General features: G+C 41.8%; 1 protein-coding gene, 4 long non-coding RNA genes and 1 pseudogene across 11 annotated transcripts; 2 read left to right on the forward strand and 4 right to left on the reverse strand.

The window, feature by feature from the left end:
• Positions 1-307: 307 nt before the first annotated feature.
• LOC123600622 lies at positions 308-58,511 on the reverse strand. Of its 7 annotated transcripts, none has more exons than XR_006713704.1 (4): positions 58,402-58,511; positions 52,493-52,561; positions 52,209-52,388; positions 308-501 (listed from the first exon to the last, which is right to left on the reverse strand). It is a non-coding gene; the product is annotated as an uncharacterized LOC123600622 (long non-coding RNA). The 7 variants fall into 7 exon arrangements; XR_006713701.1 differs by lacking the exon at positions 308-501 and adding an exon at positions 23,320-23,609; XR_006713703.1 differs by lacking the exon at positions 308-501 and adding an exon at positions 26,993-27,141.
• Positions 10,048-10,823, reverse strand: LOC123600621 (annotated as a pseudogene).
• A 55-nt stretch (positions 58,512-58,566) lies between the features above and the next one.
• FDX1 (ferredoxin 1) lies at positions 58,567-96,905 on the forward strand. The gene is made up of 4 exons (XM_045482730.1): positions 58,567-58,997; positions 63,429-63,553; positions 90,387-90,516; positions 95,570-96,905. Exons 1-4 carry the CDS (start codon positions 58,807-58,809, stop codon positions 95,682-95,684), a joined length of 561 nt encoding a protein of 186 aa, XP_045338686.1. The 5' UTR covers positions 58,567-58,806; the 3' UTR covers positions 95,685-96,905.
• On the forward strand, positions 65,892-66,718 carry LOC123600626. Its single transcript, XR_006713710.1, has 2 exons — positions 65,892-65,934; positions 66,517-66,718. It is a non-coding gene; the product is annotated as an uncharacterized LOC123600626 (long non-coding RNA).
• LOC123600625 lies at positions 67,745-86,722 on the reverse strand. The gene is made up of 3 exons (XR_006713709.1): positions 86,266-86,722; positions 85,373-85,483; positions 67,745-67,838 (listed from the first exon to the last, which is right to left on the reverse strand). It is a non-coding gene; the product is annotated as an uncharacterized LOC123600625 (long non-coding RNA).
• Positions 96,906-105,874: 8,969 nt separating the features above from the next.
• Positions 105,875-117,917, reverse strand: LOC123600624. The gene is made up of 3 exons (XR_006713707.1): positions 117,769-117,917; positions 110,614-110,742; positions 105,875-106,540 (listed from the first exon to the last, which is right to left on the reverse strand). It is a non-coding gene; the product is annotated as an uncharacterized LOC123600624 (long non-coding RNA).
• Between the last annotated feature and the right edge of the window lie 16,075 nt (positions 117,918-133,992).

Consider the following 133,992-nt stretch of genomic DNA (forward strand, 5'->3'; position numbering starts at 1 on the left):
AACATCATAGAGAAATTTCAAACTTAGAAGCAGCCTTAAAAGCTTGATAGTTATGCCACTTACTCGTTTTTCCTTGGGATGCAAATGTAACTAGGTCAGACTCTCTAAGGTTCCTTCTTTCTCTGGCCCATCATTTTGGTAAAATCTGGATCCGGACAATCCAGTTCCTCCATCTCTCATTTACTCCCAGGGCTGGAGCCTCCGGGATCGGCTTCCTTTGATGAGGAAGGCATCATCCTTCTTCGCCCTCCAGCCAGTCTCCTCTGTAAGTCTGTATGGGAAAAAATACAGATACTTACAAAGCAGGTTGTCAAAGCCTCAGGTACGATTTATTTAAATGTCAAGGAAAACTCAGACTGCCAGTCTTTACATCCGTCAAGTCATTCTTCACATGAACATGCAAACCAAGGTGTCTTTCCTTTGCTGTTGCTTTACTCTCCGTCTGTTTTCTGGACTCCAAGGTAGCAGCACCTCCTCATTCAGCAACCTTTTGCGAAGCACCTGCCAAGAACCAGGCACTGTGGAGGGCACGGGGCATCACATACGTCACATACTCGTCCCTACCCTTTTGAGGCCACTCCTCATCTTCCCAACACGTCTTTATGGCAGACTGCATTAGCTAGGGAATATGCACAGTATTTGCTTTCAAATCACAGTTGGGATTGTTTCCCTGAGTAGGCTCCTGTAGACCTTATTCATGGCGTATTTATTCACTTGTTAGCCTCAACTAGTGCTACTTTTTTTTGCCTGCAGTTTAACCATTTTTCTTTCTGAATACCCCCACTGAAAGCTGATCTAACATTATCTTATGGACGTTGACCCTTGTCTGAATTATCTTGGGGGCCAAGGGTCCTAATGCATCACAGACTGTCAGACCACACATTGGTGCTGGACCATCAGGTACACATCAGTCGTGTGGGTAAAGGTCAGAATCATCAGATAAAGACCCAGAAGACTCACGCACAAAAATGAAAAGGCTCTAGCACTCAACCTGTGTCTGAGTTTTGTCCCTGATATAACACAATTAAAAAACAGGGAATCTAGGGGCACCAGGGTGGCTCAGTCGGTTGGGTGTCCGACTTCGGCTCACGGTCCATGAGTTCGAGCCCCGTATCAAGCTCTGTGCTGCCAGCTCAGAACCTGGAGCCTGTTTTGGGTTCTGTGTCTCCCTCTCTCTCTGTCCCCTCCCCCTCTCATGCTGTGTCTCTCTCTGTGTCTCAAAAAAACAGCAAACAAATTTTTTTTAAGTTAAAAAAAAAGCAGGGAATCTATTTTTTAGACTTACCTAAAAATACCTAAAACTAGATTCATCTAAAAATCTATTTGAAACAGAGATCTAAACAGGCTGTAGATCCTAGAATGCCTCTTCACATTTTTAACTATTATAGTCTATAAAATTATACTTGGTATTTGTAGCTAAATAATTGTCACTTCTTACCAGGTGATAATTTCTACTGGAGACCTATAATTAAGTGAAAAAGAAATAAGCCAAACACATTACGTGAAAAAGAAAGAAGAATTTGTCACTTCACAAGCTGTGCCTTAAACATCTTACCAAATTTTTACATGTTCGTGCATCAGAATCAGAGACTATAGTAGGTAATTTGTCTATTAGCAAAAGAAAAATTGTGAGATTGACAAAGAATTGTAATGCACTGTTAATGAATGTTAATGATACTACTCTCATAAAAGGGATGCGTTGGTTTTTACTTTTTTGAAAAGCTGATTCATATCTTTTAAGTAGGATGTCATATCAAAATGATGGTTTCCTTCAAGGAATTTCCTTGTTTCCTTAAATAGTGAGGGGGGGAAATGGTGTTAAAGTTTAAAAGCTCTCTAGGCTTCGATACTTTGAAGAATATGGTAAGATAAGCTAGCGACCATATACTTTTATGTATTTTTTTTTAACTTTTTTTTTTTCAACGTTTATTTATTTTTGGGACAGAGAGAGACAGAGCATGAACGGGGGAGGGGCAGAGAGAGAGGGAGACACAGAATCGGAAACAGGCTCCAGGCTCTGAGCCATCAGCCCAGAGCCTGACGCGGGGCTCGAACTCCCGGACCGCGAGATCGTGACCTGGCTGAAGTCGGACGCTTAACCGACTGCGCCACCCAGGCGCCCCTACTTTTATGTATTTCCAATGAGATGTAAGTTGGTTCGGTATTGCTGAAAAAAAGTCTGACACCATATCAGGAGTCCTCAGTGTATTCATATTCTTTGATCATTAATCTATGTCTAAGAGTTTACACTAAAAAATAAGGAAATGGTTTAATACACACACATACAAATACGTTTAACACAGCATTATACATATTAGTGCAAGCTTGAGGACAAGCTAAATGTCCCAAACAAAAGTTAGGGGTGTGGCTCAGTCAGTTGAGTATCTGACTCTTGATTTTGGCTCAGGTCATGGTCTCAGGATTGTGAAATCACTACCCACATGGGGCTCCAAGCTAAATATGGAGCCTGTTTAAGATTCTCTCTCTCTCTCTCTCTCTGCCTCTCCCCTGCTAATTTTCTCTGTCTCTCTCTCTCCAAAAAAAAAAAAAAAAAAAAAAAAAAAGTTAAAAAAAAAGAGAAATGTAATGTTTAGTATACAACAGAAAAATTGCATTTTTGAAATGACATGTAAAATATAATTACATGTAAAAGTGCTAAAATTTAACATGTTACATGTTAAAATCAAGATATAAAACATTACATGCAATGTAATCCCAGTTAAAAATTATTATGTTTCTATATGCATGAGAAGGTCTGGAAACAAAAATAGTGGCTGTTATTCCTAAGCAGTAAAAAATACACTTAAAATTTTGAAAATATTGTCCACATTCTCTCAAGTAACTTTTAATGACAAGATATTATTAAATCACATTTAGACACCTTAAACATAATCTTTACTTAACAATATAACTTTTATACTTTTTTTTAAAGTAGACTCCACATCCAGCATGGAGCCCAACGCAGGGTTTGAACTCACAACCCTGAGATCAAGACCTGAGCTAAGATCAAGAGTCAGATACTTATCTGATTTTGGCTCAGGTCACGAGCTCACGATTACGGGATCAAGCCACGCATCAGGCTCTGTGCTGAATGTGGAGCCTGCTTAGGATTCTCTCTTTCCCTCTTTCTCTCTGCCCTGCCCCTGCTCGTGCTCACACGTGTTCACTCTCTCGCTCAAAAACAACAAAAAAGAGTCGGGCCCTTAACCAACTGAGCCACCCAGGTGCCCCTCTATCATTTAAATACTGTAAGCATAAAATTTCGAAAGGTTGGGTGAAACAGAAGCAAACTTGGATTGCTAACATTACATAACTCATGAACAAAGTGGGAGGAATGAAAAGAACAGTGCTCAACAAAGCATTATTATTTTTTGCTTTATTGAGCTGTAATATCCATATAATAAATTGCAATATATTTAAGGTATAAAATGTTTTGACATATTTATACTCTCATGAAACCATCACCACGATGTGGATACTGAATGTTAATACCATTCTAAAATGTTTCCTTGTACATTTTCATAATCTATTCCTCACTTCCCCCAACCGAAGTTCAGGCAACCACTGCATTAGATTCTTGTTGCTACAGATTAGTTTGCATTTCCCAGAATTTTATATAAATGAACTCATTCACCTTGTACTTTTTGGCCATGCTTTTTTCACCTTAGAATAATTACTCTGAGATTCATTCATGCTGTTACATGTATGAATAGTTTCGCTTTCACCGTGGAATAGTGTTTCCTATATCACAATATGCTTATCCATTTGAGCATTCATAGACATTTGAGTTGTTTCCAGTTTTTGGCTCTTATAGACAAAGCGTCCATGAGCATTTATGTATAAATCTTTGTGTAGAATGTACTTCTGTTTCTCTTGAGTAAATGTCCAGGCGTGGAATGGCTGGGTCGAATTATACGTATGTGTACAACTTACCAAGAAATTGCCAAACAGGTTTTCACGGTGGCTGCACCTGTTCACATTTCCACCGGCAGTGTATGAGAATTCCAGTTTTTTCCTACTCTCACCAACACTTGATATTGTCAGCCTTTTTAATTGTTGCCAATCTAGTAGTTGGGTAGTGATATCTCATTATGATTTTAATTTGTAATTTGTATTTCTTTAGTGGCTCATGATGACCTTTTCATGTGTTGTCATCCATTATCCTCTTTGCTAAAGTGTTCAATTATTTTGTCCATTTTAAATAAAGGTCACCTTCTGGTTGGTTTATAAGAGATATTTGTATATTCCAGATAAAGTCTTTTGTATGATAAAGGTTTTGCAAAGATTTTCTCCAAGTGTGTGGCTTGCTTTTTCATTTTCATGGCAGTCTTTTTTTTTTTTTTTTAACGTTTATTTATTTTTGAGACAGAGAGAGACACAGCATGAACGGGGGAGGGGCAGAGAGAGAGGGAGACACAGAATCGGAAGCAGGCTCCAGGCTCTGAGCCATCAGCCCAGAGCCCGATGCGGGGCTCGAACTCGCGGACCGCGAGATCGTGACCTGAGCTGAAGTCGGACGCTCAACCAACTGAGCCACCCAGGCGCCCCTCATGGCAGTCTTTAAAAAAAATTTTTTTTAATGTTTATTTATTTTTGAGAGAGAGAGACAGAGAGACAGAATGTGAGCAGGGGAGGGGCAGAGAGAGGAAGACACAGAATCCGAAGCAGCCTCCAGGCTCCGAGCTGTCAGCACAAAGCCCAATGCGGGGCTCGAACTCACGAACCACAAGATCATGACCTGAGCTGGAGTCGGATGCTTAACCGACTGAGCCACCCAGCTGCCCCCATGGCAGTCTTTTAAAGAGCAAAAATTTTTTATCTTGATGAAGTACAATTTACTATTTTTTTTCCTTTTCACTTAGTGCTTTTTGTGTCATATTTAAGATCAATTTAACAAACCAAATGTCACTAAGGTTTTCCCCTATGATTTCTTCTAGCTTTAATTTTATATTTAGGCCTATACCATAATAGATTTTAAGTTAATTTTTGCATATGATGTGAAGTAGATTTTGAGGTTCATTTTTGAGGGGTATAGTTATCCAAATTTTCTAGTAGTATTTATTAAAAAGATTTTCCTTTCCTCATTGAATTGCCTTAGTACCTTTGTAGAAAACCAACTGAATTTATTTCTAGACACTCTTCCTAAATGTCTATTTTATGCCAATTCCGCACAACTTTGATTACTGCAGATTTATCATTTTTTTAATGTTTGAGAGAGAGACTGTGGGTGGAGGAGGGGCAGAGAAAGAAGGGGAGAGAGAGAATCCCAAGCAGGCTCTGTGCTATCAGCACGGAGACCAACTCGGAGCTTGATCTCACAAGCCGTGAGATCACCACCTAAGTCAAAATCAAGAGTCGGATGCCTAACTGAATGAGACACCCAGGTGCCCCTAGTAATTATGAAATCAAATGGTGTGTATCTATTAACTTTATTTCTTGTTTTGAGTATTTGAGGTACTTTGCATTTTCATATAAATTTTAGAATCAGTTTATGAAAAGCTACAGAAGACAAAAATTAGTGGTTTTGATTGGGATTTCACTGAATTTAAAGATTAACTTGGGAAGAATTGATATTTTAACAATACTGATTCTTCTAATTTATGAAAACATTTTATGTCTCCATTAATTTAAGTCTTCTCTAATTTCTCTAAGCAATGTTTTAGAGTTTTTGATGTATAGGTCTTAAACATGTTTGGACAGCTTTATCCCTAAATATTTAATATTTCTGCTGCTATTATAAATGGCATTGATTTTTAAATTTCAAGTTGAGATTGTTCTTCACTAGTATATAGAAATATGCTTGATTTTTATATATTAATCTTGTATCCTGTAACATTGGTACATTCAATTATTAATTTTAGTACATTTTTTTTGTAATTCCATCAGATTTTATATAGGTGATCATGTTGCCTGTAAATAAAAATAGCTTTATTCCTTTCTGATATGTGTCTTTTATTTCTTTTTCCTACTTTATTGCATAGCCTAAGATCTCCAGTACAGTCTTTTTATGTTTTTTCCCTTTTTATTTAATTATTTATATTTTTAGAGCGAGTGAGCCTGTGAGCATGTGCAAGTGGAGGAGGGGCAAAAAAAGAGAGGGAGAGAGAGTCTCCAGCAGGCTCCACACCCCATTTGGAGCCCAATGTAGGGGCTCCACACGGGGGTCAATCTCATGACTCTGAGGTCATGACCTGAGCCGATCTCAAGAGTCAGACGCTTAACTTACTGGGCCACCCAGGTGCCCCTCTGGTATAATCTTAAGTAGAAGTAGTGAGAACAGATATCCTTGCCTCATTCCCAATGGTAGGGAAAAGGCATTCAGCCTTCGCTATTAAGTATGATATTAGCTATTGGTTGTCCTTTATGAGATTAAGGGAAATCCTTTCTATTTGTATTTTGCTGAGAGTTTTGTAATGGATGTTGAATTTTTAAATATTTTGAGTATTGAAGGTTTGAGCAATTACTTTAATTTAACCTTAATTTCTGCACCAAATACATATGAGTAAGTCATCTTTTAGTTTTTGTCTGTAAAATTTTCAATGGCTTTATAGTATCTCCAACGAATAAAAATGATGAATTTTCTCACTCATATTAAACGATAAATTCTCAGCTTCTTTATGGCAGCTTCAATAATAAATAGAACCTTGAGTGATTTGAGATTGAGGACTATTTTCTCCCCACAAGAAATAATTAAAATTTTAGTTTTGGCATATTGTGACAACGAGGGAAGTTAATTAGGCAGCAATGACTGCAATGTGCTGATAAATACAGATCTTTGGTTTCATAGACCTCTGTGTGTGACCGCAAGTATGTATTGCAGGTGAGGTTTGGGTGGCAGTGCTGTGTCTGTTCTGCACTCCTCTTTGAATAAGTGGAAGCCAACCTGCCATATAGACATTGTGGCTCTCTTTATTTATTGTAATGGGGCATCACAAAGCACAGATTTTAAGGGATGCGGACTAAGGTAAAGTTGGCCTTGATGTAGACTAATGAAATCAAAAGAACCATTGAAAATAAAATTCCCCAAACACCCAGAATCAAAAAGCTGATACCAAAGACCCATTGTTTCTTATCATAGGTGCATAATGTACCATTTTCTGAAAATACACAAAGATAGTATCATAACTTCCAGGCAGATTGTCAGGAAATCCTCTTTAAAAAAAAGAAAGAAAGAAAACAGCCACACCTAATTTACTATTATTTGAAAAAAAACCCATTGGTTTGTGTGATAAAGACTAAAATAGACTGATTATACACCTGGCCAGCAGCCAAGCCCTTCTTCTGTGAACTCTGAGATAATGGACCTTCATTGTTCAGTTTGTTATCATTGCCAATTCCTGCCAGACTGGTCCTCAGCAGTTACGTGGGCTTCTGCCATTTATCAAGCCTGACCCTTAAAAATCTCTCTCTACTTGTCCAAAACAACAATTCATTTGTTTAGTAAACATACATTTGACAAAATTTGAAGGTTCACAAGTAATTGGTTAAGTTTCCACTCTTTGTAAATAGAGGGAAATGTCACAATTTTCCCTAAGGCAGCAATATAGCTGTGTAAAACCATATTGCCTCAGGGAAAGCAGTAAAATCAGCTACATTTATCTTTGGTGGAGACATCTCCCTTCTTTAATTTGACAATGAATCATTTTAGATCTCGCTAAAATACACATTTTCTATTATTTAAAGGAAGTCATATTTGGTGAAACATCAGATAACAAACTCCAGCATGCAGAATTAGTGACAGTGTTACAAAACTATATAGCTTTAAAGCAAAAAGGGATCTGAATCACTCAGGGATCTGAGAAGTTCTTGTAGAAATCTTATGCCAGCTTTGGTCTTCTAGAGATGAAGATTTCATTGTGTCCTTTGGTCTTTGTACCATTTAACTTCTATACTACCGGGGTCAGAAAGTTCTTTTGTCGAGATTTCTTTTTGCATTTTAATCACAAAATCCTCCAGTCTGCTCTTTTTAGGAATAGGATCTTTTTTCTCAGTTAGACTCTAAACCTGCTCCTCGGAGATGGTCCTATATATACTTATAAGTGTGCTTCCTTCTGATGTGGGTGTGTAAGTCTATGTTACAAAACAGACTGTAAGGGAGAAAGATAGGAAGACAAATAAAAACAGAAGGAAAAAGTCTACATTCAGTTCCTAAATTCACCTTGGAAAATTCTGAAAAGTGAGCCCAGAAATAAAAATTAAAGAAGAGAAAGACAGGAAGTAGGAATGTAAATACCGACGTATTAGTCACAGAAAATTATGATGGATTTTTGTTAGTGTCCTACTTGACTTGCTTACATTCTGCAGAAGAGATTAAGGCAAGGCAACATATAGCATCTTAATACAAAGGAAGAAAAAGTATCTTTTTTAAAGGTAGGAATCTACTTCCAAAATGTCCCTCAACCTCTGGCAATTTGAGAGTTGAGCGAACAGCCAGCCGTGTGTCCCGTCAGTGAGACTGGCTGAGCTGGTAGGCAAGCTGAGTTAGGGGAACTTTCTCTGGCTTCCTCAAAGCTCTTACACATCCCAGAAGTTCACAACAATATTTGTCCACGAGTTCCATGGGTCATCTGTGGGGTTGAGTCGCAGTGTTTTCCTCAAGGCTGGAATCTCCAAGACCCCACTCCCTGGGAAGGAGGAGGAAGAAACGACAGGGCAGGATCCAGGACTGGGACTGGGTTTGCTTCCGTGGCCATGTTAACAGCCTGAGCAATTGTGGGCACTGCTTATGAACTCCGCCACTGCCCCACCCCCAGTGGGTCACCTACCTTCTTGTGCTTCCAGATATCCTGTGGCTTAATATGAGGCACTAATCTAATTGTAGCGATCATTTCACAATATATACAGATCTCAAAGGATCCTGTTGTACACCTTGAACATAACACCAATGTTATATGTCAACTGTATGTCAATAAAACTGGAAAAAACTAAATAAAGGCACTGAAGACTATTTATTTCAGGGGCCGTTCTAAGATATGACGGCAGGATTTCCTGCCAGAGAAGACAGATGCTTTTCTTTAGAATAATAAACATTCCACAATTCCATAGAGGCAATCCTTTGTTTGTTTCTCCAGCCGGACGATGGGAAGTCACAGGCCTCACGCCCAAGGCCGCTGCGTGAGCACAAACTTCCAGAGAAAGCACAAAGGAAAGGTAGAAATCCCTAGGAAGAAAGGTAGGAGTGTGCCCTGCGGTCCAGAACCCCTCCCCACCGTTTCTCTCGGCCACCAACGATTCCCTGGCTCTAAGGCCATCGCCACCCTGTGTGCTTCTGCAGCATTTCCATTATTTACCCTGATTTAAGTGTGGGAAATCACTTTCCCCCTTGGTTCAGCTGGGACCTGATTGGAATTAAAAATCAAAACAAAACAAAACACTGAAGGAAAAGCAAGCAAATATAAGAGCAGAGAAATGGATAGGTTTACATAGATTTTTTTTTTTTTATCCTAATCTCACCGAGGTCCAGGCTGCTTAGCTTGGCTCTGTTTGTAGAGTTTGCCAAGCTCCGGTGCTGTTTCTTGGCCTCCACGCCGTCTGGCCTGATGGCGTTCGAGGCTGGATGGAGCTCCTCAGATTTCTGGTGCAGTGTTACTTTGGAACAAACGATCTCTGGTGGAATCTCAGGAAGGATTTTTGGTTCCTTTCTGGCACTTGCTTCCGTGCCTATTCTCTGGGATCAGCCCTGGGATTGTCAGCTGCAGCTTGGGGCTCAACTGCTTTTCTTCTCATGCCACCCCCTCGCCTCACTTCCCCCCAGCCCCAACTCTGTCTGCCCAGCTTTGCCTCTCTTTCTAAGTAGGAAAAGCATTTGCCTCGCTGACCTGACAGGATCCTGCTCCATTTATGTTCAGCATTGCCATTCTGGTTAGTCTTCATGACTCTGGCCCTTGGAAATCCTGCTTTGCTCTAATCCCTTCTTTTCTGCCTCATTGGTCTGTCTCAAGTGGGTTGTTAGGGCTGGGTTTACCCTTTGGGGGAAATACAGCAGTTTCTAAATTATAGTCTCCATCAACATCTGTAGGGTGATCCCTACATATCAACACGACCAGGTTGGGTGGCTGTTCTGTTCACACCTTCTATGTCTTCACCAATTTTCTGTCTAGTTGTTCCACTGGTCACTACAAGAGGAGCTCTGAAGTCTCCAACTGCAACTGGCAGAACTCCCTCTCCTTTCTGTTCTGTCAGTTTTGACTTCATGTTTTTGGGAGCCGATTTTAGATATTCTTTTACAATTTTTTTTAAACCAGAACATTTATTGTGTGACTAATCACTGAAATCCTTCAGATGAACTGGATGCTGCAACAGCTGCCCTCTTGTTCCTTCATGGAATCCAGGTCGGAATCTGTGGTGTGTAATTTTTAGGTGCCTCATTTGACCGGTCCCAGTGGTATTTCTTCCTTTAGCCTTGGCACTCCAGTTATACTTTCTCTTCCGCTTGGCAAGATAGCCACATTTGCCACAGGTTGACTTCTGAAGGCGGTAGGCCTTCAAGCCACAGCGGCGGCTAAACGCATGCGTCTTATTGCGGTGCTTTCCAAATGTTGATGTCCCCTTCGTCATCTTTTTTCCGTGGCTCAGACCAAAGAGCTCTGTTTACAATTATTAAATCTTGACTGACTTATCAATCAAAGGTCATGAGAAATAGTTTTCTTAGAGTATTTTTGAACAATATATCTGGCCTAGCTACTATACACTTTGTTTGCGTCTTCCCATCCTTTTGCTTTCAACCTGTTTTGAGTCTTTGAATCTAGGGGCGCCTGGGTGGTTGAGCGTCCAATTTCAGCTCAGGTCATGATCTCACAGTCCGTGAGTTTGAGCCCCGCGTCGGGCTCTGTGCTGGCAGGTCAGAGCCTGGAGCCTGCTTCAGATTCTGTCTCCCTCTCTCTCTGCCCCTCCCCCATTCATGCTCTCTCTCTCTCTCTCTCTCTCTCTCAAAAATAAATAAGCATTGGGGCGCCTGGATGGCTCCGTCGGTTAAGCGTCCGACTTCGGCTCAGGTCACAATCTCACGGTCCGTGAGTTCGAGCCCCGCATCGGGCTCTGGGCTGATGGCTCAGAGCCTGGAGCCTGCTTCTGATTCTGTGTCTCCCTCTCTCTCTGACCCTCCCCCGTTCATGCTCTGTCTCTCTCTGTCTCAAAAATAAATAAACATTAAAAAAAAAATTAAAAAAAAAATAAATAAGCATTAAAACATAAAATGAAACCAAGCTGTCCACACCCAGACAAGGGGAGAATCTTAGATATATGTTTTTTTTTTTCCTCAAGGGTTTCTCTTTGTCCAGGTAATAGACATTTTTCTATTTTATCCTACTTATGATTATTTGAGCTTCTCGGATCTGCAGAGTTAAGTTTTCCATCAAATTTGAGAAGTTTTTGGCCATTATTTCTTCGAATATGTTTTCCTGCCCCATTTTGTCTCTCGTTTCTTTCTGGGATTCCTATTTCGTGTTTGATGTTTGTCTCACAAGCCTTCGGGGCTCTCTTCACTTTCCCTGAATCTTTTTTTCATTCTGCTCTTCAGACTGAATAATTTCCAGTGCTCTATTTGGAGCTCACTGATACCTCCTTCTGCCATCTCCAATCTGTTGTTGAACCCATTTAGTGATTTTTTGGAAAATGTCAGTGTGGTTTTTTTCAACTCTAGAATCTGTGTGTGTGTGTGTGTGTGTGTGTGTGTGTGTGTGTGTGGTTTCTATTTCTCTTCTGACATCCTTGAGCTGTTGAATTGTCATATTTCCTTTAATTATTTGAACGTATTTGTCATAGTTGCTTTGAGATCTTTTCCTGATAAAGTCGACATCTGGGCTGACTAGAAGTCAGTTTCTATCAAATACTTTTGTCTCTCAAGTATGAGTCACGCTTCCCTGTTTCTTCCCACATCTCATAATTTTTTTGTAGAAAACTGGACCTTTTAACTAAATGTTGTAGCAACTATGAATTTTGACGTATTTTTTTGTAGTACTGCGGAATTACCTTCCCCCACAGTACGCAGCTGCTGACGTGTCTGCTGAGATTTTTTTAATTGTAATTTTTATTTCCCGCGGCCTGATTTCCTAGGGTTTCCTTTTATGTCTGCATCGCTTAATAGTCAGCCAGTGACCCGGGCAGAGGTTGTTTTCAAACACCCCGAGCCTGCGAGGCCTCCACACTCCACTGATCCATCCATGTGGCGGGTCAGCAGTACATTCGAAGCTTAGCCGGTTGTCACGTGTCCTTCGGTGTTGCTTTCTACGGAGCTCTGCTGGGTCTCCTCTGGGCATGTGTGCAGCTTCCCAGTCATCCAGGGATGTGTGGAGAGTGTACTTAGCATGGCGGAGATGAGTTAATCCTTCAGTGTCACCCTCAGATGCAGACAAGTAAAAACCACAGAAGCGCGAGACACTGATACAGTCATGAAGAGGTGTCTTGGAAGAGGAAGAGCTGAAGAAATTACTTGTCAAATATCACGGGAGAGGAAACCATCATGGGGCCGTTCACTCAGTCGCTGAGGAGGTAGTTCATGTGTGTCTCTTAAAATGTTAGGCTACCTCATTGTATTGTGACCCGGTGGTCCTATATATATTTTAAGTCCAACTTGTCAATATGGCATAAAATACCCTTTAATATCTAGTGTGGTGTCTTCTCACCAGCCTCCTTCTCCTCTTGGCATCCACTGCCGCACCCCCATGAGGTCCCCACATCTCCTGTAACTTCCTTCCACAGGCGTCGACTTGCCTGACCACCTTGGGCCCATAGAGAATGTTATACATTTTGCGACACCATTTCCAATTTCCGAAGCAAAGTATACTCAACTCTCTTGTGTGTTACAAACACAGGCTAAAGATGAAATTTTGTAAAGCAAAGTGCAGGGTGGGGGAAGAAAGAGGGGTTTTGGTTAAACATGATAGACTGAACAAAAGAAACGACTTAGGTCTTTTCTCCTGAAAACTCATTAAAGTCATTTAAGTGCCTATTGGGAGAAGATAAAAAGAAGTGAAATAGTTTCTGCCCTCGAGCTCCAGAAAGATTCAGGCATGCAGTCTTCAGCAACGTTTGAAGGCAGGGATGTAGGGTTGGGCCAGACACAGGAAACTGGTAGAAAGGAGCAGCTGGTACACTCAACATCTGCTCCCCCAGCCTAGGACCCCTCCCTCACCTCTGCAGAAGGCTGGGGCGGAACTCACTCTCCAGAGAAACCGAACCTCACAGGGGGAGGCCTAGCCGAATACTGAAAAAGGCATGTTTGGCGGGTATCAAATTCAAGTCTTAATAATAATTAGTGGGCTCTCCCAGAATCCTTAGAGGCAAGCTTATATTATACCCTCTAGACCACAGACTGGAGGATTTCTTTTATGTGAAACTGACAGCCCTAAGCTAAGGACTTTTACAGGCTGATATGTGGAGGAGGCTGCCCAAAGAAAGGGCTGCATCCCTACTCAAGTAATCGATATCTACGCCCATCCATTGATGATCCTGCCCCTGCTTGAAGGGCTGCCGATCAGCTATTTCTTTTCTTTCCTTCCCTACACCCCCCAACCTGAGCTGTAGAAATTATTCTTCACTGGGTAAGTCTTTAAAGTGAAAGAATATTAATTTTAGCGCTGATCAAAGCCTGGGCCCTGGGGCATCGCTCAGCCTCTCTCACCTCCTGAAGGGGTTTGGTGAAGAAACATCACGTACCAACCCTCTGCCTCTGGACAGGCTGCTTCAAACCTTGTTAGCTGAAAAGAGCTCATGCTTCAGGAGACTCTAACAGATGATTTGCCTTTGAGGTATAGATCATTCTCATCAAAACTGGTATCCCAAGTTGCCTTGTTTGTGCTCTAAGAGTTTCCAGTAGGTAATTTACTTACAGTAAACGATCTGCTCCCTCTGCAGACCTGGAATCAGCCGGTGCAAGAAAATTCCTAACGTGAACAGCCTCATGTTCCTCTTAGAAAAGGGACAAAGAGAACATTCTCCTTTTCTATTACTCAGGGAGAAAACAAGCAACAGACAGCAGAGGCTGTAGCGATGACAGTGGAGCCTGGTGACAGGCCAACCTATGGCAGGGCCCCCGGCTGCTGATGAGGGGACAGTGGCAGATGCGGTCTCTATGGAACCGGTGGCAGCTTAGGTGATAGGCAGTGACACGGCAGCTTCTCATGGTGAATCCAGCAGCGACAGGGGCTGAGGTGGCCGCGGCCCAAGGACGACGGACCTTGATGGTGTGGGACACGCAGCAGCTATTGGCAAAAGGCTGTGACACAGCTGCTGTGACACAGCTGCTGTGACTGTAAGAACTGGAAAGAGGAGAGGAATTCTTCCCAACGAGCAATGAGATCTATTCTCCTAATTCACAAGGGGGACGCTGCTGCCCGTAGAGCTCAAGGCCACCGTCAGTTTGTGGGGAGAGCTGCTTCTTACGGCTGTGAGCTGTGGACTCAGCTCTTCACAAACTTCCAGGTAAACCGTCTGCTCGGCTCAACGGTGTTTCTGGTAAACGCCGTCTTATGTGGCCCAGGAACCCAGAAAAGGAGGAGGGTCGGGTGACTGGTTCCAACAGACAGGAGCTGCAGGTCTCTGTGTGACCTGAGTGGCAGTGTGACCCCAGGGGTAAGCCCCAGCCTTTGAGTTCCCTTTCTTGGTGACTGTGGAGGACAGTTCCCCGTCCCGCCCTCTCACGGGTGCACTGTCGTTGCTGTCCGCTCGGGGCCAGGCACGGAGAACCAGGGGGGCTGCTGATGGGGGCGAAGATTCCATGTGAGCAGGGGCTACAGACTCAGGAGCGGCTGGCCTCTTCCACGTTCTCTAACACCGTGACTCTCTTGTGTGTTGCTGACCAATTCCCCAGTGAATGGCCGTGAACCGGGTCTAGCCAGACAAGAAAGTTCTTGTTCTTTCAATCACCCAAGGCTCCAAATCTTCAGAACGTATTCCCTGGCTCTTCCCACACACGGTGCCCATCTGTCACACACGAGCGTGCAACCACCATATTCTGGCTCTAGAAAAACTGCTTAACTCCAATCTTAATCCTAATCCTTTTTACATTTTTGTCAGTGTCAGCTGGGCCTTCAGCAAGGCTTACCTAGTCCTGTTCTTGAGAATGAAATTTTTAAAGTTGAAAATACAAATCAAGTTTGTATATTAAGAAGATATACACACACGTTTTTATTTACAATGAAAGTGGAGGCAGGATAGAGCGATGGAACCTTGCATCCAGGGAGGTAAGGGCCAATGTGGTCTGTGCCGTACGTTTTTGACCTAAGATACAATCCGGAGAGGGAGAAAAGCCTGTCAGGAAAGAGTGGAGTCACAGTGAGCCAGGCTGGGGGGCCCTGGGCTGGTCATATTCAGGACCTTCAGAAAAGAAAAGAGCCAGGGTCCAGGCAGCTGATAACCCTGGGTCATTAGGTTAGAGCCACCCCCTCTCCAGACAGCCCCACAGACAAGCCCTGATCTCTTCTCTCAGGAGCAGGTATCACTCTCTTCTCTTGCCTACTCTCCTGCAAACATTGCCACTCCTCTCCCACTGCACGTCAGCCAACACAGTCCCAGAATGAACGTTCAGGACCCAAGGCTGAGATGTGATAAGCCTCCTTAGATGCCATATGCCGGCTTGGAGAGGGGGACAGAATAGGCAGAACTGAGCATTGACCTCATCCTCATTGCCACAATTTTTAGCTTATCCCACATTTGAGAACATTCCCCAACAGGAAATAAAAATGGATATGCAACCAAAATGTCTTTTCAATCAGAAAAAAAGCATTTTGCCACTGTAAAGGTGGCATATCCCCTCCCAAGGTGAGATGGAAAAGAACCAACTGGAAGTTTCCCTATGCACTGGGCTGGAGTGGATGGATAGCCCTGTTACTTGTGGAGGTCACAGCTGTGGTTTGGACAGTGTTATGGCACTGCTAATCTTTTGTTCTGAGCTCTGACCTGTTAGGTTTTAGGTCGCTTTTTGTTGTTGTTGTTGTTGTTGTTGTTGTTGTTGTTGTTGTTGTTATGGAGCATGGTTTGTGCCCTCCTTCCCCCATCCATCTACGTCCCGATATGAGGGTTTGGGGAGGTAGGGCCTTCGGGAGGTGATTGGAATTAGATGTGGTCATTGGTGTGGAGCCCTCGTGAGCGGGACTGGCGCCGTTATACAGCCAGGAGAGATCTTGCCTCCTCTGCCGGGTCGGCCATGAGATGACACGGTGAGAAGGCAGCCGTGGGCAACCCAGAAAGGGGCTCCCTCCAGAGCCATGCCGACGCCCTGATGCTGTCTCCAGAGCTGTGAGAAATGAATGCATACTGTTCCTGTGCCACCCGTGTGTGCTATTCCGTTAGAGCAGCCTGGGCTAGACGTCGTTAGAAGCGGTGATTCGATAAGACCGGTGACTGGGCTCAGGAGGTAAGACTTGGAACACAGGCCTTACGAGACCCACATGCAGGATGTTGGCTTCGTTGACACAGAACTCCCAAAAGGGAAACAACAAAGAGATAGAAATGCATTTAAATCTGGACAGCTTATAGGACCATGAATTCAGGTCATGGGTATTTTATTTATTTATTTATGTATTTATTTATTTATTTATTTATATTTTAAAATGTTTATTTGTTCATTAACTTTTTAAAGTTTAGTTATTTATTTTGAGAGAGAGACAGAGCGAGCAGGGGAGGGGCAGAGAGAGAGGGCGACAGAATTCCAAGCAGGCTCTGCACTGTCAGCACAGAGACCGCTGCAGGGCTCCAAGTCAGAAACCAAGAGTTCATGACCTGAGTGGAAACCAAGAGTCCAACCCTTAACCTCTGAGCCACCGGTGCCCCATCCCCCCTTGTTTTTTTTTTTACTGTAGGAACAGCCTTTATTGTTTGCGACGGGAAGTGAAAGAGGAGGGGACACGACAGCTCTGGCTCCAGAGGCGGCTCCTTGGACCCTTTCTCTGTCTTGGGAGAGCTATTTATTTTTAAGAGAGAAAGAGAGAGAGAGAGAGAGCGCGCGCGCCAGGAGAGGGGCAGAGAGAGAGAGGGAGACACAGAATCGCAAGCAGGCTCTAGGCTCCGAGCTGTCAGCACAGAGCTGGACGCAGGGCTCAAACTCACGAACCATGAGATCATGACCTGAGCCGAAGTGGGATGCTTAACCGACTGAGCTGCCTAGGCACCCCAGGACATGGCTACTTTAAAATGCGTATATACCTTTTCTGCTATGTATTACTTTTGAAGTAAGACTGATGACATACGAGACATACGAAAGCAACAGGAAAACAAACAAAAAGGACAAATAAATGCAAGAAAATGTGAATTACATATTTGCAAACGTTGCACCGTAACAAATAAGGCCTGTAAAGAGCTCTTCATTTTCTATCCCAAATATATTCCAAAGAAGTGAATCTGCCATCTACCAGAGAATTGAGGAACACAGAGGCTGGAGATGATACTCCTTCGGGCCTCCTTTGGAAGCTCCACTGCATTTTCCCCATATTGCACTTCTTAGTGGCAGTTCAAAAAACAAGTGCTATAAATTTGGAAACAGTGTTGAAATCTCTCAGTGGCTAAATGTCTAACAGTAGATCTCAGGGCTTTTAGGACTTTAAAATATCTCTGTCCTGTTTAACTGACTTTTAGTTTAGTTTAATACACAGGCCGTTAAAAAAATATTACTTAGCTGTATTCTTTGCTGATTGGTTGGTTTTGAGAAAGCATAGGCATGTGTGTGTGCAAGTGGAGGAGGGACAGAGGAAGATAGAGAATCCCAAGCAGGTTCCATGCTCAGTGCAGAGCCCCATGTGGGGCCTGATCCCAAGACCCTGGGATCACGACCTAAGCTGAAAGCAGGAGTCAGATACTCAATCGACTGAGCCACCCAGGCACCCCTGATACATAGATCATTTTAATGGAAATTGGTACCAACATGTAAATAGGTCACAAATGCAGAGTTACACAATATAGTCAAAATACATGTTTTGAAACATTTCTATACTCGGTGGCAGTAATGATGACATGTGGTCCAAAAGAGTCTTAAAGCTTGAACTTTATATAGAGATTTGACTATACATGCTTAGACTGTATACACAACTACAAAAAATACAGAAAAGTTCTCCCAAAGAGGAAAAATGGTCAATTGCACAGCAAACCATCTGATGCATGTACACATTGAAAAGGAGAAACTTTGCTATCACTTCCTGTCTCCTATGGCCCTTGACAAACAGTCTCTTGGATGATGTAATGGTTTTCCCTATACAATTTTAAGAAAATATTTCTATTAACTTTGGAAAGAAATATACTATTTTGTACATAGAGCTGCACAAAGAAATGAAGATCTCTGGTATAAATGAAGGTAAATATAAATTTCTATTTTTCCTTAGCTTAGCTGCTCTAAAAGATAACTGATTATCTAAAACAAAGATCAGTTGTATCAATATGTTTTGTTTTTATAGCATATAGTAGAAAGGACGGATGGGTAGAAGTGGAAATATATTGTTGTAAGGCTCTTAAACAATATACAAAGTACTATAATATTATTTGAAGGTGGACTGTGATGAGTTAAGGATGTATATTTAAATCCTAGGGTAAGCAATAAAATTTTTTGAAAATGAGGTAAAAAATAGTAAGTCTACAGTATATATAAAATGGAACCAAAAAAACCCAAAAAACAAAAAAACTCAAGCAAGACACTCCAATAATCCAAAAGGAGGCAGAAAGAGATGGAATGAACAAAACAACTATAAAATGGTAAATTTTAATCCCATCTCATAACTACATTAAATGCAAACGTCTAAACACACTAGTTAAATCACAAAAAATTGTTTGGATAAATGAAAAGATTCGATAGAAAAACAGTACCCAAGAATATACTGTTACAAAAAACTCACCCTAAATATAAAGAGAAAGGTTAAAAAATTAAATCTAGCGCAATCCACTATGTATTAGGGCAGACAAAAATCCAGCGCTGGTCAGGTATTACTGCCATCCCTTCTCCACCCACAGTGAGATTGCACAAAAATGTACGAACCTGTAGGTAAACAGGAGGCCTGGCCCTGAGTCTACACAGTTGCCACAGCTACGTGTGTTCCTTCTACCACTTACCACATGACGCCATTTTCAGTCCCTCCTCAGGTGTCTCCAGGCATCGGCCAGGTAGACAGACATCCTTTATGATGAACTTCTCTACTAACCAGACTTAGCTACAGAGTAGCCTACCTTTACTCTTGGGACGGCAGCACTTGGTGACGTTGGTAACACCCATCTGAGGTCCTAGCCCTCTAAGGCACTGTGTGGGAGCCACTCAAGGCCCCACTATTTGTGGGGTCTGATAGTTTCCCACCCTTCCCAATCTTGGGACTCTCCTTCTCTCCTCAGATTAGATCCCTCCCTTCTCTTGAATGATTCAGCCCTATCCTCCAATTAGGCTACATTAAAAAATAAAAACATCTTAGCTCTTCCATGGTGACCAAGAAGCCCTAGACTTTTGCTTACAAAGCTCTGGATTTTCTCTGTAAAGGAGGCTGTGATGTGGTGAGGAAGTACCTGTTTATAGGCTAGACTTACATTCACCCATAAATAACAGGAAGACCACCGACAGCCACTTGAAAGATAAAAGCTTATTTTTCTCTCTTAACAAGAAGCACCAGCTTAGGTTCTCTAGGTCACTGCTGTCACGGTTGATGTATCTGATTCTCCTGCCCTTTCTCTCACAGTTACAGGATGACACTGTGGCTCCAGCCATCAATTCTGCATTCGAGGAAGAAAGAAAGGGAGAGAGGCGAACAGGCAACATTGATCTCAACTGCTTTCCTTTTTTTAGGAAAGCAGAATCTTTCTCAGCACCCCTCTCTCTCCACCAGCACGCTCCCCTTGTGTCCCAGGGCCATCTCTAGAGGCAAGGAAAGATGGAGAAGTATCTTGCTTTTCAGGCTGTAGAGTTAAGGGTACAAATGGACAAGAGGGTTGGGAATAGCTTTTTAGTAGCCATTTAGCATTATCGTCCATCACCCCCCATCTTTCCTCCTGAGTAGGAAACAAGGCCGAGTTATTTCTCACACACAAGGTTCCAGTATTTGTGCCACAGCTGGTTATTACAGAACTGTGAGGTCCAGCGCTGCCCATAGGCCCCACGGTACTCCAGTAGGTCTCATAAAGGAAAGAACAGAACATATTGTGCATCAGACACCGGGAGCAAATGGCCAGAAGAGAACAAGGGTTGGAAGAGTTGGGAGTGAAACGGGGCAGAAACACGGAGACACTGAGACAGAGAAGCACACAGAAAGCAACAGCCTGAGGGCCAATGTCTGAGGGAAAGAAATGTCAGATGCCATGTTGTGGCTGGGGCATCAGACCGGTGACTGTCTATACCTACACTGATGGAATGAAGGAATTCTGCAGGCCACATCAAACTCATCTGTTTGTCACTGTCATTTTGATCTTATCATACACCTGTACTGCAGTGGGAGAACATGAATGAATTTACACATTACACAATGAAATCTGACATCAATAAAGTTATACCTGACAAATACAGTTTGTTTATAAACTTTAAAAGATACTTTGACATAAATATGAGCAATCCGATAGTTGAGAGGTCACTAAGAGTAAAAACGCAAAAGCCAAAGAAATTTAGGTAAATTCTCCATTCAATCCTGCATCCCAATTCCATAGATTTCAATTCTGTTTATGCTACAAATCCCTTTTCTTTTTTTTAATGTTTATTAATTTTGAGGGGAGAGAGAGAGTGCACATGTGAGTGTGGGGGAGGGGCGGAGAGACAGAATCCCAAGCAGGCTCCACGCTGTGAGTGCAGAGCCTGACACGGGGACAGATCTCATGAACTGTGAGATCATGACCTGGGCCAAAACCAAGAGTCGGATGCTGAACTGATTGAGGCACCCAGGCGCTCCTAAATTCCTTTCCTTCACATAGCCCAAATCACTGGGAATTGCACCTGTGCACACGTGAACACACACCACAGAACCTGCTTTCTTACTCCCTTTGCTCTTACCAACTAATTTGTCAATTCAACAAATATGTATAGAGCACCTACTCTCTCCTCATACCTGGCTACTTCCCACACTTTAGAACTTAAGGGAGTCATGATGAGAATTACAGGTGGTGGTTTGGGCTGAGGAGATATAAGAGAAAACATATCCACTCTGGACAGATCTGCAGAAACGTCTCTCCCCCACCCCCCTGAGGTTCTGGAAGCAGAGATCAGTAATAAATCAGGAGGATCAATTACACGTCTAGTTCTGCTGCTATCATGCTGGGTATGTCACAAGACTTCTCTCCATTTCACTGCCTTTTCACGAAGACAAAACTGGTATTATTCCTTTCCTTTCATCTCTCGTGTCCAACTACCTACCAGATCTGTCACACAGATAAATGGGATATTGCTGGTCACATTTCTCTGGGAAAAAGCAAAACCAAACTATACATGAGAAACATTTTTCTTCAATAGAGCTTTTATGTTTACCCCACATGGGTCAGCTCAGAAGGAGGGGTGTGCAACTGTCTTGAGAGCATTAGAGAACTCTGTCACCCACATTTGCACAGCTGCCTTTTCTATTTATAGATGTTTACCAGAACACAGATTTGCTTCCTTGTCTGATACCTCATTCTATGTCACATCCATGTATGATCTTATCATCCCTTGTAAATTTCCTTTTTTTTACCATCATCACATTCATTCATATATATCGGATTTGAAGAGTACTTACAATTTGCCAGGCACTCATTGTTCTAGGCACTGAGGACACAAAAGTGAATGAGACAAAATTCCACGTGCTTTTCAATCTTACATCCTAATAGGAGAGATACACAATGAACACACACACACACACACACACACACACACACAGGCAGTGTCAGGGGGTAATAAGAAGTGGAAAGAAACAAAGCAAGCCAAGAAGGTTGAGAGAAAGAGATGGGGAGGGAACACTGCTTTAGTAGTTTAATTTAGCAGTAAGGAAAGTCCTCTCTGAAAAGTCGACGTTTGAATAGAGATACGTGTGAACTGAACTGAAGAAGAGAACTATCATAATATCTAGATGAATAAGATCCGAAGCGGGGGGACACCAATGCCAAGGCCCTAAAGTGGGAATGTACTGAGCAAACTCAAGAAATATCAAGAAGAGTAGGAAGGAAGGTGAGCAGAGAGGCCGATGAAGACCAGATCACGTGAAGCCTTATACGCCACGGTGAGGGTTTTACCCTGAGGATTTTACCCTAAGTGTGAAAGGATACAAACAAGGCAATAACATAATCATTTTGAAAGGTTCTCTCTGACTGCCGTACAAAGAATAGAACAAGAGAGGAATGAAAGAGATCAGTTGGGAATCTATTAGCATGATCCAGAGGATAGAAAATGGTGGCTGGTACTAAGACAGTAGCGATGAAGGTGGTGGGAGGTGGTGAAATTGTGATATGGGTTAAAAGTAAATCCAACAGGATTTTATGTTAACTTGAATGAGGAGTATGAAGGGAAGAAAAGCTATGGACAATTCCAAGATTTGTGGCCTGATCAACTGAATGAATGGGTTCCATGTGGTAAAAGCGTGAACACTAAGGAAGAGGTGGGTTATGTGAAGTGGTGAAGGGGATTCGTGGTTCAGTCTGGGGCGTGTTTGATTGGGGCATTTTAGAAAAATGAGTGAGGCTGAAAATATGAATTTGGGAGCCATAAATGAATTTAGGGGTTATAAATTTTAGAGTTCTACCACAGAACTGGAAATCAATTGAAGAAATGTTTTTTTTTTTAAGTTTATTTATTTTGAAAGGGATGGGGAGAGAAAGAGAGGGGCAGAAAGAGAGAGGGGAGAGAGAGAATCTCAAGCAGGCTCCACATTCTTAGTGCAGAGCCTGATGAGGGGTTTGATCTCACAAACCTGTGAGGTCATGACCTGAGCCAAAACCAAGAGTTGGATGCTCAACCAACTGAGCCATCCGGGTGCCCCAATCGAAGAAATGTTTATAAAAGGAAGATGTGATTGATGGTATCAAATACTTTGGAGGAGCTGAGTAAGACTGACTGAAAGCCGACCATTGGGTTTAGCCATTTGAAGGTCAGTGGGGACCTTGACCTGAATGGATTCAGTATGTTACTGGGATCAAAATCCTCAGAGTTTTTTTTTTTTTTTTAATGTTTTTATTTTATATTTGAGAGAGAGAGAGAGAGAGAGAGAGAGAGAGAGAGAGAGAGCTTGAGTGGGGTAGGGACAGAGAGACAGAGAGAGAATCTGAAGCAGGCTCCAGGCTCCAAGCTGTGAGCTGTCAGCACAGAGCCCAACGTGATGTTCGAACCCGCAAGCTGTGAGATCATGACCTGAGCTGAAGTCGGACACTCAACCTACTGAGCCAATCAGGCACCCTCAAATCCTCAGAGTTTTGGTTAGACATTTATTATATGAAGACCTGTTAAATCAGTCTTTCTAGTTGGATTGTAAATTTCATGAATGTAAGGATGATGTCTGTTACAGTCACCATTTTTTTCCTCCATTGATTGGCCCACTGCCTGGCACACAGTTAATGCTCCACAAATATTTGCTCAGATTATTTTAAAGGAACTGAGAGGCACCTGGTAGGCTTGCATGCTGGTAGAGTATGCGACCCTTGATCTCAGGATTGGAAATTCAAGCCCCACGTTGGGTGTGGAGATTACTTAAAAATAAAATCTTAAAAACAATAAAGGAATTGATTGGTAGAAATTCCACTGAGGTTGTACAGTGTTTGGAGACTTATTGGTGATTATAATGAAATGGGGAAGGGTAATATATAAAGTCATTAAAGGACCACTCTTTTATTTTGATGAACATTGACTTTACAGCTTAAAATGGTGAATGTGTTTCAAGATTATACTATGAACAAGAGATGCCTGATATGTGGTACCCTGAGATTAAAAATGCATGTTTTAACTATTACTTGATGTATTATGTAAAAAAAAAAATTAACCCTGAGAGAAGTCATGAGGGGCAAGCAGAATTTCTCTTTAGGTTATTTTCCTTGGAGAGAAAAATAGAACATTTCTGTGTTCAGAGAGCCAGGTCTGTGTCTGTGAGTACATTTGTTGTACATGCTTACTTAATTAGGCAACAGTACTGATTTTAGAACAGGTAAGATCTAAGATTGCCCATTTGTTCATATTAGCTCAGATCCTCCCTTTGAATAACTTCCTGGAAACAAATTAAATACCAGGAAAAACTCTGCAATTTTTTTCTCAGATAACTAAGTAACATTTGGTAAATTACTGCTTTAGTGCACAAAATCACTTGTACTATTCCCAAAGCTTTAATGTAGCTTCCCAAAGGTGCCTAATTTGCTCTGAGTAGCCTCATCCCAATGAAATCATGATTAAAATTAGACAGGCCCACCAGATACAATACCTGAAATATACTTGGGACAAAATAGGGACCATTTGGAGAAATCACAAGACTCCTGCCATGTTAAACATCCTTTTGACAATGATGGCTGATAACAAATGGGCCTCTTGGAAAAAAGTATCTTTGAGGAAAAAAGAAGGAAAATGAAAATTTCCCAGAATTTCACATACTATTAATATACAGTGGGTTGAGGTGCCTGGGTGACTCAGTCAGTTAAGCGTCCGACTTCGGCTCAGGTCATGATCTCACAGTTCATGGGTTCGAGCCCCACACCGGGCTCTGTGCTGACAGCTCAGAGCCTGAGCCTGCTTCAGATTCTGTGTCTCCCTCTCTCTCTGCCTCCTCCCCCACTCATGCTTCGTCTCTATCTCTCAAAAATGAATACATGTTAAAAAAAATTTAATATACAGTGGGTTTACCAAGCAAAGTAGACCCAGGAAAATTTGGGGGAAAGAAGAACTCAATCAGCGAGTGACTGAAGTTGGTAATGATAATGGCAACTGTGACCCACACCAATAGGACTGAACTCCTCCAAGCTTTAACTGTCACCGAAGCTGCCGATCCTGAAAAATGCACTGCTATTGTCTCCTTGCACAACTTCCTCCTGCCCTTTACACAAAAGAGAGAAAGGACAGTCACATGGTCAGGGTCAAAGGCAGAAAAGGGATGATTTGTTGTTACTATGATCTTTTTGGACCCACAGGCCTGTAAGCTGACCTAACCTTTCCGCCTTAAATACTGGATCTAAAAAATAGTTATATTTTACATGTTCTAAAGAACAGAATTAATTTCGGCTCTTTTTAAGTGCTCGACATAAGCTTTAGTTATTTAGAGTAAACTTAGAGGAGTATTTGCTCCATTTAAAGTCTCCGGCTGAAAGTCTGTTCATTCTCCGCTGCCTCTAACACTGGCGATTCATCAGTATGGTTCACCAGCGTTGTTGGGCACCTACTTTGTCCACTCTCTGTGCCAACTCTGGGATTTGATTTATTTTTTGCTGGATGTAGGTTTATTATTATTTATTATTTTTGATTTTATTTTTTTAAATTTACATCCAAATTAGCATACAGTGCAACAATGATTTCAGGAGTATATTCCTTAGTGCCCCTTACCCATTTAGCCCATCCCCCCTCCCACACCCCCTCCAGTAACCCTCTGTTTGTTCTCCATATTTAAGAGCCTCTTATGTTTTGTTCCCTCCCTGTTTTTATATTATTTTTGTTTCCCTTCCCTTATGTTCATCTGCTCTGTCTCTTAAAGTCCTCACATGAGTGAAGTCATATGATATTTGTCTTTCTCTGACTAATTTCACTCAGCATGATACCCTTCAGTTCCATCCACATAGTTGCAAATGGCAAGATTTCATTCTTTTTGATTGCCGAGTAATACTCCATTGTATCTATATACCACATCTTCTTTATCCATTCATTCATCGATGGACATTTGGGCTCTTACCATACTTTGGCTATTGTGGATTGTGCTGCTATAAACACGGGGGTGCATGTGTCCCTTCGAAACAGCACACCCGTATCCCTTGGATAAACACCTAGTAGTGCAATTGCTGGGTGGTAGGGTAGTTCTATTTTTAGCTTTTTGAGGAATCTCCATACTGTTTTCCAGAGTGGCTGCACCAGCTTGCATTCCCACAAACTCGGGGATTTTAAAGGTAAATCTGGTAAGTAGAGATAAACACATAAACCCACAGTACCAATGGAGTATTACAGGTACTCCGACGAAAACGGGAACCCAGTCACCAGTTCTGTTGGGCATATATACTCAAGAGGCTTCTGAGAGAACGATGTGGCTGAACCCCAAATGGGAATAGGTGAGGGGCCATGGAGGGAGGAGGAAGAGCACAAGGTGCAAGTTTTAAGAGGTGGAAACCACCTGGTGACCTAAGGGACTATGAATTGCCAAGTATTGTAGGGCAGGGAGAGGACTGCCAGGGACAGGAAGCAGGGGTGAGGGAGGCTGGAGACAGAGCAAGATAAAAAGTAGCAGATGGTAAAAACTCGCCTGCAGAACTACTGGTAAGCAAGAAAATGTGTCTTCCTCTCTGAACCTTGAACAGACTTTGTGGCTAAAATGGAGACATACTGACAGGTTCAAGTTGGTCGGCCTGCTCCCTGGAGTTCATAGGACAAAATACATTTTTGCTATCTTGAAATAACAAAACTGATTTTTTTGTCCTCCACTTGTTCTTACCTGGTTGGGGTTCTTTACTCATTGGAGTGACCCAAATTTTTATCTCCAAAGGATCAGAGGCCTGCCTGTGTGCTCTTACAAGCATCGCCTACTGACTTTTAGCACTGGCATGGTGTTACAAGGAGGTATATCTGGGGAACACCTTTCTGCCCCTCTACGATCCCTCTGTCTCCCTTTACAATCCCTCTCTCTCCCTTTATAGTCAGAATTAATCACCCAGCCTACACTTGAACTTTCTTTTCTGTGTGCCAAAAAATGGCAAGGTGAGAACTTCATTTTCCAATTCAGTGGAATCTTTAATGTGTCCCTTGACTGAAGCCTGTTTCCCTTGGATTCTAAACCCTCAGGCCATCGCTCCTCTCAGGAAGGTGGGTGAGGAGATACATTACTTAGAGTTCTTTTTTTTTTTTTTTTTTAAGAATAACATTCTTATTTTATTTTGCTTTATTTATTTATTTAAAATTTATTTATTTACCTTTTAAGTAATCTCTACACCCAGCATGGGGCTCAAACTCTCGACCCTGAGATCAAGAGCCACGTGCTCCTCCGACCGGGCCAGAGTTCCAACCCTGGGAAGATGTTCCCTCCAACTGTCCTTCTAGGCCATCCCTAAGTGGGTGAACTGCAACAGTAACTGTGTTAGTGTCGGCGATCAGGTAGGAACCATCTGCAAAACCAGTCCTGAACACTTCCTTCTTCAGCAGGTCACAGGGGGCTCCCCCACGAGGCCACTACGTGTTGGCTGCAGGGGGCCCTGTCTCCTCCAGCTCCTAAAGTAGGAGGCAGTGTACTCTGTCACGCCAAGGTCATGCACAGCAGGGAAATCCCTCCCTTGGAGCGGGGAGCCTGATGCCTGGACAGCCAAGGGGCAGGCTTCAAGCCCCCGTTCACTGAAAACTAGTAAAAACATTCATCTGAAAGTTTCCAGTACTGGGTGGCTCAGTCGGTTAAGCATCCACTTTGGCTCAGGTCATGGTCTTGCGGTTCGTGAGTTCGAGCCCCATGTCAGGCTCTGTGCTGACAGCTCAGAGCCTGGATCCTGCTTCGGATTCTGTGTCTCCCACTCTCTCTGCCCCTCCTCCCGCCTCTCAAATAAATAAACATCGAAAAAAAAAGTTTTTGATACTTTATGATTTAAAAAAATTTTTGAATATTTATCTCATCTGGAAGTTTGAGGTAGGGAACCAACTCTGTCATTTTTCCAAAAGACTAGCCAGGTGTCGGAATAACACATTTCATTACTTTATTATATAACCAAATGCCATTCATATTTGGATCTACTTCTGTGCTCAATATTTTATTGATCATCTGTCTCTTCCTTCAGCAGTATATTGGTAGTAGATACTGCAGTTTAATTTATTTATTTATCATGAGACAGAGACAGTGCGAGTGGGGGACGGGCAGAGAGAGAGGGAGAGAGAGAATCCCAAGCAGGCTCCACGCTGCCAGTGCAGAGCCCACTGTGGGGCTGGAACGCATGAAACCTCAAGGTCATGACCTGAGCCAGAACCAAGAGTGAAATGCCTAACCAACTGAGCCACCCAGACGCCCAACGCCGCAGTTTAAATAACTGTCCAGGTCCTCCATGATATCCTTTCGTATTCAGATGTTCCTTGCATATTTTTTATTCTTCTAAGCTTTAAAATGGTTTTGCCAAGTTCCAAAAGAATTCCAGTAGAATTTTTATTGGGCTATAATAAATTTATAGATTGGTATTAGGGAAAAGTGACATCTTTACAATGTGTGTCTTCCAAGCCAAGAATATGACACGTCTCTTTATTTAGGTAGGTGTTCTTTCTCACTGGGCACGGATTCTTAGTGATATGAACTAGTTTCTTCTAAAGAGACTAGGTTTTTGCTGTTGTTTGATTTTGCTTCTGTTACCAATCTTGCTGTTACCAACCAAGAAAGCTCAACAAAAATGTAATCCTTTCATGGTGGGACACCAAGTATTCTTGACAGCATAAACACATGGGGGTATTGTTGAAAACTGTGTTGTGATGATTAGCTATCGAAGTTTCCAGACGGGATTTTTTTTTTTTTTTTAATTTGAAATTTATTGTCAAATTGGTTTCCATACAACACAGCTCATCCCAACAGGTGCCCTCCTGGGATTTTGTTTTTAACTGAATGTAGAGGAATGGCCAGTTGAAAAAACTGATTGGAAAAATCAAAACATCCAGAAACCACAATGTGTATTTCTGTTATTTGCCTACGAAGGATTTGTTTTTATTGACAAGTTGTGTCATTATCCCACAGCAGGAATGAAGACGATAATGTTATCTTGGGCACATATTTGTGGCACATCTGAGAATTGTTTGCATAAACGCATTGGCTAGAAGCCACATCTCCTGGTCCAAAACCCGTTCTAATATTGACAAGACAATAAAGAAGAACGGTCCATGCCAAGTCATTTAACAAAGCTTGCCAAGGAAGTCACCACGCTGGCTCTCCTTTTCCAATGCCTAACACAATGCCTGGTATGTAGTTGGTGTCTAACTATTTACTGAAGGAATGAATGGAGTCTCTAGCAAGGATTTATGTATATGCTTTTTAAGGTAAAAACTTGAAGAGTACCACTTGCTGCCGGGCTGGCTGACTACCATGGCAGAACCAAGAACTTCTGGATTAGTGGCTGAGACTATTGAGCCCTCCTGCCTGTGCCCCATCTGATTTTCTCCAGGGCCGGCCTATGATCCTTGGTCAATTCCTCCCTGTCAACCTTCCATTCCACTGGTGGGTGTTCCCGAACAGCTGGCTTCTGTCTTCCTTCCAACCCAGCCTTCTGTTGCCAAAGGTCCTTTGTGCCTCATACCAGCCACATCACAAAACCTTGAACAACCACACTGACATTCTGCTGTTGGCACTGGAATCAGAGAATACCAAGTTACAATTTGAGTCTCGGAACAACACATTAATGACAGACATCGCCTGTTCTCCTTTACATGATGAGTAGGCTGATGGGCCAAAATCAGTCAGTCACGGCCAGAATGGGGCAGTGAACATAATTTTACCCACAGCTGCAGATATGAGTTATGAACAAGAATGACATTAGATCAAAGAGAATGTGGAGTGAGAGAGAGGCACATCCTCCCAGGTGATCAAAGCCAGGAGACTCTGCAACTGGTATTAGGAGCTGGAATAGAATGCCCACAGACTGGAGAGCAGAAAACACTGAAGGAAATTTCCAAGACAGCTGCAGCTGAAAGCTGAGCTTCTGTGTACTCTCGGGATACAAGGCAGTCTGAATGTATATAAATGTCCTGGGATGGAGCAGACATAACGAAGAATGATCATTAAAAATGCAGGTGTAAGTGTCAGGAGGGCACTGTGTCTAAGTGCGAAGTAGTAAAAGAAGAGGAGAGTCAGAGTGTGAACAGAGGGGCCAGGAACAGATTCTCAGGTCACTTCAGAAGCAAAATTAGCGGGGACAGGTGGCCTGAATTCTAGAGGTATTCACTGAGCCAGGGAGAATGGACAAGCAGAAAAAACTTAAATGGTAGAACACGGTCCATAAACACCAACAAGCGTTGTGAAAATGTGAATAGTGCAATAATTATTTTTCATGGGTTTATTAATAATTGACCATTTAGAATGCATCATCATTATTCCTCATGACAATCCTGTAATGGTGGCATCTGTTAAAATTGCTTCCATTTTAATGGTTAAAAAAAATTTTTTTTAATGTTTATTTGCTCGAGAGAGAGAGAAAAGGCAGAGAAAGAGGGAGGGGGAGAGGAAGAGAGAATCCCAAGCAGGCTCTATGCTGTCAGTGCAAAGTCCAATGCGGGACTCAAACTCACAAACTATGAGATCGTGACCTGAGCTGAAATCAAGAGCCAGACGCTTAACCAAATGGGTCACCCAGGTGCCTGTTAATAGTTTTGAAAGTGTGGCTCAGCCAGGTTTACACAGCAGCTTGGAGGCACAAGAAGATAGGGCTATTGGACTCCACTCGTATTTGCAATTCAACTCACACAGTCTAAAGTCCAACTCTGATTTACACACACAGACACATACACACACACACACACACTCTCTCTCTCTCCGAAATTTTAAGTGTGAGGTCTGAGACTAAAATTAAAGTGATATCTCTATTATCAGTATTTCCAGATATAGATAAGTAAATAGATCTTAAAAATGTATAAATATTGTTATGCTTTTGGACCTAGGAAGGTGACCTCACTGTGACACCTTGTCCAGAATCTCTAGTGACAACACCACTGACTCCTCCCTCTCCTCCTTCTTACTTCCCACTTTTCCTAGCAAACATTTATGGAGTGCTAATGACATGCCAGCTCCCACTGGGCTCTGAAAGCCACAAAAATAAAAAACACAAAAGACAGGGACAACCAGAATGTGTAGGATGGGGGAAGTCAAATGTGCATGGGGCCCCTCAGAGACATGTCTAGGGTACTGAGGGAGGATCTGAGTGCTGAAGAGCCAGCACCCAGACACCAGGCTGAAGAAGGAGAGGGCCTTCCCAATCCTGGCTGGAGATGCCTGAGACTGGGGGGGGGGGGCAGGGGGGGGTGAGGGAGGGAGACTGAAGGCACGTGCCTCCTCACGGGACACAAGGTCAGGGGCAGTGAGGAGGGATAAGAGTACAATAGAGGGTTGTGTGACACAGATGGGCAGCCACCCCCCCCACCCGACCTCGTCTCCAGCACACGAGGGCTGCGAACTTGAAAGAATCAAGTGACTCCCTTTGGCAGGCCAAAAGAGATGCGTCCGCTTGAAGGCCATGTCATCTGAAATTGGCCGAAAGAGCTGTCCTACTTAGGACGGAAACCTCCCATTTGGGTGTGGAAAAGCGGAGCACTGGGGGGGTGGGGTCACAGGGGGATATTTCACGTGAGGTTAACAAAGTGTTGGCTAGAGAGACTGCGCAGGGAGGTGGGAAGAACAGACTTGGAGGACTGGGATTTCGGTTTTGTCTCCACCACTTATTAGCTGAGCAAACGACAGCTGTGAGCTCTAGTTTCTTCACCTGCAAAAATCCCTGGTGACAGGGGTGCCTGGGTGGGTCGTTAAGCGTCTGACTTCGGCTCTGGTCATGATCTCACGGTTGGGGAGTTTGAGCCCTGCATCGGGCTCTGCGCGGACAGTGTGGAGCCTGCTTGGGATTCTCTCTCCTTCTGTCAAATAAGTAAAAATAAAACTTTAAAGAAATTAAAAAAAAATCTCAAGTGATAATAAGTGGTCCCACTTATTGAATTATGTGAATTTTTAATCTTTACAACAACCCTAAGAAGCAATTATTTCTACTCCCATAATATAAATGAGGAAACTGAGGCTTAGGGAGGTTGAGAACATTTTCAAAATTTACATAAAATTTACAAATCTCGTGAATGGCAGCACTGGAATTCAAACTCATGTCTTGAGTTAAAATCTGGTGATGTTAACCATTTACATCTTCTGCCTCTCTTCCATGGGTTTGTGTGAAGGACTAAATGATGTCCAGTTTTCCTGGAATGTTGGTAATTAATTTGACTACTAACTGCCTAATTGTTCTGATAGTTTTAGAGAATAGATTTGCATCTGTGTATTTATATTATTTTTTAAGCATAATTACTTTTTAAATTTTTTCTCTTCTTCATGTTTTCTTTTGTTCAGTGTATTTTGCCACATAATTGCTTTTTAAGGAAGGGTACATCTTTTGAACATCACAAAAACAGAAAACAATTAGCGTACTCTTGTCAGGGCAGTATAGAACTTTATTGACTGTAATTATCCATAAGTGGCCATGGGAAGGGGCTGTGGACTGGAAGTCTGGGGAACAGGCTTTAACCCAAGGCTTGGGGGTCACCGTCCTGTGTTTATCTTAGGCCAGCAGTCCCTTGCAGCATGAATAGCCTACGATTCCTTGTAACTTTAGAAGAGGATGCAATCCAGAAGGATACAATTCTAAGTGAAATTCTGTTTTTGAGTATTAATAATATGTGGAGGGGCTCTAAGCAAGTAATAGATGAGAGACCGAAACTGTGAATTAAAGAAGATAACTTCTAACTTCTTTTCACTTGTGATGTTCTATAATCCAAATGATACTACGTAGTATTCTCAGTACACTATTTCAGTATTTCAAAGGATTTACCTTTGATCCTTTCTGATGCTCACAGGGACAATATGAAGGGGCGAGGAGAGTGGTTTTATCTGCTGTCTACGGATGAAGGAGCTACAGATGAAGTGGTGGCCAGGTCACTACATAGTTGGGGACACAGCTGAGAAAGACAGACTTTCTGCCCCCTGCTCTGTCCCCTATGCCACTGCATTCCCTGGCTCAGTAAATAAATATTAACTGTTAGAGAATGTTGTTTAATACAAACTGCATCTTATTCTAGTTGGACAGAGGAGTAATCCTCAGTGATGAATTCCTTTTTGGAAAGTTCAAAGTATTTAGTTCATCAGTTTTTGAGCCATCTGTAGGATCGACAAGGATAGGACACATGATACTTGCAACTTTCTCCCAATTCAAAATGACAAAAGCTGGAGAGTGGATTTAACTTTCTCTTTTCAACTTAAAAAAGACAAGCAGATAATATGTGAGGCTCTTTTTTTTTAACTTTTTATTTTTTACTTATTTTTAGAGAGTGAGAGAGACCATGCAAGCTGGGAAGAGGGACAGAGGAAGAGTGAGAGAATCTTAACGTGGTGCTTGACGTGGGAATCAACACAGGGCTCGATCCCATGACCCTGGGACCATGACCTGAGCTCAAATCAAAAGTCGGATGCTTAACCGACTGAGCCACCCAGGTAACCCTGTTAAGCTGTCTTTGACCTAAGACACTTTTCCTAAAACAATCATAAGCCTTTGAAGACATTTAGCAACAATGACTAAGCAAGTTCTCTTTCAAGTACATATACTTAAATACCATTGCCTCGTTTGTGGAAAAGATTCACTAATTTTTTTAAATGTTTATTTATTTATTTTGAGGGCGAGCATGTGCGAGCAGGGGAGGGGCAGAGAGGGAGGGAGAGAGAGAATCCCAAGCAGGCTCCATGCTGTGAGCACAGAGCTTGACATGGGGCTCGATCTCACAAACCATGAGATCAGGACTTGAGCTGAAATCAAGAGTCGGATGCTAAACTGACTGAGCTACCCAGGGGCCCCTACAAAAGGCTCATTTAGTTTCTCACTCTTTAAAAAAAATTAGTGTACTGACTAGTGTTGAAGTAGGTCACTGTTATTTTATAGCAGTTTTACATGCATGTAATAAGAAAAAATGTGTATCAGTACAGAAGAGTATAAAATGAACGTGATCTCTATACCATTCCTGCCCAGGCTGACACTCCCAACACAAGCACTGTTAACAGCTACTCCTGTCACGTAGTACTTACTATTGTAATTGAAAATAATATGCTTACAGCTGTTTCTCAATTCATTGGCTTTGGAAAGTGTCCACTGACTTCCATCTATGAAAGATAAGGAAGAATATTTATACTTTCTCCCAACTTTTCTATCTCCTAATGTGTGTTAGCTCCATTATTTGTAATTCACTTCAGTAGTTAGTATTTCTCATTTTTCTGAAAACTGTATTTAAAAATATTCTTTGTAGCTTTAAATAATACTCAAACTTCTACATCTGGAATCATTTTAGATAAGGCACTCTTGATTCCCAGTCATGTGATAGGCTCTACTTCTAAGTTTTTCTTTTATGGATAGATTTACACGTATACACAAGTATATATGGATACAGATATATACACATGGAATATATACATGGTTATGGTTTACTGTATTTATATTTGGCTCTGTGATTATACACAAGTCTTCTGAAGATTAAAAGAGTTAATCCATAGAAAGCACTCAGCACAGTGCCAGGCACATAGGTCCTCTGTAACGGCCAGCTAGGATTAACAACTGAGTAGTAGAGATGAACCTCCCTTGAGAAGGAAATGTAATGTTATTTCACTCAACTTCTGTGGCTTAAATGAGATTCTTCTAAACTTGAATAACTAATGGAGTCTTACTCCTCCCTCCATTCCTTTCCTCCTTTCCTTGCTTCCGTCACTTCCTTTGGGTCATACTCACCACAGCTTCTTGTTGTCTTTCTTGGATTACAACTTGTTGGGTTACTCCTTGGAACTTTGGTTTTGTTTTGTATGGGAAGTAAGCTTTCTGAGACTTGAGTGTCTAAAATTGTTTTTAAGTCCTCAAATTTGATTAACAGTTTGGCGAAGTTTAAAATTCTAAGATCCATTTTCCCCCCTCAGTAACTTGGAATACATTCTGCTAACAATGCGCCAGGGCAGGGTTTGGTCTGTTTGGTTCATCGATCTATCACAAGGACCTAGAAAAGTTTCGAGCACAGAGTATACACTCTGTGTATATATATTATACTAGGATTTTTGTTTTGTTCTTAGAATTCTACAATTTCACCAGGGTGTCTAGATGTACTTTTGTTTGCTTTCCCTGCCCTGTAATTGGTGGGTTTTGTCAACCTAAAAACTCTTTAGTGTAAGGAAATTTATTTCACCACTTTCTTGACTATTTTTCTCCATGGTCATCCCCTATGCCTTCTAGAATCGCCTTTAGAGAAATATTAGATTTCTTTGAGCTACCTTCCACATCTTAATTTTTTCTCATATTCTACGTCATTTCACTTCCTTTATCTTCCAGGTAACCAACTCGATCTTCCATCGTATTTATATTATTATTTAGCAATTCCATTGGACATTTTTATTTTTACTTTCTAACAACTCTTTCATGTTGTCTGACGGTTTTCTTTTCTTTTCTTTTTTTTTTTTTTTAACATCTATTTATTTTTGTGAGACAGAGAGAGACAGAGAATGAGCAGGGGAGGAACAGAGAGAGAGACACACACAGAATCTGAAGCAGGCTCCAGGCTCTGAGCTGTCAGCACAGAGCCCGACACAAGGCTCGAACCCACGAACCGTGAGATCATGACCTGAGCTGAAGTCAGTTGCTTAACCAACTGAGCCACCCAGGCGCCCCTGATGGTTACTTTTCATCACAAACTATAATTGTCTTAAAAGAATGCAGGTTACAAATTCTCCTGATATGAATTAGCATTTTTATTGCTCTTATATTTGGCTCTGTGATTATAAGTAAGCCTTCTGAAGATTAAAAGAGTTAATCCATATAAAGCACTCAGCACAATTTAAAAATTGTTTTAAATATTAATTGTATTAATTGGCTAATATAGGTGTTAATGATGTGAGTGCTCTGTGTGTGCATCACTAGGTGTTTCTTTTTTTTTTTGTTTGTTTAATATGCTAACTGCTTAGGTTGTCTTTTTTCTTCAGCTTCAGTTATTTATTTTTCTGAGGCTCTCCCTTTTTGTATTGTTTGTTCTCACAAGTCTGAGGCTCCCTGCTGTCCTATACCAACACCTTAATTTAGTATCTGGTAGCTTGTGTGGGTTTCCTCTTCGGGGGGTTTTGCGTTAGTCTCTCTACGCTTTTTCACTGGAATAGAATGATGACAGCGGTGGGTGTAGAAGCAGGTGGAGTCTGGAGGCGGGAAGGCCTCCCTGCAGGGTTTCCTGTGGGCAAAGCGCAAACAAGGGGATCTGGGAACCCAGAGGTTTCCAGGTGGGGGTGCATCTGAAGTCTGATGATTTCCAGTCTGAGTTTATCATAGACATTCAGAATTTCTTCAGTATCTCCTCTTAGCCACAACATCCTCAGCAAGAACGCTCTCTGAGCCGATAGCTGGCTTTCTAGAGGGCAGCGCGTTGGCTTTTAGCCTGAGGGCAAAAGTCCCAGCTGCCAAGCTGTGTTTACACATGTGGAGGAAAGGGGCCCAGCTGTCTCTAGACACTGCATCTGGCTCTTTAATGAGGCCACTGGAGGTGGGCCCACAGCCCATCATCTTATTGATGACTGAGTGTGAGCTCCCTTGGGGGTGGGGAGGGCACCTTGGGAAGACACATGCTCATTTCTTGTGCCCTGGCTTACAGTTTTCTCTGCATTTTCTTTCAGGTCATCTGTCTGCTTTTCTCTTTCAGAAATGTCTCAGCACTTTTGGCCAGCTGATGACGCTTTTTCTCGCATTCTCTCTACAAGATCTTTTCTGTTACTTTGATGGGAATATGGGAGACAGGAGAGGCAAATGCATGTGCTTAATCTACCACTGTGTGTACACACACACACACACGCACACACACACAAAACACATGTGCATTTGAAAAGATACAATAACACATCCAGTTAATCCTTCGCGGGGAAGATGAAGTCCTATAAATTGACAGAATCAATCTCTCAATTCTTTACTTGGTTCTAGTGTTTTGCCCAGTTTATGCTTACTTAGAATATTTCATACTGAACAATGTGTCAGGAATTATAAAGTCTGAAAATAAAAAAAAAAAAAAGTTTTAAAGTGACATTTTAGAATATTTTCTAAAATTATTTGTACCTCAAATGAAGTATCTGGTCATTGTTGCTTTTCCAGTTCCCTTACTCATGGATCAAGGCTGGAGTCCCCCCACTCCACAGCAAGTACATGGGCTGCTGGCCGAGGCACTGTTTTAGGCATAATTCTGAAAGGAGCACTGTTCAGCTCTTAGATCCTCGGGGCATATCAGTGTCATTTGCATTCTCCTGATTCCAATTTCTTTCCTGAGAAATTCCTTAAACAAGTGTTTAACTTACGAACAACAAAAAGTTTTTATTAAGGGGCATCTAGGTGGCTCAGTTGGTTTAGAATCCAACTCTTGATTTGGGGCTCGGTGCTAAGTGTGGAGCCTGTTTAAGATTCATTCTCTCTCTCTCTCTCTCTCTCTCTCTCTCTCTCTCCCCCCCCCCTTCTAAAATAAAAGAAAAAGAAAAAAATGCACTAAAAACCCCCAAAACTGAACCCAAACTCTGAAATGAGCCACATGGCCAAATCTAGGCTCCACAGTGCCCTAACTCTGCCCTATGGGCAAATGACTTAAAACTTTCTAAGCCTTACTTTCTGAATTTGAAAATGACCATAATAATAGTACCTACACCTACACAGGCTGATTTTGAGAGTTAAGACAATGTGTTAATTCCCTTAGCATGGTTCCGAACACATAGTAAGGGTGTCATTAGAGGTTAGTAGTTAACATTCACAAATAATTCACATCTACATTACAGAACAGTTCTGTAATAGACCATCAATCCCTTCTTGTGAAGATACTGATAAAATATAGGAAAATATTTATTTCCTTGTTCCATCTGCTTGGTCTTTTGGCACTTTTTTTATTGCAGTAAAATATAAATAATATAATATAAATAATATAAATAAATAATAAATATAAATAAATAAAATAAAATAAATATAAAATTTACCATTTTTAAGTGCACAGTTCGGTGGCATAAGTAGTCACATCTTGCAGAACTGAATCTCTGTACCCATCAGACAACAACTCCCCATCTCCCCTAATCCTTGGAAACTAGCATCTGCTTTCTGTCTCTGTGACTCTGATTGCTGTGGATATTCCACATAAAGGGAATCCCACAATATTTGTCCTTTTGTGACAGGCTTATTTCACTTAGTAAAATGTCCTCAACATTCAATGTAGCATGTGTGAATTTCATTCCTTTTCCATCATATGTAGAGACCACGTTTTGCTTATCTGTTTATCTGTCGATGAACACTGGTTACTCCCACTTTTAGGCTATTATGAAAAATGCTGCTATGAACATGGTGTACGTTCTGCCCAAGTCCCTGCTTTCATTCCCTTTGGGTGTGTACCCAGAGGGGAGGTGCTGGGTCAAATGGCAGCAGCTTTTTTTGTTCATTCTTCTCATTTGGTATCCCATGTCAGTTTGCACTCTTGTGTTTGAGAGATTTATGTCACACACCAGATTTGTTTTTTTCCTTGTATCCCAAGTATGCTGATGCAGCTTTTCTAAAATTTTTTTAATGTTTATTTATTTCTGAGACAGAGAGAGACAGAGCATGAGTGGGGGAGGGGCAGAGAGAGAGGGAGACACAGAATCAGAAGCTGGCTCCAGGCTCCGAGCTGTCAGCACAGAGCCCGATGTGGGGCTCGAACTCACAAACCTTGAGATCATGACCTGAGCTGGAGTCGATCGCCCAGCCGACTGAGCCACCCAAATGCCCCCAGATGCAGCTTTTCAAAGAGGGGAGCCAGAGTCTCTTGCTAAGCTGTACCAGGTGATGACTCACCTGGAGGGATCTGCTCACCAGTCCCAAGGGCTCCTCTGGGGATGAGGTGTTCTCTCTGTGGCGCTGTTTATTTAAGACAGGAGGAGCACCCTCTCTGCGAGCCACGAGCAACAGCTCTACAAATACTAGTCGTCAACTACTCCATGAATTAGGAACTCTTACTTCTCCATGAAAATTCACTGCCATTTAACAGGGCTACAAATGGTTTCTGATTACCTGAAATGTGCCAGACATGGGCTAGGTAGGCAACAAGCGTACAGAGTGTATGAGGCTTGGCCTCCCGGTTCGATGGGGAGTTTCCAGGCATTCCCCCCAACCCCCACCTGCTCAAAACATAGTTAGAACTAACCTGCCTCATACAAGGACAGGGACAAGCTTGTCAGAGACCATTTCGGTGTGCTTTGGCAATGGTGGATCTGGGTTTGGTAGGTTCTGCCACAGGATAATTTATGGGCCTTGTCATCCAAATTCATGAATTCAAATGGGATACAATATTTTGAAAGGGATCAGTGTAAGGGAGGGGGAGGCCCTCAAGCATAAGCTTTACTAGCTTCACAGTAAGTCGACTTCTGGGCATGGGGAGTATTAAAAAGATCCTTTACCCCTCAATCTCTCCTTCAATTAGTCCTATTATACGTTTCAAGTTTCTGTCATTATTTTCATTCCACAGTTAAAAAATTAGAGCTTTCTGACACTGGAAATATTTGGGGACCAGATAACTCTCTTCAGTTCTCCAAGGGCCCAAGGAGGCTGATGGCAAGGAATGGACAGAAGGATAAACAATGTTTTTAAAAATACTGGGCTCATTGTAGGAAATTTGGAAAGGCACCAAAAGAAAAAAAAATTCACCTATTTCCTGCTCTATTACTCAGAGCTAAATCACTGTCAACATTTTGGTGAATTATCTTTACAGTCTGTTGTACATCCCCTCAAACTGGTAACCTGCTTTTCATTTCTATTTTCTTTTCGGATACAATACTCAGGAACGTTTCCAGGTCATACATTTTATAAGTGTAATAAACATTTTATGAAGGTTTTTCTTACGAAAAGGAAAAATAGGACCTCCAAACACTACTGCTAAACGATCCTTCAGGCTCGGTAGATGGACTGTACTCCCCAGTGTGGATGCTGCCACCTAGAGGAAAAACGCTAAAAGTGATGACGTGACATTTGAAGATGATGTCTGAGGAGTTAAGCTGAGATACAAAGGGGACTAATTTTGTTGCGTTTTGTTTTTTTAAAGTTTCTTTCCTCTTGCCAGGTATTTTCCCCCCTCCCTTTAGGAAAGCGTTTGGCAATTCTTATCAAAATAATACCAGCATTCTTCACAAAGCTAGAAAAAACAATCCTAGAATGTGATTGGAACCACAAAAGGCCACACATAGCCAAAGCAATCTTGAAAAAGAAAACCAAAGCAGGAAGCATCACAGTCCCAGACTTCAAGCTAAACTACAAAGCTGTAATCATCAAGACAGTATGGTACTGGCACAAAAACAGACACAAAGATCTGTGGAACAGAATAGAGAACCTGGAAATGGACCCACAAACGTATGGTCAACTAAGCTTTGACAAAGCTGGAAAGAATATCCAATGGAAAAAAGACAGGCTCTTCAGCAAATGGTGCTGGGAACACTGGACAGCAACGTGCGGAAAAATGAACCTGGACCACTTTCTTACACCATTCACAAAAATAAACTCAAAATGGATGAAAGACCTAAACGTAAGACAGGAAGCCATCAAAATCCTAAAGGAGAAAACAGGCCACAATCTCTCTGACCTCGGCTGCAGCAACTTCTTGACACATCTCTGGAGGCAAGGGAAACAAAAGCAAAAATGAACTATTGGAACCTCATCAAGATAAAAAGCTTCTGCACAGTGAAGGAAATAATCAACAAAACTAAAAAGCCAATGATGGAATGGGAGAAGATATTTGCAAATGACATATCACATGTCATTTGGTTAGTATCCAAAATCTATAAAAAAAACTTATCAAACTAAACACCCAAAAAACAAACAATCCGGTGAAGAAATGGGCAAAAGACATGCAAAGATACTTTTCCAAAGAAGACATCCAGATGGCTAACAGATACATGAAAAGATGCTCAACATCACTCATCACCAGAGAAATACAAATAAAAACCACAATATCATTTCACACCTGTCAGAACGGCTAAAATTAAAAACTCAGGCAACAACCGATGTTGGCAAGGATGCGGAGAAAAGAGGAACATTTTTGCACTGCTGGTGGGAATACAAACTGGCACAGCCACTCTGGAGAACGGTATGGAGGTTCCTCAAAAAATCAAAAATAGGATAACCCTATGACCCAGCAATTGCACTACTAGGTATTTATCCAAGGGATACAGGTGTGCTGTTTTGAAGGGGCACATGCACCCCAGTGTTTATAGCAGCATTATTGACAACAGCCAAAGTATGGAAAGAGCACAAATGTCCATTGACTGATGAATGGATAAAGGATGTGGTATGTATATACAATGGAATATTATTTGGTGATCAAAAATAATGAAATCTTGCCATTTGCAACAATGTGGACGGAACTAGAGTGTATTATGCCAGGCGAAATAAGTCAGCCAGAGAAAGACAAATATCATATGACTTCACTCATTTGTGGAATTTAAGATGCAAAACAGATGAACATAGGGAAGGGAAGGAAAATGAAGATAAAAACAGAGAGGGAGACAAACCATAAGAGACTTTTAAATACAAAGAACAAACTGAGGGTTGCTGGAGGGATATTGGATGGGGGGGGGGCTGGGCTAAATGGGCAATGGGCATTAAGGAGGGAACTTGTTGGGATGAGCACTGGGTGTTGTATGTAAGTGATGAATCACTAAAATCTATTCCTGAAAAAAAAATTATGTAAAAAAATCTCCAACATTTGACTAGGTAATATATTTGCTAGCATAAAATTTTAAGTAACAAAATGGTATGTAGTGAAAAGTAGGGCTCTTATCTATCCCTGCCCACCTGACTAGTTTCTGTCCATAGAATTGTTTCTTGTGTATCCTTCCAGAGAGTGTACACACACAGACTCAAAGTTTGTGCATGTTTGCATACGTATATTTATTTTCCTCCTAAATAGTGATACTGTATATTGGACCCACTATTCTCCATCTTGATTTTGTTTGTGTGGGTTTTTGTATTCATTATCTGGAGGTAGTTCGTGTTGGCATATAGTGGGATGACTGCTTTTTTTTTAATGCTTGCATGATACCCCATTTAACCGTGATCTATTCAACCAGTTCCAAAGACAGGTATGCAAGTTGTCTCTGTTTTTGCTATCTTTTGTTCAATGATATGGTGACCTTCTTTGTACATGTATCAAAATACCTAGATTGAGGGGTGCCTGGATGGCTCAGTTGGTAGAACATGTGATTCCTGATCTTGGGGTTGTGAGTTCCAGCCCCATGTTAGGTGAAGAGATTATTTAAAAACATATATTAACAATCCCAGAAAGGAAATTGTTGAGGCTTTTGATTTCTTATCCAACTCTAACTTTCCCCACTTCACTCCCTGCCTTTTCCCAACACAGTGATATCAAAATCTCTAGTTTAGTCAAAAGTCAGTGTTTATATAAAACTCAAATATTATTCATGCTGAACCAAGCAGTATATATACTTGTATCTTCTTGCAAACTTCCTGCTTCCTGTCATTAGTAATTGCGAACCCCCATAGCCCTGGCCAAACTGCTTCCTTTTCTACAGATTATCACCCTTCTTCCCCACAAACGATCCAACAGACTTAGAAAACTCTTAGTAATAATAACCCCCTACATTCTCAACACCTGAAATAACCTGTCAGTTCTAAATTCCTCTCCTTAGATGTCTCCCTTTGGCACTTAACACAGGCCCCTGTTCTCCGGAGGTGTGATAAATACCCATCATCCTAGGATTTCCCCTCTGCCACTCTCCTGGGTACATCCTCTAGTTTTTTTTCTGGATCCCATGTTGCCTCTGTTGTTCACTCCACATTACGATGGAACTGTACCCTTTGGGAGCTTCCACCTAGATGATACATGGTTGGCAAATAATTTGAGACTTTGCATGTCTGAAAATACCCTTATTTTCCCCTTACGCTTGTTAGACGTTTGGTTGGATACAAACTTTTTCAGTGATACTTTATCTCAGAGTTTTGAGGTGTTGCTCTATAATCTTCCAGTATTTTGAACTATTGTTGAAAAGTCTGATGCCAGTCAGATTGCTGATCCTTAGCATCTTATGTGGCCTGGTTTTTCATTCTGGAAGCCCTGGTCTTCTCTTTATTCCCAGTTTACTGAAATTTTACGATGATGTGCCTTGGAGAGTGTGGTAGCCACCAGAGAGCTTGTCTTCTTTCCACGGGGCAGAGCGGACAAGGAGAAGACCGTGCCCAGCCCTGCACAGCATCTCCTACCCCCTCGCATCCAGGAAGCAACAGTTCTCTCCAACACAAGGAACGGGAATAGAACATCCGTGTCAGCTTATGTGATGGTGGATCAAGGGACTGGACTGGGGTGAGGGAGGTGAGAAACAGGGATATACCTGGCTCCTGGCAACCAGTATCAGAGAAGGGAGTGGGCAAGGGAACCAAGGCTCGTGCTCCTACTTCCACTGTCTCTAATGTCCTGCTCCTCACCGTTGTGCCTGCTTGGTGCTTGCAAACCCTGAGTCTGACCTCTCTGGGAGAAGTGTCTGCTGCCTTGGTCACATCTTCCTTTCCAGGGGGTTCAGCCTGCATTGTTCCCAACTCTGATAGTCTCCTCTCATTCATTCATTGATTCACTCCTTCACTCGTTCATTCTTTTCCATCTTCCAAACACTTACTGAAGTCCTTTTCTGCCATTCTCCTTATCTTTATGAGCTGTATCATTTTCTCACCTGTAGCTTATTCTAGTGGAGTTTGGATGGATCTAGAAGTATGCTAATTTCCTGGGGCTGCTATGACAAATTACCACAAACTTGGTGGCTTAAAACCAAAGAAATTTAGTCTCTCACATTTCCGGAGGCCAGAAATCTGCAATCACTTTCCCTGGGCTGAAATGAAGACATTGGCAGGGCCATACTCCCGTAGAGACATAGGCTCTACGACAAAATCTTTTCCTGGCTTCCTCCAGCTTCCTTGTCTTGTGGCCACGTCCCTCCAATCTCTGCCTCTGTGATCACATCTCTTCCCTCTGTTTCTCCAAAAAGATACTAGTTGTTACTTTTAGGGCCCCCCTCAGATAATCCAGGATAATGTCCATATTTCAAGGGGCTTAACTTAATCACATCTGCAAAGTCTCTGTCCAATCAGGTACCATTCATAGGTTCTGGGGATTACGATGTGGACAGACCCTGGGAGCCATTATGTTGCCCACCACAAGGAGAGAAGATAAAGGCATATGGTCAATGTACCATGTTTCATGGGAGTCCTTTCTATGTTTTCTTCTAGTACCTTTAGATTTCCTTTTACACATTTAAATCTTTGATCCAGTTGGAATTTTTAGTAATGGAGCTTCCCCATTCTCTGAAACACTAGTTGTTAAATATCTGTATTTCCCCCATACAGAAGGAACAAAGGTGACTTCCTCTTAAGAGAAAAAAAATTAGAACACGTTTTATTGTCCTGTGGTAAATACAAAACTATTTTTAAAAAGAAGTAAATAGGGGCGCCTGGGTGGCTCAGTCTGTTGGGCGGCCGACTTCAGCTCAGGTCATGATCTCACGGTCCGTGAGTTCGAGCCCTGCGTTGGGCTCTGTGCTGACAGCTCAGAGCCTGGAGCCTGTCTCAGATTCTGTGTCTCCCTCTCTCTGACCCTCCCCCATTCATGCTTTGTCTCTCTCTGTCTCAAAAATAAATAAACGTTAAAAAACATTTTTTTTTTTAAAGAAGTAAATAGAGTTAATCTCAAAGAAACCGCCTTTGCTCACTTTGGATTCTGGAGAGTATGCATGGAGAATAGAAAGGCCCTTCCCTAGAATCACTTCTCGTCTGATGAGGACACCCCAGCCTCGGGCAGCGGGATGGAATTGTCTAGGCACTGGCATTATGTGACAGACACGTAGCAGTGGGACAAGTGCGTGTAAGGAAGGACACCCTCACCTTCCCTCTCACCTCCTAGCCTGCAGGGAACAACACACTTTGGGGCCTGCGAACCTGTCCCTGCAGTGCGTGCGGTGAGGAGTAGAAGGCCAAGCAGGCTACTTGGTCTTCTAGTCATACTTCCCAGGGGCCGCAGGTCTGGCTGGTCCTCAACCTGAACAGGAACAAGTACAAGATGTCCACATTTATACCCCATTTCTGATACGCCCTGAGGCAGTTTGCCAATGGCCTTCCAGGGGCTTCGGTGCAGGCTGTGCATAGAATTTTCCGTCGCAACCTTCTTTTCACTTAACGAAAATTTAGAGTACGCCAGGGAGATTGTTTCAGGTGAAAGCATTGCAATTTAGCTCCTTTCTGGACCTTGTGGGTTTGAGTCATGTTTTGCAGGAGCGCTAGGGGATGCAGACAGGATATTCTTTCTGAAAACTTGGGATTTCAAGCTGGGTCTTTTATTTGTATTCCCTCGTTTCTTTTAGTCTTAATTGTGACATTTCTATTATGAAAAGAGAATGACAGAATTTGAGTCACATTTCCCTCCAAGCACTAATCTAATGTAATGTGCTGCTTCTTGATTTCACACTTATGTCTTTTACACGTGGGTCCTGATTGCTTGGTCTTGCTCCCTTCCACTCCTGAATGCCCTGTCTCCCATTCACATACACGTTCATGTCTGGATCCTAGATCTCTCTTTACGGGCCCTCTCGATGCTTGTGTGCTCTCTTTTGTTACTTCTCATACCTTCTTAAGCGTCCCTCTTCGTCTCAGTAGGATTGTCTTACACTTGCCCAGCACCAGATCTGCCTTCTTGCAGTGACACAGTAACACGGTCTAATGTTTTGCCTTTGAGTGTGCCCAGAGAGTGACAGTCGGAAGGACGCATGAGTGGTGGACAAAGAAAGAGGAGGAGGTGTGAAGAGATCTTGGGTCTTCTTTGAAATCTGAATCCAGGACCAGAAAGCATATTTAATTTTGAACTATACAGAATGGCTGGCACACGAGCAAATGTTGGGAGCAGTGACAAAACTGAGTGCCACAGCCAATTTTCTGGCATCTCCTACTTGTTCCCCTTGGCTTTCTTCTGAAAACTTTACCATAATACACTACCACTTGCTTGTTTATGAAAGTTCTGTGAGCTGACAGCAGAGATTTTAGAATCAGAAAGACTTGGTTTTAATTCTCAGCTTTGCTATGTGACCTTGGACAAATTATACAACCTCTTTAAGCTTCAGCTTTTCCACAGTCCATGTTTATCTCATGAGAGACAGAGAAAAATGCATGTAAAAGCCTTGGTATAGTGCCCAGCAATCCAAACAATCCAGAATGCCAATTCATACATTCAACAAATATTTACTGAACATTCGCTGCGCTCCGAACTGAACTGTCTGTTGGGTGCTGAGCATGCTGTGGGCAACGTGCCTTTATGGAGCTTACATTCTGGGGCGGGGGAGGGGGGAGCAGATAATTAACATATACACAAAATGTAATTACAAATGCTGATTAGCCCCTGAGTAACTAAATAGGATGTGGGGCCGGGAATAGCAGGGAGGATCTCTCTGCTAGCAAAGCGGAGGAAGGCTTCACTGCAGCCTGAGGAAGAGAATGAGCCAAGCGGAGCCAAGAGCAGTTTAAGGCAGAGGCAATTAGATCACCGGCTTAGCGAGAGCCCCCCTCACCCCAACCCCCCACCCGCCACCGACTGGCAACTGGCGAAAGCCCTGGGTGGGTTGGGTAGACGCCTAATGGACTCTTAGGGGCTGGAATCCACAGTGGATTCCCAGTTTTGAATCCCTCTTTGTGCAGTTTCACAATCTGCCAGACTGTTTCTTTTCTACTCTGGCTCCATCTATTGAATGAAAATGACCAGTGCTACCTAAATTTCTCCATTATGGCTTTGTTTGCAATCTTCAAATTAAGTGGAGACTGAATACACTTTCCCTTAACTTTAGAGTTAATTTTCACTCTGCCAAGCTCTCTGTCTGGATAGAAGGAGTTTAAAGGGATTTTGATCATTCCTTCTGAGCACATTTTCTTTCTTGCAGGAAAGTTTCAGGGTTTCATAAGAGTAATTAATGACTTTGGCTACTGTGGGCTTACAGAAGCCAGAGCCTTCCATTTGTTTTGTTTAAATGAAAAACCACCTTCTAAAGTGGAGTCACTCTGGGGTGCCTGGATGGCTCAATTGGTAGAGCATGTGACTCTTGATCTCACGGTCATGAGTTCAAGCCCCACACTGGGTGTAGAGATTACTTAAAAATAAAATCTTGGGGCGCCTGGGTGGCGCAGTCGGTTAAGCGTCCGACTTCAGCCAGGTCACGATCTCGCGGTCCGTGAGTTCGAGCCCCGCGTCAGGCTCTGGGCTGATGGCTCGGAGCCTGGAGCCTGTTTCCGATTCTGTGTCTCCCTCTCTCTCTGCCCCTCCCCCGTTCATGCTATGTCTCTCTCTGTCCCAAAAATAAATAAACGTTGAAAAAATAAAATAAAATAAAATCTTAAAAAAAACAGAGTCGCTTATGCCAAGAGTTCCATGCGAGTAAGCCAAGACTTACTTTGCCTAACCTGCCTGCACTTTCAACCCCCAGGCGTGTAGCTTGGGACTGGTCAACGTGAATTTCCTGGTTAGTACTAGGAAATTTACTGATAGACCCTCCTGCTCTCCTTAGGAGGGCGACCTTGCCTGAAACAATGCCTTCTTTGGTAATAATTTCCTCTTTTTTGCTCCCTTTCTGCTTTAAAAACCTTTCCTTTTCTGCAGCTCAAAGGAGCGCCTTTCAATTTGCTACATGGGCTGCTGCCCCTTTTATGAATAGTTTGATAAAGCCAATTTTATCTTTCAACCTACTAAGCTGAATTTTTGTTGTTTAAGGATTTTCACTGGTCCTCAATGAACTATTTTCAGTTTGCAAAAGTCGCCTTTCTGGAAGACCTTCCACTGATAACTGTTACCACTATGAGAGTCCCAGGGGCTGAGCTGGTCTAACACAAGGCTTATGCAGCTTTCCAGTCCTTTTGGCCTCTTTATCCTAGAGAAACCTGGCCCACCAGGTTGTCCACATATTTCGAACACTTGGAATTGCTTTTCTGACTGTTTCACTTCATTTCTACTCTCAAGCTCAGGGGTAGTTTCAGTTCATTAACTCTTTAAACTAATGTTTATTAAATGCTTACTATGGGGCAAAACATTTATTTATTTTTATTTTATTTTTTTAAAAGACACAGCTACTCTTAATTTTTTTTTAATTTTTATTTTTTTTTTTTTTGAGAGAGAGAGAGAGAGAGAGAGAGAGAGAGAGAGACTGAGTCAGAGAGAGAGGGAGACACAGAATTCGAAGCAGGCTCCAGCACAGAGCATGACGCGGGGCTCGAACTCATGAACCTCAAGATCATGACTTGAGTTAAGTCGGACGCTTAACCGACTGAGCCACCCAGGTGCCCCAACACTGATTTATCTAAATAAGAGGATTTACTATACTCTTATCGGGAGTATATTAAAGTTGTTACCCTCCTGAAGAGTGTATGCCAGGAGGTGGGGGAAGGGTGGATATGGAGAGAGACCATAAATAAATAAGTATAAAGTGTGTGAGACGGCTGATAAATGCTGCACAGCATAGGAAGCATGGAAGAGGAGACAGAGAATAGGGGGTAGGCAGTTGCTATTTTATGATTTGCAAAGGCCTCACTAAAAAAAGTGACATTTGAAAAGACATGTAAAGAAAGTGAGGGAGTGAGGCACGTAGCTTTCTGGGGGGAAAAGCATTTCAGGCAGAGGGAACGGCAGATGAAAGATGCTGAGGCACAGGGCCCATGCAGCCAGCGTAGTAACGGGGTATGACTAATGAACAGAGACATATAGACACAATATAGTCACAAATACAGACACAAACATGGAGATTGTTTATTAGGGGTCCTGGGAATCTCGTCCTGATTTCTCCACAAATAAGCTGAGTGATGGTGGCAAGTCACTTAACATGTGGGGCCTAAGTTTTCTCAATGTATACAAAGGTTTCAGTATCATTTAGGTCTTTTTGTGTAGACAGTTACGCTGTTTTGCCATTTTATGTTCTCTTGGATCCAGCTTTCTCTCATATGCTGGCTCTAAGTTTTTTTCTCACAGGAGACTGTGCTGCATTTTCCTCTCTTGTTCTGGCTTCTAAATGCCTTGAGTTCCCGTACAAGATTATCAAAAAGTGTAACATGCTCAAAAAAAAAAAAAAAAAAAAAACCAAAACCCAAAAACCTATAAACTGTGGAAAGAGGAATATTGTTTCTTTCCAAAGCTTTGCTTACTTTGTTTTGTTTTGAATAGGTAACACATCTGCACTGTCCAAAAGTTAAGGCCCTATCACGACATACATACTGGGGAGCCTCGCTCCCTGCCCTGCACCTGTCTACCCTACCCTACTGTTCTATTTCTTTTTCATTTATCCTTTCAGGGCTTACTACACAAGTTCAAGCCATATGATTATAAATACTTATTTTCTCCTCTTTCTTACACCAAAGATGATACATTATATTCACTTCAATTTTTCACTTAATAATATATCTTATGGGGCGCCTGGGTGGCGCAGTCGGTTAGGCGTCCGACTTCAGCCAGGTCACGATCTCGCGGTCCGGGAGTTCGAGCCCCGCGTCAGGCTCTGGGCTGATGGCTCAGAGCCTGGAGCCTGTTTCCGATTCTGTGTCTCCCTCTCTCTCTGCCCCTCCCCCGTTCATGCTCTGTCTCTCTCTGTCCCAAAAATAAATAAAGGTTGAAAAAAAAAATTAAAAAAAAAAATATATATCTTATAAGTCACCATGTGTCAGTACACAAAGAACCTCATTTACTTTATTTTTCAGCTGCGCATTATTCCATTGCAGGGTAGTACCAGAGTTCATTTAACCTCCAGATGAAGGACACTTTGAGGGCATTTAAAAGTTTTTTGTTTTTTTTTTTAATGTTTATTTATTTTTGAGAGGAGACAGAGCTCGAGTAAGGAGCAGCAGAGAGAGAGGGAGACACAGAACCCAAATCAGACTCCAGAATCTGAGCTGTCAGCATGAGCCTGACAGGGGGCTCAAACCCACAAACTATGAGATCATGACCTGAGTTGAATCGGGTGCTCGGCGGGCTGAGCCACCCAGGCGGCCCTGAAGCACATTATCAATATTTTGCTAATACAGACAGTGATGCAAATAAATAACACTATACACATATCAGTTCATATTATACAGCTGTACACACAGGGCTGGCAGCGTGGAGCCTGCTTGGGAGTCTCTGTCTCCCTCTCCTTCTGCTCCTCCCCTGCTTATGCCTGCTCTCTCTCTCTCTCTCTCTCAAAATAAATAAACATTAAAAAAAAAGAATCAAAAAGAGTTGGGAAGTTGAAACGCTGGTCAAAATTAAGTTAAGTTTTGATAAAACTGGATTCTTCAAAGCAGACCTCAAATCTGAGGCTATGCAACAGAATAGTATTCAGAAACTCCTGTAAGTAACAACTAACATTAGAACAGAAAAACATTTTTTGTAACCCAAAGCTTGGTGTCAACTAAGTCCAAGGAAATTTGGCAACTGCGCTCTAGTCACTCATTCTTAATCCAAAGAAACCAACTGCCACCCTCCTGGAGACTGGTCTTAAGCTGTCGCACAACACCATTAACTCGAGCTTTTTTTTTACTGTTGCTTTTCATGCTGGTCTGGCCTGGGTAGGAACCAAGGGCAGCTCACGCCAAAATGTGCCATTCTGACATCCAGATTATCTCAAGCCTTCTTCCCGAAAAGACTCAGGAAGAAACTGTGACCTTCCTTCTTACTGCTTCAAAGAATTTAGACACAGGACCTGGTCCAGGAGGAGAGTCAGCAGCAGATACCTACATCACACTAGGACCTAGGTACAGTAGACGGGGAGAAGCCCAGCAAAGCCTCCTTGGTCAAAATCCCACTGTTTCTGAAGAGGGCAGAAAAACATGTTCACCAAATATTTAGTCTTTTTCATCTTCCTGTGAATTGCTTTCGTTACCTTTGAAGTTCCAGAACCCCTACCCTCTTTAGGAAGACATATACACCTCATTTTGACTGTCTTTGAAATCTTATGTCTTTGTGGATTTTGATAATGATAGTGCGAATCAAGAGCTATTAATGTATGCTACCACAGTATGGTCCTGAAAGCAAAATATGCCAACACTGAAATATCAGAATTCTAAAAACATCTCCAGGGGGTAGTTAACATAAACATAAATCCGTTTAGAAAGCTTCAATCTACCTTGTGAAGTACTTAAATTTTAGAACAAAGTAACTAATCCTTATCTTTATTTTCAACTACAAGGTGTTCTCTGTAAAAAATTGTTAAGATTTACTGATACTTTATCACTCAGTACACTGTCAATTTTTATCAGTGTTCCCTCTGTACTTAATTGGAAATTTAGATTATTCAACTAAGTACAGATTACTACACCTGTCAAATTTACTAGAGTCTTACTGAATGTTTGATGCATTAATTTCCAAAAGTATGCTAACAATCTCCCAATGTGATTGCATATTTGCCCATTTTCCCATGAAATTGTTTTATATATAATATATAACGTACATATATGCTATGTTCTTAGATACTTACAAGTTTAGAGTTGCTAGATATTCCAAATTAATTTAATGCTTAACATTTTTTTAGTGACCCTGTTTATCCTTTAAAATGCATTTTTTTCCTGGCCCATTTAATTGGATTTAAATAAAGTCCCCTTAATTGGACAGCAATACACCAAGGTACTTACCTTATATTTTTCTATCCTCTTATACCTTTTACAATTTTGATATACCTCATCTAAATGTGGTAGAGTCAGAATTTTTGCATTTTAAATGGGGCGCCTCGGTGGCTCAGTCGGTTAAGTGTCCGACTTCAGCTCAGGCCAAGATCTTGCAGTTTGTGAGTTCGAGCCCTGCATTAGGCTCTGTGCTGACAGCTCAGAGCCTAGAGTCTACTTCCAATTCTGTGGCTTCCTCTCTCTCTGCCCCTTCCCCACTCATGTTCTGTCTCTTTCTCTCTCAAAAATAAACAAACATTAAAAAAATTTTTTTAAAAAGTCTGCCTTTTCTTTTTAAAAAAAATTTTTTTTTTTCGACGTTTATTTATTTTTGGGACAGAGAGGGACAGAGCATGAACGGGGGAGGGGCAGAGAGAGAGGGAGACACAGAATCGGAAACAGGCTCCAGGCTCTGAGCCATCAGCCCAGAGCCTGACGCGGGGCTCGAACTCAGGGATCGCGAGATCGTGACCTGGCTGAAGTCGGACGCTTAACCGACTGCGCCACCCAGGCGCCCCAAAAAGTCTGCCTTTTCATTGGTATATTTAATCCATTTACTTTTGATATATTGGGACTTATTTTCAAGATTTTACTTTATTCTTTTAAAATATGTGTTTTAAATGTTTTTTTCCCTTCTTTTATTCTTTTGGAGCTTAAATTATATATTTGTCAAGACAGAGGCTAAGCTGTAGTAACAAAGTCTTTAAAATACGTACCTTAAGTAGCATAAATGTTAACTTGTTCCTCATGGAACACTGCAGCCGTGGGCTGGGGACACTGCTAGGTGTCTCTGCTACGTGATGTCATACAGGCTCTGACAGTCTGTCATCTTCAATCTTTACCTTCCATTTTTGCATCTCACGTGATCACCCTGGTTGTTGCCATTTTCTAGGAAACTGGGAAAGGAAAATAGAAAGGAAAACAAATAGCTTCCTTTAAAAAGGGTTATCTGGTTGCACTTGCGTGGCTTTGGCAAGAGCTGTTACAGGGACATACTCACCTGCAAAAGAAGCTCCGAAATGTGGTCTCTAGCTGGAAAGCCACGTGCTCCGCTAAAGTTCAAGGTACTCTGTTACCAAAAAGAAGAAAGGGAGAGAGGATCTTCTCAATAACACTTTCACCCTGATTACTAATTTCCTGTTTTATATGATATATCGGCTCATTCATGGAATTCTCTTTTGCTTTTATTTTTATCTTCTCATGAGATCATAGTTGTTATTACTGTTTTACAATCAGTTTTTATTTAGATTTACCCATATGGTTGCTAATATTTTGCTGTATCATTTCTTTTTGCCTCTTACCCCTTCCTTTTGAGTTCAATTTCACTATTCTTGAAGAACATTATATTGGCTATCTATCACTGCCTAACAAATGGTTCCGAAGCATGATGAACTGAAACAACATTTATTATCTGTTTCTCGACGTAGTGTGGCATCACTGGGCCCGCTGCTTCAGGGTCTCTCCTGGGCCACAGTCAGGGGTCAGCTGGAGATGTGGTCGTCCCCCCAGGCTCGACTAAGGAAGTCTCTGCTTCCCAGCTCAATGAGATGGTTGTTCACAGGATTGTTATTCGCGAGTGGATAACTGGACTAACGTCTCAGTTCCTTGCTGGCTGCTCTTGGTTCTTTGCAATTTGAGCCTCTCTGACCTGGCAGATTCTTCATCACAGAATGTAAGCCAGGAGGGCAACAGAGGCAGAAAGCCAGAAAGCCAGAGTTCGCGGTCTTTTATACCATAATGCAGAAGTGACACCCCATCGCCCTTTTTCTGTTTTCAATTTTTAGCAACAAATCACTAGGTCCAGCCTGCCCTCAGGGGGAGGAGATTACACTTAGGTGTGAACCCAGCAGGTGGGGATCACTGGGAGCCATGTCAGAAGCTGCCTACTGTAGACACAGTCTTTGTAAGTTCTTTCAGTGAATCTGAGAGCAACAGGTCTATTACTTCTTGTTGGTTTAAAAATGACTTCATTTCAGTCTCATTTTCCTTCCTTCTGAAACTCCAAATAGCAGTATGTTAGACCATGTGATATTGTTCATAGGCCAATGATGCTATGTTCTTACATTTTTCTAGACTTTTTTCACTGTGGATGTTACTCTGGAAACTTTCTATTGCTGTGTTTACAGGTTCACTGACCTTCGCTTCTGCAATGTTACTAACTTCTAACCTTTGAATATTTAGACATTTAAGACACTTCCAAATGGCTCACCATCAGAGGATAAACAGAGTGGAAATCTGATAATATTTAAACTGAACAATACAGGGGCACCTGGATGACTCAGTTGGTTATGTGTCTGACTCTTGATTTTGGCTCAGGTCATGATCTCACAGTTTGTGGGCTCAAGCCCTGCAGCACGCTGGGCTCTATGCTGATGGCACAGAGCCTGCTTGGGATTCTGTCTCCCTCTCTCTCTCTGCCCCTCCCCTGCTTGCTCTCTGTCTCTCTCAAAAATAAAGAGACATTAAAAATTAACTGAACAATACAGAAAATACCACATTTCAAACTCGTGACACAGCTAAACACACTACTTAGAGGAAATATAAGTACTTCGAGAAATTAAATACTTATTTTAAAAACGAGACTGAAAACTAATGAACTAAGTATCTACATCAAGAAGTTAGAAAAAGAACAAAGTAATAAATCCCAAGAACCCAGAAAGAAAGAAAGAAATTATAAAGGTAAATGAGTAAGATTAGAAAACAAAGATAAAGCACAGAAGATCACTGTCCAAAGCTGTTATCTGAAAAGACCAATAAAACAAACTTTTGCCGAGGTTACTCAAAGTAAAAAGAAAGGAGATCCAGAAAATAATATGAGAAATATGAAATGAAATATTAGTTATAGATCTAGCAGAGATTTGTTTTAAAAAGATAAGTAAATACTGGGAAAAAACTTATGCCAATAGATTTGGAAAATTTAGGTGAAATGTACTATTTGTTAGAAAATTATAACTTTTCAGAGTAGCTATTGAATAAAGAGAGAACGTGAATAAACCTGCAACTATAGCAGATAAACTATCAAGCATTTATCCTGCCTTTTCCATACCGGTTCTCTTTGGGGAGATCTGAACAGAAGTTGAGGACAAGTCTGACTTTTTTTCTTTTAAATATTTACTTATTTTGAGCGAGAGAGAGAAAGAGAAAGAGAGAGAGAGAGAGAGAGAGAGAGAGAGAGAGAATCCCAAGCAGGCTCCGCACTATCAGTGCAGAGTCCGACACAGGGCTCAATCCCATGACTGTGAGATCGTGACCTGAGCTGAAATCAAGAGTCGGATGCTTAACTGACTGAGCCCCCCAGACACCCCAAGTCTGCCTTTATAGAAGTAGTCTAGATGATCAATGAAGAAGGAATGATAAAATTAGAACACCCGCATTTTGCAATCCCAAGCAAATTGTTCATCAGGAGTGACTAACACGACAAAAAAAGACAACGAGCTGTTAACATTTGGGGGGCATATTAAAAAGTTTAAAAGAACATAAAAAGTAATCTTGACAAGAACTGGGACCTGAAACTGGAAGTTACTTGATCCAAGCTCTCATTTGCATACAACTAGTTAAGTGTAAGTTGTGGCAGAGGGATTTACAGTGTGCTCCGTTCCCAACAGTTGCCTGGGTCAAAGAGCAGTTCCTCCAAGGACTGAAAGGAGTGCCGGAGGCCGGCTAGAAGTGAGCCAGCAGCAGGCGGCCAACATACCCTGCAGAGGAGAAAGACACGATGCGGACTGATGGGCAGGGGAGGGCAGAGCTTGAGGGCTATTGTGCGTCCCGCTGAACGGTTTGTTTTATTCTATTAATAAATGATGATGAGATGTCATTCAAGGATTTTTTCCATCATGTCAGTATTTTAATAGGATCAGCCTACTGGCAGTATGGAGGATGTCTCAGAGCAATTCTGATAAGACCACAGGCAGGAAGATCAATTAAGACAAAACCATTAATTCAGGGGCGCCTGGCTGGCTCAGTCGGAAGAGTGTGTGACTCTTGATCTCAGGGTTGTGAGTTTGAGCTCCATGTTGAATGCAGAGATTACTTAAATAAATAAACTTAAAAAAAAAAAAAAAGAGACAGAGATGGCAACTTCCTTAAATATCAATTATACCTTAAAATTTAGGAAACACACCAATATTAGCCATATTAATAAATCACCTGGGGGGGGGGGGCACCTGGGAGGCTTAGTAGGTTAAGTGTCTGACTCTGGATCTCAGCTCAGGTCTTGACCTCAGGGTTGTGAGTTCAAGCCCCATTTTGGGCTCTGCACTGGGCGTGAAGCCTAGTTAAAAAAGATTACACTTAAAATTAAAAAATAAATCAGGTCAGGGTGGAGTGAGTAATTTCTTGAGATGAAACATACTTAGGTCTAATTTTGTACTCCTTTTAAAATACTTAATTTCTAAAAACAAACAAAAAACCCAAAGAAAATTTAGATAATTTCTGACCTTATCCCTAAATTACACAGGCTGTGTAGAATCTTTAGCATTTATTACTGAATGTAGAGTCGGAAAACATGACATATAAAATACACATTAATAATATAAAAAGCTTATTGGCACCGAAAAAATACATAAAAAGTTCACATGGATGACATATGTAAATATATAATAAAATATAATAAAAATAATAAAAATATCACTTCTTATGTTTATACCCTGGACTTGGGACCAGGAAGACCCAGATTTACAGTCTGGATCTATAGCTCACCAGCAGTGTGAGTCTAAGGAAGGCACAACCATCCTACACTCACTTTCCTCACGTGCAAAGTAAGCGGGCAGGGGCTGTTTTGCTCACTGCTGTCTCTCTAGCACCAGCATGGCGATTTACATACTGCTTATGTCAATAAATATTTATGGATTAAAGACATTTATGGATTAAAGACAGAGCTGCTGTGATAATGAAATGAGATAAAAATTGTGGAAGCTCCTAACACAATTTTTTAATTTATGTATTTGAGAGAGAGGGAGCATGTAGGGGAGGGGCAGAGAGAGAAGGAGAGAGAATCCCAAGCAGGCTGCACACTGCCAGCACGGAGCCCCATGTGGGGCTCGAACCCATAAACCCTGAGATCATGATCTGAACTGAAACCAAGGGTCGGAAGCTTAACCAACTGAGCCCCCCAGGCTGCCCTGATACAATTCTTAAGAGACGTTATAAAATGGCTGCATCGTGCCAGGCCCTATGCCAGGTGCTGGGAACATGAAGACGAGTAAGAATGCATCCTTATCTTGGAAGCTTCCATCTACAAAAGCTACGTAAAGTATGTGTGATGGAACCCACGGTACCATGAAGCTCAAGAGTAGGTGCTCAAGAAACACTAAATCTGAATTTTTATGACACTTTTCAGTTTACAAAGCATTCTTGTGAACATTATTCTATTTGAAGAGGTACAAATTTTACAAGAAAGGACAAAGGTGTCAGGCATTCAGCAGTGGGAGGGATGATCTGTTGGGGTAAGTAGGCACCACTTTAAGGGAAAGAATTTGAAAAGAGCTCCCAAATATGGATGGATTCCAACATAAGTGAAGGATGGAGGGGTGGGAGCTTTAGAAGAAAAGAACTACATAAGCAAAAGCTCTTCCTAATTCTGTATTACTTTGTACATGTATTAGGGCCCACATGTTTATAAATCCCATATGGAATACTGCTGAATTGATATTTGTAACCTTTGCAATCAACTCTGATCCATCTTTGAAGATCTGGAAAACATGTTTTTTCCATCTTTCATTTTCACCTACAGGCTTCATGAACTGTCATGGTTACTAAAGGAAGTTACAGGACAACATTAACTTATTCACGACTATTTACCCACCACTTGATGTGCTCAAAGCCCTGGAGCTGCTAGTATGGGGTCTACTAAGATGAACAACTACCCCACAAAGCAGAAAGCCGGAAGTGCTAAAACCCAGTTGAAGCTAGATTTGCTGAGAGGGAATGTGTGCACTCCCAGGCCATCCCTGTTTCCTTCTTACAATTAATTAATCGCACTTTGAAGATTTGATCGTATAAAAAAAGAAAATTAACTTTTTTTTTTTTTTTACAACCTTCTCTTTCCGATTGTCAGGGCTTGTCGTGTCCTTTACAGCCTAGAAGTCTTTTTTATGGGAAAGGTTAAGCAATTTGGGAGCCACACGACTGCTGTCTCCCTGCCTCCGGGTTTAATACCCCCCCAAAGGTTGTCTCGAGAAACTCTGGTCAGGTCTAGCCTTTCTTGCTCTGAATATTCCTTAAAATATCTTCTATCGCATTTAACATAGCTACAATATCCACCTTTTTTGAAATACTGACCTTTCTTGAAAGGTGGCCTTAGGGAAGGGGGTCAAAGCTTGTGACTCACTGTACCGCTGTGAGTATTTTTCTGTAACCCTCAGAATGGCCCTGGACAGCGGAACATCTTATCAGTGTTAAAGTGTTACACTCTGATCCTTGGGGAGGATAATTTATCCAAGGTCTCAGAGCGTTCAAGAGTGGCAAACCTTGGATTTGAACATTGCTATTTATGACCTCAAAGCTCTTTCCACGGCAACGTATTCATCTTGAGAACGTGTATTTTTAAATTTATCTGTCTTCATTTTCGTAGAAGTCTTTAGTAAAATCTCAGTTCATCCAAAAGTCTCCAAACTCTTGGATTTCATGTACTGGACGCGCATGTGCTTGCCGGGGATTATTACACATGCTTTCCCCAGTAGCCCCTAGTTTCTTGATCACTGCGATTATTTATAACGTCATAGTCAAAGTTGTTGCTCTGTGTATCACGTTGGTTGGCACTGAAATCTCCTACTGCCCTTGTCTGACAATGCCCAGAATTCCCTTTCAGCCTATTTGGAACTCCAGGATGACAATCTCCCCGCGTTGCTTTTTATTTTAACAGGGAGGAGGAGAAAGGAAGTGCGGAACAGGAGAAGGCGGTTTCGTTACCTGGAGGTGTTTTACCGCATCTTTCCGTCGAACGTTCAGCTATTCTTTAAAATTCCCCGTCCTGACACTGGGGACCGAGCAGCCAGGTGAAGACAAAGGCGGTCCTTGGGTGCAGACCCAGCGCCCGGCCCCGCCCCCTAAAGGCCACACCCGCCCGGGAGGAGTGGGAACGGGCGGGGGTGGGGGGACGGGCCGCACTTGGGGAGCCGCAGGGTTTATAGGTCACCAGGAAGGAGCGCAGCCCGCGGCCGCAGCTCGGAGCAGGCCCTCGCCCGGACCGCAATCGCCGTGCTCCTCCCCGCGGCCCCCCCCCCGGCGTCTAGGCTCGCCCGCGCTCGCCGAGCCTCTCGCGGCCGCTGCCGTGCGGCCTCAGCGTCGCTTCCGGTAGTTACCCGACCGCCGGCCATGGCCGCCGCGGGGGGCGCCCGGCTCCTGCGCGCCGCCTCCGTGGCCCTGGGCGGCGCGGCCTATCGTTGGCTGCTCCACGCCAGACCCCGCGCGGGAGCCGGCTGCCTCGCGGAGCTCGGGGGGCCGGGCCGGGGCGGCGGCGCGGTGGCGCCCCGGACGCTGAGCGTGTCGGCGCCGGCGCGGAGCAGGTGAGACGCGGGCCGGCGTGCGCATGCGGGCGGGGGTCCCCGGCGCCGTGCGGATGCTGGTTTCCCTGCGCCTTCTTGGACGCCTGCGGCCAGGCCGCTGTCCGGGGTCTCTCGCCTCTCGCCCCGCCTGGGCCGTGGAGCTCCTCGGGGCCCTGTCTGCCTCCATTCACGCCGCGGTTTCCTTTCCCAACCCGGACGCCTGCGGGAAACAGGGACCCGGGACCCCCTGGACCCCGCTCTCCCTTCAGCCCGGGGCCCTCCGGAAGCCGCGCGCTCTGCCACCGTCGATTCTGCAGTGCTTTGGCTCGGCGCTGACCTTTGCCCGGAGCCTGCACTGACCTTCATAAAACGCTCTCCGTTGATGTCCCGGCCAGCACTTTGGTTCTGGGCCTTTCTCCTGCTCTTTTAGGACGTTCCGGCTCCAGTTCTTTGGCTGGGAATGTCTGTTTAGGATACACACACTCTATCCCCTTATTGCCTGTATGCTCTCTTGTAGCTGATGGGGGCTAAAACTCCTTGCCTCGCACTGGCAAGGCCGGGTTTTAAACTAGGCTTGGGCACTTAATGCCTCACTTCCTCCATCACTATAAACCTTAGTTTCCCCATTTATAAATGGAGCATAAGTCAAGCATAGGCCTCATAGGGTTATTTGAAGAATACGATAGTACAGATAATAGAGGTGGTCTTGTGTCTGGCAAATGGTGAGGGCTCAGTAGATGCCACCTGTTGGCAGCAGCTGCTAAGGCCCACAGTGTTGTGTTTTGTATTAAACGTTGAAAGTGATGTAAAAAAAATTTTTCCCCAAAATATTTTGAAGATTTGTATTCTTGGGTATATTTGTTTTTCAAAGACACGATCCCTTTAGATACAATGGGAATAAAATTTGCTCCTAATTTCAGAGTGCGGTGGAGCCTTACGTAATGCAGATCTCTGGACAGTTCTCTGACTCCTTGCTGTCGTGTAGTGGGAAGCAAGAACTGGAGGGAGACAGTTTTGGATTTGTATGCTGCCTTTTCTAGTTTCTTCTTGATAAGGTCCCTGAGAATGGGGTCTAAGACTTAATTATCTTTCCCCCATTAATACTGTTATGTAGCACATGCTCAATAAATTTTTGTTGCATGAAGTGTGAGGGAGATAACGGAGAAGGCAAGCTGGATTTATTTGTCCCTGTTTTTTTGACACTCCCTGCCTCTATCTCTCTACATGGATGTTTTTGTACAATGGATGCTTTCTTGGAAAAAAAAAAAATGTGTATACATTGGGACAACATATATTCAACGTTTATTTATTTATTTATTTATTTATTTATTTTTTTGGGACAGAGAGAGACAGAGCATGAACGGGGGAGGGGCAGAGAGAGAAGGAGACACAGAATCGGAAGCAGGCTCCAGGCTCTGAGCCATCAGCCCAGAGACGGACGCGGGGCTCGAACTCACGGACCGCGAGATCGTGACCTGGCTGAAGTCGGACGCTTAACCAACTGCGTCACCCAGGCGCCCCTGGGACAACATATATTGAACTTATTCACGAACCTTGTATTTCAAGGGAACGTGAATGCTTTTGTAAATGGCAGTTATCTCCCCTGCATTTATCACGCTTGAACTTGGATATATCAGGTTGTCTTAAAGGGAAGCACATCTGTTCTGTTCCCTCCTAATCCTGCTTTCCTCCTCATTGGCACAGTTTCAGTTGATGGCCTTGTGCTTTGTATCACACACGTTGGAACTAACAACTAGATCTTTCACCTCTTACTCTCTCAGACTTGTGTTTTCCACTCTGGTTACAACCAACCACATTGTGGCTGTTTAAGTTTAAGCTAACATCAGTTAAATACATTTAAAAGAGTCGGTATCCCAGTTGCGCTGGCTGCATTTTAAGTACTCAACAGCCACGTGTGGCCAGTGGCCACTCTATTGGACATTGCAGGTGTAGAACATCTCTGTTAGTGCACAGAGTTGCACGGGACAGAACAGCCTAGAAACTGTATGGCTAAGTTATCAGTAATTGAGAGTTGGGGGGCGAGAAAAAAGGCTTTTGCTCCAAAATACTCCAACATAATACTTCCTATTTTGTAGTGATTTAGGCTTCAAAGGGCTTTCACAACAATTGCTGCATTTCACACTTAAGAAAATCCTGGGAGGTAGGTGAGGTGGGAAATAAAAATATATTAAGTAGCTGGCAAACTAGGAACAGAAGTCAAGCAGTTTTAGTTTGTTTCCTTGAGCACCATGAGGGTTGACAATTCTTTAGCCCACAGGGTCATTAGGAAGAGTTAGGAGGCTATGGAAGCAGGGAGCCCCAGAATGGGCCAGACCCTTTTCTTGGACCAACGGCCTCAGGCCACCCTCCCTATATGGGAAAAGGTAGGCATCAGCAGCTATAATAACTTCCCTCCCTATGAGAAGTCTGTTAGGAACTGTACCACCGCAACCCCAGACAGCTTTGTTAAAATATCTGCTGTGGTTGAGCAGAAGAAATGGCAGTAGTAAAAGGTAACAAGTGAAGAAAATAGTTGTTTGCGCCGATGAATTGATGTTGCTGGAAGATTTAGAAGGATTGTGTTTATTTCTCAGTGCGTGAAATCATATCCTTGGGAACAGCTAAAAGCTTGTTGCTAGTTCCTGGAATTGGGGGGGAAACCTAAAACCCACCAATACCAAGTATTAATAGCAAATGGATAAAGTTATTTGGGTAAAGTACATGCGTATAATGCTTTAAGAAACAAAGTGTTTCCACTAACGTACCTTTGATTCTCCTTCACCAGCTTGGTGAAGTCACAGTCCCCATCTTACCCATAAGGCAGTGGCTTCCCCTGGTCATCTAATGTGTGTATGTCAGACCCAGAGCTAGAATCTATATCTTCTGATTCTCACATTCCATACGCTTTCAACTGCAGGATTACCTTTCCTCTCTCTCGTTTCTGCTTCCTCTCCGCTCCTTTGACAAACCTATTACTTCTCTTACTGTGCAGTATTTTTTTCTGGGACTGTACACCTCTAATTCATAGCAGTTGCTTCTTAGCAACAAAAGGACTGAAGCTGGGGCGCCTGGGTGGGTAAGTTGGTTAAGCATCGGCTTCCGCTTAGGTTGGTGGGTTCAAGCCCCATGTCAGGCTCTGTCTCTCTCTTTCTCAAAAATAAATAAACATTAAAAAAAATTTAAAAATGACTGAAGTTTTAAATAAAAGTTATTAATCAGTGTTTGTTGAGCTCCAGGTATTTTGCATACATAATCAAAACTAGAACATAAATGTTACCCTGATTTTATGGAAGAGGAGTTTGATGTAAAAGACATTTCAGTGCTGTGAGCTTCTAAAGGTTTTTTTTGTTTTTGTTTTTGTTTTTGTTTTTTTGTTTTTTGCTTTGAAAAGAAGTTGGAGAGCACAGACCCTTCTGGAGAGCCATTCTCTCTCTCTCTCTCACGTACACACACACACAAACGATACTTTTTAATTCATAGAATTCTTTTTGCAGCATTGAATTATCAAGGAGGCCATTATCTGAAAGGTGCTTTAGTTGCCTCATTTCTAAAATAAGATAATTTGACCTGTAATTTGCAATATATTTACAGCTCTGAAATTATATAAGTCTAGTTTTACCTACATTAAAGTTTTCTTTGATGGATTATTACCCTCTATTGGCAGTAGTGAAAATTGCAACTAATTAATTTAAGCTAAAGTGCATCTTTTGAAATGTGAGGTCAAAATTAAAATGACCAATGGTGGATGACAGGCATCTCGTTGCTAATATCATTTCTTTTCCCAGATTTTGGAGTGATGTTTATGAGAAGGGAAAGAAATTCAAGTCCGCTGACTCTGTTGGGTAATATAATATCCTATAATAAAACACGCAAGGAGGTATCATATTTATCTTCCCATCAATTCAAACAAATAAAAACCTATCGTAGCCTCTTTGAGTTTTGAGTACATGATGTGGACCAAAATGAGATGTGTAAATGCTCCGAAAACAGACTGCTGCCTCTCAGACACCCGCACAGCTGTTACCCTACCGATAGCAGAATGATCTCACGGTGTCGTCTTCTAGGGACGCTACATATAGATGACGCTTTTCAGGGAGCCGTGTGAGAGTAAAATGGACTTCATGACTAAGGATGGTTGCTACGTGTTGTCACAGGACTCAACCGATGGCTGTAACCCCTGGGGGGACACAATGGGTGGCCTTGACAGTAATATAGTTGCCCTTTCCTGTAGGGCGGTAGAGCTTCTGTTCTGGTAAATGGGTAGATAGACATGCCTCTGATTTGTGATGCCTTCTCTAAACTGTAGAAAGGAAAGAATACTATAAAAAGCATATTTGCATGCATGCATTCACATACAGATCCCCCCTATGTTTTTGACAAGTTCCTAAAACAATTCCTTTAAAGTATCTTTTAAAATTACTAAAAATAATAAAGGACTACTTCCTTTTCCAGCTCAGAAGATAAAATAACAGTCCACTTTGTAAACCGTGATGGGGAGACATTGACAGCCAAAGGGAAAGTCGGTGACTCTCTACTAGATGTTGTGGTTGAGAATAACCTAGATATTGATGGCTTTGGTGAGTATGAAACATTCGTTAAAATTCATAAATGAAACCATTCAATAGGTTTCAATTTTTTTTTTTGCAAAATTTTAATGTCTAGCATACTAAGATAAATATTAAAATTCAGGATGTATTAGTGTTACATTCTCTTTTATAAAGAATGAGTGACACTGTGTTTCTTTCCTTTGTACATTTAATTAACCCTTTACCCCAAAGTTTCTTACCTCATTACCTTACGGATGACCTGTGTGATGCAAAGCTGGGAGTAGCAAGTGGAGTTGAAAGGTACCAGGTTACAGATGTTAAATGTCCTATCACAGAGGAGTAGTTAGTTTCGACTTAGTTTTTTTTTTTTTTAACTTTGTATTTGCACATACCTTAGATGTACAGAACGGTTGCAAAAACGGTACAGAACTTTCCGATACAATCTTCACTCAGCTTCTTCTACTGTTAACAGTTTACAGAACTATGGTGTAATAATCAAAACCCAGAAAGTAATGTTGGTGCAATAACTAAAAAACTATAGACTTCATGAAATTTTCCTAGTTTTCCCATGAATGTCTTTCTGTTATGGGATTCAATCCAGGAGACTTCATTGCATTTAGTTATCATACGTCCGTAAACTCTTTCAGTCTGTGACATTTCCTTACTCTTCTTTTTCGTTTTTCACAGCCTTGACACTTTTGACAAGTAGTGGTATGTTGTTTTATAAAATTTCCCTCAATTTGGGTTTGACTGGTGTTTTCTTGTATCGATTGAGCTTATGCATCTTTTAAGTGAGTTTTATTTTACATACTCTTCTATTTTGTTTTATTGAGCTATAATTGCCGTTTAACATATTACTTTTAGGTGTACAACATATTGATTTGATATTTGTATATATTGACAGATGGCCACCGCCACATATCCACTTAACCTCTGTCACCACACAGAGTCTCGAAATGTCTGTTCCCCTTCCTCGGATGTGCAGTTTATCTCCCTCTTGTTAGAGAAGGAAGTGTTTTATTTAGAAAGTTTTTATTTCTAGATTTCTGACCATATTCTGTAACCACTCACACGAAGCCTGTGTCCCAGAAACTGCCATCTTCTAGGTCAGGGATACCCGTTCTGTCAGCTGTCACTTTTGCTCAAGCACTCTGTCTGGAGTGGTGGTTCTCAGTGTTAGCATCTGTGTCACTTGGGAGATGCAGGTCCTCAAACCCCACTCCAGATCTGCTGAATCAGAGTGTTTGCTTTGCGGTAGCACCCAGCAGTGTGTGTTTTCACAAGTCCTCGTGTGACTTTGCTGTATGTTAGAGAACCAGTGGTTTGCAGCAAGGCAGACTATGATTGTGCCTGTCTGACTCTGATTCGTTCTAGGCACGGTTCACATTACACTTTTAGGGGCCTTTTCCGGCACAGAACTATTTCTCTTCCACCGTTTTCCCATCATATAATAAATATATCTGTGTCAGTGCTCATCACAGTTTGCCTTTTTAGGGAGAATGCCCCTCTCCCGTACTCGTGTGTTAGATTGTGAGCTCTTACTCAGGGACCTCACAGAGTTGGTTTTGTCCAGAGCTGATAGTGAATAACATTTGCTGAATTTCTAAGTCTAAGTCAGGGTTAATCATGGCAACGACCGTTTGCACGCATAGTACATTCCAGCCTTTGTTACCTGTTCTTGTAGACTTGTTTTTTAAACTTGCATTTTATAGATGAAGAAACTAAGGTTCAGAGAAGTTAATTTTCCCTGGGTCGTACAAGGAGCGAGTGAGAGGTCCAGCACTCACACTCAAGTCTCTTAACTCCCAAAGGTCTGCTTTTTCCTTTATGCCGTTTCCCCTAAGAAGCATCTTTCCTGTGTGAACACCTGTCACAGAAATTAGGTGGTGAAATAGTTGATACGGTTCTAATTGTAAGGAGTTTTTGAGTCTCATGCAGTGATTCTTGGCTGGGATTGAGTTTCAGAATCTCTACAGAACTTATAAAAGTGCAGACATCTGCGTTCCATCATAAATAGTACAGGGAGAGAGGGGAGTTGTGTAGGTATATTTTTACAAAGTTCCACATGGTTCAGATCCACACCATAGTTAAGAATGACTAATTTAGGGAAAGAATTCATTTAAAAGAAATGAAAATACTTAAAAGAAAATTTAAGTATAATACATATTCTATAAAATTTATCTTTAATTGATCTTCCTCATGCATTCATATTCAGCTACACTTAAAAAAAATTTTTTTTTGATAGAGATAGAGCACAAGTGGGGGAGGGGCAGAGAGAGAAGGAGATGGAATCCGAAGCAGGCTCCAGGCTCTGAGCCGTCAGCACAGAGCCTGACGCAAGGCTCTAACTCACAAATCGCGAGATCATGACCTGAGCCGAAGTTGGATGCTCAACCAACTGAGCCACCCAGGTGCTCCTTAAATTTTTTTTTTTAATGTTTATTTACCTTTGAGAGAGAGAGAAAGCACAAGCAGAGGAGGGGGAGAGAGAGAGGGAGACACAGAATCTGAAGCAGGCTCCAGGCTCTGAGCTGTCAGCACAGAGCCCTACGCGGGGCTCGAACTCACGGACCGCAAGATCATGACCTGAGCCGAAGTCGGATGCCCAACCGACTGAGCCACCCAGGCGCCCCCTTTTGTTTTGTTTTGTTTTTTTTTCCAGCTACACTTTTAACTAAACCTAGTTTCTCTGGATTATTCTCTCACAGATGAAAAGTAGTACAAGCATAGTCATTGAGAATAAGACTCTGGAATCAGACCGATTATGGTTCCTATCTCTTACTAGCTGTGAGACCGGGAACAAGCCACTTGAAAGTCTGCATGCCTCAGTTTCCTCTTCTATAAACTAGGATTATAATAGTTCTAACTTCATCTGGTTGTTAGAGGTGAAACAGGATATTGGAAATGAAGTGCTTAGCACAGTACTGACCCTGGTAAGCATGGCAGGACTCGTGGCATTTAAACTTGGCCTTCTCTCATCCTCTCATCTCCAGTTCTGCAGTAGCCTTAACACTTGGCAGCTTCAGAACTACGGTAGCTATGAAACCCAGCAGCCTTGCGGCCACTGAAGGGACACGTGGGGCTTGAATCCCTCAGAACGTCCAATCTCCAGACCGCGGTCACTTGTCTCACAGCTTTCCAGAAAAGCTCCGGCCCAGGGAGCTACCTGACCTGCCTCAGAGATTGCTCCGTGGAGCAAGTCACCTATTTGAAAGATTGCTAGGTGGAGCTAGTCACCTATTTGAAAGATCTACCCCTAGGACTTCAGTCTAAAACAGTCACATGCGGTTATTTAACACAACTGCTGAGGCTGTGATACCAGTTGGGCAAACTGGAGCCTGGCCAAAAATTTAAAAGGAAGATCTGAGGAATGAGATGTCTGTAGTGGGCTTTGGACTGCTCTGGGGATCTAGACGGCCATGCCCAACATGCGACCCTGCAGGAAAGATGTGTCAGGGCCCTGGCCTCTCATCCCTGGCTAACCTGGAGTCCCGTGCAGTGACTGAACGTTGAAGGGGCACTGAATCACACGCCAAGCTCGTCAGCAAAAGGTGGAAGAGTTAGTGATTTAATGCATTGAAGGAAACCCTGTCCAGTCATCTGGCTGACCGCTGAGCTAACCGAGCAGAGACTTCAGAGGCCACACACGACGGGGGAAACAGACTTTGGAGCATTAGAACAGGAAAGTCACTGGAGAAACAAATAACAACAGGCACAGTGTTTGAATCCTGATTTCCCCGGTCGCCACATTTTATTAGGCACAGTGTCCACCTGCAATGAAAAAAAAATTCAAGACATCCAGAGAAATGGGAAAGTGTGGCTCGTACTCAGGAACAAAAATAGTCTATAGAAACTCCCCCGAGGAGGCTCAGGTATTGGACTTAGAAGGCAAAGACGTTGCATCAGCTAGTATAAAAGTTCACAGTGCCCAAGGAAACTTACGTGACAGAACTGTGTCTTTGTCATCTTTACGGCTGACTGTGGAGGCCATTACCGGTCTAAGCGAGGACACTTAGATGAAATAATGAACACTGTTCGTGTCCTTGAGAAAGTTGATCTTTTGAGTTCTGAGAAAGCTGACGTGGAGGCTGTGACCCATGCATCTATTTTTCTACATGTCTCCACAGAAGCAGTTGTATATACGAGGCATGTGTATTGGGCTCTTCACTGCAGAGATACTTGTAACGGCAAAAAGTCTGAAACAACCGAATGCCCATCAGTGGAGGGCTGGTGTGTCGTTACACAGTGGGATATTATATGGCCGTGTTAGAAAAAGTCTCTGGAAGGAGTCCTAAAAACAAAGATCAGTGGTTACCTGTTGGTAGGAGGGAGATTTTCATTATAACACTTTTTATACTTTCTGAGTTTTGGATGGTGTGAATGCATTACCTATTTTATTTTTATTTAATCAATTCGTTTTTAAAGGAGATACAAGTTTATTGAATACAGGATAAGGGAAGCAGCCGGCAGGACAGCACAGAAGAGGCTGTTGGCTAGTCACCTATTTGAAAAATGTATCTAAGAAAAAAATTAGAGGAAACAACGTAAATGTCTCATAATGGGAATTGTTTAAGTCTAGGATGGCATTTCTAAATTACAGTATGTGTCCGTTACAAGTAACATTCACAATGTATTTATAATAACACAGGTAGATGTTTATAAGTGAAAAAGACAAATGTATTTAGTTGCTTTTGATTTTTCAGAATGTACTGAAAACAGTCTTAGAAGGCGTTCAGTGCTGGTTGTTTCTTCTTGATCTGATTGTGAGTTTTTCATTTTCATTCCACTTTTCCCTGTATTGTAACTTTTCCTGTAGTGACTTACTTTAATACCTTGAGTAAGTCACTGACCTCCCCTGTGCCTCACTTTCATTATCTGTCAAGTGGGGATAATAATGATACTCACTTCATAGGACTTTTATAATGGTTAAGTTAATATGTGTCTTCATCCCCAAAGGCAAGGGAATTAAAAGGAAAAATGAACTACTGGGACCTTATGAAGATAAAAAGCTTCTGCACTGCAAAGGAAACAACCAACAAAACTCAAAGGCAACCAACGGAATGGGAAAAGATACTTGCAAATGACATGTTGGACAAAGGGCTAGTATCCAAAATCTATAAAGAGCTCACCAAACTCCACACCCAAAAAAACAAATAAACCAGTGAAGAAATGGGCAGAAAACATGAATAGACACTTCTCTAAAGAAGACATCCGGATGGCCAACAGGCACATGAAAAGATGCCCAACGTCGCTCCTCATCAGGGAAATACAAATCAAAACCACACTCAGATATCACCTCACGCCAGTCAGAGTGGCCAAAATGAACAAATCAGGAGACTATAGATGCTGGAGAGGATGTGGAGAAACGGGAACCCTCTTGCACTGTTGGTGGGAATGCAAATTGGTGCAGCCACTCTGAAAGCAGTGTGGAGGTTCCTCAGAAAATTAAAAATAGACCTACCCTATGACCCAGCAGTAGCACTGCTAGGAATTTACCCAAGGGATACAGGAGTCCTGATGCATAGGGGCACTTGTACCCTAGTGTTTATAGCAGCACTCTCAACAATAGCCAAATTATGGAAAGCGCCTAAATGTCCATCAACTGATGAACGGATAAAGAAATTGTGGTTTATATACACAATGGAGTACTATGTGGCAATGAGAAAGAATGAAATATGGCCCTTTGTAGCAATGTGGATGGAACTGGAGAGTGTGATGCTAAGTGAAATAAGCCATACAGAGAAAGACAGATACCATATGGTTTCACTCTTATGTGGATCTGAGAAACTTGACAGAAACCCATGGGGGAGGGGAAGGAAAAAAAAAAAGAGGTTAGAGTGGGAGAGAGCAAAAGCATAAGAGACTCTTAAAAACTGAGAACAAACTGAGGGTTGATGGGGGGTGGGAGGGAGGGGAGGGTGGGTGATGGGTATTGAGGAGGGCACTTTTGGGATGAGCACTGGGTGTTGTATGGAAACCAATCTGACAAAAAAATTTCATATATTGAAAAAAAAAGTTAGTATGTGTCTTCGGAATAATATCTGACATGAAAAAAAGTGTTAGAAATGTTTGCATTAGTCTATTTTATTATATAAAAATCTGTATACATGGTGAGATAGTGCTTCACATCCACGAGGATGACTATTGTCAGAAAAATGAGAGAATGACAAGTGTTGGCAGGGATGAGGAGAAATTGGAGGCCAGATGCATGGCTGGTGGGAATGTACCATGGTGCAGCCGCCGTGGAGAACAGTTTGGCAGGGCTGCTAATAGTTAAACACAGAATTACCATGTGGTCCCGCAGTTGCATTCCTAGGTAGAGCCTCAAAAGAACTGAAAGCAGAGACTCAGACATGTTGTACCCCATTGCTCGTAGCAGCATCATTCCCAGTACCCCAGAGGTAGAAATCTACTCAACTGTCCATCAACAGATGGATGGAGGAACAAGATGAGGTATATACATATAATGGAGTATTATTTAACCGTTAAAAGAAATGAGATTCTGACACATGCTGCAGTGTAGAGGAACCTGGAAAACATTGTGTAAGTGAAATAAGCCAGACACAGAAGGACAAATACTCTCTGATTCTTCGAACGTGAGGTACCTAGAACAGGGATATTCATAGAGACAAAGTAGACCAGAGGTTCCCAGAGACTAACAGAAGGGAAGAACCTGTTTGGGATGTTGAGTGTCTTCTGGAAATAGACGGTGGTGATGCTTGTACAACATAATGATTGTACTTAATGCCACTGAATTGTATACTTAAAAGTGGCTAGTGATGGTAGATTTTATGGTATGTATTTTTTACTACAAGTAAAAAAATTGGGGTAAAAATAAAATCTGTATAAATACAGAAAGTAATATTTTTTCTGATTAAAAACATCAGTGCATGTTATTCATTGTAGAAAACTTTGGAAATTTTAATAAGCATGTAAAATAAAATTCATCCATTATTCTACTCTCCATAACCACTAATAACTTTCCATGCTTTTTTCTTTTTAGTTTAGTTTGTTTATTTGGGGGGGGGGGAAGCAGAGAGAGAGGGAGAAAGAATCCCATGTGGGGCTCAAACTCATGAACTGTGAGATCGTGACCTGAGCCAAAATAGAGTCGTAAGCCTACCGGACTGAGCCACCCAGGTGCCCACATTTCTGTGCTTTTTAAAACCCATCTTGTGGTGACATTTTATGCAAACATGAATGACATGAAATAAGGGTGATAGGAAAATATTAAAGTTGCATATTCTGTATCATGTTTGAAATTGTGTGAATCTATCCACATTTATTGTTGTTGTTGTTAAGTTTATTTATTTTGAGAGGGACCGAGAGAGCGCCAGCAAGGGAGGGGCAGAGAGAGGTGCAGTCTCAAGCAGGCTTGGTCAGCATAGAGCCTGATGCGGGGCTCAAACTCCCAAAAACTGAGATGGTGACCTGAGCTAAAATCAAGAGTCAGACCCTTAACCGACTGACCCACCCAGGTGCCCACATTTTTAAAATGTGAAGAGATTCACTTAATTTTGAAGCTGACAGTCATGGTGAATTGTAGACTATGTTCATGCTAATGGTATTATGGGGGAGCCACGTTAGCAGATAGATAGATAGAAATGTTTCCTGGGGCCCTGGGCGGCTCAGTTGCTTAAGCCTGTGACTCCTGATCTCAGCTCAAGCGTTGATCTCAGGGTCTTGGGTTCAAGCCTCACATTGGGCTCCGTGCTGGGCGCCAAGCCTACTTAAAAAAGTGTTTCCTAATCTCTGACCAGAGCAGGTGGACCATGCACTGACTCATCAGGTGATGGTGTAGTGCTGAAATAACCGCCCTTCCCCAAACCAGTAACTTTGGGATGGAAGTTAAATGTGACCTGATGCCCTGACGGTTGAACGATCCCCCTGACAGTGTGTGCTGTTAATTTAGGAATGGATACGCTATAGGTGCTTAGAAAATAGGATTTTAAAAGCAAAAATATTTTTAAGCTCATAAAAATCTCCGGGAAATCCAGACTGGTGCTGGAGAAGCAGGTGGGTGCCATGTGTCCTGGACTTCAGCAGGCAGGCCCGCTTCCTGTCTAGGTGGGCGGAGCCGGAAATGCGGAGGTGGCCCGCGCTCCCGCCCCGCCCCTTTCTGCCTTTATTCCCTTGACAAAATTAGTCTAGACCTGAGTTTTGAATTACGTGAGAATTTTGGGAGTAGTGTCCCTGGGATAAAAAAAAAAAAAAGATCATTGGTTTTAAGTGCGTTTTTCCCCCCATTGAACATACCAGGAGAGAATATCTGACATTAAATATACTTTTGTAAACATCATTTAAAATGTCTGTATAGTCTTCTTTCATATAGATATACCATGATTTATTTAATCCATTTCTTTGGACATTTAGGTGGCTTCCAGTTTTCAAGTCTTCCAAATAACTTAAAGGCGAACATCCTCAGAAATACTTTTTTATGTATGTGGTTTATAATCTCCTTGCAATAAATTACTAGAGATAGAATTACCTGGTAAAGTTTGTTTTATAAGTTGTTTGCTCAAATTATTTGCCTGTTTTTCTGATGAGGTACTGTTTATTTTCTTGGTTAGCAAAATCTCTCTAAATGTGCTATTTGACCAGAAAAAAATCATAAAAATGAAAACTAATTTTAAACATTTAGTTAAATGACTTTCAGCCTCTTACTTGAAGCCACGTTTTTCTGAAAGCATTGTGAATACTCTATTTGCTGTCGATGATTTTCATGAGTTGCTTTCCACTAATTCTTTCTAAATTAAAGAAAGCCTAAGTATTATGGTCTTACTGCACATACTCATTGTGATCAAAGTATCTTTTGAAAATTTTTAAAATATTTCATCATTAATGACTATGTATTGTACTAAAGTGTTTTTCAAACTGCAGATTCCAACCGTTAGTGGATTGTGAAACCAATTGGGTAGCTCCCAGCAAGATTTTAAGGAAATCAGAAAGAACAGAATATATAAAAGCACACCATCTTTTGCACGGGTATTATTTCATGAATTATTTGTTTAGCTTTTTTATAAAGTATATGTGTCCTGGGTCATGGTGTAGAATAGAATTCATACTGTGAGTCACAATTTTAAAAAGGGTTTTTTTGGAAAGGCTTTAGTTAGAATGTTAAGAAAGGAGTCTTCCTGTGAAGGTTTGAGTCTCAGATCTACCACTTTTCCAGCTTCGTGACCTTGGGTTAGGTACCTCACCTCCTTCACACCTTGTCTTTTTGAGGGTAAAATGGGAATAATGTATCTACCTTATGAAGCTGCTGTGATGATGAAATGAATTAATCTAAGCAACTGCTTAAAGTAAACATCAGCTATTATTGTTAACATAGTGATTAGTACAGGCTCACTTTTCATCATAGAAAAAATTTAAATACATTAAAAACTGTTTCCCATAATCTCATCCCACCAAGATAATCACTAGAAGAATCTTTTTTCTCCTTAATATCCTAGGAATATAAAAATGTAATGCCCACACAAGTTTTAGTCATTTGATGAGAATTATGCGTCCACTTATGCAGTCTCAGAAGAGAAGCTTTAAAGATTAACGATCTAACATGTCCAGAAATTTTGGCATGTAAATATAAACTACCTAAAACTAGGTTCACAAAAGATAAGAGCTAAGCCTAAGCCACTTTGTAGAATAAAGATGAAAGCAATGAGGTCAAGAAGTCTGAAATGTTAGGACACCTGGGCTGCTGAGTCATTTAGGCCAATTCTTGATTTCAGCTCACGTCATGATCTCACGGTTTGTGGGTTCAAGCTCTGGGTGGGCTCCTTGCTGACAGTGTAGAGGCTGCTTGGAATTCTCTCTCCCTCTCTCTCTGCCCCTACCCCCCACTTGCTCTCTCTCTCTCTCTCAAAAATAAATAAATAAACTTAAAAACCTTAAACTTAAATAAACTGAAAAAAATGTTATTTTTATAAAGAAGAACTCATTATAACAGCTTTATGTGGGCAGCTATTTCATTAACTCCTAAAGTTGAGACCCTTTAAATATAGCTCTTACTATAAGTCCTACTCAAATGAGCCTGACCAAGTAGACAGATTTCTTAACAACTTCTCCCAAGGTGATCTCATCCCTTCTGTGACTTTAAATCCCATGTAGATGCCCATAAATTGTTACATTTCCATTTTTTTTTTTTAAAGTTTTTTATTTTTTATTTTTGGGACAGAGAGAGACAGAGCATGAACGGGGGAGGGGCAGAGAGAGAGGGAGACACAGAATCGGAAACAGGCTCCAGGCTCTGAGCCATCAGCCCAGAGCCTGACGCGGGGCTCGAACTCCCGGACCGCGAGATCGTGACCTGGCTGAAGTCGGACGCCCAACCGACTGCGCCACCCAGGCGCCCCAACATTTCCATTTTTAACTCACTTCTCCTCTGAGCCCTGGACTTAAACATCCAACTTTCTGCTTCATGTCCCTTCTTGGAAATTGCACAGATGTTTTAAAGTCAACATAACTAAACAGCTTTTGATTTTCTTCCCCCCACTGAAACTTGTTCTTCCTAGGGCCTTTACTGTTGTCAGTGAGCATCGCCCAGCTGTTCAAGCCTGAAACCGGAGAGTGTCTTTTATTCTGCCTTCTTCCCCAGTCCCTACTTCCAGTCCCATCAGGAGCTTCTGTCACTTGTGCCTCCAAAATATGTCTCCATTGTGTCCTGTTCCCCACGTCCCTGCAGGCACTGCTTGGGGCTGGCCAGCCACGGTGTACTAGGAACTGTGCTTACCTGCTTCTGCTCTTGAGCCCGGAACTTGGGGTGATTTGTCCTAATGCACGTCAGGCATGTGCCTGGATTAAAACCATGAATAACTTCCCATTTCACTTAGGACAAAATCCACATTCCTTACCCTGAGCCTAAAAGGCCCCAATGCCCTTCTTCAGAATTTCTCATCATCCTCTCTCTCATTTTGACCACACTGGCCTTCTCTCAAGAGTGGAACTCACCCAGAATTTTTACTTTGAGACTTCATACACACTTTACATTTTTCTCTGCCTGGGACACCTCCCTCTCTCCTTTCTCCTGTACACGGATTTTCATCCATCTAGTCTCAGTTTCTATGTTACTTCCTCAGTGAGGCTTTGCCCAACCACCCAGTAGGATTCCTCCTGCTGCCCCGAACCCATCATTCTCCAACACGGCACCCTATTGTCCTATTTGTTTCTTTCATAGCACGCATCATGATTCATTCATTATATATTTCTTTATAACAACTTCCTCCTGTTTTATTCCTCATTAAATATGAAGTAATGAGTGAATAACTGAGTATAAAGGAAAATGGGTAAATTTTGGAAGGAGCACATTTATTTATAAGCTTGCTTATTTCCAACGTTTATAAGATCTAGATCTTTCAGAGGATCTTTTAGGTTTTCAGAGTGCATTGTAATATTTCATCACTAGGGGGCAGTTCTACCTCTCTGATCAAGTTTACCTAGTTTATTACCTCAGACCTTGGTTTTTTTCTGCTGTATCATCTACTTCCTTTGTATGTCTCTTTTGAGGAAAAGTATTCAAATTGGGAGATCCTGATCATGTTCACATAAATCTATATGTATTCCTGTCATGTTTATTGGTTCTCTGTTGGTATACTGTATTACAGGCTATGCTACATCAAACTTTAGAAAATTAAATTTTATATTTATATATAGTTTCACATTTTTAATATATAATATTTTAATACCGTTATCCTCTGGATTTTGGGGGGAAAGGCATTAGGTCAGGGTGGGCAATCTGTCTTGTCAGCATCACAATATCTCTACAAAATGATTTTTTTAAGTTAATTTGTTTATTTTGAGAGAGAGGGTGAGAGAGAATCACAAGTGCAGGCAGCACGGAGCCTGACACGGGGCTGGAACCTGTGAACCCTGAGATCATGGCCTGACCTGAAATCCAGAATCAGATGCCTAACTGACAGAGCCACCCAGGCGCCCCAACAAAATCTTAATATAAGATACAGGCGCACAGGTGTGCAAAATATCTTTTTCCTGTTGGCAAACACTCAAATTACATGAAAGGAAAGGAGCAACAGTCTGTAGATCTCTATCCTTTCCTGGGAATTTATGGCAAGGATTTCTGAGCATTTCCACCGAACTTAATATCATTAGCCTTGTTTAAAAAACAAACAAACAGGGGCGCCTGGGTGGCTCAGTCGGTTGAGCGGCCGACTTCGGCTCAGGTCATGATCTCGCGGTCCGTGAGTTCGAGCCCCGCGTCGGGCTCTGTGCTGACAGCTCAGGGCCTGGAGCCTGTTTCAGATTCTGTGTCTCCCTCTCTCTGACCCTCCCCCGTTCATGCTCTGTCTCTCTCTGTCTCAAAAATAAATAAACGTTAAAAAAAATTTTTTAAATAAATAATAAATAAACAAACAAACAAACAAACAAACAAACAAAAAAAACCCCAAAAATTCAGTCTGGAGATGTTTTATTTATTACTAGCCTTGAGATTAGCCAATAACCATACTTACTCTTAAGGTAATTTTTCAGTTCTGCAAATTTGAAATGCATTACTCTAGCAAAATCAGAAGTATGTGGTCAAGAAACTTTGGTCAAGAATCCCATAGTTACAAGCTGACAGGCTGTATAAACTGTCAACTTTATATCTGTTACATCGGCTAAAGCGATGTCACGTTAAGTGGCAAACAGACACGTGTCATTCTTTGTCACCATCATGTCAACTGCTATTTACAGACATCTGAATGTCTGTATGATTTTGTTGATTATAGTGCTGATATTTTCAACCCTGGTTATAATTTACTATTTTTAAAGCCTGTAACAGTTTCCAGCCAAGCATTCATTAAGTGTTAATGCCTAAAAATGCATCTGAAAATCAGTTATTTGGGAATAGAGGTTAGAAGTGACAAAAAGCTATGAAGAAAGCAAAAATCTGTTGTGATACATATTACTTTTAATTTAGGAGAATTCTTAATTGTTAGAGAGCTGACAAAATAAAAGCACTAAAGCATACATACCTTTAACTTCAGGAAAATTATTGCATAACCAGGCAAGAACGATGGATATGGTGTGGCTGTAATGTGTCTCTAAGTCCAATTATCGTCTCTACTAAGTATTTTTGATTATTTGAAAGGTGGACATACGAATGTAAAAAAAATCTTATTTCAAATGTTTGTTCTACCTAAGTATATTTTAACACAAAAATGTGATAAGAATATTATAGATTTATGAACAGTTAGAACCCATCTCCCTGTTTTACCTTTTGGTTCATCAGGAAAATAACTCTTGAATTATGAGACCAACAATTTCCAAAACCTTTGAGAATATGTCCCTCATAAAGTGTGATCATTTTATGCTTACATGTATATGTGTGTATATATCTATATCTATATCTAATCTATATCTATATCTATGTAAGAGTATAGATGGGGTACCTGGGTGGCCCTGTTGGTTGAGCGTCTGACTCTTAATTTTGGCTTAGGTCATGATCCCAGGGTTATGAGATTGAGCCCCGCGTTGGGCTCCATGCTGAGCATTCATTCTCTCTTGAAATTCATTCCCTCTTTGGGGCGCCTGGGTGGCGCAGTCGGTTAAGCGTCCGACTTCAGCCAGGTCACGATCTCGCGGTCCGTGAGTTCGAGCCCCGCGTCGGGCTCTGGGCTGATGGCTCAGAGCCTGGAGCCTGCTTCCGATTCTGTGTCTCCCTCTCTCTCTGCCCCTCCCCCGTTCATGCTCTGTCTCTCTCTGTCTCAAAAATGAATAAACGTTAAAAAAAAAAATTAAAAAAAAAAGAAGTTATTAAAAAAAAAAAAAAAAAAGAAATTCATTCCCTCTCTCTCTCTGTCTTCCTCCCTCCCTCCCTCTCTCACTCTCTCTCCCTCTCTCCCCTGCATTTTCTCTCTAAAAGAAAAAAAGAAAAAATACAGATAACATATACATACATATTTATATGTACACACATACACACATTTCCTCCATTAATTTATATAACCAACCACTTATAAAGACACTAAAAGCTGACAGCCATTGATATTACTGTGGGGTTGTATATGAGCGTGTCACATAACTTTTGCACTTTCAGTCCCATCTCTTTCCATGTGTCATTATATTAGTGCACCCATATTCTCATCAGCTATCACTTTTAGGTTGAGGGTGCTGTAGTTGTTGTTACTTTTGTATCCTTTATCCTTTTATAGGTTGCCTTCCAGCCTTTGTTTTGTAGACTTGGTCCCCGTGTGTGTGATAAGATTAAAACGTGATAGTTGTTCCCCATTTTATGAATAGTGTTTTGTTCCCCAGATCCATTTTCAGGTTAACTGCTTCGCATTTAGGATCTGTTTTTCCATGAAAATAATATACATGGTGGCTCAATTTCCAAGCCAACCCACAGAACCTGTTTCTTCATAACTAATTTAATCACCATTTACAGCCTGGTTTCTATGAGAAAATTATGCATTGCAATTTCTAACTCTGGATCAAGAAAACATACTTAACTCCCTGGACCCATCTACTACACACACACACACACACACACACACACACACACACACACACACACACACCATACCACACACATTCACTTTAGAGACTCCTTTCTCCACTTTGTACCCCATTCTGGTAGTGGGAACACATGCACAGCTGATTTTCAATACAGATGATTTCATGGAGGAATGGAGCCTGGGAATGCCATGATGCTTAAAGAGGAGTTAGAAGATGAGGCCCAATAGGATTGTCATCTACTTTGTTCCTGCCCATAGCCTTTGGCAGTTTGGGTTGTGATTCTAGTGGAGTTGGGAGCTACGGGAATCTTCATTAAGGATGTGAGCAGCTTCCATGTTTTTGTTTTTGTTTTTTCAACGTTTATTTATTTTCGGGACAGAGAGAGACAGAGCATGAACGGGGGAGGGGCAGAGAGAGAGGGAAACACAGAATTGGAAACAGGCTCCAGGCTCTGAGCCATCAGCCCAGAGCCTGACGCGGGGCTCGAACTCACGGACCGCGAGATCGTGACCTGGCTGAAGTCGGACGCTTAACCGACTGCGCCACCCAGGCGCCCCAACAGCTTCCATGTTTTAACTGAAAACAAGTAGGCTCTGGTTGTGCAAAATCAGGTGCTGATGAAGGGTATCGACAAAAAACCTACAACTAACATCCTGCTTAATGGTGAAAGATGGAATGCCTGTCCCCTAAGATCAGGCAAAGGTGACTAGCCTCACCATTCCTGTTTAATGTCATGCTGGAAGTCTTAGCCTGTGTATTAAGGTGGAAAAAAAAAAAAAAGGAAAATTAAAAAGGCATATGGATTGAAAAGGAAGAAATAAAACTGTCTGGTTTTGACAATGATTGTTGTTTACATTAAAAAAATCACAAGGAATGTACAAAAAAATCTTAGAACTAATAAGTGAGTTTATTTAGCAAAGTCCCTGGATACAAGATGAACACACAAAAATCCATTGTATTTCTATATACTAGCAATGAACACCTGGAAACTGAAAATTTTTTTAAAGAACATTTACGATAGCTCCCCAAATTGACATTTTTTAAATTTTATTTTTTATTTTTTACAATTTATATCCAAATTAGTTAGCGTATAGTGAAACAATGATTTCAGTAGTAGATTCCTTAATGCCCCTTACCCATTTAGCCCATCCCCCCTCCCACAGCCCCACCAGTAACCCTCAGTTTGTTCTCCATACTTATGAGTCTCTTCTGTTTTGTCCCTCTCCCTGTTTTTATATTATTTTTGTTTTCCTTCCCTTATGTTCAACTGTTTTGTCTCTTAAAGTCCTCATGTGAGTGAAGTCATATGATATTTGTCTTTCTCTGACTGAGTTATTTCACTTAGCATAATACCCTCCAGTTCCATCCATGTAGTTGCAAATGGCAAGATTCCATTCTTTTTGATTGCCAAGTAATACTCCATTGTATATATGTACCACATCTTCTTTACCCATTCATCCATTGATGGACATTTGGGCTCTTTCCATACTTTGGCTCTTGTTGATAGTGCTGCTATAAACATGGCGGGGGGGGGCACGTGTCCCTTCGAAACAGCACACCTGTATCCCATGGATAAATGCCTAATAGTGCAATTGCTGGGTCGTAGGGTAGGTCTATTTTTAATTTTTTGAGGAACCTCCATACTGTTTTCCAGAGCGGCTGCACCAGCTTGCATTCCCACCCAAATCGTCATTGTGAGGTTTAAATCTAACAAAATATGTATAGGATCTATCTTTTGAAAATTATAATACTCTGAGGAAAGAAAGACCAAAGTAGTGGAGAAGCTTACTTTGTTTGTGGATTGAAAGACTTAACGTAGTAAAGATGTCAGTTCTTCTCATTGATTTATTATCTTGTTCCTGATACTAGAGGAAAAGCTTTCAACTTTTAACAATTAGTTGTGGGCTTGTCATATGTAGCCTTTATTATGTTGAGGTACGTTCCTCTATATTGTAAACTTGTTGAGAGTTTTTATCAGAAATGGGTGTTGAATTTTGTCATGCTTTTTCTGTATCTGTTGTGTTGATGATATGATTTTTAACTTTCTCTCTATTAATGTGGTGTATCACATTGGTTTATTTGCATATGTTGAACCATCCTTACATCCCAGGAATAAATTCCACTTCATCATGGTGTATGATCCTTTTAATGTGCTGTTGAATATTTTGCTAATATTTTGTTGAGAATTTTTACATCTATTTTCATCAAAGATACTGGCTTGTTGTTAACTTCTCTGGTAGTGTCCTTATCTGGCTTTGGTATCAGGTTAATTTTGGCCTCATAAAATAAGTTTGGGAATATTCCTTTCTCTTTAGTTTTTCAGAAGAGTTTGAGAAGAATTGGCATTAATTCTTTTTTAAATGTTTGGTAGGATGTACCAGTTAAACCATTTGGTCCTGGACTTTTCTTTGTTGGGAGGTTTTGATTACTCATTTAATCATTTTACTCATATTGGTCTGCTCAGATTTTCTATTTCTTCATGATTCAGTCTTGGTAGGTTGTATGTTTCTAGGAATTTGTCCATTTATCTTAGGTTGTCCAATTTGTTGGTATATAATTGTTTCATAGTAGTCTCTTATGATCCTTTGTACTTGAGTGATGGCTGTTGTAATATCTCTTCTTTAATCTGATATGTATATTTTTGAGTCTTCTTTATTAGTCTAGCAAAAGGTTTTTGTTAGTTTTATGTTTTCAAAAAAACAACTCTTAGTTTCATTCATCTTTTCTATTATTTTCTGGTCTCTTTCATTTATGTTCTGTTCATTGTTTTTTCCTTCCTTTTGCTAACCTTGGGCTTAGTTTTTCTAGTTTCTTGAGGTTTAAAGTTTGAGATCTCTCTTTTTTCTTAATGTAGCTATTTATCATTATACACTTCCTTCTTAGAACTGCTTTTGTTGCATTCCATAAGTTTTGAGTTGTTGTGTTTCCATTTTTGTTTGTTTCAGGATTATTGTTATTACTATTTTTATCTTTTGATTTCTTCTTTGGACAATTGGTTGCTCAGGAGTGTATTATTAGTTTTCACATATTTGTGAACTTTATAGTTTCTCTCCTGTTATTGATTTCTAGTTTCATATTGTTGTGGTTGGAAAAGATACTTGGTATGATTTCGGTCTTCTTGAATTTTTAAGACTTGTTTTATGACCTAACATAGGACCTATCTTGGAGAATATTTAGTGTGCACTTGAGAAGATTATATATTCTGGTGCTGTTGGGTGGAATGTCTATTAGGTCCATTTGAACCAAAGCATAGTTAAAGCCTAATATTTCCCAGTTGATTTTCTGCCTGGATGATCTATCCACTGTTGAAATTGGGGTATTGAAGTCCCCTACTATTGTTGTTTTTCCCTTTAGATTTGTTAGTCTTTACCTAATATATTTGGGTGTTCCCATGTTGGGTGAACATATTTTTAAAATTGTTACATCTTCTTGATGAGTTGACTCCTTTATCATTATCATAAGTGCCTTCTTTTTCTCTTATTACACCTTTTGAATTAAAGTCTATTTTGTCTGATATGAGTATATCGAACTTTGTTTTGGTTTCCACTTGCATGGGGTATCTTTTTCTAACCTTTCACTTTGAGCTTTTGTGTCCTTGAAGCTGCAGTGAGTCTCTTGTAGGTAGCATATAGTTGGGTCTTGTTTTTTATCCATTCAGCCACTCTATTCCTTTTGAATGGAGAATATAATCTATTTACATTTAGTGTAATTATGATAGGTAAGGACTTACCAGTGCCATCTTATTCATTATTTTCTGGCTGTTTTGTAGCTCCCATATTATTTTATTCCTTTCTTGCTGTACTCCTCTGTAAATTGATGATTTTATATAGTGGTATCTTTGATTCCCTTAATCCTTTGTGTATCTGCTGAGGTTTTTGCTTTGTGACTACCATGAAACTTATATAAAACATCTATAGATAATTACTCTCTGTTTTATTCTGATAACAACTTTGATCACATGCCACAAAACTACCTTTTTACTTCCCCCTTTCAGTTTTTGATTAATCACTTTATATTATATATTTATTAACAAATTGTTGTAGCTATAGTTATTTTTATACTTTTGTCCTTTAATCTTTATACTGGAGTTAAGTGGTGAATACCCCACCATATTACAGTATTAGAATATTCTAAATGTGACTGCATTCTTACTTTTACCAGTGTGTTGTACATTTCCATGTTACTAATTAACATCCATTCATTTTATTTTATTTTATTTTTTTAGTACTCTCTACACACCATTGTGGGGCTTGAACTCATGACCCCGAGATCAAGAGTCACATGCTCTTCTTACTGAGCCAGCCAGGTGTCCCACTTTCTTTCATTTTAACTTCAAGAATTCTTTTTATCACTTCTTATAAAGCAGGTCTAGTGGTGAAGAACTTCCTCACCTTTCATTTGTCTGGGAAAGTCTTTGTGTCTCTTTCATTTCTGAAGGACAGCTTTGTCAGAGTGTTTTTTGTTGGTGTTTTTCCTGTCAGCATGTTTTGTATGTAATTTCAGTGTCTCCTGGCCTAAAAGGTTTCTGCTGAGAAATGCAGTGATAGCTTTATGGGGATTCCCTTGTAAATTACAAGCTGCTTTTCTCTTGCTGCTCTTAAGATTCCTTCTCTGTCTTTGATCTTTGGCAGTTTTATTGTAATGTGTCTCGAAGAACATCTTTTCAAGTTGAGTTTGTTTGGGGACCTATGAACTTCATGAATTTGCATGTCTAAATCTCTCCCAGATTTTGGAAATTCTCAGCCTTTCTTATGTCTTTAAATAAGCTTTTTGGTGTCTTCTCCCTCTCTTCTCTGTCTGGCACTCCAGTAATTCATGGATTGTTTGTTTTGATCGTCAAAACACCAGTAGATCACATAGGCTTTCTTACTCTTTTCCATTCTTTTTTCTTTTTCTCTGACCTAATAGTTTCAAAGATCCTATCTTCTAATTCACAGATTCTTTCTTCTGCCTGGTCCATTCTGTTGTTGATGGTCTTGCTTACATTTTCCATTTCATTTATTGTATTATTCAGCTCCAAAAGTTCTATTTGGTTCTCTTTTATGATTTCAAAACTCTTTGTTAAACTTACCATTTTGTTCATGCATTTTTCCTCCTGATTTCATTGAATTATCTTTCTGTGTTTTTTTTTTCTTTTTTTCTTTTTTTGGAGCTCATTGAGTTTCCTTACAAGCCCTATTTGGAATTCTTTATCAGGTAAGCAGCAGATCTTCATGTCTTTGGTGTCGGTTACTGGAAGATTATTGTGTTCTGTCAGTGGTGTCATGTTTCCTTCATTTTTCATGTGCCTTGAAGTCTCATGATGCTGTTTTCACATTTGTAGTAGCAGTCATCTCCTCCAGTCTTCACTGACTGATTTTGGGAGGGAAATACTTTTTGTCAGCCCTGCTAGGGATTCTGAGGCTTTCTCTGGCCTTCAGTGGATTTACCTGCTGTACTCTTGCTTCCTCTTGTGGCAGGTTCTGAAGCTTATGTGTCTTCTCTGGATTCTGCAGAGCCAGGTTGTGTACTGACAACCTTCCTTTTACTTTTCCAAGGGCAGTCTTTCCCAGGCCCATAGGTTCGTGTGCATTCTTACTAGTCGTCTACATAAGCTCAGCATTGCTTCCCTTGGGACTGTGCATGGGGAGTTGGCCACCGGTTCAGAAGGGGGATGTATGGGTGAGATGTGTGGAGTGCTTGGGGTATCTTTGGGCTGGCTGGCTGAATCTGTGGGTGAGGCATTCCCAGTGCTCATGGGAGGGCCTTCTACTAGAGCACATGACATGGTTAGTAAGACTCACGTCTCTTTGATATATTGTGAGCCCTGGCTGCTGTCTCCTAGCCACTCACTAACACCTATTTGTTCAGCTCAAACTCAGTACTCTGGATGAGGCAAGAGGCCTGTTTGGCAGCATTTTCTCAAAATGGCTCTCCTCATTCTTGGGCCATACCAAAGTTTCAGCCTCCTGCCTGTATCCCACAGCTCTCACCACGTTGTGGGTGAGTGCCAAGTTATCGTTGTGAAGCTGGGATATGATAGGGACATGTCTTTATTGTCCATCTTGCTGATACCACTCCCTCACCACAGTTAATTTGAAAACACTTTCATTACTCCATATGGAAATTCTATACCATTTAGCTATCACTCCCCAACCCCACATTTCTCTCCCCCTATACAATTACGTATATACTTTTTATATCTGTAGATTTGGCTATTCTGGATACTACATGTAAATGGAATCATATTATAAGTCATCTTTTGTAACTGACTTCTTCCATTTAGTATATTAAAAAAAATTTTAATGTTTATTTATTTTTGAGAGAGAAAGTGCGCGCACAAGCCAGGGAAGGACAGAGAGAGAGAGGGAGACACAGAATCCAAAGCAGGCTCCAGGCTCCGAGTTGTCAGCACAGAGCCCAACATGTGTCTTGAACCAGCAGACCACAAGATCGTGACCCGAGCCAAAGTCGGACATTCAACTGAGTGTGCCACCCAGGTGCCCCCCATTTAGTATATTTTTAAGGTTCATCTATGTTGTAGCATATATCAGTACTTCATTTTTATGGCCAAATAATATTCCATTTTATGGATATACTACATTTTGTTTACAGTTTCGTCCCTTCATGGATATTTGGATTATTTTAACTTCTTGGTTATAGCCAAGGTACAAAGGCAACTAATGAAGGAAGGATACTTACTCTTTTCAACAAAGGGTATAATGTTGGAACAATTGGACATCCATATGGAAAATAAAAAAGAATCTTGACCTAAACTGCACACTTTATACAAAAATCAACTTAAAATTGATTGAGATCTAAATGTAAAAGTTAAACTATGACACTCCTAAAACAAAGCATCAGAGAAAATCTTTGGGACCTAGAGTAGGCAAAGAGTTCTTACATAGGATGCTAAAAGCACAATCTAAAGAAAAAAATATATGAATTGGAATTCATCAAAATTAAAAACTTTTACTCTGCCAATGACACAGTCAAGAGAATGAAAAGACAAGCTAGAGTATGAGAAAATACTTGCAAATCACGTGTCCAGTTAAGGTCTAGTATTGCTAATATGTAGGGAACTCTCAAAACTCAACACTAAAGGGCAAACAACCCAATTAAAAAATGGTAACAGATATGAACAGGCACTTCAACAAAGAGAATATAGAGATGACAAATAAGCACATAAAAATATATTCATGGGCATCTGGACTTGAACTTGCACATACATACAACTCTGGGCCATTTGAAGCTTTCTGTTAGTGGTATAAGAGACAAAATGATGCCATTCTCCCAAATGGCTTTGGAAAAAGCGATGGAAATCCACCCCCTCACCCCCAAACAAACCCCTAGATATCCAACATCTTCAGTTTTTGGAGAAAATGCAAATGAAAACCACAATGCAATACCACGACATACCTGCTGGAAACAAATTGTAGTTCATCCACACAGTGGAATACTTGTCCGCAGTAAATAGGAATGAATTGTGGACGTCTGCACATGACAACTTGGATGAATCTTGTAGGCATTCTGCTGAGTGAAAGAAGCCTGTTTCAAAAGGTTGCATATGGTATGGTTATATTTATGTGACATTCTGAAATGACTACACTATAGGATGGAGACCAGATCCATGGTTGCCGGAGGTTAGGGATGGGGGAGGGTGTGACTCCAGAGGAACAGCCCAAGGGAATTTTGGGGGTGATGAAACTGTTCTGTATTGATTGTGGCGGTGGTCGCACAAATGTATACAGGTGTTAAAATACATAGAACTACATCCAGTCACGTGCTTGCTAATTGGGGGGCAATCTTGAACTATAAGACCAGGAGGAAATAGCCATCATGAAATAATGTTTTATGAGATGAAAAACGAAAAAAAAGGAGTAACTTTTTTTCTGAAATAGCCTCTTGTTCTTCTCACAGTTTTAGGCTCTTTGAAAAAATGTATTTTTTCCTCCTAAGTACTTTTTTCAGAGACCTGTCTTCACTATTTTCTAAAAGCCTTCCTGATTTTTTTTTTTTAGAAAAAAATTTTTAGAAAAATTTTAGGTTAAATCTCAAAAAAAAAAAATACCACTCAAATTGTCTTATTATCATGGGGGGTTTGTAAGATTGTTTCTTCTAATAAGTGTGATTCATGAGGTCTTAGAAATCTTTGTTGCAGATTTTTTTCTAAAGTGACACTGGTACCAAAATATGACTATTATGTTTTTCTGGTATAATGTTAGCCATCTTACACAGGCTGAATTGATTTCATTCTGAGACATTCTATTGTATTTGAATTCTTCCTATTACAAAGAATAAGAAAAGCATACCTTTTGACATCTTATGGCAGACAAAGTTTGAAAGGGACCATAAAATAAAGGGTGATCCTGAATATAGTACATCCATTTCCAGAGTAAATACGGGACTAGAATGTATAATAGGAGCTTAACTTGTACGGACCAAAAGTTAACCTTCTGTATATTATACTCGACGTTTGTCAAATCCCTATTAGAATCCTCTTCATCTCTGAGCTTGGCAACGTAAGCAAGATGTGGAAACAGTTGGCAGGTTTCCTGAGAAGGCAATGGAAATTAGAGTAGAGAATGAAAATAAAACCTTCAAGAGAAGGTTGAAAGAATTGAGGTTTCCTAGGGAAGGGAGGTGAAAGCACGTGGAGAGCTGGAACATGGATGGTAACTCTTCATTTCATCTGACCAGGGGGTGCAAAAAGGACTGTCCTAAATTTTTCCAGAGAGATTTATTGGCCATGTGACGACCTTTTGTCTCCATTCCAAGATGATTGAGACCATATTGTACGCACTGTCCTCTTCCCTGGGCTTTTCTCATATTGCACTTTTCTGGTTCGCTCTCTACCATTGGGGACATTCTTAGTTTGACTCTCTTTCTCGGAGGGGGTCTCTCCTTGGCTGTCTCTGCTTCCTTCCATCATTTTACCCTTCCCCCTGGAGAAATCTCATGGTTTTTGCTTCTGTCTTATTCATCTCGAATCCATCCTTTCCACACAACCACCAGTGAGATCTGTCCAAAGTAAAACATGCCATGTCACGTCCTGCTCAAAATCCTTCAGCTGCTTCCTGTAGCCTACAGCAGAGGCTCAGGACCACCACCTCTGCAGGGGCTGGATCTGGGAAAGGAGAGGAGGAGTGATGGGTGTCCGTACCCACCCCCCCAGCCACTCCCATCGCTGTGGCAGCCCAACCTGAGAGATGGTTGTTTGCCTGCGTGTGTGAGTTACCCACCCAGCATGTGTGGAAACAAGGTAGAAAATAATGGGCCTATGGAACAAGTTCTGCTCCTGAGAAGAGCATGGGAGACCCTCCAGGCGTGGTCCCCTGCTTGTGCAGCCCCCGCACACCCCATCCTGCCTGGAAGCGAGGGTTCTCTTCCTCGCGTCTTCTGTCACACATGGCCCACAGTTCTCAGGATTCGGTTTTCTCAATAGCAAAACTCTGAAGGCAAGTATAACCTCTTTAAATTAAGAGAGTGGTTTGAAATACTTTGTAAGGATTGTTTGATGTACATTTTAAAGACCCAAGGAGGCCGGCTTTCCCTATTTTTGTCCTACAGTATCTCTGGAGGGATGTGCCATTTTAGTTTCGAGTTTGGATGGGGTATTGATGAGATGAAGATAGGGATCAAGATTTAGTGTATGTTTATTGGATACTAGTGAACAAGCCCATTAAGAATTATAATTCTTCTCGGTGAAGACTGAGGTGGCTCAGTCGGTTAAGCATCCGACTTTGACCCAGGCCATGATCTCACAGTTTGTGGGTTCAAGCTCTGCATCGGGCTCTGTGCTGACAGCTCAGAGCCTGGAGCCTGCTACAGATTCTGTGTGTCCCTCTCTCTCTGCTCCTCCCCCGCTCATGCTCTGTCTCTCTCCTTCAAAAATAACTTTAAAAAACATGAAAAAAAAATTAAAAAAAAAAAGAATTGTAATTCTTCTCTGTGGAGTCATAAAATACTGGAGGCACAAGGCCCTTAGAGATCATCTACCTCAATCATTATACAGATGAGAAAAAAACCGAGGCCCTTGTGAGACTTGCCTGGGACACAGGAGACAGTGTGCTTAAGTCTTCAGGGTCCCATTACAGCAATTTTCCTTTTAATACAGGACTTTGTGAACTTGAGATGTATATATGAAGCCCCCCTCCCTTTTAAGTAAAATATATCCATTTCCTTTTTGTGTGAAATGTTTCAAATTTACACAAAAATAGAATAGGAAGCTATTGTTCAAATAACTGATTGCTGTGTGTATATACTTGTGTGTGTGTGTGTGTGTGTGTGTGTGTGTATTTATATATATATATACATTTGTATATAAATATATTTATATATATTTAATATTTAGGTAAGGTGACTTAAATTATGGAGTGGTAGGAACTAGTTATCTTCGACATTGGGAAACTCAGCTGAAGCCGTTGACTCTCTCTTAACTAGCAATATGACCTCTAGGCTATTGATTTAATTTCTTGGGTTTATTTCCTGTTGTATTTAAAAAGAAAGTAGAATTACTTTACGATTCTTTGTAACTTCTAAATAATAGTATTAATACATAATAATGTTAATATGTGAATAATAATAACAACAACAATAATGCAGTTGTATCGGGCTTACTACCTACCAGTCATGGTTACAATACACATGTTAAGTAAACACTCATGTAATTCTTGCAACTACCGAGTGAGGTTGGTATAGTTACTGCTGAGGGAACTGAGGCATGGGGGCTGTTAAAGTAGCTCAAGGTGATGCCATTAGTACAAAGTGCAGGTAGGATTGAAGCCTGACAGTCTGGCTCCAGAACTCACCTGTAACTCCTATGCTCCACTGAATGCTCTCTCTTCTCTCTTTTTTTTTTTAATATGAAATTTATTGTCACATTGGTTTCCATACAACACCCAGTGCTCATCCCAACAGGTGCCGTCCTCAGCGCCCATCACCCACTTTTCCCTCCCTCCCACCTCCCATCAACCCTCAGTTTTTTCTCACTTTTTAAGTCTCTTATGGTTTGCCTCCCTCCTTCTCTAACTGTTTTTTTTCCCTCTTCCCCCTCCCCCTCCCCCATGGTCTTCTGTTAAGTTTCTCAGGATCCACATAACAGGGAAAACATATGGTATCTGTCTTTCTCTGCCTGACTTAATTCATTTAGCATAATACCTTCCAGTTCCATCCATGTTGCTGCAGATGGCCAGATTTCATTCTTTCTCATTGCCAAGTAGTATTCTATTGTATATATAAACCACAACTTACTTATCCATTCATCAGCTGATGGACATTTAGGCTCTTTCCATAATTTGTGCCCTCTCTTCTCTTAATCCCGTTACTGCTTTGAATAGATTTAGTAAAAATGAACACTTAAGGAAGTTTCTCATTCCTCCGTTAAATTTTTTAGATAATAAAGTGTGATTAACAAATGTTTAAATTATAAGGGAATAACTCTTATTAAAATGATTAATTCATTCAAGGAAAATTAAGAAGGTTACTAGTTATTGATAATAGTTCTGTATTTAATGTACTGTTTATTGACCAAAACCAAATCTAAATCCAAGTAAGTTATTCCTAGGACTCTATAATCTTTAAAGTTGTGTAAAGGCTTTAAAAATTATTGTAAAAAGGGGCGCCTGGGTGGCTCAGTTGGTTGGACGTCAGACTTTGGCTCAGGTCATGATCTCGTGGTTTGTGGGTTCAAGCCCCGCATTGGGCTCTGTGCTGACAGCTCAGAGCCTGGAGCCTGCTTCAGATTCTGTGTCTCCCTCTCTCTCTGCCCCTCCCCCACATGCGCTCTGTCTCTGCCTCTCAAAAATAAACATTAAAAAAAAAACAAAAAAAAAATTAAAAGAAATGGAACAAGAGAAATATTCTTATCTTATTATTTAAAAACGAATGGCTCTTAAAATGACTTGTTTAATTCTCTCTCAATTATGGAGAGAGATAGAGAAGAGTATTTAATTTGATATAGGCATATGTTTGGTTGCTTTCTAAATCTTCTCATATACCACAAGGCTTCATAAATTGTGTTGAGCTCTCCAGAATAAAGGTAAATAACATATAGCTATCATAAAAATTATTACCATGTAAGTTTAAAAATGCATATTGGTATATGCATGCATGTCTGAGTTTATTAACTTGTAAGCTCTTTGATATCAGGATCGTGTATTTTTGTGTTTCTCTTCCCGGCATGTAACCCAGAACCTTTTTGAAATAATATGTGAAAGTGATTTTATATTGGGGGGGAGGAGAGAGGGGGATAAGGGGGATTGGGAGGTAGAAGGGTTGGGGAGGGTAGTCCCTAATACTCATTATTATTGAGAAACAAAGTCTGTATACTAATGTTGATTCTAAAATTTAGAAATAATTAACTTTAATTAAAACTAGATATGAATTCTGTGTAATGAGGGGAGAGTGTCTTCAATGTCTGTTGCCTTTATAGGTGCATGTGAAGGAACCTTGGCCTGCTCTACATGTCACCTCATCTTTGAAGACCACATATTTGAGAAGTTAGATGCTGTCACTGATGAGGAGAATGACATGCTCGATCTGGCGTACGGGCTAACGGATAGGTAAGATTTTAGGATGACTTCAACTGTACTAATAATCTGGGAAGATAAAGGTTTTAGTAGTTCATATCTACCTAAGACCAGCCTCATGCATGTAATAGTGATCTCCTGGCATAGATAGATGACAGACACGAACTTTGAATATCAAATATGTGACATTTCTTTTTGTTTTCACTATTCTACAGTTTTCACCCTTGTGAAACTTTCCATTTTGCTAAAATAAAAAAAATTAAAAAAAAAACAATGGAAGGTATTGGAGATACAAGTTCTAGATTCTGATAAATCTACTTTAGTCTGTTTTTTATTCCAGGGATTAATATTTTTCACAATTTAATGAGTTGGGATTCAATTTAATGCTTTTTACAGTGTTCTTGAAGGACAGATTTGAAAATTGGGTGAAATTTTCATGGGAAGTTTTACCTACTTCAAAGAACAGAATTTTAAAAGAAACTTAATGTATAATAACAACTATATTAAAATGAATAGTCCTGTTTCTAAGTGTACCTGGTAGTAATTTATTCAGAGCTTATTCTTGTTAATTATTTAACGGGTGGAATTCCTCTCAAAGGTAGTCAGATTTATAGTAACAGATGGTATCAAGTGATATTTTTAAAAAATATCTATTTAAAAAAATTACCACGTCTTTTGGTTGGAGTTAGAGGAGGTAGCTAGTTGAGTTACTGTTTCAAAGGACAACATAATGAGGGCTGGCTTAATTAAGGTTGGCTTTGGTGTCTAACCATAACTTGGCGACCCTAATGAAAAACAGTTGTTTAAAAAATTAAAAGTAGTAATAATAATAGCTTGATTTGTGTATTATATAACCATAATTGTGTTAATTCCTTAACGTAGATCATCTTACTTAATACTCACAAAATTGCTTAGCTCGTTAGTATTTATTTAGAGGTGAAGAATCACCTTATTCCATTGTGGTTCATTTCTCCCGTGGTGGCAGTGAGACGGATACCCCGGCGGGAGAAGCTGGGAAAGCAGTATCTCTGTAGACTTCACAGCAGAGCGGGCTGTGGCTGCCATCGTCCTGTCCCCCTTCACACCTTCAGGTGCCATATTCTCTGTCAACACCTTTTTTCTCCCCCACGAAGAGTGACACATAGAGTACACTCAATGACTGTTGTGGGGAAAGAGTATGATGCTTCTCACAGGTAGCAGTGATAAAACACTTGGACACATCTGGAACGAAAATAATTTTGTTCAAACCTAGTACCATAGACAGAAACTGTTTCTAGGGTACCATATACAAAGGATTCCAAAACAGAGGAACAAGGAAATTCAGCCTTTCGGTTCATACATGTATTTTAAAGTTAAGTGCTCTGTAAATGTCTTAAATTTTTAAGCTAAAACACCACTGTTTTAATGTTTATTGTAGGGTGTCCTTACCCACGATTATTGACCCACTGGTGACACATGGGCTCATCTGGCCCTTACCGTAGTGGTTACTTGTCTCTCTTTTCGTGTGAGAGCTGGTGCCGTGTCCGTTTCTTCACTGTATCTCCAGTGTCCGATTCACAATAGGGCCTCACCAGGAATTATCTGTGAATCTGTATTTGATGATAGTCATTGCTTGCTGCCATCAATTTCCAGGGATAATTTGCCTAGAGGCCTCAGTTTCTGTAATTGTGAGATGAGGATAGTATTAGTACCTACCTGGTAGGGTTGTTTGTGAACTTTTCAGAACAGGGTCTGGGGGGAAAGCATTCGTTAAATAGTTTTTAGCACTGTAATGATAAAAATACCAATTTATATGCCAGATACTTACTATAATGCCTTGGTACTTTACAGAGGCGATTTCTAACCTTCAGGGTTAGACAGTATCGTCACCATTTCATAGGGGAAAACAAGGTTTAATTAATTATCAGAGATTTTCTCAAGGCCCCGCAGCTAGAGAATAACACAGCCTTGATTTGAATCAGTTATGTTGGGCCCCAAAGCCCTTGATCTTGCACTGTTTCAAGCTGCTTCTCTGAATTGAAAACCAAACCTTAGGAGGAAAGTAAATACAATACCCCAGTGTATTTGCACTGTCAGGTAAAATGGCAAAGGTGACTGGAGAAAATACCTTCAGGGTTGGCACAGTGTCAGAATTTTATGCAACTAATAGTGAAATCAAGGCTGCCTTGCTATCTGTCCTTGTCTTCAGGTACCAGACACTTTCTAGGCTGGGGAGACCTAGAACAAGGGGGTAGAGGAAGGAGAGAGTGAGAAAACAGCCACAGGCCCCCACTGCCTGGTCTTCCAGGGCCAACCCTCTCTGGGTTCCCATAACACACACTTCCTGTTCCTGCACTGCCACTGCACTTCTTGTATTCTGCCCCTTTTCACTGACCTCTCTTTCCATCTCTGTTTCTCTTACTAAATTAAAAGTGCCTCCGGAGACTGGCATTATCTTCTCTTTATATGAACAGCGGGAAATCACCAGCAGTCTCTCTAGGTAGGACTCTCCACAGCCCTGAGGAATTGGTCTAAGATGGCTTGCCACATTTTCTCTCTTGCAGACAGAGCTAAATGCATAATTGAGTACCGTGAAGGCTGTCTGCAGTCAACAAATAGGAATTACTGGTAGAAGGGGATTTTTTTTTCTATGAGAAATCAAGATTTCCTGTGGTTATATTTACTCCCTTACTCAAAAACTTCCCAGTGGTCCCTCATTGCTCACTGGTTAAAACCTAAGCTCTTCTGTTGGTGTTCAGAGCTGTCCGTGGCCTGGTGGCCGTTCCAACCCATCTCCCTCCTCGCATGGCAGCCGAGCCAAGCTAAAAACCCGTATCACCTCAGATGTGCCTTGAATCCTGGTTACCTTTGCCTCAAATGCCTTTCTCCTTTATCTTTTATTAAACGTTACCTCCTCCCCATCCTTAAAGCCTGTTCTAAACACCATCTCCCCTGGCCAGAAGTAAGTGCTTCCCTCTCAGAATTTTTGGCTTTCTCTCTCTGTGGTATTGGTCACAATCTCCCATGTTCATTATCTGCAAATGTGTCTCCTCTCTTCTATTTGATTGAGAGTACATTCCTCAATACTGGTATCGGTAAATCATTTCCACACCAGCCCTGTGAGGAGCTCATTTATTATCCATCTTTAGGGTTAGGCTAGGAAATTAATGTCTGGCAGGGTTAAGAAAGTTGCCTGTGAACATGCCACGTTCAGTGCTGGATCCTGGACCACTGATTGGTTGGCTCTGACCCCACTGTTGCCTCTGTACTTCGGCCCTAGTACCTAGGACGTACAAGCGTCCAACACAGATTGAAGTGAGTTGCTCTTCTGTGCTTACTCACTGACATTTAGTGCTGTGCCTTCAGATGCTCAGTAAGTGCTCGATGGCTGCGTTAACCAAACAAAGACCTGCATGCCACATTCCACCAAATTGTAGACAATCTGATTGCAAGACTAATATTTTTATGTGCCTCTAAGAAAGCAAAAAGCACTGCCGATTAAAATACGGTACACAGTTATCACTCAGCATTTTGTGCATCTCAAAAGAGCTAGACATAGATTTGTCTAAGCATAGATTTGTACATCACTGTTAAAAAAGTAAGATGTAAATAAAATAAAATTGGTAGTAATCCTGAAAAAAAATGGAATTATCGGGGGCGCCTGGGTGGCTCAGTCGGTTAAGTGGCCGACTTCGGCTCAGGTCATGATCTCACGGTCCGTGAGTTCAAGCCCCACATCGGGCTCTGTGCTGACAGCTCAGAGCCTGGAGCCTGTTTCATGTTCTGTGTCTCCCTCTCTCTGACCCTCACCGGTTCATGCTCTGTCTCTGTCTCAAAAATAAATAAACGTTAAAAAAAAATTAAAAAAAATGGAATTATTGTTCTTCTTCTGATGACACATATTTGCTTTACTAATATCAAATTTATGTCCTGCTGTGTATGTTTCTGTATTCTTAACTTTTATAATCCATTTGAACTCATTTTGAGTGGTAATTAAATTCACACATGTAGTATTACCATCTTTCCCACAACTCAGTTGAAGAGACACCTATAAAACATCGTCGCTGAGTTCATAGCTGTGATGTGACACAGCTCCTGGCACGGCTATGATGGTAAGATGCATCTCAATTTCAGGGATGTGAAAAATGTGGCAAAAAATATGCATCTCATAATGGATGACTTAAGTCTACACATTATCTCAAATTTCTTGTTTTAAAAAGTATAGCTTTGGGGCGCCTGGGTGGCGCAGTCGGTTAAGCGTCCGACTTCAGCCAGGTCACGATCTCGCGGTCCGTGAGTTCGAGCCCCGCGTCAGGCTCTGGGCTGATGGCTCAGAGCCTGGAGCCTGTTTCCGATTCTGTGTCTCCCTCTCTCTCTGCCCCTCCCCCGTTCATGCTCTGTCTCTCTCTGTCCCAAAAATAAATAAATGTTGAAAAAAAAAAATTTTTTTTTAAAAAATAAAAAAAATAAAAAGTATAGCTTTGGGGTGCCTGTGTGGCTCAGTCGGTTAAGCGTCTGACTTCTGCTCAGGTCATGATCTCAACGGTTTGTGGGTTCGAGCCCCGCATCAGTCTCTGTGCTGACAGCTCAGAGCCTTGAGCCTCCTTTGGATTCTGTGTCCCCTGGCTCTCTCTGCCCCTCCCCCGCTCATGCTCTGTCTCTCTCTCTTTCTCTCTCTCTCAAACATAACTAAACATTAAAAAAAAGTGTAGTTTTCTTTTATAGTCTATATGGTTTTAACTGTCAGGGGATTGATCAGTCGTTCTCTTGGTGTTGCTGAAACTTCTATTCTTTCCTCCAATGTTGTGCCTTCTGATCATTTCACTGCTTGCCAGCCCTCTCAGCCTAAACCAGTGGTTGTAGTAGATGACAGAAACTGAAGATTAAAGTGCTTTGGCAAAACCTCGCTTTTCATTTTTCGTATCTATGTTCTACCCTCTATACCCTCTAGCTTTGAAAGGGTTGGGTATGTCTTTTTGATGCAATGGGAATTTAAAAGGTAAGTGAATCTCTAACTGCTTTGGGTAAGAAAATATCCAACCAGCTGCACTGCCTTGTGAATAATCTATACTTGACCCTAAACCACATCTCTCCCTCTCTTACACAGATCTCGGTTGGGCTGCCAAATCTGTTTGACAAAGTCTATGGACAATATGACCGTTCGAGTACCTGACGTGGTGGCCGATGCCAGGCAATCCATTGATGTGGGCAAGAACTCCTAAGCTAGAATAAATTGGAATATTTTCACAAAATTCTACCTATTTTTATAGTTATTATTTCTTAATGTGATGAAATGAGAACATGGGTGAAGGGGTTTATTAGGATGATTAGCTTTACTACTTTAATTGACCTTACATAACTACTGCATTTTGTAGTTCTAAAGGTATGCAATCCTTATTTTGGTTAAATTATAAAAAAGCAAATCAAATATTAGAAAAATAGTTAATATCATAAAACCTTACATATTTTACCTTAGGTTTGTTTAGCAACTTTAGCAACATGTTTTCACATAAATTTTATCCTTAATTACCTGTAAGTTAGGTTAAAAAAAGATATTTTCCCTGTTAGATGTGGGTAAAGACAGAGCCCCTAGATGGCTTATCTAGGGCCATGGACCAAATTAGAAGGTATGTACTAGAACCCACATCTTCTTACCCAACATATATGTTCAGATTGAAACTAGAGAAGTTATGAATATCTTGTTTATATCAGTAATTAAGTGGACAAAACTAAGCACTCCGTAAACTGCTTCATTTCAAAGATAACTAGTTATTGCCCTCTAAATAGTATTTCAGAATTTTTGATTCATTGAAAAGTATCTGGACTTCCTCACAGCACGGTGCTGGTTTCTGAGAGCCGGTGCTGTAAGAGTGAGCTCCTGTGCCAGGTAGATGCTGTATCCTTTCAGTGACCCAGTTATGGAAGTTACACAGCATCATGTCTGCCTGTTCTCTTCATTAGAAATGAGGCACTAAGTCAGGCCCATCACTTGAAGGGAGGGGTGTCAGAGAATTTGCAGACATGCCTTAAAGCCACTACAATAACCATTATTTTCAGGTTAGCTTACTGGCAGGCACATTTTTGCCTATGAAAATTGTCTCTTTAACCAACAGCGTTCTAAACTTTTTTGAGAAGGGCTGGATTCGTTCTTATATTGCATTTTGAAAGATTCTTGTGTCTTCTTTTTTATGATGGTTCATTGGTTTTATTCTATAACTCCCACAGTTTTCTTCTTGACGTTCGGTTAAAATCAGAGGGAATAATGGTGGGTTCTTTTTCAATGTTGTATAATTTTAGTTTACATTTTTCTGCATTTTTCCATCAAGAAAGGCAGCTTCCTTGGGTATAATAGTCTATGTAACTGTTGGTTACATGCTAATACTTAATATTGTATTTGCTTTTCACAAATAAAACCAACCTATAATTATGGAAGTAACTCAAAACTGCTGAATTGGTTTTTCAAGTGACCGATTCTAAGAGTTTTGAGAACCTTTTGCCTAACTTTCATTGTGAAAATATTGTCTAATTTTTGTCTTAAAGGGCAGTTTTCTTATTTTCCTTATAGTATTTAAGTATCACATGGTGATCCATGTGGTTTCTATCATAGTCATTTAGCATTAGAGCAATTACGTTTTGCTTGAAGAAAATGTTTTCTAAGGGGAACTTAGATTCATTATTTACTTTCCTATTTTTTCTTCTTCTTTTTTTTTTTTTTTTTACAACTCTGTTAATTGCTTTTCCTGCCCTTAAACTCCCTGAAATTTTGTGTCAAACCATATTATGGATCAGAATTTATTAGATGGATTTCTTATTTATAGGATAACTTATCACCCTATAAATTAAAAAACAGAAATAATGTGTTGTATGTATATTTCCAAAAATAGTATATGAAACTTTATTCTAAGTGTAAACTATTCAAAGGTATTCAAACATTACACACATACTTTGTTTCGCGTTAGAGAAATATTTAAGAATAGAAAGATGGTCTTGGTTAAGCAACAACAGGATTCCTTTTATGTGTCAACACATCACGTGATATCAAGTTGTTTTTATCAGATTTTCTTTTGTTTATAAGTTTCTAGAAACTTAACAATTAGAAAACCAGCTGGCAAGGGGAAGACATGACCACTTGCAGACACAAAGTTCCTATTTCAGAACAGAAACAAGGAGTTATAAGATAGTTTAAATCTACTAGAGGCCATCGAGGAGAGAAGTGGACGGAAAACATGTCTGTAGTGAGAGGTGTTACTTCTGCAGAAACTGGCAGTAATACATTCTCTAACCAATGTCTTTATTCCTCTTTCCTTATGACTCCCATCTGCTTGTTGCCTTACTACCTGGATATATTAGTTGCCTTAATTTTTAGACTTGATTTGATGTTATAAAATTAAGCACAGCCTCTGTGACTTTCTGGTCCCCTTCTCTGCTAGCCGTTACCAAAACCGTGACTGCTCAGCTTGATTTACCCAGTAGTCTCCATCCCTCCCTCATCTGCCCAAGTACTTTGCCCCGGACTGCCCTTTATAGCATTTATATAGTGCTTATCACATGGACCACTGACTACATTTCTTCCCTAACAGACTATGCTTTTTAAGAATCAGGACTGGGTTGTGTTCAACTTTGTAAGTGCAGTGTCTATCATGGTATTTACCCGCAATAAGTATACAATAAAACCTGAGTTAATCAAAACCTGGTCGTATAAGAAATATGCTTCTAGCATCTTGCTCTGTGGTAGTCTGTTACAGATGAGACTGCATGAGCCCAGGATAAGCCCATGTATTGAGCCTACCTCCTAACTCCAACTTAACAGAAATCAGGACACACAGGACTATTTTCCTAAGATGTCAGATAATTTCCACTCTATTAAAGAGGACCGTGTTCAACTTGTCATCTTTTTTAAACATACCTTGAATGAAACAGCTTTTGAATGAGCCGAAGTTAGGTCCCTCTGCCGGTTTTGTTCTTCAAATACATAGTGCTGAGGTCCTGAAGGTGATAGATGGTCTCTGGCCCCGTGAGTCACGTGACACTGTCATGACCAAGCCTCCAAATGGGTGCTCCTCCATCTTGGAAGTGTCGGCCATCATGTATTTCTGCAGGCTGCAGTGATTTTTTATCAGCGTTAGACTTCCCACTGGTCCTAAGGAGAATTCCTCAGGGCAGTGAAACCAAGCAAACCAAAAGACTGAGAAGGATTAGTAATTTTGTTTTAATGTCCTTTCTTTAGTAGAGTCTTTTGTTTCTTAACTGAACTCCAAAGACTGAGTAAGCATCAGAGAGATAGCAAGATAGTGAGGGAAAAGCATGGGACTTAATGTTCGAAGACCTGGGTACTGTTTTAAAAATTATCTAAAACTTGGAAATAAAGCAAAAAGATTCCTGCAGGTCACTTTGAGGTGGTACTTAGAGGACTGTCTACCTGGGCACCCAAGGATCACCTGATGTTCTAAGATAGAGGCATTAGCAAACTATGTCCTATGGGTCAGATCAAGCCCGCCACTTGTTTTCTGTCAATAAGCCTGATTGGAATTGCAGCCATGCCCACCTCAAGCTTATTGCTTACGGTTGCTTTCATTTGACAACAGCAGAGTTGAGTAGTTGTGACGGAGACCAAATGGCTCATAATGCCTAACATATCTGCTGTCTCGCCTTATACAGAAAAAGTTTGCTGACCCATGCTCTAGGGGAGGTAACTTTGACTTAGTACTTATTATTGACCTGGACCCAGTCCTTCTAAAGTTAGATGTTAAGTAACTTCGAAAAGCTTGTTAAGTTGCAGAGGTTTTCTTTGCGGTAGGAAAGGTAACTCTGAGAGTTATGGGTTCTTGCCTTGTAGGGCATTATCCTGTTTGATGTTTATCTCTGCAGTCTTCCTACAGCATTCTTTTTGCACTGTGTGTGTGTGTGTGTGTGTGTGTGTGTGTTAGTGTGTGTGTGTTAGTTCCTCATGTCTTTCTCTGAACCAACTTTGTCCTTCTGCTGGTCCCCTCATTCATGAGTTAAGTAAATCTTTGCCACAGGCTCACTATGTATTTGTACGAGAATCCTTTATAACTCATAGAAAATTACATAGTGGCCTCTTGAGGCCCCTCTGTGCCTTCTCACAAATGTTTTATCTTGAGGTAGTCAAGCCTCTGGTTACATATCTGTTAAGTAGAGATAATTAGACCCAGTACCTCAGCCAAACTACTGTCTCATCCATGTAATCATATCCATTGGACAATGTTTTATAGTTTTTTCAATTATAAGGTGGTGTGTGGAAACATTTTTAACTGTAGAGCATTATGTCATTATTGATGCTTCTTGACGAAATCTAGATGTTAGGTAATAAAGTACAGGTAGAATACTTGTTATGTAAGAATTGCAGACTGAGACTCGATTCTTTGACTTTCCTATTTAGAATAGTTATTTTTAAAAAGCAGATGTGTATAGGGCTTAATCTTAAGCCTAACTACCTATCTGATGAGTGCACTAAAAATAAATGTGCTTTATCTTTTATGTGAGAGAAATAGTCTATTGATAACCACCTCTGTTAAATCCTCCAGAAGTAGCAATGAGTTGGATATTTCTAGACTGTCCTAACTACAAAAGGAAGCAAATAATAATAGAGCTTTGAACATGGGCTGGAAATAATTCATTGCCTTTTTATTGAAAGAAAAAAATAAGGAGCAATTCTGATAAAAGCAAAGAAGGGAAATACCTGTGGCTGAAAATGGAAATACACACTGTTTCCTTTTTCTAGGATGTCCGTCCTTTCACACAGCACGGTTCCTTGTGATACTCCAGAACACACTGCCCTTTGCAAATCTGTTTTGAAAGGATAATAGCACTCCCCTCTCCTACTAAATTGAGATATATATATATATAGGAGTTTAAATATATTTTATTAATCAAGCTCAAAAAGAAAAAATTTTTTTATGTATTTCTTGACAGCCCAACCTGATTTTTTTCAAGTGATCACTCGATAGATCTTGCATGATAGATATGCCTTTTTGGAGGCACAAGTTGAAACACTTTGGAGGAAGTTTTAATAATCCCATTAAAGGTCCATTTAACATAGTTCTGCTCTGGGGAAGTGGCATGCTCTGGGTGCTCAGTGGTGAGCTGTGTGCTGTACAACCAAGTGAAATTGCTAGAAAGATTCCTGTGTATATAGTAATTTCAGGTGATGTGGTATACCTACGATCAGATTTGAATTACAAAATCAAAAGTGGCAGTTCCTATGGTCTTTTATTAAAATCCAATCTTTTTCATTCCTGTCATCTTCCAAATGCCTTGAGAAGTATCTGACACACAGTAGGTGGTCAGTCAGTATTAGCTGAAATTTTTAAATAAATCTACTGGCCTGCCCACCACTGTCTCCCGATTGTGGGATAAAATAGCAGGGGCTTGTGAGAGGAGAAAATCTCGGGTTAGAGCTTTGGATTAATAAGCATAGTTATGTGAAATGAGTTGCTAAACTAAATAAAGAAAATCAAAGGTTTTTATACCATCAACAGCTTCCAAGGTTAAAGTCTTGGGTTATAGCTCTTATCAGGGTGATGAGGAGTCAAACTTTCAAGTGTTTGTAAGTCACTGTTCCTTTTGCCAGACAGCTGAACTCTTGAGAGGACAAAATGATTATTTCTTTTGGGAATGCTGCTAGATTTCACAAAACTGAAAACAAAGCGCTCATGTACCCAGCAGTGGGGTGGGCATACTTTGACCTGGCACTCACCTCTACCAGCTTCTGCTTGTGTGTCGAGGGCAATGCTTGATGATCGGACCTTTAGAGTAGGGAGGTTTCTTTTATTGTAAAGGGCAAAGCGAGGGTAGCCCTAGAAAGCAGATTTTTCTGGCCTTTTTGTACTCCACCAGGAACTAAAATCTTCGTCTAACTGTTCTATGAGCTTTTGGCCAACCAGCTGGTTACATTTGTGCAGGAATCATGCACAGCCTTGGGGCTCTGCCAGAGCCCCAGTGAAACCCCATCCTAGCGGGGTGAGAGCCTCATCTTGATGTGGTTAATGTGCACACCTCAAAATATCCATTATCAAGCTCAGAATTCGTGCCAAGCAGCAGGGTAACAGAACTTACCACAAGGCCTTAGATTATGAAGCCACCTGTTGGCACTCATGTGTCTCCATTATTACAGAACTTTTTTATGCCACAAGTCCAATTTTGTGAACTGACTAGTCTTCCAAACCAAAAGTTGTTTGGAGAGAGAGCAAAGGAAAAACTAAACAGGAAATAAGTAAGCCAACAGTCATCACCTAATGCAACTGCACAGAAAAGTTCAAAAATATTTTAAGTGTTTTCAAAATGTTTGTAGATATCAAAGAGCCAAACCATCTGGGTGAAGCATTCCATTAGCCTTAATTTTTTTTTGTAGGACATTAGTTTTGAGCTAGAAAAAGCTCACCCCTGCCCAAGGTAGCACACTTTGCACTTAACACCTCATTCAAAACTTCCAAGCATGTTACATTCTAATTAGCAATAAAACTTAGAAGTGCATGGCTATTAATGTTTTTCTTTTAAACATTTATCCATGAGCCTTGAAAAGGAGAGCAATCTCTCCTTACCCCTCTCACAGGTCCTGCCAAGATGTTCATTCCATTCTAGCTCCTCCCCTCTGTCCTGCCCCTCCCCCTTTCATGTCTTTCCCTTTTCATACTTACCCAGCTCCTTCAAGCCTTGAAGCCTTGCAGCCTTGAAAGAACTGGGTAAGTATTAAAAAGAATTCTGATTCTCAGGAGTGCTCTGTCTCCCCCCACTCCTCATCTGACACTACCCTGTTCTCTGTCTTCCCCTTTGTGTGGTACCTGTTGTGTCCCTCTTTTCCAAGATACCTTCCACACCTAACCAAACACTAGCACGGAGTAATTAGCAGGAGAGAGTTTGTTGGTGGAACTCATTTGTCTTCAAAGAATGTGCTCATTTGGTCGCCTGATAAACCCAGACTGGAGAGGAGGGGCTGTGGTTTTAAACAAGGAGGACACATTCAGAAATGTTGAGGGTCAGCTTCTAAAGACTTGGGGGTCACCTGTAAAGTCCCATGTAGGGCCTGGCATTTTCAGTATTTTCAGACTTTTTTTTGTTTTCCTGAAGAGGAGCTGGGACCCAAGTTTTTATGTGAAATCTCCTGATTGTTCTATGTTTACAAGGATTTTAAGTTTAGTTTGTTTTTAATATTATATGGGATGGATAAAAGAGCCATGAGCAGATACAGTGGGCTGCCGTCTTGCATCCTCTGGTTTAGAGGACCCAAGAAGTGGGTTAGTTGAGTCCTAGATTATCAGGACTTTCATTTATACTTAGAAGGCTCTGAAATGTCCACTTGGGTCTCTTTCAGTGACTTTGACTTTCAAGGTACCTCAAAATTCATTCACCTACTAAAGGGCTCTCTGGGCTTAGGAGGCTGGCCAGACCTGGGGTGAGCCTGTTGACTGACCATGGAGTGGAGTAGATCATCCAGCCTCTCCAGGGTATCTGCCTGATTTTCAGATAGCCTCTAGGCTGCAAGGCTTTCTGAAGGGTCTGTATCCTCTCCTGTCACCACGTGGAAAGGGTCTGGTGTGTCGTCCAAGATCTCGCCAAGTCTTGCTTTAATAGACAGAAGAAATCTTTAAGCCTGGATTAAAGCCATCCTCCATTAGGATGATCTATTTGAAAACAAATTGGATCACTTCGCATTCCACAAGTGAAGTCCAAGCCTCAAGAGATCCTGAACCTCATGTCTTATGATGTAGTAACACAAAAAGCCTTGCAGTTCCCTGAATACATCGTACAGTTTCATAACTCTGTGTTTGCTTAACCCGATCCTTGGAGCATGCTCCTGCCCCTTCCCTGCTTGGCTAACTCTTGATCCTCTTTTAGGCTTCTCTGGGAAATGTTCTCTGAACTCCCATCTGGGGTGAAATGCCCCCTTTCTGGACCCCCCAGAATATAGTTCCCTCTTAGCATTTACCGTATTAGAGTGTAGTGAGGTTGGCTGTTGGCTTTTGTGTCTGCCACTGAGCTATACACACATCCTGTGTATCATCCCGCCCGGAGCCTGGTGCTCAACACGCCCTAGTCAGTCAAGAGATACTTGTACTAGAATGTTGGAGAGCAGGTGTCTTCATGTGCACGGGACAATACATGGGAACACACACACACACACACACACACCCCGAACATAAAGTCCTAGATATCCCAAACTCAGGAAGGAGTTACAGCGTGGATAACCTTACTTGTAACATTACTTGTCCCTGGTTTGGACATGTTTTTTATCCTGGAGCCCTTTAAATGTGCTTCATAGTTCCTTACAGTTAAGTTTTTGTTTGTTTGTTTTTCTACTTTTTTTCATACTTTGGAAGGGCAGAGGCTTCTGATCTAATAAAGTGTGCGACCTTGGAAGAGGATGGAGAGGGGGAAGGTAATATCCATTTATTTATTTAGCAAATATTTATTGAGCACCTACTGGGTGCTGGGGATTCTGCAAAGATAAAACAAAACAATTACATCACTGTCCTTACAGTTTACTTTCTGGTGGGGCACACAGAGAACACATGAAGGTATAGTGTATTTTCGATGGTGAGTGCTTTGGAGAGCCATCACCCAGAGAGGAGGGATAAAGGTGCTGAACGGGGGAGAGGGAGGAGTAAGGACCCGATTTTAAATTAGGTGGTTTCTGAGGTGTAACACGTGCCAGGGGCCACAGGGCCTAGGGAGCAGGCAGAGACCAGGGGAGGTCTAGGGAGGGTGGTCAGAAAGGTCAGCAAGTAGAGAAGGGGAGTTTCCAGGTGGTGAAGGCCCCGTAGGGCCATGGTAAGGTCTCGGCTCTCCTCCCGTGGAATGGAAGGTTTTAAGATCAGCAGTTTTACCTAGCAAATGCCCAGCGCTGTTCAATAAGCTACCTCACTTAATCTCAGAAAGTACCCTGCAAGGTGGGCTACTATCATCACTTTGTCGGTGCAAAGTTACACAACCTTATCTACCCAGACTTACACGACCTTCTCCAAGATCAAATAAGCATTCAGTTGGGGAGCCAGGAAGACTTAACCTCTGTAAGCCCTGGCTTCATTTTTTTTTAAAACAGGGATGATACCTATAAACCCGATGCAATTATTGTGAAAATCAGATGCTAACGTATGTGAAATTCAATAAATGTTAATTTCCTAATTTGTCCCAAGGTCACACACACAATTACGAACGAAGGCAACAGTAGATAGAAGGTGACCACCCAGCAGCACGTCCATGCGCTTAATAGATTTTAGTTTCTTCTCTCCTTTTCTGCCTCCTGCCTCTGGGTTCAGTTTCCTTATCTTTATGTTGAGCTCTTGGACTGCCCTCTAAGGCAATTTCCAGCTAGAAATTTCCTTATTGGTTCTACTTTGTCTTACACGTTTGTTACACCCTCTGGACGACCCACGGAAGGTTGTGCACGTGGCGGGTGGGTGTGGGGGTTTCATCAATGCCGGATGGATGATTTCAGAGGTTAAATGCCACTGTCACATTCAAGGTTGATTGGGTCAGCGGTCTTGCCGAAGGGGCATGCCAAAGTGCACCAAGGAAGACCTTGGAGTTTCTGAAAATGAATGTAAAATATAAAACGTCACCACTTCCCCAGCGATGCTGGAGTGATCCGGCCACAAGTATGTCGTCCATATTGCTTTATAATTACCTTCCGACCTTTACTGACTCTGACAGTTGTGAATCTTTTAAAAAAGGATTCGAGAATATTACCATTATGCAGTTGCCTAGAAACAGGGCCTAAAATACATCTGGCTTTAATAGAAGAGCTAAAATGAGTTTTCATTTTTTGGCATTGTCTCTCCCCACTCCTCCTCCCCCACACCCTCTCTCTCTTTTTTTTTTTTTTTTATCAACCCTGAATTGTAGTCGAATTTCCCTCTAATCCTTTCTGAACTGTCCAAAGCCAAGATACTTAACATAGGGAGCGTTTTTCCATCCCGGGAAGCTTTAGCAGCTCTGACTTGGCATTATGAAGCCTAATCCTTAGCCCACTTACACACCGCATGTGTGGAATCCGCGTTGTCAAATCACTCACCACTCTCCCTGAGTGAGAGCCTCTGCCAGCACTCCTGAGAATGCGAGGAGACGGTATCCGTCTCTTCATCAAGGCATGTTCTAGTGCCGCTTGCCAGATGGCTGCAAACATAATTTTTCTGACCCTTAAAAATTTCTATTCCCCACTCCCACCCTCCAGGACGCATCCTCTGTTTTCCTTCCACCCCACTTACCGTCGCGGCCTTCGGTCTACAGCTAGGGCGCAATGCAAACAAACACAAGCGCTCGTAACCTGATAAAAAGAGAGGGAAAAAATGTGAAAAAGAAGGAGAAGCAATATATTCCATTGTCCAACATCACCTCCAGACTGTCTTCCCAAATTTGCCTGATCCCGAGAACCACCTGAGGGCTTGTTAAAATGGCTCATTCGAAACCTCTCCTCCCGAGACTGGGATGCAGTAGGCCTGAGTTTGACCTTGGAAAGCAGCTTCTAATGATCGCCGTGCGTGATTTTTGTCAGGAGAGTGTAGGAAACGCACAGGCCAACACGGTAGAGCCTCGGCACCTTAGGACTGCAGACGAAGGTTCTGTGACCTTGCTTTGGATGCCACCATTTCTTGCTCACACTTTTGGTTCCAGACGTACCACCCACATGCACCCACCGTGGTGCCTGCCCCAGGGCCTTGCCTATGGCTCTGCACACCACCCTCCAGGCCGCACATCCCTCTTCACCGGGCTTCCCGTGCATTAAGACTCCGTTCAGGTGTCCCTGCGTTGTGTTTCTGAAGACCCTGCCCCAGCTTCTAACGCAGGAACGGCACCCGCCAAGATTGGTTACAGTTACTGGCTTACCTGCCCCCATCCCGCATTCTGCTTCGTCTAGTTCACCTCCACCTTGGAGTCCTCATTTGAATGCAAGGAATCTTGCAGGCTCTACATCTGTGGACGCCCGTCCGAGACTTCTGCCAGAAAGCCTGGCGTGTGGCGGGTGCTCCAGGATCCTTTACTGATCAGCCTCTGTCCACAACTGTGAGCTCCTTGAGAGCTGGGTCTTTCTCCTCAGCCACCCTAGCACCGCATTCTATGCCTGTCAGTTGAATAAGTTATTGAGAAATTTGACTTTATAAGCAGGGTTGGGTCCACTCAGGGCTCTCGGGAGAGCGGGGGATTAAGCACATGCAACTCCGCAAGGGAAAACAGGAGCCAAGTAGGGGTAAACCACAGAAAACTGTAAAAGGGGAGAGGGAAAAAAGGTAGGGTAGAAAGAAGAAGAGAGGCTGAGAGCACAGGCTTTGGGATGGGATAGGTGTGATTCAGAGACAGAGCTCGACTGCTTCCTAGAGATGGGACCTCAGGCAAGTGACTTTCATTCTCCGAGAGTCACGTCCTCAAGTGTAAAGTGGGGGTAAAGGTGACCGTTTGTTGAGCACTGTGCATCCATAGCTAGACGGCCGTCCTCTGAGAATACCACCCCATATACCCACCACCCACTTTCAACAAATACCAGCTCCTAGCGATCCCTGCTTCTTCTCTGACCTCAACCCCTGCCATCCCCCTCATCCCGCGCCCACCCCACACCCTGCTTCTTTTCAAGCAAACCCCAGATACAATTTCACGTCATCTGTCAATATATTTTATAACGTTTTGGCAGCTTCGTCTGCTGTTGTTTTAATAGGTAAGCAAACTTGGTTCCGGACAAGAAACACAGCGGAACACATTTGCCTGTTGTCGCCATCCTGTCTTTCGGCTTCTGACCCACCTTTCCCAGCCCCCTGATGAGCTGAAACCATGGGCTGCAAGTGACACTGGGGTTGGAGGAAGAGCAAGGCTAGCTAGGTACCCTGTTCGCCACCTGAGAAGGCCGGGCCAATGGGCAGCGTAATAGGAAACTCCTTGGCCTCGGCCTTGTGCGGACTGACTGCATCTGGATGCCTGCGATGACTACTCCGGGCCAGGACCAAGCCAGGGGCTCTCCCGGGACACGCCTGCCTCCACACCTGAAACTGTCCCCATGCCACACTGCCACAGCTGCTTAGCAGAAACCAGCATGCTTTCCTGGGGACTGTTCCAAGACCACCAAGACCCCTCTAGAACTGGTCTCCTTTAACAGCAAAGAACCACAAAACATTCTTGCCCAAAATATCACTTGATCCTGTCACATGAGGCTGTCATTTTGGCTCGCTGTCGAAAGTTCTTTGTATCCTCAAACTGTAAGAATTCTAAAACACCTGAGCTCTAAAGTGAGCTGACAACTGTCCTGAGTATCTTTCCTTCTTTTATTTTTGTAATTTTTAATTTTTATTTATTTTTGAGACAGAGCGCAAGCAGATATGGGGCAGAGAGACAGGGAGACACAGAATCCCAAGCAGGCTCCAGGCTCCGAGCTGTCAGCACAGAGCCCGATGCAAGGCTCGAACTCATGACCCGTGAGATCATGACTTGAGCCAAAGTCGGATGCTGAACTCTCTGAGCCACCCAGATGCCCTTATCTTTCCTTCCTTTAGACATGGATGCTTTTGCCATTCTGAGACTATTGTGCTGTTTAAAAATTCCTTTTCTTTTTTCCCAGAGCTCACATTGCTATTAAAGCAATTAGCTCTAAATGGATCGGGTCACTGCTGCTCCAAAAAAGGGAGCAGTCCTGTAAAAAAGGAAATATGGTCAAGCTGCAACGTCAAGTTCTCTCTGTACATGAATATCTGTTGCTCTTAAAGAGGACTCCCACCCTGATGGAGTCTCCTACATACTCCTTGTGGTCCCAGGAGGCAAATCTAGGTAAGCTTGGAGCCAGAGACAGCTCTCCTTCTTTATTCAGTTTTGGTGGTGTTGCTGATATTCCCATTTCACCGGAATTTCTGAGGGAGACAGTATGGTGTCACTGCTGCGCCAGATAGATACCACCTCCGGCCTTTCTGCGGAGGGAGGCTGCTCCTTCCTCCTTCGTGATGAGCTGGAGACTGCCCAGGGTGAGCAGGCAGGTACCACACTGCCTTCTCTTTGTTGCGGAGAGAAGTTTTGATGTCACCCCTCGGCGTGAACGGAGACCCTTCCATAAGCCTGTGAGGCGAAGCGTCCTCATCTGGGCTCTGCCTGAGGACTAGCGGAGGTTTCTGACCTCCACGTCTGCGCCTCAAAGCACAGTAAACACGTAGGGGACAAGGTTCTCATTTAGAGGGACTGCTGAAGTTCCGGTTTCGAGACCTCAGTAGTAAATTCACGGGAAGGCTGCTTCCACTACCTTTTGGGGATAGTTGTCGGAGTGGTGTCTGTGAGCTCAGTTTCACTTTTTGGTCAGACAAACCCAAGGCGAAAAAGGTGGCCCCAGGGGCTCCCCGCATTTTAGTTCACAGCAGCTGATGGCTGACAGCCCTGCTCCCCCCGATTCCACTTCGCATCAAGAGACTGTTTTTCTCAACCACGTTAAGAAGTTGACCGCGTTCATTGGCAAAGTTAACAGTAGCTGCCCTAACAGACAAACCCTAACTAAACCTCAGTGACTTAACACACCAAGACTTCGTTCCCATTTACATAAAACGCAGTGTGGGTCTGGCTGCCCCCCTCTGTCCTGTAGCAGGACCACCTGAAACAGGGGGACTCCCCAGGGAAGAAAAAGGACAGAGAAGGTGCCTGGCTCACAACCCATTGGCCAGAACCAGTCACATGACCCCAACCTAACTTCAAGGGAGGCTGGGAAACAAGAAATATTTGGGGAGCACTGATTTCCTTCTGTCACATTGACCATCGAATTCCATGATTTTCTGTTTCCCAGCAAGTCACTGACACAAATGTTGAGTAAGTTAAAGTCAGGACAAACGCCCTGAAGGTACCAGGAAGTACCTTCCTTCCTGTTTTTTGGTTCAGAAAGCACCAGTGTCCACACTGCAGGCTTCAGGTTAGGCTCTGGATCCTGGCAGGAGGACTTCCAGGGAATGCCCGGGCCCTGTCCTAAAGGAGGTTCAGGGCAAGGTGAATGCTTTCCTTTGCAAGTAACCAAAATCATTCCTAGAAAGAAGGGGCGAGGAACATAGGCCAAGATGGTTCTTTTTTAGGGGGCTGTAGTTTACATGCTCATTTTGCTCCTCTGTTGAGGGAGCGTTCCAAGTCCTCGCTGGAGGATGCATTTTGTCATTCCGTGGCTTAGTTCCTAATGGACGCAAGGAAGGCAGTAGCTATAGAAAGTCCATCCCATGGCAAAGGAACTACTGAAAAATAAAACAGAATTCTTGTCCTATGAACGGCCTTTACCCTGGCTGACCTAGAGACTGTGCAATTGAGACTGGCCACATAAAAAAGTACAGACAGGGAAAAATTTTGCAACTGTCAGAAGTCAGCAGTCTTTTCCACGTCTTGAGAAGCAGGTAGAGACAGGTGAGCCTCGAACCTGGTGCAACTCTGTGTGAGTGATCACTAAGAGGCATGTGTCCTCCAAGGATACACCAGAATCTTGGAGGGATGATGGGTAGGAGGATGCAGGATGTTTATATCAATCAATGTATCAGAAAGGGACTTATATTTAAAAAGAAGGAAAGAAAAACGGGAGGAGAAAGAAAGAGAAAGACTTCCCTAACTTCATAGCTGGCAACCTTTCAAACCTGGGTATGATTATAAGGTGGCGGAGTGCACACATATCATTAGTTGTCAGGAAAATGAGGTGCGATCCAGTACTATAGGGCCTCATATCATGTGGAGTAGAGGTGAACAGATTTTCTGAAGTGCTATGGCTAGACTTACGCCACTTGTATCATTCCGGATCTGAGGTGACATGGTGAGGGGGCTTGCTTTTTCCTGGAAAGGGGTTTTCTGTCTACGACCCTGCTGTCACTAGAAGCACTGTCAGCCCTTGAGATCTAGGTAGTAACTTTCTAGAACATACTACCATACTAACATAACATAATAACATTAGTTTTACTGCCTGTGGAGGTCCACTGGAAAATTTCTACCAATTCTTAGGGACTCACCCTCCTGTAGTCCTACACATAGGGAAATGCAAAGGATCTAGAATAGCCAAAACAATCTGGAGAAGAACAAAGTTTGAGAACTTATACTGCCTTAGTTCAAGATGTATTATACATCTACAGTAATCAAGATGTTGTGATACTGGTACAAAGACAGCTATACGGATCGATGAAACAGAATACAGAATTCAAAGGCAGACGTCACGCATATATGGTCAGTTGATTTTGACAGAAGCACAAAGGCGATTTGGTGGAAGAAGGATGATTTTCAACCAATGGTGCTGGAACAATTGGTGTCCATATGCAAAAATATGATCTGTGGTCCATACTTTCTCTGTGAACAAACATGAACTTGAATTGGATTATAGATTTAAATGTAAAAGCTAGAAATATAAAATTTCTAGATGAAAGCATAGGAGAGTACCTTTGGGACCTTGAGTTAGGCAAAGATTTTTCAGCTTTGACACCAAAAGCACAACCCATAAAAGAAAACAATTGTACTGCCTCCAAATTAAGAACTTTTTCTTTAAAAGATACAGTGAATAGAATGAAAAGTCGATCCACAGACTGGAAGCAAGTATTTGGAAATCACATATCTGATAAAGGACTTATGTCCAAATTTATAAATAAATCCTAGACTCCATAAAACAACTCAATAAAAAAACGGAAATACCATAACAGACACTTCATCAGGGAAAAAAGTAAGTGCATGAAGAGATGCTCAACATAATTTATTACAAAAATGTCAATCAAAATCAATGAAGCACTACTACACATCTTTCAAATCTTAAAAATTTAAAAGACTGACCATACAAGTGTTGGTGAGGACGTGGAAGAATCAGAATTCTCATAATTTCTGGTCCAACGACTTTGGAAAACAATTTCTTAAAAAAGTTAATACAGGACCCAGCCATTCCAGTCTTAGGGAAATGAAAGCATAATTCATACTATGAATTTTCAGAGTACTTTTATGTGTAATAATCCCAAATTGGAAACAACCGGAATGTTCAACAGGCGAATGATAAAAATTTTTGATATATCGATGTAAAGGAATACTTCCCAGAAATAAAAAGGAGTAACTACCGATATGCACTAAAACATGAATGAATCTCAAAATAATTACACTGAGTGAAAGACACTAGACAAAAAAAGAGTACAACGGTATGATTTTGTTTACATGAAATTCTAGAAAATGCAAACTAATCTATAGTGATAGAAAAAAGATCTGTGGTTGTCTGGGTGGCTGGGGATTATAGAATGGCATGATGAAACTTTGGGGGTGATTGTGGTGATGGTTTTAACCTATCAAATGGTATACTATAAGTATGTAGTTTACGTCAATTATACCTCCCTCAATAAAGCTGTTGTTAAAAACCCATTGTAGACATTCCTGTTCTCCAAAGTCCTGTTTTAAGCTTCCCCACAACTGAGGAGTTCTTCTCTTGGCCTTTCCCACATCATTCTTTGACTCTTTTCTCCTCTCCTCTGTTCTTTCTTTCCATCCACTTTCTTTTGCTTCAACCATAAATTTCTTTCCTTGTCTCATACTGAGCACTCTGCCCTCATCTCTGAACTCTGAACCTATGATTCCAGCTCAGACGTGAGCCCTTGGCCTTACTACCCATCTTGTGGTGGTTCAAAGCCCGGGTTCTGAAGCCAAAGTGCATGGATTCACAGGCTCTCCTCTCCCACTTTCTAGCTTGGAACTTCAGTAAGTTCCTCACTTTCTCTACACCCAAGTGTCTTTAAATGCAAAATGGCGGTGAAATCAACAGTACTCTTCTTAAAGATTTGCTATGAGGGTCAAATGAGTTAATAAATACAGAACACTTAGAATGATACTTGGCATCTAGTCACTATTCAATACATGTTAGCTGTTATTATTACTTCTTTCATTATTAGTATTATTCTGTTGTTGTTCTAAGTTGAGACAATTCTTCCCTTGAGAGGAATTACAATAAAGAAGAAGTTATATAAACTATTATCTATCCACCTAGTGGAATATTACACATACCTTTAAAAATGATCCTTCCTGGGGCACCTGGGTGGCTCAGTCAATTAAGCATCTGACTCTCGATCTCAGCTCAGGTCATGATCTCATGGTTCATGACATTGAGCCCCCTGTGGGGCTCTGTGCTGACAGCATGCACCCTGCTTGGGATCCTCTCTCTCTAACTCTCCCACGCGTGGCACTCTCTCTCTCTCTCTCAAAATAAATAAATTAATTAAAAAAAATCCTTCCCATGAGTCTATAACAATTTGGGGGAAATACTTGATAAACCAAAACAGAGTAGGCTTCATAATCATACATTGTAATCTCAATTACACTCAAGAGTCCAAATGAAAATTAGGCAGAAAATTATGAATGAAAAGACTTCTACTGAAATGTTAACAAGTGTCATTTTTCATAATGGAAAAAAATGCTTTCTTTTTTTTTTTTTTTAAAGAGTCCTCTAGTTACTAGTGAAAACCTCTTCGGTGGGTGGGGGCTGTGCACACAGTATGCTTTTTGTAGTTAACTTCTTATCCAGCCACACCCTTTGCAGGAAACAGCGCACTGTGACTGCGGGAGGAAGACTGGGTTAGAGAGGGAGGGAGAAGAGAGAGAAGAGGTAAGTGAAAGAGAAGGAGGACACTGTAGGGAAGACGGGAGATGCCAAGGACATGTTTGCTTTCCGGCTGCATCTGGAACCAGAGGCGTTCGTTGCCATGCCTCCCCCTCGTGTTGGCATGTCCAACCAGCCTACTGCTGAAACTCACCCCGATGCCATCTTATGTGGAGACCCCTAACGTGGAGGCCCAGTTCTGCCATGGTGCCCACTGCCGTGTTTTGGCTTGAGGTCTGAGCCTGTAGGAAAGGGTATTGCTCATTCACGATGATAATCGCAGAGACCATGATTAAATTACTAATAAGCTGCACAAATCACTTCTTGATCTTCCATCCCAAGCAGAAATTCAACTTTTGTCACGCTGACAAAATTCCCACCCTAGTTTATGCTTAGTTATCCATATTTAACTGCAGAGAGAAGACAACCTTCCCCTTTTCTCCTTTCCTCATTTTCTCTTCCTTTGTGCACAATTTCTGGGGTGAGTAATTTGTTTTTGTGATCACATGTAACTCATGAGATAAGGCAATGCCAGCAGTTATCTAAGTTCTTGGGTGCTGGGTTCTCTGCCATTTGGAGGGGTTGGTAATTTTAGCCGAATGCCTCTCTTCGTCATACTAATTAGACCCTCAGCACTGCGGGTGGAGTACACGGGTCATGAACTCACGTCCAAGAGTTCTGCCAGGGACTGCAAGTGTCCAACTGCTGTCTGCCTACAGTACCTGCAAGGTTAGGAAACTGGATTTGGCCCTAACGCCCATGGCACCCTTTCACTTTCACTCAAGAGATCAAGAACATAGAGCTACCATTATATAGGCTGTAGGCTAGGAAATGTGGCCTCACGCTTTGAGGGAGCCAACTGATAAAAAATATTTGGAGCATTCCCATGGGGCAGCCTGGTTATAAACCATCCAAAACACTGCTGGTGGCCAGCCCAAGCTATGCCTGCCTCGTCTGCCTGAGGGCAGCTCAGGTCCAGCTGGAGTGAGAAGGTCCAGGCCGGGGAGAGGGTGTTCCTGGTTCACCAGTATGCCACCACACCAAAGAGAGGTCAACACTGAGGGCCATCCGAAACCACACGTTTTTTAACAAAGTTACTTTAATTTTGTCTAATTGTTAAAGCATGAAGGCACATTGTTGTACTGGAAAATACGGAAAGAAAGAAGAAATCATAAAACAATATTCTGGGGTATTTTCTTTCAAGAATATGGATTGCCCTTTTTTACATAGTTGAGCACATATGATGTATCTGACTTTTACGTCCCACTTTTATTACTTTATATAACAGGAGTATTCTTATATCGTGTTGAGAATACTTTGCACTCATCAGTCTTAACGGTTATTTACTATTTTCTCCTCCTGTAGTTTCTTTAGCCTTTCCTCTATGGCTGGACATTTAGGTTATTTACTATTTCTCAGTATTATGAATACTACAGCAATGATTACCTTTAATGACAGAACTCTTTCATATTTCTGGCAATTTTTTTTTAGTATAGAATACCAAAAGAGAAAGCTAGGACCGAAAATAATAAAAATGGCTTCCACGTATTAAGTATGTACTATGTGCCAAGCAATTTATATTCATTAGATAACTTAATTCTTCTAACCCTGCAAGATTTGTATTATTATTTTTATTTTACAGATAAAGGAAGGCTTAGAGAATCACATACTCATTAAGTGGCAACACTGGGATTCAAATGCTGGTTGGTCTAATTCTAAGATGTATTTGTGATGGTTAATTTTATGTGTCAGCTTCGCTGGGCCACAGCACCCAGATATTTGGTCAAATATTTTTCTGGATGATTCTGTTAAGGGTGTTCTTGCATAAGGTTTACATCTAAATTGGCGGACTCTGAGTAAAGCCCACTTGTCCTTTATAATGTGGGTGGGTCACATCTAATCAGTTGAAGGCCTGAATAGGAAAAGAAAAAAAAAAAAAAAAAAAACTGACTTCCCCAAGTGAGGGAATTCTGACTTGAACTGCAACCCCTGGCTCTTTCCTGGGTCTCCACACTGATGAGCTCTGGGCTTGAACTGAAGCATTGGCTCTTCTTTGGGTCTCCAGCCTGCTGGACCACCCTGTAGACTTTGGACTTGCCAGCCTCCATAATTGTGTGAGTCAATCCTTAAAATAAGTCCCTTTGTGTATGTATATACATGCACATTCTATCAATTGTGTTTCTCTGGAGAACCCTGACTGATAGAACATTCTCTCATTAGAATATTTTTAAAGTTTTTCAGTTATTTTCAAATTGCATCTCAAAAGGCTTAACAATGAATATTCCCCCCGCAGCAGTGTATGAGAGGACACGAACCAACAATTCACAAAGAGGAGAAATAGAGTGCATGAGTACTGGTCTCACTCACACCATCTGGCATTCATCTTTTAAAAATCCCATATAGGGGCGCCTGGGTGGCTCAGTTGGTTAAGTGTCTGACTTCAAGTCAGGTCATGATCTCATGGTTCGAGGGTTCGAGCCTCTGTGCTGACAGCTCAGTGCCTGGAACCTGCTTCAGATTTTGTCTCCCTCTCTCTCTTCCCTCTACCCCCCTCCCCCCCGCCCCGCCATGCTCTCTGTCTCTCTTTCAAAAATAAATAAATATTTTAAAAATGTTTAAATCCTATTTATATACTAGATTAAAAAGGACATTTCAGTGTTGCTTGAATCACATTTTCTTTTCCTGATTAAAGTAATCAAGTATTTCTTTATAAAAATTTTTTTAAACAGATGAATATTTACATATATTTTTTTCTGTGTTTCTATTTTTAAGGATTGAGTTTTAACACTGAAATTTCTGGAGTTTATTCTCATATATAGTATATGATGAAGATTTGCTTTGGTTTCTTCCAGAATGGCTCATATATGGATCTAATCCTTTTTATATTGTCTAATCTGCTGGGCTGTGGTTTTTCTCATCTACACCATGAGAGGGTAGAATTAGAAGTGGTTCTCAACTCTTACTGAACGTTAGAATCACCTGAGGTACTTTTTAATTTTTTTTTAATGTTTATTTTTGACAGAGAGAGAGAGAGAGAGAGAGAGAAAGACAAAACATGAGCGGGGGAGGGCAGAGAGAGAGGGAGACACAGAATCTGAAGCAGGCTCCAGGCTCTGAGCTGTCAGCACAGAGCCCAACGCGGGGCTCAAACTCATAGACCATGCACGAGATCATGACCTGAGCCAAAGTTGGCCGCTCTACCGACTGAGCCACCCAGGCGCCCCACCTGAGGTACTTTTTAAAAGCATAGTTGCTTGGGCGACTAGAGTTTTTGTTTCAGCTGGGCTAGAGTCTGAATTAGAATTTTTTTTTCTTCTCTTTTCTGGTCTTTTTTTTTTTTTTTTTTTTTTTTTTTTTGATGGGGAAAGAGGGAGAGAGTAGGCAAGCAAGCATACTTGGGAGGGAGGGGCAGAGACACAGACAGAGAGAGAGAGAGAGAGAGAGAGAGAGAGATTGAGAATTCCAAGCAGGATCCACACTGCCAGCTCAGAACCTGATGTGGGGCTTGATTCCCCAAACTGTAAGATCATGACCTGAGCTGAAATCAAGAGTCGGATGCTTAACCTACTGAGCCACCCAGGCACCTCTTTTCTGTTTTTTTTTTTTTCTTCCATTGTTGAATGTGTAGCCAGGTTTGAGAATGACTGAGCCACACGACCACTGAGGTCATTTCACCTCTAAAATCCAGATTTGATGTGAAACCACTGTGATACCTAGGGGCCCCTGCTCTCCAAGCTGGTGGAGTTTGGAGAACGTGTGGGAGGGACAGGGAATGCCCTTCTCCCCTTCCCTGCTCCCTGTGCACACCTCCCAGAGGGTGCTGGTCCATGAGGACACAGGCCCAGCTCCGCTCCCCTTGAGGGCTTCCAAGTGTGGAATCCAATGATTCCTCAGACCTGGATTTCTACAAACACTTTGTCCAAAAGAAATCAGTAGCGGAGGAAAGCCTTGTATGTTTCCTGAGGGTAAAAATCAGGCTCCGGTTGATTTTGCTACTAATTTTGGACCCACTGCCTGTCCTTGTCCAGCTCTGTAATCCAGAGATTGTCCCCGGTCCAGTATTTCTGCCGGCTCTTGCCCTCACTCATCTCAACCGAGACACTGGCTCCTTGGGAAGTGGTGTGCAAGATTGGCTGCACATAAGACCCCCTGGGAAGCTACAAAAATGCTGATGCTCGGGCCCTACCCCTGTCCATTCTGAACTGACTAGTCTCAAGGGAGGCTAAAAGCATCCGTAGTTTCACATTTCTCAGGTGTGGTCAGATGGGAGCTCCAGGGTCTGGCAGATGGTGGTTGAACTCAGGCTGCATGTAGAGAGAAAAATATTCCTGAGAAAGAAAATCCTAGTCAAATTAATGTTTGTTTTTGGCAACAAGGGAAAGGGAGATGAAGTAGGGGGCCTAGTGTGGACAAACCTCAACGAAGGGCCCTCCTAAGTCTGCAAACAGCAGGGCACAGGCTCCTCCCTTCCCCACGGCACATCCTCTCCATGCATGTCTGCTCCAGGATATGGGGTGGGGTGGGTGGGGAGGCAGGTCCGGTGGACAGATCAGGTCTGCTCGCCCATAGACTGTGGGGGCAGGGTCTGGAAGTGGGGAACCGCAGGACGATTTCTGCCCGATTACCACCTGCCCCAATCCTTGGGCTGGGCAGACAGCCTGATTCACTCCTCACTTCTCTTACTGCCCCCAGCTTCTACCCGTGAGAGTGTGGCCCCTGAAAAGAGTTCCTGAAAGGGAAGTGCCTGGCATTACCTGTTTTGGCATTCACAGAAGAGGTCAGCAAATCTTCAAAGAGGCAGGTTTTTCCTTCAAACGCCCTTGAAAAGCTGTTCCAGTGCCTTGCTAACAGTTTGCACCGTAGCCAAAGACTTCACGGACTGCTTTTCCAACTCGGGAGAGGATTTCCTTAACTTTAGAAAAGCAGGAATGAGCTACTGCCAAGGCAACCAATAGGCAACCATAGCATTTGGCCTCTTCCACGTTAGTCGTGCCCAAGGCAATTGGAGGGGTCACAGGGAGGAGGGAATCAGCCCTTCTCAGTAGCTAGTCTCTGCTTCCATCAGACCACTTCCCTTCCGCTCTTCAGGTAAAGGCAGTTTATTCCATCTGACAGCTGGCTCTGCCGCTGTGGTGCAAACAGGCCATTTCCTCTTTCATCTCACAGTCTGAGACAGCTCCCTTACTAACTGCACACGCTGATTCGGGGAAAGGGAGCCTTAAAACAGGTTTTCAGGGAAGTTCACACCAATCGGTCTTTCCCATCCGCAGTTCATGGATAACGGCAATAGCCTGGCCTCTCTGCCTCCCATCTTTGCTTTCCTACAACACATGCTCCTCACAGCTCAGCCGGTGATCATATCATGTCACACACACCACCTCCTCCCCTCTCCCCACACCGCCGCCTGCTTAATTTCCATTAGTGGGTTTAAAAATCCAATCAGGATAAAATCCAAGCTCCTTAGGAGGGAGGCCCACGAGGCCCTGTGACCTCAGGCCTCGCTGGATCCCAGCCTCAGCTTATACAAGTCTCCCCGGCTAGCCCATTCATACCTTCCTTTCTGTTCCTGGTGATCCTGGTTTGACCGTTTTCATCCAGTCCTGCCTGCCTCTGTTGATCTGAGCGCTGGTGATGCTTCAGGCTCACACTTTTCTCGAAACAGATTAACTCTTATGTAGATTCTCAGGCACTTCCTGGAAAAATCCTATATTGACAGATATGCCCAAGTCTGTAAGATGACACAAAAATCTGGCCTTAACCATTAGATCATCTGGTAATGGGAAAGAAGGGAACAAACGGGAGGCTTGGGGCAGAGGAAACTGCAGAAACTGGGTGCACAACAGATAAGGGGAGTTACTGAAATTATACTATTGTGACATTTAGTCACTGTATGTGAAATGGTACAATATTAATTCCAGGTAGACTGATAAGAAGCCATATTATCATCCCCTACAGCAACCACTTAAATATATACCACAAAGAAATACAGGTAAAAAATCAACAGAGGAAATAAAATAGAATATGAAAAGCATTATGTTAATTAAAAATTAAGAAGACAGGATGGGGCGCCTGGGTGGCGCAGTCGGTTAAGCGTCCAACTTCAGCCAGGTCACGATCTCGCGGTCCGTGAGTTCGAGCCCCGCGTCGGGCTCTGGGCTGATGGCTCAGAGCCTGGAGCCTGTTTCCGATTCTGTGTCTCCCTCTCTCTCTGCCCCTCCCCCATTCATACTCTGTCTCTCTCTGTCCCAAAAATAAATAAATGTTGAAAAAAAAAATTTAAAAAAAAAAAAATTAAGAAGACAGGAAAATGGGGCACCTGGGTGGCTCAGTCAGTTAAGTGTCTGACTCTTGATTTTGGCCCAGGTCATGATCTCACGGTTTGGTTTCTGAGATAGAGCCCCGTGTTAGACTCTGTGCTGACGGCAGGGAGCCTGTTTGGGATTCTCTGTTCCCCTCTCTCTTTGCCCCTCATCTGTGCATGTGTGTGTGCTCTCTCTTTCTCTCTCTCTTTCAAAATAAATAAGCTTAAAAAAAAAGAAAGGAAAGGAGGAAAAAGAAATAAACAGCTGGGAAATAAAGAAACAAAAAGCTAGATTGCAGACATAAACTCAACTGTACCAATAATTACAGTAAATGTTGTGTTAGTGTCTAGCACTACCATAACAAATGACCACAAATTAGGTGGCCTAAAACCACAGGAACTTATTCTCATGCAGTTCAGGGGGCCAGAAGTACAAAATCAAGGCATTGAGCAATGCTGGTTCCTTCTGGGGACTCTGAGGGAGAATCTGTCCCATGCCTCTTTCCCAGCTTCTGGAGAGTGCTGCTAATTCTTAATTCTTAGTGTTCCTTGACTCGTAGCTGCCTTGCTCCAATCTCTTCACATGGTCTTCTCTCTGTGTCTCGTGCATGTTCTCTCCTTTTCTTATAAGGACACCAGTCATTAGATTTGGGGTCTGTTCTGATTTGGAAAGATCTCACTTTAACTATCATCTACAAAGCCACCATTTCCACATTTGGAGGTTCTAGGTGGACGTGAATTTTGTGGGGACACTATTCAACCCATTTAAATATTAACGGATTAAACACTCTGATGAAAAGGCAGTAAAAAAAAAAAAGCACTAAAAAAAAAAAAAGGAAGACTCCACTGTATGGCATTTATAAGATATGTACTTTAAACATAAAGACAGATGAAAACTAAAAAAAAAAAAAAAAAAAAAAAAAAAGGAAAAAATACCATGCAAATTGATGTCACTGTAATAATATCAAAAAAGTAGATTTTAAATAACTAATATAACTAGAGATAAAGAGGGACATTTCATAATGATAAAAGGGTCAACTCATCAAGAAGACATAAAAATACTAAATGTGTGTGCGCATAATAACAAAGCTCCAAAACATACAATAAAAATAGATGGAACTGGAGAAAATAGACAAATTCACAATTATAGTTGGATATTTCAGTACCCTTTTCTTAGCACATGGTAGAAATAGATGAAAAAACTAGCAATTATATGGAAGATTTGTACTACAGTATCAACCAACTTGTCCTAATTGCTATTTATAGGACATTATATTCAACAACTAAAAAATCCAAATTCTTTTCAAGCACACGTGGAACATTTACTAAAGTAGACATTGGCCATAAAACAAGTCTCTCTGTTTTTAATATGTAGTTTTTAATGACTAATAAGACACAACAGCTTTTCATATACCTTTGATTATATTCTCTGGAAAACTGTAGTTTTGTGTCCTTTCGCAAAGTTTTTGTTGGGTTGAAACCTCATTAGCCATTTAACTTTGAGCTTGTCACTCTGTCTGAATCTCAGTTCTTTTTTCTATACATGGTATGCTCATTCATTCATTCATTCATTCATTCCTGCATCTGGCAAATATTCATTGAGTACTGACATGTGCTTCTGTCCTACAACGTTGAGCAAAACATAAACATTCTTTTTCTCGTGGAGCCGACATTCTGATGGGAAGAATAACTACCTAGCTCACAGGGTGATATCATGCACACGAAAGTACTGTATCATGCACACACTATGTACTGTAGAGAAAAAAACATGATGGTTATAACTGTTACTGCTTTGTCTTTCAACAATGGTATGATTAGGAGGACACGAAAATATCTTCTGGGTCTCTAAATAGCAACTCCAATGTTCCTGCTTTGGGCTTTATATTACTGATCTCTTTTTATGCCAAATCATTTTATGTAAGAAGAATGAAAAACAAAATTTATTAAAGTTCCTAGCTTATTAAATGAACCTGTCATCCAGCAGGACTCTTAAGGTACTTAGGTATTGGTCGACTTTAATTTTCGTGTCACGAGAAGGGTCAAAAAAGAAAAAAAAAAAAGGCAAGAACATGGGGAATTGCTAAGGGGGGCCAAGCTGTGAATTGAGGCAACACCAACATCTTGTGCTGGAAACTGGAACTGGAGAGAGAAACAATGACATGAGTCTCTCTCCTCAAAAACCAAAACCATCCACTGGAACCTGCAGGAAGACTGCAAGCTCGATGAAGGCAGGAACAAGATGGAATTGGGTAAATCGCTGTATTCCCAGCACCAACCACGGTGCCTGGCATAGAGCAGTCACTTAATAAACATCTGAAGCATTATTTAAGTGCCCACACTCCACATATTATAGTTTAGATTTAGCAGAAATCCCCCTATGGTGTTCACGAGGGGAGAGCAGATAGGATTTCATATCAGACTATAGAAAACTGCACATCCGAACCAGATAACCAGTGTTTTTGGAAAAAGTACGGAAACTACAAACTATCTTTAAAAGGCCTTTCCATTTCAGGTTCAAGTGTTTGAAGACGATGTAAATTCCCAGAGACCCAGTGACATCAGAGATAGAACCAAGTGGGTCCTGAGGATCCAAGAACTGAGTTTAAGGACAAATATCAGAGGATCGCAGTTTTTTGGGCTTAGTCTCATTAGGCTCCATTCGCCACTATAAACATATACATCAGGAATACTCAGTAAGGGAGAGCTCATGTTTTGTTGTTCATGTTTTAGTGAGAAAAATTGCTCTTTGAAAGTTGTTAGCTACTTCTCTGCATTAATAGAGATAGGTCACCTTGGGAAGAGCTACTTGAATCCTGCCTCTAAATTATTCAGTGACAGGGAAGCCTGTGTGGCTCAGTCAGTTAAGTGTCCGACTCCTGTTTCGGCTCCAGTCATGATCTCACAGTTCTGTGAGTTCGAGCCCAGCGTCGGGCTCCGTGCTGACAGTGCAAAGCCTGCTTGGGATTCTCTCTCTCTTTCTGCCTGTCCTGCACGCCCTCTCTCAAAATAAATAGATAAACCTAAAAAAAAAATTATAAATTATTCAGTTATAAATGATAACGGGTAAAGGGCAAACTTTAATTTTTTGAGGAATTACCATATTGTTTTCCATAGCTGCTATACCATTTTACATTCCCATCAATAATGCACCAGCTTCCAGTTTCTCCACATCCTCACCAATACTCATTATTTTCTGATTTTTTTGAATATAGCCATCCTAATGGGTGATTTGCATTCTCTTAATGATTGTTGCTGTTGAGCATATTTCCATGTGCTTATGGGCCATCTGAGTATCTTCTTTGGAGAAATGTCTATTCAAGTCCTTTTACCATTTTTGAATAGGGTTGTTTTGTTGTTGGTGGTGTTGAGTTGTAGGAGTTCTCCATGTATTCTGGATAGTTATCCTTTATCATATATGCAGTTTGCAAATATTTTCTCACATTCTGTGGGTTGTCTTTTTGATAATGCTTCTAATGATAGTGTCCTTTGATGCACAAAAGTTTTTATTTTTCATGAGGTACAATTTCTCTACTCTTTCTTTTGTTGCCTGTGCCTTTGAGGTCATAGCCAAGAAATCATTGCCAGATATAATGTCATGGAATTTTTCCTGAATTAATTTTCAAAGTCTGTGTTTTTTGTCATATGCAGCCACAGAATACTCTGCTCATTTTCCTTAGAGGTGAGCAAATGATTGGGCAAGTGATTTCGAGTAGCTCTGCATGTATGTTGGGGCACATATTCAATGATTAGACAGGAAATTTACAACTCTGCCTTTGCCTTTACTTCCTGTTTCACAAAGCCTCAAGGTCAGGTAAATGTGAGAGATTAGGGTCTTCTCAGATCTTTCCTGAGTAGGTTCATAGTCCTAAACATGTGTATGGCCTTCTAGATTCCCAGGAATATGTTTGAGCTTTTCAGAGGCCCCTATAAACATCTCATTCCCCAGTTTTTCCTTTTAAGATTTTTGCTCAGGTCTGGATAGCCCCAACTGGTATCATCTCTTCTGGTAACTGCATTGTTAAACAAATGCTGCTGATTTGGGGGGATGGGGTGGGTGATGAATGGCAAGGGAACAGCTGTTTACAGAGAGAAAAGTCTGAGTTAGGTAAATAAAGACAAGCTCTGAGAATGGAGTGTTTAAGCAAGCTGCCAGACAAGTCAAGTAGTGACAGTTCTCTGGCGATAGAGCTTTTGGGAAGTCACAAACCTTCTCTTTCCTCTCAAGTGATAGCAAGGTGGTCACTTTTAACAACTAGTAGTTAACAACTAGTAGTGCAACAACTGGTAGTTGCAAGGGCATTGGGTTTTTTTTGGTCCCCCTCCCTGTTTTTATATTATTTTTGCTTCTCTTCCCTTATGTTCATCTGTTTTGTATCTTAAATTCCACATACGAGTGAAGTCATATATTTGGTTTTCTCTGAGTGACTAATTCTGCTTAGCACTCTAGTTCCACCCATGTTATTGCAAATGGCAAGATTTCATTCTTTTTGATTGCCAAGTAATAATCCATTGTGTGTGTAGGTATATATATATACACACACACACACATACACATATATATACATATATATATGTATATATATATATACACCATATCTTTATCCATTTTTCAGTCAATGGATATGTGGGCCCTTACCATACTTTGGCTATTGTTGACAGTGCTCCTATATACATTGGGGTGCATGTGCCCCTTCAAAACAGCACTCCTGTATCCTTTGGATAAATACCTAGTAGTCCAGTTGCTGGGTCATAGGATAGTTCTATTTTTTTTATTTTTGAGGAACTTCCATACTATTTTCCAGAGTGGCTGCACCAGTTTGCACTCCCACTAGCAGTGCAAAAGGGTTCCTCTTTCTCTTCATTCTCACCAACATCTGTTGTTTTCTGAGTTGTTAATGTTAGCCATTCTGACAGGTGTGAGGTGGTATCTCATTGTGATTTTGATTTGTATTTCCCTGAGAATGAGTAATGTTGAGCATTTTTTCATATGTCTCTTAGCCATCTGGATGTCTTCTTTGAAAAAGTGTTTATTCATATCTTTTGCCCATTTCTTCACTGGATTATTTGTTTTTTGGGGTGTTGTGTTTGATTAGTTCTTTATAGATTTTAGATACCATCCCTTTACCTGATATGTCACTTGCAAATATCTTCTCCCATTCCATTGGTTGCCTTTTAGTTTTGCTGACTGTTTCCTTTGCTGTGCAGAAGCTTTTTATCTTGAGGAGGTCTCTATAGTTCATTTTTGTTTTTGTTTCCTTTGCCTCCAGAGACAGGTTGACTAAGCAGTTGCTGTGGCTGAGGTCAAACAGGTTTTCGCCTGCTTTCTCCTCTAGGATTTTGATGGGTTCCTGTCTTATGTTTAGGTCTTTTATCCATTTTGAGTGTATTTTTGTGTATGGTGTAAGAAAGTCGTCCAAGTTCATTCTGTATGTTGCTGTCTAGGTTTCCCAACACCATTTGCTGAAGAGACTGTCTTTTTTTCCATTGGATATTCTTTCTTGCCTTGTCAAAGATTAGCTGGCCATACGTCTGTGGGTCCATTTATGGGTTCTTTATTCTGTTCTATTGATGTAAGTGTCTGTTTTTGTACCAATACCATACTGTCATGATGATTACAGCTTTGTAATACATTGTGAGGTCCAGAACTGTGAGCTTGCAGGCTTGGTTTTCTTTTTCAGGATTGCTTTGGCTATTTGTGGTCTTTTCTTGTTCCATACAAATTTTAGGATTGTTTCTTCTAGCTCTGTGAAGAATGCTGATATTATTTTAATAGGGATTGCATCGAATATGTAGATTGCTTTGGGTAGTATCAACATTTTAACAATATTTGTTCTTCCAATCCATGAGCATGGGATGTTTTTCCTTTTATGTGTGTGTCTTCTTTAATTTCTTTCATAAGCTTTCTATAGTTTTTAGTGTATTGATTTTTTACCTCTTTGGTTAGGTTTACTCCTAGGTATTTTACAGTTTTTGGTGCAATTTTAAGTGGGATCAATTCTTTGATTTCTCTTTCTGCTGCTTCTTTATTAGTGTATAGAAATGCAACCGATTTCTGTGCATTGGTTTTATATCCTGTGACTTTGCTAATAAGTTCATGGATCATGATCCTTTATACCTACTCTCTTGAGGGTTTTTATCAATAAAGAATGCTGTATTTTGTCAAATGCTTTCCTTGCATCTATTGAGAGGATCCTGTGGTTCTTATTCTTTTTTATTAATGTGATATATCACATTGATTGATTTGTGGACATTGAACTAGGCCTGCATCCCAGGTATAAATCCCACTTGATTGTGGTGAATAATTCTTTTAGTGTATAGTTGGATCCGGTTGGCTAGTATCTTGAGAATTTTTGCATCCATGTTCATTAGGGAAAATTGGTCTGTAGTTCTCCTTTTTAGTGGGGTCTTTGTCTGGTTTTGGAATCAAGGAAATGCCAGCCTCATAGAATGATTTTGGAAGCTTTTCTTCCATTTCTATTTTTTGGAACAGCTTCAAAAGAATAGGTGTTAACTCTTCTTTAAATGTTTGGTAGAATTCCCCTGGAAAGCCATCTGGCCCTGGATTTTGTTTTTTGGGAGATTTTTGATTACTGATTCAGTTTCTTTACTGGTCATGGGTCTGTTCAAATTTTCTATTTCTTCCTGTTTCAGTTTTGATAGTTTATATGTTTCTAGGAATTTGTCCATTTCTTCCAGATTGCCCAATTTATTGGCATATAATTGCTCATAATAGTCTCTTATTATTGTTTGTATTCCTGCAGTGTTGGCTGTGATCTCTCCTCTTTCATTCGTGATTTTATTTATTTGGGTCCTTTCCTTTTTCTTTTTGATCAGTTTGGCTAAGGGTTTATCAATTTTGTTAATTCTTTCAAAGAACCATTTCCTGGTTTCATTGATCTGTTCTGTTTGTTGTTGTTGTTATTGTTGTTTGACAGCATTGATTTCTGCTCTAATCCTTATTATTTCCTGTCTTCTGTTGGTTTTGGGCTTTATTTGCTGTTCTTTTTGCAGCTCTTTAAGGTGTAAGGTTAGGTTGTATATCTGAGACCTTTCTTCCTTCTTTAGGAAGACCTGGCTTGTTATATACTTACCTTTTATGACTGTCTCCGCTGCATCTCAGAGGTTTTGGGCCATTGTGTTATCATTTTCATTGCCTTCCATGTAGTTTTAAATCTCCTCTTTAATTTCCTGGTTAACCCATTCATTCTTTAGTAGGATGTTCTTTAATCTCCAAGTATTTGTCTTTCCAAATTTTTTCTTGTGGTTTGTTTTGAGTTTCATAGCGTTGTGGTCTGTGGGGCATTGCTTTTCAAGGCTGAGTAGTTGGGAGGCAGAGGGTGGGAGTAGGGATAGTTAGAATGCCATAAACCTCATGTTCTTTCCACAACCCAGACTTTTTTTTTTTTTTTTACCCAGGAGTAAATTCTCCTTGGAATGTTGCAAAGCCTCAATTAATTTCTAAAGTCCTGAAAAAGTTGGTTTCACACAATTTTTCCCAGTGTTGTTTTTGCTTTTAATGGAGGAGCAGATTTTTAGAGGCTCTTACTCTGTCATCCTATGAATGCTTCCGCTCCTTTATTTTTTAGCTCTGATACAACCTTGAGTTAAGAAAGCCATTATGAAATGACTCCAGGATGCTTTCAGGGGGAGAGGAAAGTTTGAACCAGTGACAGAGACTTAATTCCAAGGTGTCACTGATGCTGGAATCCCTTCTGCTCAGCCATTGGGTGCTGTGTAAGCCCACTGGATGTGTAAAAATTTGAGTTTGGTGCTATTTGGATTTTGAGCTAATGGATCCCAGCCTGAGTTGAAGAAATAAACCACTTAAGGGCCAATATACATAGGCTGTGTTTAGGTCTGTAATATCCAGGGAGCTCTTATTCCCTGGAGAGAATCAGGCCAACATAATAGGCCCATAGTAACCCATCTATAGTTGAATCAGCTTTGCTGGGCAGCGGACCTGAGTCTCTTAAGATGGCCGCTAAAAGATGTAGAACTTAAGTCAATAACTCTAAACAGAAATACCAATAAATTTAAACAACCAGTTTTGGTCAGAACCCTGCCAATGAAGAGTAAATAGATAAACAAATATTCATAGCACTTGGGCGACTTTTGTTTCCTCTCTCAGTACATTTGCCTGATGACGCTTTACAAAGTCCTGAAACCTGTCCAGAGTTGACAGATGCTGTGTATGTGCAGTGGCAGGCCTGAGCTTGGGAATGGATAAGGGGACTCATAATCATAGCAGTTAACACTTGTGCACCCTTACTCTGCCAGTCTCTGTGCTTCTCAGAACATGATCTAGGATTGGTGTTGATGTGTGATCTGTTTGTTCATGCCTCATCACAGGAAGTGCAGAAATCAACAGTGAGTATTTAAACATTTTTGGTAGCATTTTGACACCGCTACAATTTCCAAGCATGTGATCATTGTTTAAGCATTTTATGTTCATTGTATTTTACCCCAGTATCAGTCTAAGTTTGGGGGGAAAAAATGAAAGACAATCCCAAAACCGGTCCTTTATTTCAGATAGTTGAGAGTGATTATTTCCATTTCATAGACGAGGAAACAGAGAGGCTCAGAGAGATGAATTACTGGCCCCAGATGACGCAGTTAGCAAGTAGGTGCTGGGATTTGAACCCAGGTGACTTGACTTCAAGACTGCAGTCTCAGGGACCAGGCTGTGAGCCTTCGGATGCTGCACCTCACCCCATCAACAATGGCCTGTGGTTGTGGCTGCAGCAAGCAGCCCTTAGCAGAGCCCTCCCATTTAATGCCTCCAACGCCCAGTATAGAACTTGAGCTCACCTATCACTGGGCAGGAGGTAAGCAGGGGGCTGCCAGCGGGGCCTGGACACCAGGGTGGAAGGCTGGGGCATAGGTATTTGTGTTATTAATCACTTGTGGCCAGGAGGCCAGGGTTTCCAGCCACAGAAATGTGGGTCTAAGCACTTCACACTAATTACCATGGTTTCACAGCTGTGATCAATTCACGTTTTCTCACTTTGTGCTCAAGCCTGGTCTGTGGGGACTGATGTGAAGAGGTGTAAAAATAAGTTCTGTTTCCAGCCAGATTAATTACGGGCTCTGCTAAGGCCCCAGTGCGACTGCCTGGGCTGCAAGATTGATCGACTCAGCCCTGGGTCCAGCTGTGGGAAGGCCATGCTGGCCTGTACAGGGCTATCCGGGGAGGAAAAGCTGAGCTGAAGGGTGGCTGGCTCTGCCCAGCACCCAGTCTCCGCTGTCACTGCAGCCTCCACTGGAGGGCTCTTCCTCGCCTGCCCCACCCAACCTGCCTAGTGATGTGCTGGGAAGAGGAAAACGAGGCAGGGTCTGTAAAAATGCCTAGGATAGGATGTGGAATGCATGGTATGTTTGGCATAGGCATTTGTTATTGTTATTAGTGTCATTTATTTTTATTGTTATTAATTTTGGTAAACATCTGTCTCCTGCTAAACTCTTGAGTTCCTTGAGGGCAAGGACTGTTTCTCATTTTCTTTTATTCCTGGGACCCAGCATGGTGCTAGGCATGCCGACGATGGTCTGTAAATGCTTGCTGAATGGATTAGTTGATTAAATTGACTCCGATTCACCTTATTTCCTCTTTTTTTTTCAACGTTTATTTATTTTTGGCACAGAGAGAGACAGAGCATGAGCAGAGAGAGAGGGAGACACAGAATCGGAAACAGGCTCCAGGCTGTGAGCCATCAGCCCAGAGCCCGACGCGGGGCTCGAACTCACGGACCGCGAGATCGTGACCTGGCTGAAGTCGGACGCTTAACCGACTGCGCCACCCAGGCGCCCCTTTATTTCCTCTTTATGACTAATTCTTTTCACTTGTTACTGGCTTCCTTCCCCATAATCTCCATATCCTGTAAATAACTAATTAATCCCAGATGGGCTTGTCCCACAATTCATGGAAAACTAGCCCCAAGTCCATTGGTTAAGCAAGACATCTTTCAGTTCAATGGTGCCCCTGCCCCACCCCTTTTAATTTATTCACACACATTCATTCAATCCCTAATTATTGAGGGCCAGCTTGGCTAGGGTGCTGAGTTGACAGTGGGAAGGACAGCTGGGAAGGACACAGCCTCAGACATCAAGTTGTGTTTTGATTGGGGTGAGTGCACAGGAGGGACCTGAACCAGGGCCGGAGGGGACTGAGGAAGAGGTCCTGAGCAGAGAGAGAGAGAGAACGGCTCTGCTAAGTGTGGCTGGATGAACTGGAGGAGGTGAGAGGGGCTGGAGGAGCCAGATAAGTCCTGATGGGGAAGTTGAACTTCATTTGAGGACAACATGGAAAGAAAGGGGGTGGGGACGGGGTGGGGAGGAGGTGAGAGCTTTATAGACTCTTGGATTTGCCTTGTGGACACCTCACTTTCACCACAACAGAAGGGATGGACTGGAAGGGAGAAAAGCCTGGAGGGCAGACATAGATTTTGTGAGGTCCTCCTTAGCAGGCTGGGTTTGCTGTTATAGAAAGCCTGAAAATCTAGCACCCTCTGTGTTGCCATGGCCAGAATTCTGATGGGCTCTTTTTACTCAACAGCTGCACAAACCCTGATCCAATCCATAAACTGCTTCAATAAATAATGCATGTCAGTACTCCAGAAACAAGCAATGTGGCACTGTGTATTTCATGAGGCGGTGAGTGAAGGGGGGGTCACGGGCGTCACACATCATGTGTGTGTGCATGTGCACATTTGTGTCTACACAGGTGAAGGAAGTAGAAAAGTCTTGGAGGCAGTGAAATTTACTGCCTGAAATTGGGCAGGCAACAGCGGTGAGAGCTCATCAGTTAGCTAAAGGCCACCCTGAAGGCTGGTGCTCTCTGTGACACACAGGGCAGTGGCTTGCTACAAAGTCATGGGAGAAAGCAGGTGCTGGGGGTGAGTTGGGTGCAGGGCACAAGTCAATGTGTACTCTTTGGAAAAGTGATTTTCAAGCTGCTAACTGAATTATGAAGTTAAGAAATGACACCTCTGAGAAACAGCTAATCAGATTTGCTCACTTTGCTTAGACTCAGCAGAAGTCACAGGTGGTGAGGTAGGGGTGAGGCTGAGGGGTATTTACAGTCTCATGTGAGCAAAGGGACAGATTGTGGGTGACAGAGGTAAATCGTGTTTTCTATTCCTGCTGATGATGTGGGGGTGGGGGGGAGGTCAATGCACTTAACATGCGACTGTTGGGATGAAATGCTTTTGTTGAAAGAAAGTCTTCCTAGGAATTTGTGAGCTTTCCCTTGGGGTGTATCAAGAGAGCAGCTTTTTGAGGCGGTGGCCACAGATCCTGTCCAGGTGGTTGGAATGAGCCAGGTCATCTTGCAACAACACCATGGTCCCACCAGAGCCTGTGGGCTGCAGAGCAGCCATAGCTAGAAAAGGGGTCCGTCTGCCTCTGAACAAAGGTTTGGGCCAACCAAAGATGGGAACTACTGACAACGATGACTGAGATGTACTGAGCAGCCACTGTGGGCCAAGCACTGGTCTAAGCACCTGCCCTACCTGTTTTTATTAATGCCTCAGAACTCTGGTGGTAAATACTAAGGATAGCCCCATTTTACATCTAAGCAAACTGGCCGAGATAAGGTAAGTGGCTACTCAGTGTCACTGAGCTAAATACATTCCGGGATTTTGTAGCCCCCAGCCTCACTTTCCTCCTTCTGACACACAGAGAGATGCTTTGGCTGGGGAGGGTGGGACTGGATTTTCTCCAGCAGCAGCAGCAGCAGCTCTGTCCATGGCGTAGATTTCAGGGGCCATCCCAGCTCTTGTCCTGGTCTCCTGGCCACTACGCAGAACACCCATCTAATAAATTTCCTCCAGGCTGAAGTCAGCCAGAATCGGTTTCTGCTGCTGGTGATGTAATCGCAGGTTAGCAAAGCAAGGGGATTTGGGTCCAGGCAGCCTGGCTCTGAGGCTTGTCCTCTCCATTGCCCCAGGCTGTGCCCATGGGCAGGGGCAGCCACAGAGCTGCCTCTGTGGGACACACAGCATGGAAAGCAGGGACTCTGGAAGAGGCGATGAGGCCCAGTGAGAGGTGAGTGGGAGACTTCGGCTTCCTTGTTTCATCCCTCCCACTCCTAGAAGGGCCTGATACCAGTCACATAAGCTGTGGTATGGCGCCATCCACGGCCATTGGTTTCCCCCTCTGCAATTCGGTCCTGGAAGGAAAGGTTAAGTCCCCAGGTAAAGGAATGCGAAGTTTCAGGAAGTAGGTGAGCAAGACTGGGTGACCTTGGGGGCTGCTATTACACTTGTCTGCGAGAGGCTGGCGGTGCCTCGCTCATGATGGCTGCCTCCAAGCCATTGTTCTCCAGTCATCTTGGCTCCTCTGGTTTCCCTAAAGATTGTTCTGCCTCACTGGCCAGAGCTGCTGCACAGGCAAGCCAATTTGGTCAGGAAAATGCCAGCCTGATCATTTTCCAGTCTGGTGTATTTCCTTGCCCAACCAGAGTTTCTTCCATCTGACTGAATTTTTTCCTATTTTTCCTGGCTTGTTCCATGGCTCTCTCGCCCATCTCCTGGGCATCAGGCCTCCTGGAGTCCTGTGTTCAGTGTCCTGGGAAGCCAGTGAGGAGGCCCAGGGTAGAAAATGGGGCTTTTCAAAATGCTTATGTACTTCAAGAGAAAAAAGGCATAGAATTTGTGATTCAATGAACTTATTCAGCAATGTGGAAGAGATTAGCTTTTAATTACTTCAAACTTGAAAAGCAAAATAAATACTAACAGACCAAAGCAATCAATTCATTAATCTTGTAATGCCATTTCTTTTCACTTGATACAATATAATTGATTGCATTCTAGTTTTTTTTTTATTTCATTTTTGATTAGGTGATATATACGCATGGTTCACAAACCTGTAAGTTTAAGAACTTAGAACAGAGATAAGTTTTCTTCCCAACCTTGGTCCTCATGTGCCTTTCCCCATAAATAATCATTACTTAAATGTTTTTTAATGACTGGAATCTATCTTAGGAACCAATATTTGTCCTCTGCTAGGCTTATCTCTCAGATTTTCTTATATTATCTTTTGAGATGATCGTTTCCTTTAAAAAACATAAAAAATACATGTTATGTAACTAGTACTATGTTGCCATCTTTAAAATTGTTGTCTCTGTTTTTTTGTTTTGTTTTGTTTTGTTTTTACAGACCACTCTCTACTGACTTCAGATGATCTGGTAAGAGGTTTTGTGTCTCAAAATCCCAGAAAGATTTGTTGAGTGTCAACTTGAACGTTAAGGTACATGCAGGAAATGATCAATACCATGGAAAAACTTATCTGTAGTGGCATTCAAATGCTGAAACCCCCCAAAAAGAATTTTTGGCTAGGCACACCCCTTGTCTGCCCAGGGTCTCAGACCATCAGTAGGAGTGTGTTCTGTTAGACCAAACAGAAAGATGTTGGGGGCAATGGTCTCCTTGGGAAATGCCTTCAACTCTGATCAACAAGTATGGCCTGAGCACCACCACGTACCAGGCGCTGTGCCGGGGGCTGTGATGAAAAAAAAAATGGTGTTGAGGTAATTCTACAGTTGGATGTTTTGGCTTTGGGTGGGCATGTAGAGAAAGAAAGAGAGAGAATGCTAGAACAAGACCAATAGAAGGAATAGTGTCCAACTCTGGCCACATATTAAAATGAGTGGCCTAGGGGAGTTTTTTACAAACTACTGGTCCCTGAGCCTCACATCCTGGATTTCAGATTTAGCTGATTTGGAGTAGAGCCCAGGTATGACTGTGTTATTTTAAAGCTTCTCTAGGTGAGTCTACTGTGTAACCAGGTGACAAACCACCACTCTAAGGTCATTACAGTCCAAAATATTCACCTTGAATTGCATTGAGATACAAAAGCATGTGAATACAACTTATATAATGTAAGTGTCCTATTAAAGACATCAGAGAGTAAAGTGAATAAAAATGGTTTTCCCTTGATATATCTGGCTAAAGCCATCTACTATCTATTTGAACTTGACTGTATACCCTGGAGCCATGGTTAGAACTGAAACAGGCAGTGTAGGACCGATCCCCTTTATAGTTTGGCATAATACGGGTAGTGCTGAACTTCATGTCTCAGTGACTTGCCTCTAGACTTCTCTCCCTGCTCTTCTCTTTAAAATGACTACTACGTGTTTCTCTTTCCATCTGAAAACAAGGGTTCCCATCAACACAGGCAGGGTACTACTCCACAAATTGTTCCAAGGTCACGTAACCCTGCTCTATGCATGGCTCTGAGGAGGTAAAGTGTGTACCTTTGTTTACTCCAGTGTTTCCCAAGTTTATTCGAACACAGAACCCTTCTTCTGTCCAAGGAAGTGAAGTGAGATGTTCCACAGACCCAAGCTTGCATCTCGAATGAAGAACTTACTGGTAGGTTGGCAGTCTCTAAGATGGCCCTCAATGATTCTCACTTGTGATATTTATGCCCTGTGTAGTCTCCTCCCAAGCTGTGTGACCGATGTAATATTGTGTGAGTGGTGGTGTGTGACCTCTGAGGCTAGCTAGTAAAGGGGGTTGTGGCTTCGGCCTTGTTTTCTCGGGCAGCTCAGTCTAGGGGAAGTCAGTTGTCATGTTGTGAGGACACTCAAGCAGCTCTGTGAAGAGTCTATGGGGCTGGGAGGGACCTGAACCCTCCTGTCAACAACCACCACCGAGCTGTGTGGGTCAGCCTCCTTGGAAGT

This window comes from Leopardus geoffroyi, chromosome D1, assembly GCF_018350155.1.
Source record: "Leopardus geoffroyi isolate Oge1 chromosome D1, O.geoffroyi_Oge1_pat1.0, whole genome shotgun sequence".
Taxonomy (NCBI): Eukaryota; Metazoa; Chordata; class Mammalia; order Carnivora; family Felidae; genus Leopardus; species Leopardus geoffroyi.

What these genes read in the sequence shown, in the direction of transcription:
- FDX1 (XM_045482730.1), top strand. Translation starts at nt 58,807, where the DNA reads ATGGCCGCCGCGGGGGGCGCCCGGCTCCTGCGCGCCGCCTCCGTGGCC. An exon ending in TCGGCGCCGGCGCGGAGCAG is followed by an intron (nt 58,998 to 63,428) that starts GTGAGACGCGGG and finishes TTCCTTTTCCAG; the next exon opens with CTCAGAAGATAAAATAACAG. An exon ending in CCTAGATATTGATGGCTTTG is followed by an intron (nt 63,554 to 90,386) that starts GTGAGTATGAAA and finishes TTGCCTTTATAG; the next exon opens with GTGCATGTGAAGGAACCTTG.